The 144,179-nt window shown below is 38.5% G+C and overlaps 3 protein-coding genes and 1 long non-coding RNA gene across 5 annotated transcripts; 2 read left to right on the top strand and 2 right to left on the bottom strand.

Annotated features, from left to right (window-relative positions):
* Positions 1 to 12,908: 12,908 nt before the first annotated feature.
* On the top strand, positions 12,909 to 34,521 carry Plek (pleckstrin). The gene is made up of 9 exons (XM_090336771.1): positions 12,909 to 13,003; positions 22,651 to 22,806; positions 22,991 to 23,172; positions 24,286 to 24,377; positions 26,185 to 26,369; positions 27,788 to 27,892; positions 32,627 to 32,710; positions 33,514 to 33,583; positions 34,069 to 34,521. Exons 1-9 carry the CDS (start codon positions 12,962 to 12,964, stop codon positions 34,203 to 34,205), a joined length of 1,053 nt encoding a protein of 350 aa, XP_090192897.1. The 5' UTR covers positions 12,909 to 12,961; the 3' UTR covers positions 34,206 to 34,521.
* A 36,024-nt stretch (positions 34,522 to 70,545) lies between these two features.
* Fbxo48 (F-box protein 48) lies at positions 70,546 to 74,983 on the bottom strand. The gene is made up of 2 exons (XM_090336770.1): positions 73,535 to 74,983; positions 70,546 to 72,866 (listed from the first exon to the last, which is right to left on the bottom strand). The coding sequence occupies exons 1-2, from the start codon at positions 73,835 to 73,837 to the stop codon at positions 72,705 to 72,707; spliced, it is 465 nt and encodes a 154-aa protein (XP_090192896.1). The 5' UTR covers positions 73,838 to 74,983; the 3' UTR covers positions 70,546 to 72,704.
* A 1,441-nt stretch (positions 74,984 to 76,424) lies between these two features.
* Positions 76,425 to 77,201, bottom strand: LOC150060644 (uncharacterized). The gene is made up of 2 exons (XR_016536136.1): positions 77,032 to 77,201; positions 76,425 to 76,637 (listed from the first exon to the last, which is right to left on the bottom strand). It is a non-coding gene; the product is annotated as an uncharacterized LOC150060644 (long non-coding RNA).
* A 183-nt stretch (positions 77,202 to 77,384) lies between these two features.
* Aplf (aprataxin and PNKP like factor) lies at positions 77,385 to 138,891 on the top strand. 2 transcript variants are annotated; one of them, XM_090336768.1, is made up of 10 exons: positions 77,385 to 77,629; positions 90,722 to 90,793; positions 94,638 to 94,810; positions 97,185 to 97,332; positions 97,990 to 98,104; positions 101,911 to 102,095; positions 107,373 to 107,704; positions 109,687 to 109,812; positions 130,274 to 130,320; positions 138,420 to 138,891. In XM_090336768.1, exons 1-10 carry the CDS (start codon positions 77,534 to 77,536, stop codon positions 138,617 to 138,619), a joined length of 1,494 nt encoding a protein of 497 aa, XP_090192894.1. In that variant the 5' UTR covers positions 77,385 to 77,533; the 3' UTR covers positions 138,620 to 138,891. The 2 variants fall into 2 exon arrangements, with proteins under 2 accessions (XP_090192894.1, XP_090192895.1); XM_090336769.1 differs by lacking the exon at positions 77,385 to 77,629 and having other exon boundaries at positions 94,678 to 94,810.
* Positions 138,892 to 144,179: the final 5,288 nt, after the last annotated feature.

Here is a 144,179-nt window from a genome sequence, read left to right as displayed (position 1 = left end):
CAAGGCCAAGATGCTTCCTGTCTAAGTAGCTTCAAACACCTGCTTTTATTAGCCTCCTTTTTATGATAAGGGAAATACTTCTTGCTCATTTGCACTGACCATTGAGCCAGTGCAGGGCATTGCAGAACAAAGCTCCAGGCTAGCTGCCACTCTGGATAAAAGTACTTGGGAGATGAAGCACTCAGTGCAGGCTCCGAAAAGGCCATCCATGATTTTCATTGCTGCGAGCTAGGGTCTGGGTGCCATCAAGCTTCCTGTGCCTTCTGAGGCCTGGGTTCTACATCAATGATGCCACCTCTCAGGTATCTTTATAATAAATAATACTTTGTAATAAAGGCAGAGACAATTTTCCTTTCTAGCAATTAAGTTGTAATAGCGTTGAAGTTTCAGTGAAGTGAAATTAAAGACATTCACAAGACTTTACAAAGAAAGTCTTGCTTTCAGTTGTGCTCTTTTTTATTTGTCATATTTTTATATTCAACAGTGAATTATGAATATGTAGTGTGTGTGTGTGTGTGTGTGTGTGTGTGTGTGTGTGTGTGTGTGTGTGTACATGTGTGTTGGTCCTGAGGCTGGAACTCAGGGCTTGAGAGCTGTCCCTGAGATTTTATGCTTGAATCACACCATGTCTTTTTGCTTTTCATAATTAATTGGGAATAAAGAGTCTTAAACTTTCTTGTGAGACTGGTTTTGAACCTGGATTCACAAAGCTCACCCTCCTGAATAGTTCTGATTATAGGTTTGAGCCACCCACCTCTAGATCTGTACTACTTTTATAAAAGAAAATGAAATGGTAATAAAACTACTTTTATTAAAGGATAAAAAACAGATATGAAATCATGCATCTGGGATTTGCTGGTTGCAACTGAGCATTAAGTTCTACTCTGACTTTTTTGGGGGAATTGCGGAAAAAACAGAGATGAGAAACATATGGGTTATTTAGACTGATTAAAAGAAGCAAACATATTTTTCTAAAGAGACCAGGTTTTTCCTGGCACTAAATTTATGGAGAAATATTGTGTGTGTGGGTTCTTTGAAAAGGTACACAGAGTAACTTAATGGATATTATCCTAAAATGTGGTTTTGCGAAAGACAGAATGTTCTTCAAGGGATTTTTAATATTAGTTTGCTGTAAAACTAAGAGACTAACATTTAAATCATAACATTCCTGCAAGAGGCAAAAATAGTATGGTCAAGATAAAATTTCATTCTTCAGATATCAAAGCAATGTAGGTCTAGCCCAGCTCCTACTTATACTTAGGTTGAACTGTTGCTGCTTCTTTTGAAGTAGCCCCAACTTTACCAGTCATTCCTCTTTTTTTTTTTTTTTTTTGGTCAGTCATGGGCCTTTGAACTCAGAGACTCAGGGTCTGGGTGCTGTCCCTGAGCTCATTCCCTCAAGGCTAGAGCTCTATCACTTTGAGCCACAGTGCCATTTTCAGATTTTCTGGTGGTTAATTGGAGATGAGAGTCTCGTGGACTTTCCTGTCCAGGCAGGCTTTGAACCACGATCCTCAGATCTTAGCCTCCAGAGTAGTTAGAATTACAGGCTTGAACCACTGGCACCTGGTTTACATTATTTTTTTTTAAATGAATGCTTTTGTGGTAAGTTTGTGACTCATATTCTTCACTAAGCTGTAGAAACTTGATCACACTTCTTCCAGTTGGCTGTGTTCTTTTTCACACTCACCTCTTTTTTTTCTTAAATTTCTAAAAATGCACTCTTGTCCTCAGCGGTGAATTTGCCTATTTTACTCAACAGGGCAAAAATCTGGTTCTCAAGCAAGGCCCTTTAGTGCCCTCCCAGCCTAACAAAATATTCTCTAATGAGCTTTTGCTCATGTAAGCTTTTTGCTCATATAGAACCTCTACACCCCTCCCCTTCCCTTCTCTTCCTTTCCCTTGGATTTAAACTCAGGCCCTCCTGTTTACAAGTCTAGCACTCTACCACTTAAATCACTCCTCCACTTTCTGCATTTTGCTGGTTACTTTGGAGATAGAGTCTAATGAATTTTTCTGCTTGGGGTTCACCTGAACTGGGACCCCCCCCCAATCTCAGCCTGACAAGTAGCTGACCCAGACTTTACCCAGAGCCTAGTTTGGTGATGATTCATTTTAAAAATGAATGAGGGATAATCCAAAACAATATGACCGTTCTCTACAGTTTTAGGGCAGCATTTTAAAACAGTGTTTCTTAATATTTTTATATCCATAAATAGTCTCTTCAGACTATGTGTAGCTTTTATATTAAAATATAACTGGCATTAGAAAGTACAAATATGAGAAATCTATAGACCAGTGAAAGATCGCCATGTAACTAACATCAAGAAATGAGTCAGTGCTCCACTTGCTCTTCCTGCTAATTCATTAGCTGCTTTGTCCTCCAAGATACACAGCTGCCTGATATCTAGCACCATCTCTTAGGTTTCCCATTATGTGAAAATGCAATCGTAGGATAAGAATTCCATTGTCTGATTTCTTTTGATTCATTTGTGCTGCTGTGTTTAGGAACTGTCTATGGTTAAGATTAGTCTTCTCACTGAATAAATCTATCAACAATTATTTGTTCAATTTACTGTTGATGGAAATGAAATGGCTACTATTTTGGAGTAAAACCGAGTGTGGTCATGAAGTCCTATTTTTCTTTTGTGAACATATTTGAAAACGCTGGTCTTCATGGTTCTACATTTCCTTCACCAGCTGACCAGAGTCTCTGTTCTTCTACAGTCCTGCATTGTTTTAACATTTAATGTTTGCTTTGTTTCTTTTTGTTGGTCATGGGGCTTGAACTGGGGGGATTGAGCATTGTCCCTGAGCTCTTTTGCTTAAGGCTAAACACTCTACCACTTTGAGCCACTGTGCCACTTCCAGTATTCTAGTGATTAATTGGAAATAAGAGTCTTGTGGACTTTCTTGCCTGGGTTGGCTTTGAACCACAACTTTCAGATCTCAGCCTCCTGAGTAGCTGGGATTATAGGCAAGGCCACTGACTCCTGGCTAATATTTAATGTTTTAATGCTAGATATTGATGAGTTAGTTATGATGTGTGGTTTTAAGTTTGTTTAAAAAATTACATTTCTATGTGACTAATGAGACTATCTTCTAATCGTTTTCATGATCCTCTCAGATATGTTTACAACCTTTGCCCACATTGGATCCTGTGCTGTGACTAGGGAGCAGATGATGGCATGAGAGCATCCATGGTGAGAGCTGAACTAGCCTTGGAATGTTTCAGCATCAGAGAGGAGACATCATGGATCTTGGCATCAGGTAGTCCAAACTACAATTCCAGCTTTGACATTTACTAGACATTAGATCAAAAGAGTTCTTGGCCTCTCCTTGCCTTTTACCCATCTGCGAAGTGAAGATGATGGTAGCTTTCTTGGATGCACAAACACTAAGTGCTTTATAAGCTGGATTCTCTAGAAGAAACCATGGGGGCCAGTAGAAAATAGGATTTATATCCTCGTATACATCTCTTGAAAAGGACCTGACTGGGATCTGAAGGATGGAGAGGAGGTTTTCTCCTGACTTTTGCTTTGCATTTGTTTTGTTGTAGATGTGATGAAGTGGGGGTCACATCCTCCCTGCCTGCCTTTGCTGTTACCATGGTGATCCAGGTTCATTTCAGAAGTTTGTGACAGAACAGATTGTTTTGTTGATTTGTGAAATCTCACTCTAAAAATAAGGACCAGGCAGTCACAGTGAAGTTGGGTAGAGTTCTTCCACTGCTCAGGCACCATTCCGCAAATTCTCTTTTCCACTTACATATTCATTCATTTAAACATGATCATGTTGGATGCTAGGGATATAAGCTGCCTTAACAAGTATGGTTGAAGGTTCCAGACTGGCTCTCCAATTAGTAAGACATTATGGAATGGGCCTAGCACTGGTCTAGATTATTCTCACCAGTGGTCTAGAAACTGCTCCATATTAATAGAGATATAGTTTGCACAAATCAAGTCAAGATGTATCAAAACAGAAAATACACATTTCGAAATAGAAAAAAAAAGAAAACAGAAACAACTAAGCATGAAACCGAAAATGCATTGCTCTTAACTTCCCACCTGCATTTTTACAGGATTCTAATAATGTAGGTTCAGTAATTCAGTGCCAATTCATGGTTCTTCCAGTAACAACCAGCTCATGTCATATATTTCACATTAATGCAAGACAAAGTTTAATAGTTACCCATTCAAGCACCATGGCTTCCTGAATAATAACTTGACCATATTTCAGAATTTGTCATGTATGTGTTCCTAATAAATAACCTATTGTACACACACTAGGCCTTGGTCAAAGGCTACACCTCTCTCTCTCTCTCTCTCTCTCTCTCTCTCTCTCTCTCTCTCTCTCTCTCTCTCTCTCTCTCTCTCTCTCTCTCTCTCTCGTGATTGGAGTTTTTGCTGTGTAGCTTAAGCTCTCTTTCACTTTGAGATCCTCCTGTTTAAGTCTTCTGGGTATTAGAGGCACGAATCATCATGCTAACCTCCAAGTTTTGTTCTAATTTTTCTCTTCAACACTGTAAAGAAGTATGGGATAAGTTCAAGGATCCTTTCTTGAGATGGTATACCTATTTTATTTCTATTTTGCAATTATTGTTCGTAGAAGACTGATGCTTTCAGAGTCTTATACACAAGATCTCCTGGATCTTGACAGCCATCAAAAAAAAAAAAAAGCTCTTTTGCAAGTTGAGATCAAGTCTTCCTTTCTCTCCAGAAGAAGAAGTTTCGATATAAAAATCTAAGCCTGCACTTATTATAGGGATATTTGATTCAGTGTCTTCCATGTAAAGCTATATAGCATTTCTCTTAACAATCAAGTCTAAAGAAAGCTTTATGACCCTGTAGAAAAGTGGCTCTTTTGAGGTGGAAGAGAGTAATGTAAGTAATGTAAAGAACAAAATGAATGGTTCATTTCTCTTAGCTACTACCCATCAGGACAGCCTGGAGGTGGCCTTGTCTTTTCCTTTGTGGCTGTTCTGCATGACCTGGAAACCAGGGGCTGAGCAAACCAAATGACTCAAAGGATACACACACAATGTGAGGTGTTTCATTGGAATTCTGGAATCTAGGTATGGGATAAAAATTTAGAAGTTCTATTCCAATGTTATATGATGAGCTACACAAATCAAAATGTCACCTTTCCCCCTATATATGGAAGTTTGATACTGAAGTGTGAACTCAGGACCTTGGGTGTGCTGTGCTGGCAAATGCTCTACTACTTGAGCCACACTCTCAGTCTTTGGCTTTTTTTTTTTTTTGAGTCAGATTGTTGTTCTGTAATCCATGCTGGCTTCAGACTTGCGATCCACCTGTCTGGGTCTCTGGAGTGTGAAAGTGTCTTTGAATCAGGATGAAACATATCTGTGTCATTTCTAAATCTCAGCATGCCAATTATTTTCTGAACCAAACGGTGAGCTGGTGTTTCACTGGGTTTGAATTCTGTTGGGACGCAACACCCTCCACTTTCCTCAGAAGGCAGATGGCATGAGGGGGATGAGATCTGAAGCTGGAATGCCACACCAAGTTCTGTGTCTTTAGCAGTCAGGTAGCCATGAGCAAATTGTGAACATGGCTGCTGCAGGGAGGAGGAGAAGAAGGAGGAGATGCTGACCCAGGAATACCAGCTCTGAGTTGATGATGTCAGTCACTTTTAAAATAGCTTATTTAGAAATCTTTTCAGTGACCTCAGCTACACTTAATACCACTTAGCTCATCTGGAGGTGAATAGGAAATGTAAGAAGGATGGTGACAACTGGAACTCCAAGCAGCTGTATTTTAAGAATCCCATTTTAGGAAAGAACTTGTCCAAACAAGTTGATGGTTGAACGTACCCTTGGTATTGAGTGACCAGGATGCAGCTATAGAACCAGTGTGACCCCAGCCCTGCAGATCTCAGGGAAAATCTCTGAGGCATTTTTCCAGCTCTGATCCCCTTCAATGTTCCCTGTGAACTCTGGAGATTTTGGAGATGACTTGTGTGGACTCAGACACAGCCTTATTGGTCACCATAGGTTTTCTTTGCTTAAAATTCTCTGAGGTGGCCCTGGTAGAGACTTGAGATGGGTGAAACCCACTGGGGTGTGCCGCACCCAGCTTCACATGCCTGATGCCTGGGTGTTGAGGTTGAGGTTGGTACTGAGAGCCTAAGTCCCTCTTGGAGAACTCAGGTGATGGCCCTGACATTTGGGCCAAGCTCCATAAGCAGTGTTCGGAGCCAATCTTCAGGGTGTTATTGCTCCATCAAAGGAGGGGGCATTGTGGCATTTGTACAAGTCTGTTAAAACTTTTACCAGCAATATGTACGTGTCACCTGGGAAGTGTTGATGGACTACTGCTAAACATACTCTTGCTGAAACACTAGATTGTTTATGCCACAGCATCCAGATTATTAGAAGGCTAGAGACACCTTTTTTTTTTTTAATCAGAGAAGTAAAACGTTATCCATAAATTAGCACAGGGAATCTCTGACTGATTCATGCTCTACTCCTCACTCCCCAAATCTATTGTATGATTTATTTTATTCTATATGTATTTTATAATTCATTTTAATAGCTTTTCATTCGTGCACATCTTTAACTGGAAACTATGCTGCAGTGGATGTTTCATGCCTTTTTATGCTGTAATATTTTTCCTTAGGAAACAATAATGACTCATAAGTGATAGAGCTTGTGTTTGCTGGTAGTGTGGCTTGAACTCAGTGATATTATGCTCTCCCTTTGTGTTCTTTTGCTCACTGCTGGTGATGTAGCACCTGAGGCACAAATCTATCATGGCCTTTTGCTAGCTAACTGGAGATAAGAGTCTCTTAGATTGTTTGCCTGAGTTGGCTCTGAATGGAAACCCTCAGATCTCAGTCTCCTGGGTAACTAGGATTAAAGGTATCAACTACTGGTGCCTGGCTGGACTTGTGTTTTTAGGGCATTCAGTTTATATTATCTAGTTGCTCTCTGAAATAGTGGGATAAACTTACATTTCTACCATGTTCAAGTCTGGGTTAATTACTAACAAAAATGTTTACGAAATAAAAATATATTGCTGCGTGGATATATAGAATGAAGAGTTCAACCACATAAAAGTGATCAACATGAATAGTGAAGGACCTGCTGCCTCTCTCCCTGCCCTCCCCACATCTGGAAACCTTTAGTGTTGTGCTACCAGTTTGTGGGCATCTTGCAAGATATTCTTCTAGAATCCGTCCAGGAATGGAGGTGATTCTGACTCTTCACATCTTTCTCTGATGTGATGAGACAACCTTGTTGATAAAGTTTCCAGTTTTAGTAGAGGGTATTATTTCCTTATTTTGATTATTTATTTCCTTGTTTATGCTCTTTATTTCTGGACTGCTTGAAAAGTTACAAAATCATTGGATTTTGATAATCTGAAAAATTTGCTGATAAAAGTATAAGTATGATTAGAATTATTTCAGTCTCTAAGGGATCAAAGAGCTTTCCTGAAGTGATAAGAAGGGAATCTGGCCGGGCACAGTGGCTCACGCCTGTAATCCTAGCTACTCAGGAGACTGAGACCTGACAATCGAGGTTCAAAGCCAGCCAGGCACTAAGGTCCTTGAGACTGTTATCTCCTATTAACCACCAGAAAACCAGAAATGTTCCTGTGGCTCAAGGGATACGGAGGTAGCCTTGAGTTGAAGAGCTCAGGGACAGCACTCAGGCCCAGAGTTTAATTCCCATGACTGACAAAAAAATAAATAAATAAAAAGAAGGGAATCTATTGTGTTTGTCACATAATAATGCAAACCCTAGAAGATAGAGCAAATAATTCTGTTGAGGATTTTTCTGTTGCCATCTGCTGTTGTGAGTAAAGAGTTTTTTTCTACACCTTTTTTTGAAAGATTTTATTAATATTGATTTTTACATCATATTTCAATGTCATATTTAACAAACAAGTATTCAAGAAAGGAATCTCTATATGTGATCACTGGCACATAGATTTTCTACACCCTTTTGTTGAATCTGGAGTAAGGGCCAGTATGCTATAGCCCATGGGCTAAATCCAGCTGGACACCTGCTTTTATATGTCTTGCAAACTAAGAATATCACTCATACTTTTAATAGTTAAAAGAGAATACTTCATTCCTCACGAAAATGATATGAAATTCACTTTCAGTGCCCAGAAATAATGTTCTTCTGGAATCCAGATACACTCATCCATCATCTGTTATTTCAGAGGCTGATATAGTTTGAACTTTTAAAGTCCCCCTTTTCCCCCCATCGAGTTCCATGTGTTAAAACCTTGCTCCTCAGGCTGCATAATTGGGAAGTGATGGGACCTTTAGGATGTGATTGGGGCTTAGTGGACCTATGGCCACTGAAGCATGGATCTAAAGGGCAAGGAGGTAAGTGTTTCCTCGCTATATGCTCTGCCTAGGATCCCAAAGAAATACAGCCAACCATAGACTGGAACTTCCTTCCTAAAGTGGGAGCCAAAATGAACCTTTCCAGTCTATCACCATCTTACACTGTACACTGTCTAACGCATTGACTTTTGGGCTACAGTGATAGAGTTGAGAGGACCTTAAGGCTAGGAGGATCTTTATTGCCACTGAAAAAGTACTAAATTTGACTGTTAAGCAGATAAGTGTGCTTATTTATTGAAGAATATGAGTGATTCATGGCATGATATATTTTGAAAAGGAATATTACATTTAAACAGAGACCCCAGTGCAATGGTGGAAAATGACAGGACATCTTTTAGAAGGATGAAGGCATCCCAGCTGAGATGAGCTGTGTGACAGGGAGAGGACCCCTGGGGCATAGCTGGAAAGGCTTAGCATACATTTCAAATTTTGGATGTTACTAGCACATTGTTCTGTAAAGATATTTTTACTCTCTAACAGTATATGGAAATGCCTTTGAGTTTTTCTACTATGAAAAAAATTCCAAGTCTAATGGACAGTAAATATTTTATCTTTTTTTTACCCCCAGTACTTGGGTTTGAAATCAAGGTTTTGTTTGTGTAGGTACATGCCCTACCCTTGAACCACACTTTGGTCCCTTTTCGCTCTGGTTATTTTTGGGGCAGTTTCTCACTTTTTGTTCAGGCTGTCTGAGCTAAAACCATGATCCTATTTACACTTCCAGTGTAGTTGGAATAATAGTCATGTGTCATCATGCCCAGACTCTGATGCTGCTGAGATAAGGTTTTGAGAACATTTTTAGCTCGAGCTGGTTTCAAATGACCGTTCTCCCGATGGTACTCAGGAGGTGGAGACTTCCTGAGTAGCTGTGGTCATAAACACAAAGCCACCATACTCAGCCTCAAGCTGAGCAAAAGCATGAGACTCTATCTGAAAAATAACTAAAACATGATCTAGGGGAATAGGTCAAGTGGTAGAACACCTGCCTAGCAAGCACAAGATCCTGAGTTAACCCTTTTACCCTCAGAATAAATGAAAGTTTATTTAACTCATGAAGAGAGAGAGCCAGACAAATGCCATGATGTGTTCAAAGGAGACGCTGAAGACAAATTTACACAAAGTAAAGGAATATTGAGATCCACTTATTAAGTGACACAAAGCTGGCTTTTTCCATGGGATGTGGAGATCCAAGAGGAGAGTAAGGTTGAGTCTATTGAACCAAGTTTCGATTCTTGTAATAATTATTCGCATTGTTCCTAGTGATGTACAAATGAGAGTTGTAGAGTAACTCCTAGAGTCTACTACCATGCCTGTAATCTTAGCTGCCCAGAAGGCTGAGATCTGAGGATCATGGTTCAAAGCCAGTTCAGGCAGGAAAGTCCAAGAGACTCTTATCTCCATTTAATCACCAAGAAGCCTGAAGTGGAGCTGTGGTACATTTCTATGAACACAAATGCCCAGGCCCTGTATTCAAATCCCAGGACCAGAATACACACACACACACACACACACACACACACACACACACACACACACACACACACACACAGACACACACCCAGATACAAATCCAAGAAGCAAACCTCATAAAAGCTAATAAACCTAGAACGGTTTTCTGTAATACTACATAGTTTTACATTAGACACAGTTATCTTTTGCTGCTTATTCCTAAGTCTTAAGCTGACCTACAAGAATGGTTCTAGGATTATCACTCTGGGAGAATCTAAAAAAAGGATATCTAGACTAAGAAGCCTGGATGTACACATGCAAGAAAGATACTGAAAGAAGTTCTAATGATCTATTCTGGGAATGAGATCTGATATTTGGCTCTGATGTCAGGAAGAACATTGATTTATGCAGTTCCCCTACAGACCACTAGGTGATGCTAAGCAGGTATGATGACCTGTGGCAAAAGCGGTAGGAGTGGCAACATGGAATCCAACAGCTGTTCAACCGAGTCATATGGTCCTTTCTTTACTTGTGCATTGATTGCAGGTCCTGCACAGTGAAGCACTCACTACTGTGTTTCTCAACATGAAAATTTCTTAACAGAGGCAGAGACTTCACACCTTGGGCATCAAAAACCACCATCTAGTCAACATTCTGTGCAAAGGTTCTTTCAAGCCTTCCGACCATGCTAAGACAAAGGGAGAGAACATTGCAAGTCAGAGGTCAGCTGGTTAGTTAAATAAAAGGAGGTAACTTTAACCATGAAATGAGACGTGAAACTTATGAGCACAGTTTCCCACAGCCTGTACAAACCCCATACAATTGTTCAAATGTATCATTCCTGTCATTGTTTTTGCTGTGTTCCAGAGCCCTCAAAGACAGATTCTTGCACTTTGACCTTTCTCACAATTTCTTTTTTGATGCAATGGGGAAATAGATGACAAACCATCTATAATTTTATGTAATCTAAATTAAGAATAAATGATATAAAAATAGAAATATGGCTGGAAGAACAAGGGCCACAGAGGCCTGAGATCTGTGACCGAAAACCTCTGAGTTTCATCTTGGTGTCTCAGGAGTCAATTAGATCTTGCTTCCTGAAATACCAAAGCTGCTTGTTCTTTCCATCTACAAACCCAAGTCTCCTTTTCCTCCAAGTTTGTAAGCCATTCTATTCTTTTCCAGTGAAATCCTATTTGCCTTTCTTACCACAAGTTGGTTTTCTCTTCCTTGCAACTAAAAGGCAGTGTATGGTCTCAGTAATGTAGTCTTCTGATTACTTCTGTAGACTAGATCCTATAATATCTGTGGAAGTTGTCATTGAGAAGGATCAGCCCTAGGACACCTGCTTTGAAGATGAGAAATAACCCTTAGCAGGAGTCATTCCAGACCATGGTGTAAGCACTAACACGCTCCGTTCCCACAGTGATCCTATTGGATAATTGTTATCATCTAGAAATCTTAGCCACACAAAGATGAAGTAAAGTTCCCATTTGCACATGGTCAGAGTAATAGTTCTTCAAGTTTATGCTATAGAATACTAGCTTTACAAAATAAAATTTGTTTCGAAGGGCCGCTAAAACTAAGTACCACCAAGTAAGTGGCTTAAAACAAAGGAAAATTATTGTCTTAGAGCTCTAAAGAGCACAAGTGAATAGAACTCCACTCTCTACAAGACTCTAAAGGGAATCTTGCTGGCCTTTTCCAGCCTCAGGGTTAAGCTGGTATCCTTGACTTGTAACCTCATAACCACAAGGTTGCCTCTGTTATCACACAACTGTTTTCTCTTGTCGTGTCTCTCCTTTTCTTCTAAGAATAGTCGGATTGGATGTAGTATTCATCTGCTCCTGGAGGGCCTCATTTCACTGTACTGCTGATATCTAACGGGGTCCTATTTTCAATCTGTCTTATTCAGAGGCACTCGGGAGTTAGAACTTCATTTTTGAAAGATGTAAGTCAATCTAGAACAATCTCTAACAAATAGAAATTATTTAATATTATCTGGCAAATACCATGTAACCTTTCTATTAATTACAATAAAAATATATGAAAAAAAGAAATTGTTTAATATAATTCTGTGGTCAAATAAATTTGGGAACTATTGTGTGTCTCTCTGTCTTTCTGTAGTTCTAGTTGGTGTGGTGTGGTGTGGTGTGGTGTGTGTGTATTTCAGAGAGAGAGCAAGCAAGACAGAGAGAGAGAGACAGAGAGAAAGAGAGAGAAAGAGAGTGAGAGAGAGAGAAAGAAAGAGAGAGAGAGAGAGAGAGAGAGAGAAAGAGAGAGAGAGAGAGAGAACTCAAGGCTGGAGTTCTACAAGTAGAGTCACATCTTTGGTTTTGTTTTTTGGTTTTTCTTTTTTGCTGGTTAATTGGAGGTAAGAGTCTCCAGGGTTGGTTTGCCTTGACTGGCTTCAAAATTTGATCCTCACCTCTCAGCTTTCTCAGTAGCTACGATTACAGGTACGAGCCACCAGTGCCTGAATCTTGGCTTTTTTTTCATATTGTTACAGTATCTCACTTTGTTATCTGATATATTGAATTTATTTGTATTTGGTTATCTGAAACTTGATAGGGAAGGGGGAAAACCAATACGGGGAGTGGGTGGTGGGTGGGGGGAGGGTAATGGGTACCAAGACATGTGAAAGGGTATCAATGTATGTGAATTAATGCACCTTCTATCTGGCAAATATCATGTAACCCTTTTATTAATTACAATAAAAAATATATATATAAAAAGAATTTTTGGGATATCAAGGGTAATTCCTAAACAGGACAGTTTCCTCCAATAAAGGCTTGTTCAACTTCTCTTTCTTTTCATCATTTTTTTTCTCTCTAGAAGGGTTTTATTCACAGTAATAAAAATTTACCTTAGGCAAATGTTCAACCACTGTACTTTTAATGTCTCCAGCATTGGTAAAGAGTGGATTGTTTGTTTCTATAGTTCCTCATTCTGATCCTCCGCCTCAGTGAGGGGAAGAGGATGTGATCATGCCATCACCAGCAGAAGGGAAATTGTGAAAGGGATCTCACTGTGAAAAGGGCAGCCCACACTCGCTTAGCTCTCAGACAAGGCTGAGCTTCTGAGAGGACCTGTCTGAGTGTGGATTTGTCTCTTCATCCATCCAGCCAGCATGGAACCAAAGCGGATCAGAGAAGGCTACCTTGTCAAGAAGGTCAGTTTGGACAAGAGGTATTAGGTTGAAATAGTAGAGTGTTGCAGCATGTGGAACGCTGCAGTTGGGCAAATTAATGTAATGTGGCGTGGGTTTCGGCAACAGCTTGATCTATGGGTCTGAAAATTCCAGACTCTAGGGTCTAGAGGATGGGAACTCAGAATTCACAATTTAGAACATTGGTTACAAGAGCCACACATTGCTCAAACTTTCTGTGACAGAGATCATTTAGAGACACTCATTTGTTTATTTAAATTGTACTCGCCTGTGGAATTTTTTAATTTGGGGGAGCAAAGAATGTGGTTAATGAGATGATAATACAATAATTGTGGCTTATTTTGGGGCTATCTTCTTTTTCCTTCTTTCTTTGATATAACTGAAATGTCTTACTTTTTCATGTTCAGTAAAGATTTGATTTTTTGTAATGCTGGTGATTGAATCAAGGGCTTTGTACATGTTAGGCAAACATGTTACCACTGAGCCATATCGTCAATACTTTAACTATTTTAGACTTGTCATTGTGTGAATTCATGGATATGGAACACACAGATATAGAAAGCCACCTGTATATTGCTGATGGATATAGACACATGGATTAACATGAATAAATGTATAGATAAGATAATATCTCCACATGGAGAGTGTTAATTACTTCTGGAGAAGCCAAGAAAAAGGAGCACAGCAGGAGTACAGCAATATCTACAACTATATCTGTAATGTTTTATTTCGTAAGCTGGGTGGAAGACATACAGCTTATAAAACAAATAGGATCATTATTCTTTCCTTTAAAATTTTTACTGTCATTATAAAAGTGATGTACAAAAGGGCTGCAGTTACATAAGTTAGGTAATAAGTACATTTCTTTTTGGATGTCACTCCTTCCCTTACTCTCAATCAGTTTTTCCCTCCCACTCCCACTCGCAAGTCCTAAAGTTCATTTTCAACAATGTCTAGTAAGTACCACTGCTGCATTTGTTTACCCTCTGTCCCTCCATTTCTAAGACAGATAAACCAACAAGACAAAAGGAAAAAAATACCAAAACAGCAACAAAGAAACAAACTTTTTATTTCCATTTTCTGGGGTTCACATCCATAAATATTATTTTGTATGATGAGATGAACATAGGTATTTTGCCTTTGTGTTCCTCTCCTAAGAATATCCTCTTTGTTGGTAGCCTTGAGCTGAAGAGCTCAGGGATGGCACCCAGGCCAAGTTCAAGCCCCACGACCGACAAAAAAAAAAAAAAAAAAAAAAAAAAGAATATCCTCCATTGGTCTCACTGTATGTGAATGCTTAACATTGAAATCTCTTTACTCACTACTGTTAGTGAACTTATATAAAAGACTACTTGGGCTGGGCACTGGTGGCTCACAGCTGTAATCCTAGCTACTCAGGAGGCTGAGATCTGAGGATCAAGGTTCAAAGTCATTCCAAGCACTAAAGTCCTTGAGACTCTTATCTCCAATTAACCACCAGAAAATCGGAAGGGGTAGGGCGGCAGCCTTGAGCTGAAGAGCTCAGGGACAGTGCCTAGACCCAGAGTTCAAGTTTTATGACTGATCCTTCCCCCCAAAAAAGGTTACTTTGTGGTACTATTTAAAGAGAGGGAAATTGGGACCCATGTATTTTCAGAAAATTTTAGTCTCATAGATGCGGCATTAAAAAATTGAATTGTGTAAATGCTGATCTCTGCTTAAGCTGGGTGTGTTGAATGGTGTGAAACAACCTAGTACACTGCATTCACACCTAGGGTGTGTTGGCTTCCTGTGGCCAAAACACATTCACAAGTGTACTCGCACCAAGCCAAGGGATACAGCCTTTAGAAATTGGAGATAAGTCTCAAGTTCTAGCCTGCTGGTGGCTCACGTCTGTAATCCTAGCTACTTAGGAGGCTGAGATCTTAGGATCAAGGTTCAAAGCCAGCCTGGGCACAAAAGGACCTCAGATTCTTATCTCCAATTAACCTCTAGAAAATGGGAAGTGGGGTATGGCTCAAGAGTAGGGCAGGGCCTGGAGTTTAGCCTAGTGGTAGAGTGCTTGCCTACCATGCACGAAGACCCGGGTTTGATTCCTCAGTACCACATAACATAGAAAAAAGCCAGAAATGGTGCTGTGACTCAAGTGGTAGAGCCTTAAGAAAGTCCAAGGACAGTGGTTAGGCCCTGAGTCTAAGGCCTAGGACTGGTGAAAAAAAGAAGTGTAGGATGGTAGCCTTGAGCTGAAGAGCTCAAGGCCCAGGCCCAGGCCCAGGCCCAGGCCCAGGCCCAGGGATAGGGCGGTAGCCTTGAGTTGAAGAGCTCAGGGAGCATCCAGGCTGAGTTCAAGCTCCATGACACACCAACAAAACAAAAGAAGCATTGGGAAAAACCAGGTATGCACTTGAAGGTCAATGGTTTCTTCCCTTGACATGGAGGCTAGGAGCCTGAGAAAATAAGTGAAACTAGACATTGTTTACACAGTTTTAAATGTAATATAAAATATTGCAATGAAAATTGCTTTTATGAAGTTAGCGTGCTCAAACTTAAAATTTTCAAAATTACAACGTTTCAATTTTCAGTAAGTGAGTCTGTTTCACTATATATCTGAATTTTGAAATGTGTGGGTTTAAATGAACAGTTTTTGATTTGTAGAAGTCGTAATTCAGATTATATCCTGCAATACCAGTCTAGAAAAGGGGCCTATAAGAAAGCAAAAATTTTTTGTTATTTTCAAATTTTCTATCTTCCAGAATTCTTATGTTTACAATTCTATCTTCTATATTTTTGCTTTGCTTTTCCCCCCTCTGTAGTCACTTGGCTACTCTCTGTTGTGCTCTAGTGGACATTTGATTGTGTTAACTTTTTGTTTTTAGAATTAAACCCGGGGATATGTATATGGTAGGCAAGTACTCTACCTCTGAGCTCTACCCCTCGGCCCTCTAATTTGACACCTTAAAGAAATGTCTCACTCCACTCAAAACTATGCCCTATGTCAGTTGTGGAACTAAATCTGACTCTGGAATTTCTGGTGTAAAATTCTTAACTCTAGATGTTAGTTTTCTTTCAGGCTGCCTATGTCAAGCCCAGCATTCAGTAGGTGTTACATAAGTGACAATGGCTATTGGCAAGAATAAACACTTCCATAAATAATGAATTATGTTCTAGGTGCTAATAGGGGTAGAAACTGCTTCTTAGGTTTGTTGCTAAGTTAGGAACTAAAACCTGTGGGTTTTGTGGATATTGGATTGAAGCATGGCAAGGAGTAACACTGAGTCTCCCTCCAACTTTTATGTATTTTAAGAGCGGGATCAAAGGACAACTCTCTTTTGTGCCATTTATTTATTTATTTATTTATTTATTTATTTATTTATTTATTTATTTATTTATTAATTTGCCCGTCTTGATGCTTCAACCTGGGGCACTGTCCCTGAGTTGCTTCTGCTCAAGGATAGTACTCTACCACTTGAACCACAGCCTCACTTCTGGCCTTTACTGAGCAGTTCACTGGAGATGAGAGTTTCATGGACTTTCCTGACCAGCTTGGCTTTAAACTGCAATCCTCAGATCTTAGCCTCCTGGGTAGCTAGGATTACAGGCATGAGCCACTGGCACCTGGCTCTATGGCATTTTAAAAATGGAAGCCTTTGGGGCCGGGAGTTTGGCCTAGTGGTAGAGTGCTTACCCAGCACGCACAAAGACCTGGATTCGATTCCTTGATACCACATAGAAAAAAGCCGGAAGTGGTGCTGAGGCTCAAGTGGTAGACCTCTAGCCTGTCCAAGGACAGTGCTCAGGTCCTGAGCTCAAGCCAGGATTGGCAAAAAAAAAAAAAATGGAAGACTTAATTAATTAATTAATTAATTTTTAGATATGATGGTTGTGTGGAAAAAAAATTATCATTGAAAATGGCTGATGCAGGTATTTGGTTAAGTCAGAAGTCTTGGAGCTGATAGTTAACTATACAAATCTTTAGCTTTGTTTCTGGGAGAGAGGAGTTAATTGTTCACATTAAATACTTCATGTTTCCACTTTTGCCTCCTGACTAAGATCTTTAAATAAAGATCGTGGCTAAAATGGGGAGGGAAAATGTGATTCTACCATTTTTCCAATGCTATCATTCTAAAATATACTCATATCTGCTTGAGTCAGAACCTTGTCCTCTTTAGTTAAAGTGCATTTAGAGCCACTGTGACCCCAGTTGATCATACTGTGTGAGTCCCATAACACTGATGAGAACATTGAGGCCCTGAGAGAATGAGTGACTAACTCACTATCAAACAGCTGGTGAGATGGCAACCTGGGGCTTAAACTCTCACCAAAAGACAAATTTACCCAAGCTTGCAAAGGTCTGTGTGTGGGAGGGACCTCTTGTGGTTGAAGCAGGTCCAGGGCAAAACTTCTCTGTAATTAGGGATTCCTTTTCTGGACAATAAACATTGTGGATGTTCTCAAATACATGCTATGGGTCGAATGTGTTCATAATCAATTCTTTAAAAAAAAGAGAGAGAAAAGAGAATGATTGAAGTGGCATACTTGCAGAAGCAAACTAATTTTTTTTTAAACTTTTCACCCAGTAATCTAGGTATGGCAGGCCTGATCACAAGTGTGGCTAACGGGTTTGTATGTCCTATGAGACTGGAAAAAAAACACAGAAATGAGGGTAATGGGAAGAGAAGAGTAAAGGGTTAGAGTAGGAAGGAAAACAGAAAACAAAAAGCTGTAGTAGAGGGAAGTCTAGTACAAAAGAGAGCTGGAAAATGGCAAAGAATCTCTCTCTCTCTCTCTGTCTCTCTGGACTTATTGTCTTTAACTTTCATTTGAACATGCCTTTGATTGAAAAACAGAACAGCATGCACACTGATGGCATTGTTAGAAAGAAAAACAATAATGAAGCTGTAAGCCAGCAACAAAAATACAGTAACTCCAATGATATTATGTAAAAGAGTTTATAGGTGAGTCATAGGGTTTTTAATTTTAGAGAATAGACAATTCAACTCCAAATGAACACATATTAAGGAGACAGGAATTCTTTTGTACAGCCACGGCATCTTTTGAGTAGGATAAACCAATCCCTAGCAGCTTCTGTCCATTGATTTCACAGCCAACACCTGCAGAAGTGTGCTAAACATTCCACACATTTATGCATTTATGTAACATCCTGAGAAGGATCTTATGAAATGGACACAGTAATTATTCTTACCCTACAAAATAAAGAAATGGAGGTACAGAGAAGTGAGGGATGGATTGATTGATTGATTGATTGATTTATGTTTGCCAGTCCTGGAGCTAGAACTCAGGGCCTGGGCTTTTTCAAGGTTAGAGCTCTACCAGTTGAGCCATAGGACCACTTCTAGCTTTTTCTGAGTATGTGGTACCAAGGAATGAAACCCAGGGCTTCATGCATTCTAGGCAAGCACTCTAACACTTGTCTACACTCCAGGCCTGAGGTGAGGTGTTGTTCAGCTCACCTAGAGCAAAGCGGGCACAGTGGATTCAGAACCAGGAAGTATAGCACCAGTATCATAGGATGGGCTTAATCACCTTCCATTTGGTTCTCCTAGGCTCCGATTGCAGGTTTTTTGTTTTTGTTTTTTTTTTCCCTCTCAAAGCACTCTTTTGTTTTTAATAGGTGGGGCCTAGGAGATAGGAGACTGTTAAAACTGGAATCTTATCTGTGTATATGTTGTGTGTGTGTGTGTGTGTTTGAGATCCTACTACAATTTAACTACTGTGTTAAGCCCTTTAACAGTATCATCGCCTAATCTTTCCAATGGAAATAGATGCTTTAGTATCTTCACTGTGTGGTTACTAAGACTAAAGTCTGGGAAATGGAGCAACTTGCTTAAGTCACAGGGCCCAAACAAGGCAAAATTGAAATGTGTGCCTGAATAAAAACAACTTCAGAAATCATGCAATTAATCACTCCATGCTGTTTCTCTGTTGCTTGTTATCATTGCTATTATTATTACTAACCATTTGTTGAACAGTATTATAGTTTGAACTCAGAGCTTTATGCTTTATACATATGGCCTCTATTGCTGAGCTACACTGTCAGGCCTGCTTCTTTGCTTGTTATTTTTGAGATAGGGCCTTGCATGCTGCCTGAGTACATACCTGGACCATGATCTGTCCATTTTCGGCTCGCTGTCATAGCTGGGATGTCAGGCATGTACTCCTCTCCCAGCTTCTCCAATCAACATGGAGTATTCCAGACATTTTTGCCGGGGTGGAACTGGCACTATGATCTTCCTAATCTCAACTGTTCATTTAGGTAGGATTTCAGGTGTGAGCACTGGTACCCAGCTCTGTATTGCTTATTTAATAAGCTTTTCTTGAGATATTGTCCAGTCTGGAAGAATTTATTTATGTAAAACACATTCTAGCTACTGACTAGACCAGTTTCTGTGCCTTCAAAGAGTTTATATAACACAAAACGATCACGTGATTGTGATATCACATATGTAGAAAACCAAATAATATAATTTATGATGCAGTAGAAGGGCTAATTCAAGGCAGCATCAACTTAGAACGTCATGTCTACTGGGCGTGGGAAGGTGAGTAGTAGAAACTCACAGTTCTCCTTTAGTTTTATTCACCACGTAATTTTCCTTTGAATTTCAGTATACATCAGCATTTGAAAAGAGAAGTTTCAGGGAAAGGGGAAGTTGAAAGTGGTATCTTAATCTGTTGGAAATGTCTGGGAGGGGTTCCAACTACAAAAATGCAGTTGTACCAGCCCCAGCCATTGGCTGTGACCTTCTTCAGCAAAGCTGACAAATAGAGGAAGAAGGTATGGACCAATTGTGTTTTGTCACAATGAACGTAAGCTTACTCTCTAATATATATATATATATTAGAAATCTTGCTGGGAGTTTGGCCTAGTGGTAGAGTGCTTGCCTAACATGCACGAAGACCCGGGTTCAATTCCTCCGTACCACATACATGGAAAAAGCTGGAAATGGTGCTGTGGCTCAAGTGGCAGAGTTCTAACCACGAGAAAGCCCAAAGACAGTGCTCAGGGCCTGAGCTCAAGCCTGGGACTGGCAAAAAAAAAAAAAAAGGAAAAAAAAGAAATCTTGCTAGGAAAAGGCTATCTTATTTAATTTCAACTTGTGGTTCTTTGGTTGCTGTTTAAGTAGTACATAATTTTGTTTATTAGTTCCACGTTAACTCTTCTGAGAATTGTCTACTTATGTTATTTGTCCTTTCAAAAGACTAGTTTTTGTATATTATTGATTCTAATGAGTTTAAAGTATATCATTAAAATGAATCATAGGGTGATGGATCATAAATATTCCTGCACTTTGGATTGCTTTTCCATTAAAAAAAAGCATAGAATTTTTTCTCTTTTTTCTTTCCGTTAAATCTTCCAAGATTTCTTCCTTTGGTGTCAGGTAGGCTGGGTAGCTCTGGTGTGTTCAGTTACAGTACTTGTGGCACAGTAGACAGTTACCCACTGGAAAACTCTAAACTGACTCAGCATCTGCAGCCCACCCATGTGGACAAGAAGGTTTGGAGCTCTGGGTGGACTTGGAGAAAACAGACATGTGCTACATAATGCATACACACACACACATACATACCCATAGGCATACACGCCCATGCCTACACTCATGCACATGTGAAATACTCACACCAAGCTGGGTGTCTCTAACCCCAAAACCCGAAATCTGAACTGCTTCAAATCCTAAAACTTTTTTGGTCTTGCCATGGTATTGCAAGTGGAAAATTTCCTACTTCAAAACTTTTTCCTGCCGGGCACTGTGACTCACATTTGCAAGTCCAGCTACTCGAGGAGCTGAGATCTGAGGATTATGGTTGATAACCAGCCTGGGTAGGAAAGTCCATGAGACTCATTTCCAATTAACTACCAGGAAACTGCTGGCTAAAGTGGTAGAGCACTAACCTTGAGCAAAAGAGCCTAGGCCCTGAGTTCAAGCCCCACAGTTGACAAATAACCATAACAACAACAAATCCTTTTTCCTATGCACAACCTTATTTAAAATATGGCATGAATTTACTTTATATGAACATAAGGGATATATAGCACATGAAAGAGTTTCTTATTTGAATTCCATCCATCATTTTGGATAATGAATACTTGACCCACATCCACCTGTGGATCCATCTATGAGTGTGTAATCTCCAATAAAGTGAAGCTGCTCTTCTTGCTTAATTGCCAAGTCTTGTTCTTCTCAGTCTTTCTAAATATTTGACACTCTGGGGGTATACTATAGCTAGATTTAACTTTGTGTCCCTGATAAATAATGATGTTGAACACTTTTTTATGGGATTTTTGAAGACATTCTTTAAAGACATGCCTTGTCAAACTCTTTTTACGTGGTTTAAATTTGACCTGTTTGTACTTGCTATTGATTTGCAGGAGCTCTTTATATTCTGGATGCAAATCTCTCTCAGATGTAAAATAGAAAAGAATGTGCTTAAAATTATTTCATATGTGGTTGCAGTGTCTGAATTTGCCCATATTTTTAAATGGAAAGATAATTCATTGTTAGTTTGGATTAGGTAGTCTGCCTGGACAGAAAAGTTAGTGTGTTTTAGAAAAATGATTATTTTGGGACCTAGAACAAAGGAAATGGTTAAAAAAGAAAAGTGATTGACCACAATTATTTATCTTCTTTACATAGTTTTCCTTTTCGGAAGCTGAACCTTATACAGAGGCGTTTTGAGAGAAGCAGCAGGATCTGCTGGGGACTGGGTGATAATTCAATTTTGTGGTAGTCATGACAAGATAGTAACATAGGTCAAAAAATAGAAGCAAAGAACCTTATGCTTTTCCTTTTCCAAAGCTTTTTCAGTCTAGTCAGAATTGTTACTTTATTGAAAAGGCACAGTTAACACTAACCCAAATGGAAAGCTTTTTAATGACTTCTCCACGGGTGGATGATGGTGGTTATAGAGGGGGTTGCAAGCGATTTTACTAGAACTTAGTGGCACCTGCACACAAGGCTGTTGCTGAGTTTCTACTTGACATCCACATTCAGCTGAAATCTGACTGGACCAAGGAATGGAAGCCACACAACATGCACCCCAATTACCATCTAAGCTCTGCAGGCCTGTGATTGAGATGACTGTTGTATGGGTTGGTATAATTTGGGAAGTCTTCACCCATGAGGGGGTTAAGCTGAATGAGCCTTGGAGGATGAAGATTGGTCAAGAGAGTAGACACCTGGGAATTTAGAGACTCGGAGCAGATTGAACAAAGGCCTTGAAGTAGAAAGTAGAATTGGTTTGAGAGATATTATGCCACATCGATGGAGAAGATGTTGCAAAACATCAAAATTGATATCTCTAAAATATATGAAGGGCTGGGAGTCTGACCTAGTGGTAGAGTGCATATATGAAGCCCTAGGTTTAAGTCCTTGGTACTACATACACATAAAAAGCCAGAAGTGATGCTATGGCTCAAGTGGTAGAATGCTAGTCATGGGAAAGCTCAAGGGCAGTGCCCAGGCCCTGAGTTCAGGACTGGCAAAAAAGAAAGAGAGAAAGGAAGAAAGAGGGAAAGAAAAGAAAGAAAGAAAGGAAGGGAAGGAAGGAAGAAAGAAAGAAAGAAGGAAAAAGAAACTATATAATCTGTTCTGTTAGGGGAATAGCCATACTATATATATGACCACATTATGAGCACTGTCCTTTTGTCATTGCAGGGGAGCATGTTTAACACCTGGAAACCCATGTGGGTTGTACTACTAGAAGATGGAATTGAATTTTATAAAAAGAAAAATGACAATAGCCCCAAAGGAATGATCCCCCTGAAAGGAAGTGCTCTGACGAGTCCTTGTCTTGACTTTGGCAAAAGGATGGTGAGTTGACATGTAGGCTTCAGTGAACCAACCTTGTGTCATTTGCTATCTCACAACTGAGCCACGCTCCCATTTCTTGCATTTGGTCGCTTTTTGTAGGAATAAGTTGGGACTAACTACTCTACTTCATGAAATCCTCAGCCTCTGAAAGTTCATGTCTAATAGGATATGTTCCCATTTTCAGTTTGTGTTTAAGATCACTACAACCAAGCAGCAGGACCACTTCTTCCAGGCAGCCTTCCTGGAGGAGAGAGATGCTTGGGTGCGGGACATCAAGAAGGCCATTAAATGCATTGAAGGGGGCCAGAAGTTTGCAAGGAAATCCACAAGGAGGTCTATTCGTCTGCCAGAAACCATTGACTTGGGGTAACTTATCTGTGTTCGTTTCTGTCTCCCCCCCCTTCCCTCTTCAAGGTTTACCTTGGCCACCTCTGAAGTCTGTACTCAGTCAAGAGAACACTGGCACTTGGGTTTGAACTCTAGGCCTAAGGCACTGGCCCTGGTTCTTTTAGCTCAAGGCTAGCTCTCTTAACACTTGAGCCACAGCACCATTTCTGGCTTTTTCTGTAATTAATTGGAGAAAAGAGTCTCATGGACTTTCCTGCCCAGGCTGGCTTTAAACTCAGATCTCAGCCTCCTAAATAGGATTACAAACATGAGCTACCAGTGCCCATCTCGGAAGCTGGTTTTGAAAGAAAAATTTTAAGATCTCTAGGTGGCACTGAAAATGTAGGGGCTATTTGTTCACCCAAAGTTTTAAATTCACTCATAAGTTAAGGAATGACCAGCCAGGATGGACACCCATTCTAGATGGAAGCCATTTGTTCCCTGACCTGACTGTATTAGCTTTCCATTACTGCAGTAAGTACCTAGGATGTGTCTGGGATAATCAATGGATAATTTTGGCTTGCAGTTTTGGAAGCTTCAGTCTGTGGTCTGTTGGATCCATTGTTTTTAGGTCTTTGGTGGTTATGCTGGGGTAGCATATCCCGGTAGGAGTGTATAATGGTGTGAAACTGTGTACCCTATTGTTGGGACACAATAGAGGGGGGGAAAGGACACACCCCCAATGACCAAAATAACTCCTACTAGGCTCCACCTTTCAGTTTCCAACATCTTTCAATAAGTCTTAACTCTTAGCTTGACCCTAAGGCTATAGGAAATACCTTTAACATTTTGGTTGTCCCTGGAAAACTGGCCTTGGCTAAGGATTACTCTATCCCGGGCACTAGAAATTAAATCAACCAAGAGCTCAATCAATTTAAGACATAACAAGTGCCTTTCCTAGTCCATTTTACTGAATGTACAGAATTGTGTACAGAAGAGTACCATCTCCAGCAGAGATTGAGTTCAGAGGCCAGCAAGAAGTGAAGAAGCAAAGTTTGTTCTCAGGGCAGCTCTCCAAGATGGCAGCTGTCAGGGAGCTCTCACCATTCTGAAATGCTTTCCACTTCCCCATGTGTTTTTATCTCTGTGCAGCGCCTTGTATTTGTCCATGAAAGACACTGAAAAGGGAGTAAAAGAACTGAATCTGGAGAAGGACAAGAAGATTTTTAATCACTGCTTCACAGGTAGGATGATTTGCTTTCTTGGAAGAGACAACTGTAGAGGGATTGAGGGGTTCTCCCTATCCCATATGTGAGGTGTGGGCATGGGGCAGGGTGGATGGGCTTGGAGGGCATTGAACACAGGCTAGTGGACGTGAGAATTGAGCTTCATTAATGTGAAACAGAAAGAAGGGTAGAAAAGACCTTTTTGTTCAAGATAACATTTCAGGAGTTCTAGTCACCTCAATCATCTTGGAACATTGTTAGACATGGACATAGTGTTAGATAAGATGGTCAAAAATACTATAATGTAAGATTTAAATGAAAGGATTAGTATATTGAAATTGGATAGGGCAAGGCATTAAGTGGAGTAGTGATAAAAATCTGTTCATTGAAACTAGATTGCCTTGACTTGAATTCTTCTGCACTACAACCTGAGTCATAGCCTCAATCCCTTTATTTTGCTTTTACCATATTCCAGGTAGAATCTCCCTTTCTAAGAGGCCTCTTATCTCTGTCTTCTGCCTGCTCTGCTGTCCTTTTTGTCTTTTTTAAAATTCTAGTCATGGAGCTTGAACTCAGGGCTTGGGCCCAGTCCCTGAGCTTTATTGATCAAAGCTAGATCTCTACCACTTTGAGCCACAGCTCTACTTCTGGTTAGTTGGAGATGAGTCTCATGAACTTTCCTTCCTGGACTGGCTTTGAACCATGATCCTCAACTCTCAGCCTCCAGAATAGCTAGGATTACAGGCGTGAGCCACCAGCACCAGGATCTGCTTGTTTTGAATATCATACTCTTTGTCCAAGCTGGCCTCAAACCCAGTCCCGTTATCTCTGCCTTCCAAGTAGCTGGGAACAGAGGTATGAGCCAGTGTGCTCTGCTCCTTAGCTACACTAGTAGAGAAATCACTGTAATAAATAGAGTTTTACTTTGGCTCGCTACTGACCAAAGTGCTAGACTTATTTCCTTTTATTCTCTTTGCTAGTCTCTTCCAAGACAAAATGTTGAGTAAAGGATCCTGAAAAGATGTGATGACAAATACAAGCACTGCCATTAAACTTAAATTTAGGACACATAGCCCATCGTGTTACTTGCTACTTAAAAGCTGGCAGTGAGTCCTGATTGCCAGATTTCTTAATGTGCCACCAGAACTCAGCCCAAGGACTTGACTCTCCCTCCCCTCTCTCTCCCCCTCTCTCCCCCCCTCCCGTCCCCTTGGGGCTGCTGAATGCCTGCAGGCATCTGCTTCCTTGGCTACCATCATGTTTATGTCCAACCCTCTCATCTCATCTCATCCATGGGTTTGTAAATATCCATTCAGGTTTTTAGGCCCCAGTCCTATCCCTTCCCTTATGAATCTCTTCCTGACAGAGGGCAGAAGCCGGGCAGAGTTCTTCTCTACCGGCTCTCCCTTTTTGACCTTCAGATTTGACCCAGTGCTTTCTCCCAGCATGGATTTGTAGCAGAATGCCTGTTATGGTGCAAATTCACCACCATCTGCCGCTTTTAGATTTCCTGAGTGAATGCCCATGTGGTACCCATCAAAGCACTGTGCCTCCTAAATGTCCAATATCTATTCCATAAGCAACTAAATATGTGGGCTGATGAAAAGGATTTCTTTCATGTACAAAGGGCCTCTTAAGCAGCATATAGATTTTCTTCTTAGCCCTTTACCTTTTGTTTCCAAGCTGTTCACCTATTCCCGCCGGCCGGCCCCCCATTCTGGGATTGACTGGGAATAAATTGGCGCTCGGCAGCCAGTGCAGGGTGATGTCCAGGGCTTATTCCTTGGGAAAGAGAGTGAACTGTCCTACTTCTGGGCCCATCCAGGTAGCTGTGTCATCGACTGGCTGGTTTCCAACAAGTCCGTTCGGAATCGCCAGGAAGGCCTGATGATTGCCTCGTCGCTGCTCAGTGAAGGGTACTTGCAGCCTGCTGGGGATCTGTCCAAGGACGCAGCTGATGGAATCGCTGAAAACCCTTTCCTGGACAACCCTGTTGCCTTCTATTACTTTGTACGGGGGAAAAAACCACTCAACCCTTCTTCCTGTGGCGAGGGCTGACCAGGACAGATACTTCATTATTCTCAGAGTACAACCACACACACAGCAGAGCTTGCACACCCCGAAGAGACCAGTTGGGTGGTAGAGGAGGAGGACAAGTGGAGGCCAGGCAGGGAGAAAGAGGCAAAAGTTCTGCCCATGGTGTCACAAGTGTGACGAGCTGGTTGAATTTGTCAAATGCACATTAGACTATGTGATTGTGGTTATGCTCACACTTCCAGGATATGATTACCATAGCTTGGGAAATACCATATTACACAATTTGAGTCAAAACTTGGGCCATGTGATGATTCTAGCAATAGTGGGTTTCTAGGGGGGTTTAGGGGGACAGTTTTGTTTCTATTTTGGGTTAGAATATGGAAGTGAGGAAGCTTTTCAAGAGAAACATCTTTCTAACAAAAACTGAGTGAATGTCTCAGGCTTTCATTTCACTTTGAGGGAAGTTCCACTGTTGGGACTCCTTTTATTTTTTTCTTTTCAGACCTCTGATCTGGCTATTTACAGCTATTTAAATGCAGGGTTCTGTTTTTAAAAATAGCCATCATAGTGATGGCTATTTGTATGATTCACCACTTGATTATAGCTTCGTACATCCCAATTCCCTCCTGACTTGAGGGGTTGAAGTGGATATGCAAGCCTGGTCTTTGAGGAGAAAGGGTTGAGCTGCAAAGGCTGCGATGCAAAGAGTGTTGCGTGGAGTTGATGCATCAGTCATCCTGATTTTCAAGGAGGTGGCCATGAGGTCTTGAGGAGAGAAAGACTTTTTTTTTTGCCAGGCCTGGGCTTAGACTCAGGGCCTGAGCACTTGGGTTTTTTTCTTAAGGTTAGTGCTCTACCACTTGAGACACAGCACCACTTCTGGCTTTTTTCTATGTATGTGGTACTGAGGAATCAAACCTGGGTCTTCGTGCATGCTAGGCAAGCACTCTTACCATTAGGCCAAACTCCCGGCCCCCGAGAAAGACTCTTAAGGCAGACATGTGCATGCTGAAGACAATTGAGGCACACTTAGATTATAGCCTGGTGTATCTTGTAAAAAAGACAAGATGTTGGTAGGATCACACAAGGCAGACAAAAAAGAAACAGAATCTAGGAGCAAGAAAATGGAGGAGAGAAAACTAACTTGCCAACAACAACTTTTTAAAATTTTTTATTTATTTTTTATTGTAATGAATAGAAGGGTTACACTTTATTTGCCAGATAGAAGGTGCATTTCTTAACAATCATTGCTACCCCTTCAGATCGGGTTATGTGCAGTAGCCCAGAAGGAAAGGAGGAGCCTGCGTTAAAGGCTAGAGGGAAGAAGGATGCTTCACATAGCGACATGGCTGCCACTGTTAACAGCAGCTTGTTCTGTGCTTTTCCCACAGCCAGACAGCGGGTTCTTCTGTGAGGGGAATTCCAGCGATGATGATGTGATTCTGAAAGAAGAATTCAGAGGGGTCATCATCAAGCAAGGGTGTTTACTGAAGCAGGCGAGTGCGAATCACCATTTCCTCCTACCTCCTTTCTCTTTTACCACGTCCCTTTGTTTCTCTCTTAAGTAACCAAATGGCAGTTCCTGTCTAACTGGCCAATAACCAACCCGAAGTGAAACTCACAGAATGAAAGAGAGACAGCAGAGCTAAGTCATGAAAGTAGCATTGGGTTAGGGGGACCAAAGCAGCCAGGGCACAAGATATCCCCAGAAGCAGAAGTAGGGGAAGTGTCTCTTTTCATCAGTATCATAGGAGAAAGTGATGTTATAGGAAAGTATTGCCCTATTCACTGGCAGGACAAAATAAGTTACTTACGAGGGGGCCATCCAAAAGACAAGGAAATTTCATGGTAAAGCACTGCCCTTTTGCTTGTCTTTAACATCACCAGGAGGCAGGAATTGGACACAGACACGGGAGATCCTCTTATACCTTTGATATCAAAGAGGTGCCATTCCAGACTCTAGGGTAAGGAGGCCTGATGACACCGCAAACCAGAGCATGCCTCCATAGGAATCAAAAGCAATGGTCAAACCCAAGCCACAGTCTTGGGGGAAGTGATGTGTGATTTCCCGGTGTTCACAGATATGACCTGTCAGTCTGGGTGGCAAGGCATTGGGGGAAAGGAAGAACTCTAGTTGGTTCCCTATTGCCAGGGCATATGAGTGAGAGGTGAGAAATTACAAAGGCTGATGACAAGTGGGAAAGCCAGAGCAGGAAGACAAGAGAATAGTCCAAGTGAGATAAGGTACAGAGTGTCATGGGAGCTGAGGTTGCTTCAGATGGCCAAGTTCTTGCTTTCCTAGCTGTAAGGGAACTGCCTTCAAAGTTCTGCTCAATCTGTAATCGAGAGAAGCTGGTTCTTAGAGGGAGGTGGCTGTGTACGTATTATAGGCTCCACAGACAGGGATTTAATTTGTTTCTTCTCTCAGTGGCCTGTGGAAATATGATCCTCCCAATCTCTGTCTGTCAAGTAGCTAGGATTATAGATGTCAGCTCCTGTACCCAGTTTAATACGTTTAAGAGAAGGGAGTTCTAAAGAAAGACAGAAAAGGCTTTGGAAAGAACCCTAGTGTTTGTGACTGGGTAACCAGCTGACTAGGTTAAAGGAAAGGAACAGAGGTCAGAGCTATTGAAAAAGGAAGGCTCTTTCTTCTTTCTCTTGACTTCTGCAAAACATAATTAGGCCAGGTATCATCGATCCCTTCTATATATTGCCACCAGTTCTTAAATTAGACAACTTCTAACTATTTATTTATTATTTTTTTTGTGGTGGTGGTGGGGCTTGAATCTAGGGCCTCCTCCATGCTATGCAAGTGCTTTCCACTGGGCTAAACTTTTCAGTTTCGGACTCTAATCCTGAGAAGGGCTGTGAAAAGCTGAGCTAGACTGGACTGTAGCTATGTCTGGGGGAAGTACACACAGTAGGAAGCCTGGGATGGTGAAACCTGAAGGAAAGAAACCTGCATGTGTGTTGAAGACGAGGGCACCAGAAGTAAACTGCACTCAATGTTTTGCCTTGCTTTCCTTCACCAGCCCTGAGACAGATACCAGTTACCTTAGCTATCCCGGAAGTGCACATTTGAATTCCCCGGAGAACTGTAGACAATTAGAGTTTTTGGATTTTTTTTTAAGCTCCCAAATCATATGTATGCGGCCTAAACTAAGAACTACGGAACTAGCTGGATTTTGTTTGTGTTTGTTTTACTTAAAAGCTAATATATTCTGCTCTCAAAACACAACTATTTAAATAGCTTCTTTATAAGCTTTCTTTTCCATAAAGAAAACAAATCTGTGTATATTCAGGGATTTGGTCCTCCTCTTACATTTTTGTTTTCTATTGTAATTATTATGATTATCATTTGGTGGACATGGCATGAATTCAAGTTACTTGAATTTATATTTAATCCTTCTAATCTCTTAGTTAATCCTGGAATCACTTGAGGGGATTCAAAAATTGTCTTTAAGTGTGACCAAGAGTGAACCACACTTGTAGATTGTGCTGGAAGCAAGCTGGGGCTTTCCTGGGTAGAAGAATCATGACAAAGGGCATCTGTGTTCATTCCACACTTCACAAATGTTAAGTGGCTGTGTCCAGCTAAAGAACTATTTCCAGCTAGGCCCCAATGGCTCATACCTAGAATCCTAGGGACTCAGGAGGCTGAGATCTGAAGCCAGCCCAGGCAGGAAATTCAGTGAGACTCTTATCTCCAGTTAACCCCCAGAAAAAGCAGAACAATGGCTCAATGTGGTAGAGGGCTAGGCTGGAGTGAAAAGGCTCAGGCACTGTGCTTAGGCCCTGAGTTCAAGCCTCAACCATTACCAACAATAAAAAGAACAAAGAAGAACTATCTTGCCTTATATTATTCCCAGCTCTGGTGTTTGATATCTAACCAAATAACTCTTGGGTGGTTGGGTAGGAGGAAGGGAAATGTGTTACATAAGCTTTTCTTGAGCCTGTTGTAGAGTTGGTGGATGACAGGCAATAAACACTTGTGAAAGGCATGAAATTGAATCTAAGTAGATGACTTGGACAACACAGCAACAGTTCTTAGAAATCCTAGGCATGCCTAATTTTCCAAAATCCTTCAGGGAATAGTCATTGACTGAAAGATGTCCAGACACCCACTAGCGTCAAACTCTTCAGTGCACCACACTGCAATGTCTGTCAGTGCTTCTAGGGCACCCAGTGGCTGCCAGAATTGGCTGATTCTTGTTACCTTCCTCTTCCTGCCACTCATGATCACTGTTTCCCCCCCTCCCCAGCAATTGCTCAAGAGAGCGTGACAGCTGTGTCTGCAAAGAGGAAAGGGTGTGGGGTGGCTACTTCAGTGCTGGTAATCTTTTGGGCAAGATTAAAATGAAAAATAGAAAAATCCCTACATTGAGAAGCTGCTGCATAGAAAAAGGCATTTGGAGATGATATAGCAAAGAGAAATATGTTCTGACCTTCCATGTAACTTTATAGGGTTCTTGATTACATCCATCAGGTAAGTAAAAACACTGTAATTTATGTATTTATTGAATTGTATTGTTGGACCATATGCTTGGTTAAAAAACTTAAGCTCATTGTTGAAAGCACTCTTGAAATTTCTTTTTTTTTCTCTTGAAATTTCTTTGCCCTGGATTTATGACCTTGTTTTCTAGAACCAGAAGGGATTCTCTTTTTCACCCCCACATATAAGAAAATAAAAAAAAATCCCCAGAAGTCAACTGTTAACTTGTCCAGTACATGGCGCTCTGGAAATTACACATTCTATTCTTTATATTGGCAAGGTAAAAATTATTTGTCTCCTAATCTAGTACTTTTTTGTCTTCTGAAGTTAGTTAAATGAGTTGAATTACTTGTGGGAAGTCATAGATGCAAGGCTGACCAGGGCACTTTAAGCACTGCTGCAAACTGAGAGTGGTGGCACACAATTATAATCGCAGCTGTCAGGAGGCAGAGGCAGATAAATTCAAGATCTGCACTGGATTTTATATAGTACATTTCAGGTCTACCTAAACTTTATAGATAGACTCTGTTTGAAAACAAAACCAAACCAAGAAAGAAACAAAACCTCTCTGTGAGACAGCTGAAACAAGTACATAATTAGTGGCAAAGACAAATTTGAAGCAGCTTCCTTCTGTGTGTCAGACACTATTCTGGGCTCTGGGAACAAAGATAAGCAAGAGACAAACCCTGTCTTTAAACTCACAGACTAGTTGATGCTAATTCTACCAAGAAACTCCAAGCCCTATTCTATTTTCATTGTGTCTGTTACAGCCAGATTCATTTCCATTTCTACTGCTGGTACCTCAAGTTATTAGTTCCTAATAATATTATGCTTAGATTGCTGCAATCATTCCACAATGACCTATACATTTTTTTCTGTAGTATCTTGCAGTTTTTCTAGCCAGCTATAACCTTCTCCATCTTGTTACCAAATTAATTTTCCTAAAATGCCTTTGTGGTTTTACTTCTTACTCAAAAGCCATCATGCACAACTCCCAGCTTGTATTTTTACCCAGTCCTGTTTGCTCCTTGTTCACACTAGATTCCAGCCAGACTGATCTTATTCCTAACTGTCTGCTGGGCCTGTGCATTTCTACCTTGGCATTGCCATTGGTCTTTCCATAGAGACAAATCTAGGTCCTCAGGAGGCTTTGACAACCAAAGACCACTTTACATACCATTCTACTTCCTTTGAAAACTGTTATCTATACCAACTGTTTGATTTGGACTTTGATGCTTTATGTTTTCCACATAGTCCATTTGCCACAACTTATAGCAATACAAGTTGCCTAACCTAAAACATAGTATATAGGTCTTTGGTTTGTTTGTTTCCCAGAGCTGAGGACCAAATTCAGGACCTTGCACTTGCCAGGCAAAAAAATCCCCAACCCTCATACCCGTTATTGGCTAATACTAACACTGAAAGACAAGCTTGAAAATAATTTGAATTCATCCATATAAATCAACAACCTCCATTTTAGCACTGGTTGGCCACACTGCTAGCCCTTTGAAAAAGATCTGGGTTAGAGCCTGGTTTTCCTGGACTCAGTTGTTTTTTTTTTTACTAGTTCACCTCCTCCTCCCCTCTCCTGATCCTCTTCCCCCCCCCTCCTCCTCCTCCTGTTTCTTCTTTCTTTTCTTATAGGGAAGACCTTCTGGGAGCACTTCACCTGAGCACCATGCGGACAGAATGAGGTGGGGAACTTACCATTTCTTTTGTGTATTGCTCTTGGATACAGGGGCACAGGAGGAAAAACTGGAAGGTGAGGAAGTTCATTCTGAGAGAAGACCCTGCCTACCTGCATTACTATGACCCAGCAGGGGTAAGATTCTGTGGTCCAGAAATCCATTCAAACATAAGCTTCCACTGGGTATGAGCTGGGCTTCCCAGGTCCCCTGTAGCTCACTGAGATTTCCATCTCTTCACCTTCCTTCCTCTTTTCTCCTCATCCTACTTTACTTTTCCTACCACCTCTCAATGCACAGATTGAAATTCTTGGGGCCTTGAGACTATAGAAGCTCAGAGATGGAAGAAAAAATTACCATATTATAGAACGTATCCCATGACCACAAGATAATTTTTGGGTCTGCCCCAATCTAACACTTTCGAACTATTCAATCAGTCCAATTTATGGTTTAACATGAAAAGTGATGAATTTCTCTACCAGATCAACTTGGATGGCTAAATGATATCTAGCAATTTTGGCTGTTGATTGCTGGAGGTTTATTCTGAGTGAAAGAAATCATCTCTGAGTCAGGAAGACAGCTCTGTCATGGCTGAGTCCTCCCCTCTGCTTGTAGTGCAGGACTTTTCATATTGCTCCTGAGAGGCTATAATGGTTTGCTCTTAATACTTAAGTAGCTCTTCCTCAGAAGGACATGGCATCCTCAGTCTGCCTGTATCCTCCTCCACTTTACTCCAGACTCAAAGCCCAGATTACTTGTTTCATTTATGGAGCCTCCTGGGCCCAGGAGATGGAGAAGTTGGGAAGATTTCCTTTATGTTTGTGCTCTTGTTTTGGGAACCTGGCATGTACAGGGGAGGGGAGAGAGGAGTTTGTGTAGCAGTGGCACCAACAGGGTAAGGTGCTTTAATAAAATAATGGGCAACTTCTCTTTCTTGTAGGGGGAAGACCCGCTGGGAGCAGTTCACCTGAGAGGCTGTGTAGTGACATCTGTGGAAAGCAGCTCGGATGGTAAGAATAAACTTCTGTGGTAAAAGTGTAGTGATTCCCTTCCCATACCTGGGCACCCGGGGTACCATCAATGGAACCAAACCAACCAGCCAACCAACAACCAGACACCCAATCAGTCAGGCATAGCATCTATGACTTCTTGAGGGACTCCACTGTTCTTCCCAAATGGCTGCCTCTTCCCTTCAGGCCTTGGAGAAGCTGAGTAGCTTTGCAGATGCCTTGAGGAATGGCCTAACCTAAGCTGGGAGAATCCGTCATTTCAGAAATTTTTTTGCCAGTCCTGGGCTTGAGCTCAGGGCCTGAGCACGGTCCTTGGACTTTCTCAAGGCCAGAGCTCTACCACTTGAGCCTCAGTACCACTTCCAGCTTTTATTTTTTTCTCTGTATGTGGTACCGAGGAATTGAACCTGGGTTTTCATGTATGCTAGGCAAGCACTCTACCACCAGGTGCGCCTGGCACTGCTATTTGCTTTCTTTTTCCCCAGGCAAGAAAAGTGAAGAGGAGAACCTTTTTGAGATCATCACAGCAGATGAAGTCCATTACTTCTTGCAAGCTGCCTCCCCCAAAGAGCGCACTGAGTGGATCAAAGCCATCCAGGTGGCCTCAAGGACTGGGAAATGAGGACTTGCTTACAGTTCCCAGCCCCCTCCTGAGCAAAGGCCACAAATTCACTTCACCCAGGACCTGCCCCTTTTGGACACAATTCAACTGGAAGGCTCCTAAGGGAGGAATGATTTCGCCTGAATTTAACTGTGTGCCACATAATATTTACTTGCATTTCCTTGCTCACAGCAGCCTCTCTGCCCCGTTCCATGCCCCCACGCTTTATTAATGAGCTATGTGAGTAGCAGACTACGTAGCCAGACTTCTGGGAAATGAAGGAGGTGAACTCAGAGATCTCTGAGGTCCTCCATAGCTTAAAAACTAAAAATCCTACAGACAAGCAAGCAAAATAATTCTCTATGATTCTAAAACCAGTGGGAGTGACAGTGTCTCTTGTTGTCCTGCTGTGTTCTTCCGCAGTAAAGCCTTGGCCTTCAGCAGGCTCAGAACCAGAGACAGCCCCTTCCATTGGAGCTGCTGTCAGTTGTCTCCAGAACACTCAGACAAAACCTTTTTAAGCTGTCTCAAACTTGCTCTTGGCCAGCAGACGATGGGATGAAGATGCACTCTTTCTTCCCCTGCCTAACAGACACTTCTGAGAGCAGAGAGGACTTGTGACTTTTAGTGTTAAGCCTCCTATGACTTTTGTTTTTACAGCCTTGCAATTTAAGATCTTCTGAGAAAGCCCTGACAAAGATAGGAGTCACAGAAAGTCTTTTTCAGGCTCAGAAGCTACCCAGACCTTTTCACTCCCACTAGACTCCAGTCTGTTAGGGGCCTCTGTTGTTCCTTTCTGGAATATTTCTCCATCACTTATTATACTTAGGATGGGGGACTTCAAATCTGCAAGTTTCTCCTGAGCTTTGCAGGGAGGAAGAATGGTCACATGGGTTTCTGCATGCATGAGGGGCCTGGGCAGCTGCTTAGCTAGTGTGTCCCCAGCTGCCTTGTGTAGGATTAGAATACACGTACAGGCCTGCTGGGTGGATGGCTGCTTTATACCATGTCAGTACTAATGGTCTCAGATCCACACAGAGCTTGCAGTGGTGGCACCAATGTGGTATAGCGACTTCAGTGCTCTGGTTCACAATTCTGTGCTATGTGATCTTGGCTTTGAAGGTTTCCTGGCCTGGTTATTAGCTAGAGTGATCTGACCTAGATTGAAAATGACAACATGTGTATGATTTTTTTTTTACCATGACAACTAGTGATTGCTAATCAAAACTGAGAATGTAGTCACAGATCCAGGTATGCATTCAAAAAGGCCCAGTTTTCGAACTCTAATTTTATGACCACAGCAAGGAAAAAAAATGGAGGAAAAAAAATCTGTGATTTTATTAGCTTTTGTCTTGATCTCCCTCAGTTCCCCTGTACTATTAATGAGCCTGTTGCTACTCTCAGATTTTTTATTTTTTAATCAATGGCCAGAAGCAAAGGACTAAATTTTCCTCTGGTTCTTTAGTTCACTGTCTTTGTGAAATATGCACATTAGTTTTCTACATTCAGTGTTAAAGTATTTATTAATATAGAGTCAATCTGTGTTTTAAAATGAATGACTTTGTTTTTAGTGTCTTTTTTGGTGTAATGACTATTTTGCCTCTTACTAGTGACTGCTTTTCTATGGTCCTCTTTGATCTACTGAGTTTAATAATGGTATCTTTCATCTCTCAGATCATTTCAATGACTGTAATTTTCCTAAACAGTCAAGGTGTTATTGTAAGGAGTAATAAAAATATACTGAAAGTAAAAACAAGGGTTAGGAAATAGGAAAATATAAGGATACCTTGTAATTTTCTGTTTTTCTTTTGTGATTGTTTTTAAAAAACATACACCACCTTGATTACCATGTCCAGACAAGGCTGTTAAGGATACAATAGACTATTTACACTGAGGGAAACATAGATTCCTACTGAGGAGCTCTAATGTATGATTGTGTACTGGTATACACTGTATGGTGTATACTGGTTGTGTACTGGTCAACTCCATTGCAGTCGAGATGATGTAGAGTAGGAGAAAGACAGATTGTTAGATGATTGGAGAGCCATCAGGGGGATAAATGTCCCACTGAGCCATGCGGCTCAGAAAAATATTCAATCTGAAAAAAAATCTATCATGTTTTGGGGGCTAAAACAGAAGGAGACATATTAGTTGAGAATCTTATACACCATTATTGAATGTGGTACTGATTTGAAGAAGGTACAGTATCTTATAAAAATCTGGAGACATATACACAAGAGTGGTTAAATTTCTACCACAGGAATGGCTTTCAAAGGCCAAATGAGGAACTTGTGTAGATAGGGGTAACAATCTCCTCTCAGTGCTGGTTGGTCAACATTACGGAGTTAAACAGGGCTCCAATTTCATCATTTCCTTTAGATTTTGTGTGAAGCCTGTGTGAATCCTCCTCATTCTTGGGATAAAAAAATCAGGAAAGTTCAATATTTCCAATTTATTTTTGTCTCCTGCTTTAAATAAAATGCTTTAAAACTGTTTGTGGGGGTGGAAGTGTTATAAGAAGTTGTAGAGAAAAGGGCAGGGGAAAGAAGAAATGAGGAAGTTTTAAAAAAGTCAAAAGTTGTTTAAGAAAATAAACAGTGTGAAAATGTCATCCTCATGGTTTTTGGCCCAGTTTCAGAACAAAGGGAAGAGAAACTATGGAGAGAAAGAAGAATTGAGTTCAGACAAATACCCATGATTAATAATTTTTTCAGTCCTTCCTAACAGCTTAATGCTTGTGAATAGCCAAAGCTCTATAAATAGCTGCTGAAACGAGGTCATTACTAGGCATAGTAAGGAGATTTTTTTAATTATTTTAAGCAGTTGTACAAAAACCAATCTGTCAATTTACAAGTATAATGTCACCTCTTCCATCCTTCTCCCCATCTCTTCCATTCACCTCTATCTTCTCAAGTTACTCAGTTCCATTTTCACATATGTATGTTGGATAGAATGACTGTGTTCATCTACTCTTTCTTTCTTTGTTCGTCTGCCTTTGCCTCCCCTTGACCTGGCTCCCCACTCTACAACCCGATATGTTCTAGGTTCCTAGTATTCATTTTGTTAAACTGTGAGTTAGTCAGCCAAAGGAGTTACGCTATTATAAGCTTCCCCTGTAATCTAGTCCACAATCGTACTACCTGCTCTGGGAAGGGCAGAGGTCCCTCGTTCCTGCCACTGCCATCCTCTGGACTTCACAACTGGGCTCTAAAGGACAGAGATGGGGACTACATGGTTTCCATGGTGATCTCAGAGGTGTCAGGCAGGCTGACAGGCCAAGCTAGGGACTTGGGTGCATATGGAAGACTTCTGCCAGGACCGTTAGCCTGGGGTTGCATGCATCCATTTGTTCAGAGCAGCCTACAGCCTGGCCTGGGCAGAGGATTTCGATTAAGGGTAGGGGTAGGGTGGGAGTGGAATGTTTCCTTTTTTGTCCTTTATGGAAGCCACTTTTCCTCAATGTTATCCATTTTCCTTATATGAGTGCATGCCTTTGGTAGGATTCTGCCCCCTGTGGGGCAAAGGAACAGTCCAGCTGGTTCAAGAGCTCTCCCCCTCCCTCCAGGCTCATCACTCAAACAACACTGTAAGACCTTAGAAATAAGTTTGTAAGTCACAATAAGTATACAATACTTCTCCATATTTATGTATGTATGCATGGATATGTTTTCATATATGTTTATAATTTATAGTTAACTTTACATAGGAGAAAAAAACATGGGCCCTTGGTCTAAGTCTGACTTACTTCACTTATTTTTTTTTCTAGGTCTATTTCCATACAAATGACATAGTATTATTCTTCCTGATGAATGGGTAAAATTCCGCTATATATGTGTATATATTTAAATTGTGTAAATATATAATTATAAATGATTTATAGATATACAATATAGTTAATATATTTAAACACATGTTTTTATGTGATATATATCACATCTCTTGATCCACTCATTCCCTGTAGGGCATCTGGGCTGTTTGGGAGATCACTGAAGTTGTAGAGTCAAACCCTCTCTATCTGCTACTATTTATCTAATTTCTTTGTAGACAAGAATGTTCGTAACAACCCTAGGGGATTTTGTATCATAATATTCCCATCTTTCAGATGAGGAAATTGACATCAAGAGGTGAAATGACCTGAAGCTCAGGGCTCACTGCTAAGATTTTTCACAATTGTGGTCTTGTCATGTCTGTCTGGTCTCAGGCTCATACTCTTAACCCTCTTGCCAAACTTCCCCTTTATAATAATAGATAGAGCTTATTGAAGCCAGCCTATGAAGTCAGCTAGAGCTATGGATGTCAAGAACTTTACTACAGAGCATACAATTTTCTTGTGTTGAATCCATACAACATTCCCATTTTATAAACAAAGAAAAAGTAAGTCAAAGTAACAAAGATCCCTGGGCATTAGCGCATTACTTGAGGGAGATTCAAAGCTTTGTATGCCTGGTACCTGAATCCATCTACTTCAGTACTGAGCTCTGACACAAGTGTACATGGTTCTTACCACTTTTTGATCACTGTCAAGATGCCATTGTAACTGCCTTCTTCCTGTGTCCACTATTGTGATATATCACTTGAAGCAACATTTCCTGATAGGTCAGAGCTAGCCTCAATACTGAGTACAAGGCTTCATATATATTTTTTTTCTTAGAAACTTCTGTGGTCAGATATAGCTAGGCAAGTAGCAGCTGTGTCCTACTGATATTGGTTTTGAGGTTTCTGGGCAAAATGCCTAAGCATGATGTTGAAAAACATTTTCCTGAACTGATATATATATATCTATCTATATATATATCTGTACACACACATACACACTCATATTCAGATATGCACATACATTTGCACACACACATTCAGACACACACATGCATGTCACATACAAATGCCCAGGCACGTACACACACATACTTGTGGACTTGTGTATCTATTTAACACTTTTTGTGTGTGCTGGTACGAGGTTGGAACTCAGGGCTTTGCTCGCTCACTTGATGTTTTTCCCAACCCCTGCACTCTAACACTTGGGTCACATCTCCATTTCTATCTTTTTGCTGGTTAATTGGAACTAAGAGTCTTACAGACTTCCCTTCATGGGCTGGCTTCAACAGTGATTCTCAGATCTCAGCTTTTGAGTGGCTAAAATTACAGGTATGACTCACCAGTACCCAGCAATTTACTTAAACATTTTTAAGTCTAATTGTACTGATGAGAGAATGTATACCAGAAAAAGCTTCTGCATAATCAAAAGCCAATGTGTTGTCAACAATAAACAAAACATAACCAAAAAACCAGCACTTTCCCAAAGAGAAATGAGTGACTAATAAATGCATAAAAATAATTATACCATGTGTCATTAGGAAAATGCAAACAAAGTTTATAATGAGATACTAGTGTATACTTATATCAAAACCTATGTGATTAGAATTCTAAAACAACAGGAATTTTTCTATATTTTAAGATGAAGAGATAAGTCTTAACAAAGCAAGCTGATGTGAGAGACAAAGTAGTGGGAACACTTTAAGAAAACAACTTTTCCCAAGCATGGTGGCTCACCCCTATAATCCTAACTACTCAGGAGGCTGAGATCTGAAGATCAAGATTCAAAACCAGACCGGGCACAAAGGACCTGAGACTCATCTCCAATTAACCTCTAGAAAATGGGAAATGGAGCGTGGCTCAAGGGTAGGGCGATAGCCTTGGGCAGAAGAGCTCAGGAACAACTCCCAGGCCAAGGGGTAGGACAGTACCCTTGAGCTGAAGAGCTCAGGGACAGTGCCCAGTTCGAGTTCAAGCCCCAACACACACACAAAAAAAAAGAAAAGAAAAGAAAAGAAAACTTTTAGCTGGTGGTTCACACCAATAATCCTAGCAACTCAGGAGGCTGAGATCTGAGGATCAAGGTTCAAAGCCAGCCTGGGCATGAAGTCCAATTAGCTACCAGAAAACCGGAAGTAGTATATGGCAGGAGCATTCTCGGTCAGCAAGGAAGATCTCAGGGCAACTGCACACAGTTCTCTGCAGGCAGGACCCTGACCTTCCAGTAAGAGAGGCTGTCAGGGGTATTTGATTCATACTCAAAATCTGAGATCCCTCACTGAGTCTGAAAGTTCAATTGCCAGAACATCCCAGAATAGATAGATCTCTTACTCTAAAATGCTGTTCACCCACCAGAGATGAGAGATGGCACTTTCAACCCTGCTGACTTCCCCTGACTAAGCCTGTCTCAGAAAGGAAAGTCACTGGAAGCTCCTCATATTGAAATGTACTTGCATATACCAACTCCACCAAACAAATCCTCCTTTGCACAAAACATACTGTGATGCAATAAGCTATATATTTTTCAAGAGTACATACTCAAGTTCCCTCATCAACTTCCAAATAAATGAAATAATGTTACCCTCTTAACAGTTTTCTTGATGATTTGTGCCAACACAGGAGGCTGACAAAGCCTCCCAAGAAAATGATGTAAGCATGATGAACTAGCTGCAGGGCTCATTCATGACCAGGAAAACAAGCTTTGCTTCACCATCAGACAAGGTACCCATAGTTCCTCCTCCCAAGATACTTCCTGGAGTTGAATAATTCTGAGTGACCCTGGATTTCCCTGCCCTTCCTACAGAAGAAAGTTCATAACTCACAGATTATATTATATAGGACAAACCTCTTTCAGCCACCCATACGAACCTGCAATATAATGACACAAACACCTACTGTGCACTGGTGATGGTGAGGGTTAAACAAGATAATGCAAGTAAAATGGCCTGCACTAATTTGGAAACTCAACATATAGTACTTTAAACCGGAAAGTAAAATTAAAGCCAGGTGCTGCTAGTTCATGTCTATAATCCTAGCTACTCAGGATCCCCAGATCTGAGGATTGCAGTTTGAAGCCAGCCTGGACAGGAAAGCCCATGAGACACTTAGCGTCAACTAATCAGCAAAAAGCTGGAACTGAAGGTGTGGCTCAAGTGGTAGAGTGTTAGCCTTGAGCAACAAAAGCTAAGGGACACTTCTCAGGTGCTGAGTTCAGGCTCCAGTATAGGCACTTACCCTCCCCCCAAAAAGACAGTAAAATGTGATGCTCTCACAAGCTAGAGCCTTAAAAAAGATCAGAGTCTAGCAGAGGTGATCAATTCCCCCACATGAAAGTAACGTGATTTTTTGCAAAAGGAGTGGTCAGAAGCCAGGTCTACAACCACCAGCAGTTCTTTAATCTGAAAGATCTACAAGGTTGAAGAACTTATACAGAGCAGTGGTAAGTGAGAAGCCCAGGCTTTCTCTCCATTCAGATGATATCGTTGCAGACCACAAGAGGTGTCAGGAAGACTCTGCCCTTCACTATGTCTTCTGGGCTCTCTGTGGCCTCAGGCAGGTCAGCAGAATCAGGATGGAAACCATCTACAGGCCAGAGGCTGTGGCTGGCAGGTGTTCTGGAAGCAAAGACAAGAGAGTTGGCTGTATTCCTGAGTCATCCTTGGGACAAGGGTGCCTGCATGGGTAGTGGCAGCAGTGTAGGTGCTAGTTGAGAGAGAGCCACGAGAAGCTTTAAAAATCCTTCACGAGGCTTTCCTGGAGAGCAAGGGTTGTGAGCCTAACAAAGGGATAACATAGGTCCTCTGGGGACAGAGGAGAACAGGAAGTCACAAGGCTTCTTCCTGGGAAATGCATCCTAAGGTGGTATGGGGAGAATAGAGTGGGTTAATACTTCTAAAACCCCACAAAACCTACTGAAGAGAGGGTTTTGAATATCTGACATGTACAGGAAGCCAACACCAGGTTAGGTGCCAAGAAAGTGGAACCATTCCTATCCCTTTGCCTGTCACTGGCTTCCATCCTACCAGTGTTCTGGCAGCACTGGAGGCAGAAGCAACAGAGGCACAGGGCAAGCAAGAAAGAGGTCTTTGCCACATCCATTGCTCTGTTACTGTAGGCTTCTGAAGCCTCTCAGGCCAGACTCACTGAAGCCAGACTCATTAATTCTACATGAGTCATAGGGAATATTGTCAAGTGGAGATGGTTTTGTGATTTGAAGTGACTGGACTTTTGTTATCGAAGAGAGTGAACAGTATGATGGAATCCTGAAAGCCCATGCTGGGATGGGGAAAGGTTTCGTTCCAGAGAACTAATTTGAATGTGATATAGGAGGGGAAAAAATTGAAGGTTCATTTTTGTTTGCCTCCTAGTAGTTTGGCTTGGTCAACATCATGGTTTCAGTGACTATTGTTAGTACAGGAAGATATTACTCATGAAGGCAAATGTGGCAGCCCTGAGAGGGGGAACTTACCATGTATTTCCAGCTGTATGTCTGCTGGATATATTCTAGAATTATATCTCATAGCCCTTCAGGGTGGGGAATTGTCCTATACTCAATTTTGGATTGGGCATTTCATGGCTGGTGTAAGATACTCTAAAACTCTTTTTTCCTTACTACTGACTAGATTATTGCCCAAGAAACACCTCATCAATCATTTTACATATGTATATATGAATGGCCAATAGACACATGTAGAAATGATCAACATCTCTGGCCATAAAATAAATGCAAGTCACTCATCAAAAAATTATACACTATGATCAAACAGGATTCATCACAGGGAGGCAAAGCTGGTTCAATATACTCAAGTCAATTAATATAATTCATCACATCAACAGGAGCAAGGACAAAAATCACATGATTGTCTCAATAGATGCAGAAAAGGCATTTAACAAGATCCAATACTCCTTTATGCTAAAAGCTCTGGAGAAACTAGGAATCCATGGAACATTTCTCAGTATAATAAAGGCTGTGTATGACAAACCCACAGCTAGCATTATACTTAATGGTGAAAAGCTAAATCCATTTTCTCTAAAATCAGGAATGAGACAAGGATGTCCACTCTCTCCACTCCTCTTTAACATAGCATTGGAATTCCTAGCCAGTGCAATAAGGCAAGAAGCAAGCATAAAGGGGATCCAAATAGGGAAAGAGGAAGTGAAACTTTCCCTCTTTGCAGATGATATGATTCTGTATTTAAAGAACCCTATAGACTCCACTCCCAAGTTGCTTGAGCTGATCTGAAACTTTGGCAAGGTAGCAGGGTATAAAATTAACCCTCAAAAATCAACCACCTTCCTATATGCCAACAACGAGAGTAGAGAAGAAGCAATCAAGGAAGCAACTCCTTTTGCAATAGCTTCAAAGAAAATAAAGTACCTAGGAATTAGTTAAGCATGTAAAGGACCTTTATGATGAAATCTTTAAAATTCTGAAAAGGAAATTAAAGCAAAACTGAGGAAATGGAAAAACCTCCCATGCTCCTGGATTGGAAGAATCAACATCGTGAAAATGGCAGTCTTGCCAAGGGCTATCTATAAATTCAGTGCAATACCCATCAATGTCCCAATGTCATTCTTTAAGGAAATAGAAGCAATCCAGAATTTCATATGGAATAATAAAAGACCCTGTCTAGCAAAAACAATTCTTAGCCAAAAAAACAGTTCAGGAGGAATTTCCAAACTTTAGACTCTATTACAGAGCTATAATTATCAAAACAGCCTGGTACTGGCACAAGAAGACCAATGGAATAGAACTGAAGACCCAGATATTAAACCACAGACCTATGGCCACCTAATCTTTGTTAAGGGAGCAAAAAAATTAAATAGAAGATAGACAAGTAGTGCTGGCATAAGTGGTTAAGTACCTGCAGAAAACTAAAGTTGGATCCTTCTATGTCACCCTGCACCAGGATTAACTCCAATTGATAAAAGGCCTCGAGGTAAAAGCAGATACACTGAAAACTTTACAAGAAGGAATAGGAGATACACTAGGTCTCCTTGGCACAGGCCAAAAATTTCTTAATAAAGATCCAGAAATGCAACAAATTAAAGAAGTTTGGACAAATGGGACTGCATTAAACTGCAGAGCTTCTGTATGGCAAAGAATTCAGTTAGCAAGCTAAATAGAAAGCCCACAGAGTGGGAGATCTTCACTAACCATACAACAGACAAAGGCCTCATATCTAAAATATACCAACAGCTATACAAATTGAATCACTTCAAAACTAATCTTCAAAGAAACAACCACCTCATTAAAAGGTGGGCCAAAGACTCAAAGAGAGACTTTTCTGAAGAAGAAATAAGAATGGCCTATAGATACATGAAGAAATGTTCGACATCTCTGGCCATAAAAGAAATACAAATCAAAACAACTCTGAAATTCCACCTCCACTCCAGTCAGAATGGCCATTATCAAGAAATCTAATGACAGATATTGGCAGGAATGTGGCTAGAAGGGAACTCTACTACACTGTTGGTGAGAGTGTAAACTTGTTCAACCACTCTGGAAAACAATATGGCCATTCGAGCTTCCCTATGATCCAGCAATCCCATGCCTGGGAACTTAACCAAATGTCCATAAACAATGCCAGACTAAAGCTACTAGCAAAAGCATGCTCATTTCAGTATTAGTTACCAACCCAGATGTCCCTTAGTAGATGATTGGATCAAGATGTGGTATTTATACACAATGGAATTCTATGCTGCCATCAGAAAGAATGACATCAGTCCATTTGTAAGGTAATGGAAAGACTTGAGAAAAATCATATTAAGCAAAGTAATCCAGACCCAAAGAAACATAGGCTCCATGGTTTCCCTCATTTGTAATAATTAGTACACATCTAAGGTTCTCCTAGCAGAGGATCACAATAGCTCAAAAGCTATGTATATATGGCCATATAGGATGAGGCTAAGTAAAATGAACTTCAGTGTATGGAAACAAGAGGTTTATCTTTGTGATTGTTGTTCTTATGTGAAGTTATTTTTTTTCTCCTTTTTCCCCTTATGGCTTATCTCATGTTGTTATTGTATCTGATTTTGGTACCTGGTATATTGTATATACAGTTATTTGTTTATTTGAAATAGGGAAAGGAAGGGAAAAACCAGATAACTGGGAGGTGGTGGAGGGAAGGAAAGTGGGAAAAAAACATGGGAAAGAATATCAATGTTCAAGAAATAATGTATCTACAACCTTATGAATGTAACTCTAATCTTCTATACATCCTCCCAACAATAAAAACAATTTTACGTATGTATATATTTATATATACACAAATTTACATATGTACACATTTATGCACATGTTGTATATTTTCAACAAATATAGTAAAACATTATTTTGATTATAGTCCATCACATAAAAATTATTAAAATTTTCATCACCTGCATCTTTTGACTGTGTAAAATGTAGAATTTTCTACATTTAGGAAATGTAGAATTACACATTGTAGCTGTCAAACTTGTGGTTTATGTTTTTATTCTGGCTTTTTCTGCTTATGTTGCAGTGAGGAATCCAAACCAGGGCTCATGTATGCTAGGCAATCACTCTACCACTGGGCCATGTTCTCAGCTCACATTTTTATCCAATTATGTGGTTCATGACAGTCATTTTACCTTCAGAGTGGCTGGTTCACAAAATGCAGATGTCAAAGAAATGAACCAGATCCATAGCTAACCACAAGATACACAAAAGGGAGCAAGAAACTCAATGCTTCTGTTTTTTTGCTTTCTGTTACTGTATTTTAGGTTGTTACTATATTATGAATACCCTAGCCCTTTTGTTTCATTTAGTTTGGAGTAAGAAAAATAGCAGAAGTGAACATAATGTGTCTGAAATCTCCATGAATATTCATTCTTCTTCTTTAGATTCCTCTTTTCCATGCCTACAACCAGAAATCTAGCATATTCATTGTCCTCCTTCCTGGACCTACTTTAGTAGTAATTCAAAAGAAAAAGAGCCCATCCAATATTATTATGTAGATTTTCCCTTTATTGGCAATGTCTTAAAGTGTAAGAAAGGTCATTTTCTGGTTGTTCTGAGTTACAAATGAGGTAACCTGACATCAGAAGAATATTTTAGTTCTAAGAATATTTGTTAGCTCTAAATATACATCTAGAAACTATCCTGAGGCTCTATTTATGCTGAATGAATAAATATTTTTTTAGCTTTATGTGTTTCTCTTGTAGATGATGGAGAACCATTTTTAAAAGGTTTGGGGATAGCTAGCTTGAGGAACGTGATTCATGAGATGAAAAAATCACTTCATGGGGTATTGCACTTTGTATGAGAGGTAATAATTGTGTCTATAGTAGGAACAAAGATGACTAAACCAATGCAAAGAAGGAAGTTATAGATCAGATCTGATGCTGACTGAATAAGATAATAATAATTAAGGAATATCCTTGAAATTTTGAGAAGAGCAGTTACTTCATAGAATGAAGAAAAGTTAGAGAGTGAGGGTGGGCTTGGGACATGAGTTTGAAAGTCAGGAGGTTAGGGAGGAGGCTGAAAGGCTCATGAACACCAACAGTAAGAACTCAAGTCCTGAAGAAAGATGTGTAGAATTAAGAAACTGATCGAAGTGCATGTTGGGACAATTATGAGGATTTTTAGGTAAAGATCAGTAGTAGGAGAAAGAATAAGTTAAAAAATGGGGGGAAAGTGTCACTGTGGCTCAAGTGGTTGAGCAATAGCCTTGAGCTGAAAAGCTCAAGGACAGCCCCAAGGCCCAGAGTTCAAGCCACACAACTGACCAAAAAAAGGAAAGAAAAGTTTGGCATAACTATAGATCAAAGAAGGGTCTCAGAAGCCCAGAGAGAAGAAAGATTTTGCAAGAAAAGGGAAGTGGTCGGCAGTATCAGCTATATGGAGTTTAGGGAGAATGACATTTGAATAGAGGTGGCCAGGTTTATTTGTAGCAGCATCATGGTGAACTTCAAGATGGCAGTTTCAGAAGAATGGTGAGAGAAGCCATACATAAAAGGGGATGGTGGTGACAAGGGGAAGTGGTTGTAGGCTATTTATGCCTTAAGTCTGTGTAATGAGTTATAGAGTAGAAAATCGCTTTCTTGCTCTTAAGAGTTGTAAGATCACTTTCATTTATTTGTGCAATCGAGCCCTATTTATTAGAGCCACTAGTTGCTTGTTCATTGCTTGGTAAGTAAGGCAGATAAATCCATTCACAATAAGCTTACAATCTCATGTGAGAGAGATAATTTTTGCAAATGCCATGCTAGTAATGGAGTGAGGCACGGCATAAACATTTTCTAGTCGCTACAAAAAATATAATCTTGAGGCAAGATTGAGCACTTATATTCCAGGAGCAGAAGAAGGATAGCATGTTTTTGCTTGAGAAACTAGGGAAAACATGAGAGGAGAGATCAGAGAGGCACCGGAGAAGGGGCAGGATTTTATTCAGAGAATGTCACTGGTGAATTTAAGCACAAAAATGTCATGATCATATTAATGACTTTCAAATTCTCTTTGATTGCTTTGCAGAGAATGGGCTGCAGAGAGAAAGAGTTGAAGCTGGAAGTATGATGGGAAGCTGATCATTCATGGATGGATATGCTGCAGCCTATCCTAGGTTTTGGCCATACTTATTGGGCAAATTGCAGAACGTTTTTGCTGATGTAGGAAGACTGGATGAGGTACAGATGTGGAGGATGATAGATTGTAGGAATCATGAGTTTTGTTTTGCTTACAGATGATATGCTTTGGGTAGCTTAAGTAGAGATGGCATAAGAACCAATGGTGAAAGATGCCTCTCTTCTGGGATAACTGAATATACGATGATGGTACTTAGATGATAGGAATATGCTGAAGAAGAGAAGAGACATGAGGAAGAAGAGCTTGAGAGAGGATGCAGAAGGACTGGATCGATTTCACAAAGCATTGACTATAGAAGGCAGTAAGATTACATTGGAGGAAAACACAAATAGATATAAAGTAAATACACGTAAATATAACAATGACGTTTTTTAGAGATTAAGAGGAAGAAAGAGGATTGAAATTGGGCAGAATGCCTTCTGACATCTTTCTACATTAAGTTAGGCCTGCTGAGGGTGATTTGGGTGAGAAAAATTGCCTGGAACTTGGAGAAGAAAGTAAGTTTGGAGCAGACATTGTGAAAACTCAGTGGAGAGCAAAGAGCATCTTTATGTAGCACAAAGAGTCAAAAAATCTTGTGGCCTCTGTGTTAGTTTGTTTAATATGAATGCAATGAAACATTCGAGGCAGCTTTATTTAGTGCTCAGTTCTGGATATTCAAGGGACTAGTATGAGCATTAAGTTGGCACTGGTGAGGCCCTCTCGGTGGATAACCATGGTGGGAGTTCCATTGAGAGGGACTTATCATAGAGCCAGGCAGAAATCAGGAGAAATCCATTTAGACTCAGATATTTAGAATCATTGACTCAAGAGTTCAGAGGATTCACAAGAGCACCATTAGTCACTTCTGAGAAAGTACAGCAATGCCTAAGGACTTCTCATTAGGCTCTACCCCTTAAGGTTCCACACTGTTTCCTACCGCCATATCAGGGGTAATCTTGCTGGTCAACAGATCCAGCCCACAGCAACCTCCTTCATGAGTCCTTCATAAACCAAGAGGAAGAATGAAGGAATTAGTTAGAAAGACTTGAGTACCCAAGTTTCTGTGGAGACACTAACAGTAGGTCTGGAAGGGTTGGTATAGTGAGGATATATGTATGCTATCCAGGCAGGGAATCTGGAGAAGGCAGATAGACCAACATGAATGGAACAAGACTGATGAATAAATTCCTGGTGTAGAAAGAATGTTGATGTGTTTGCCAAAGCGTAAAGATGTGGCAGTGAAGTTAAAAACAGCATCCCTATACCAGCAACAGCATCCATGAGAGTCAATTAGAAATGAGGAAGCTGGGTTCCTGATGGGAGTCTCAGTTCAAATGTACACTTGAACCCAATCAATGCCCAGGTGATGCATGCCATCTGAAGTGTATGAGAAATGAAGCTGTCAGCAAACGAGCTATATGCTCCCGCGAACCCTGTATTGTGTTTGTGTATTTCATTTGCTTTACTTTTCAAACTATTTTCATGCTTTTAGAATAATTATATTTTTTGTGGTATTAGGGCCAAAAATATTACTCAAAGCCTCATACTTGCTCAGCTTGCTAATTCAGCTGATGCTCTACCACTTGAGCTATGCCTCCAGTATAGCATCTTGCTAGTTAATGGGAGATAGATTTTTATGGTCTTTCCCTGGAGGGCTGTACTCAGTCTTGATTCTTGGATCTCAGTTTCTTGAGGAGCTAGCACCACAGGCATGGGGCTTTCAAACATTTTTTTAAAAAAGAATGTATATTTGCTTTAGAAGTAGAAAAGGGACCTGTATGAAGAAGATAGTATTTTCAGCCACAATATTAAGAGTCTGTTACTAGGCTTGAAGAAAGAGAATAATGGCACTGAGTCTCCCAGAAGTCAATTTCAAGAAGTTTTCATTGAGACGCAGGTTACTGCAACCCAGTTACTTTACCTAGCCTATGATGTAAATCAACAAAATGGGTATTTACTACACAGGGCTAATGTTAGGATGGTGTTAAAATTTCTGTAAGTAATTTAGGACAATTCCTGGCATACTATTACATAGAATGACTTCATGGAGGTGGGAATTTATGCACTTTCACACACACAGCCCCTGCTTGCAGGTCTTTGGGCCACTTGGGTCCTGGATTACTGTCTTGAAGATGCTCATCAATCCCACTAGTTCAGGGAAGAATTACTGAAAATAGGGAGACATGCCACACCTCTTCAGAGAATGAGAAGCTTTCAGCAAAGAAGAGTAGGTAATTAGAAACAAGGCCAATGCCTATCCTGAGATGGGACATGGGCTTTTCTAGGGTCTCATGCTTTTTACTTGGTGTTACACATTTCCTCTTTTATCACCTACTTTCCACAGTGCCAACAGGGTTGCCTTTGTGGTAGCAGAGCTGCAAATGGAAAATATTAAAAGCAGCAAGTAAACGTGTGAATTTCCTCTCACGGCCTTTGGATAGGCTATAAGTGATTTAGAAGTCTTCTTTCTGATTTTGGCATGACTACACATGTGAACGAGTACTGATGAAACACTATCCTATGAGTTCAGCATAACAGTTTACAAGATTGAGTTATTTAACAGGCCAGGTGGCACATATAGGGTAGAAACCCTATCTACTTTCTAATGCATTTTTAAAATCAATCCTTTGTGAAAGTTTCTCTAACATGGGTTCTGCCCCAATTATGACAGTACTATATCTATGGACAAAGAAGAATTAGGGGGGCAAGAGCATGGCCTAGTGGTAGAGTGCTTGCCTAGCATGCACGAAGCCCTGGGTTTGATTCCTTGGTTCCACATACACAGGAAAAACAAAAGCTAGAAGTGGTGCTGTGGCTCAAGTGGTACAGTGATAGCCTTGAGAAAGCCCAAGAATGTTCAAGCCCCTGGACTCACAAAAAGAAAGAAAAAGAAAAATTAGGAAACCTAGTCTTGCTTCTTAATACCATTTGTCTTCCCTATGGGAAGACATTCATTATATTGAGAGTAATAAATTTGTTTGCAGGGGAGAAGGGGGTCCAATTTGTATTGACACAGTTTGAATCACATGCTTGCAATTCTTTTTTTTTCTTTTTTCTTTTTTTTGCCAGTCCTGGGCTTGAGCTCAGGGCCTGAACACTGTCCTTGGACTTTCTCAAGGCTAGAGCTCTACCACTTGAGCCTCAGCACCACTTCTAGCTTTTTTCTACGTATGTGGTACCGAGGAATCAAACCCAGGTCTTCATGCATGCTAGGCAAGCACTTTAACCACTAGGCCAAACTCCCGGCCCTCGCAATTCTTTTGAGGCTAAATACTCACTTTGTCACTTCAAGGAGTAACACAAGTGAGGTCCTTAAGATTTAGGAAAATAACAATATTCAGCCTGAGCCAGAAATGATTACATACTTTGTAAAGATTATTTTATTTTAAACTCACCTTACTCAACTGAGATAGTCTCTTTTATTATTAATGAGTCTCAAATGGGTAAAGCAAAAATTAGCTAAGTGTAGCTGACTTGGAATTCAGGATAGCAGAGTTGAAATTTAAACCTAGATTTTAAATTTTTGGTTAATATTCTGCTTTGTCTCCTTATTTCTCATATACTCCTTGGGCATATCATTTAATATCTGATGTACTATGAATTCTCCACCCTCCAGGGCTAACTTTCTTTATTATTTAAACACAGAGCATTTAGTCTCCTGAAAATCTTCCCGTGGGACCTCTGGAGCTCTCATCAAATTTTTTCCAAAGCCTCCAGGGTAGAGGAGCAGGCACAATGCTTTCATCTGTCTTTATTGTGAGTTCTCCCTCCTCTTGTAGTTCTCATCACCTGTCATGACATAAAGGGGTCAGCATACATCTCTCCACATAGCCTCCACCTCCACCTATACCTAGATTCTTCTCCATTCCCCTCCATATCACTCCTCCCTATGTATAGAGATGCCAGCTGAGGTCTGTGTGATCAGATGCTGAGATGAAGGAGGAGTGGAAGCAGTAATCCCACGAGAGACAAGAGAGAAAGGAAGCAGAAGTTTTGGGGAAAGAAGCCTTCAGACTGCAGTGCAAATCTTGCAGCATGACTAGCCTTCAGACAGTAGCAAAGGACAATCTTCCTCATGGCAGAGTTTTGGGCAGTATGCCTGGCCATCTGCTTTTGGTGGAAGAAGTCGCCCAAGGTGTGTGTGTGTGTGCGTGTGTGTGTGTGTGTGTGTGTGCGCGCGCTTGTAAACAGTGGTTAAAAAATCTCTCCAGTTGTTCAGGGGCTTGTAAATAAAAGGGCTAGATTATCTGAAATGAGGATCTCTGAGGAAGCTGTATAAAGATGGATGATGGAAGTGGCTATGGCGTGTGGAGATGTATGCCTTCCACCTCAGAATCGTGTAGTTGATGTTAGTCCACAGTCACCACAGGACTGGCTCAATGGTCACATGAATGAAGCGATCACAGTGGCAGAGATGAAGGCCCTGCATTGTGCCAAGAGCCTTGACTCCAACATTCCAAGGCTGATCTGGCTACTGCCACCTCTGAATTCTAACCTGTCATCAGTGAAGACCAGTGCTGAGTCCTCAGTGGGGCACTGCTCTTCAGATCAACATGCCACCTGGCAGATTAGCAACGGATTCTTTTCATAGGTGCTGATTATGGGTATGGAGTTTCCATTCCCATCCATAAGCCAATCAGATTAATTCCAAGGAGGAACAAAAATGAAATAGATCCATTGATTGCATGGCTGGCACATTCTTCAATTTCTGTATCTCCCTTTTGGGTCTCTCCCTACTCCATTAGTGACTAATTTCTTAAGATATATTAAAATCATCCCTTTTTCCCCCTCCATCATTGTACATCTGTGTTTATGTCTGAACTCCATCATTTCCTGCCTAAATTATTTCAAGAGTCTCCTAATTGATTTTCCTGTCCAATGTTTTACATATTTACTTTTACTCTAAACTCTATGTGGGAAGAGCCCTTGCTAGCATTCCTTTCTTCCAGATTTTAGCTCATCGCTAAATAGTTTCCTATTACCTAATATTGGAGTCCCTTTTTAGCAAAACACAAGTTATCTGACCCAAAATTTAGAAGGCTGTATAGGGAACAAAAGTCATATAGCACTCAAATTTTTACTAAAATCCGACTTAAAAATTAAAATTATATCTTTGGTCTTCATCCCTGATTTCTGTTATAGGGTTCCTAAAGCCCTTGGACTTTTTGAAGGATGGGTTAAGAGAAATGTCTGGTTTGTATATGAACTGTCACACAGGTTCAGGCTTGGTTGCATGATGGTAGGCTTTTAGGAAGCGATTGAATCCTAAGGGCTCAGTCCTACTCAATAACTTAATCCCTTGATGGATTTCTAATCTGATGGCATGATGACGATGACCTCCCAATAGTGGTGACATCACTGGGAGATGGGAAAAAGTGGAGCCGAATGGAAGCGAGCCGATCACTGTGGGTATGTCCCTGGGGGCCGGATCTTTCCCCAGCCTTTCTCTATTTTTTCCTCTGCTTCCAGGCTGCCATGAGAAGTTCTGCCACACTCTCCTTCTGCCATGTTTTTCTACCCAACTGTATGGTGCTAACTGAAACCTTTGACCCAATGAGTTTAAAGTAAGCTCTTTCTCCCAGAAGTTAATGGTGTCATGTATCATAGCATTGAGAAAAACGGGCTGGCACAGTTCTACTTAAAAAACCACTTTCTCCTGCCATGTCACATGTTTGGGTAACACATTATATTGGATATTATAACTAGTGTCTAAAAAGGAACGCTTAACCTATGAAGTATGTGTACTAACTCCAGGTAGGTGGTACCATACTGAGATATAGGAAAAGAAGCTGGTGTCTGGTCAATTGCTTAAGGTGAGGGATATATCCATAATTGGTTCCCTGAGAGATTGTGAGTGAGTGCAAACTTTTTTTCCCTATCAGGGGTGGTAGTGCATGAATTGGGAAGTTTCAGAATCGAATTTTATCAGATGCTAGAATATTGTACAGCTTGATTTGGAAGGTAGATGCAATTATGTATTAACATTTTAACATAAATATTGAACTGTACACTTATAAATTCATATACTTTACACATTTAATTCTATATCTGTCTACAAAAATTATTTTTCTTGTTGCAGTTATAACAGATTGCCACAAATTTAGTGGCTTGAAACAGCACAACTTTATTCCTTCATAGCTTTGGAGATTATAAATCTCAAAATGGTCTCAAGATGTGGGCAAGTGTATTTGCTTTTTGTTTTGGACGTATGTATGGTGCAGAGTGACACCATGGCGAGAAGCTTTTTGTAAGGCAAAGCTCATTTCATGGTGGCCAGGAGGGGGAGGGAAGAACGGAGAGGCGGGGGGGGGGAGAGAGAGAGAGAGAGAGAGAGAGAGAGAGAGAGAGAGAGAGAGAGAGAGAGAGAGAGAGAGAGAGAGAGAGAGGGATCAGAATACCAGAATAGACTTTTCAAGGGCATACTCCAATGGCCTTCTTCCTCCAATTCGATCCTACCCCCTAAAATTTTTACCTCATCCCCAAAGTCTAGAAAACCATGATTTTTATCAATAAACAAATTCCATCGTGAGGCTAGAACTTTCATACTGTAATCACTTCCCAAAGGTCACTCTTCTGAGAACTTTTGTGGTTCTAGGGGACCCAGTTGATTATGTATAGTAATCTCCCTACTGAAATCTGCAAGTGGATATGCAAAAGGTCTCTCTTAAAATAGAAAGTCTTTCCCCCAAATTTTATGCATTCATATGGTCTTGAAAAATATTTATTGCCTCTTCTCCACAAGCCTGTTGGGGGAAAATGATAGTCACCTGCTACAAAACAGGGGTACATTTTGAGAAATGCATCCCTGAATGCTTTTGTCATTGTTTGATCATCAGTGTGCACATGTACAGACCAAGATGTTCATAGACTATATACAACCCATCTTTGACCAAAATATCATATTTGCTCAATGACTGTATAACTTATTCCCAATTCTATGTCCTCCCCAATATAGATTAGGTTTTCTTATTTTTCAGGAAGGCAAAATAATATATTTACATTTCACATATATGTATATATAAAATATATACTATATATCTCCTTGTCTTTCTTTTTTTTCCAGTTGTGGGGCTTGAACTCAGGACCTGGTTACTTTCCCTGAGATTTTGTTTGTTTGTTTTTTTTTTTTTTGCTTTGAACCACAACTCTATTTTATCTAATTCATTTAAGGTGAAACCAGAAACTTCAGAAAGGGGTTACTACCAGACATTTGGAGAATAGGAAAAATTAGGAAAGCATACTAGAGCTTTGAAGAGAATGTTCTTAGGTAGCCATTTGCATTTGGTTAGATAAAAACGGAGGATGTTTGCTAGACATTTGCCTTGCCGATTCTAAAAATAGATCCTTTAAGCAAAGTTGGGGTTTTTACCTTTGCTGGTAGATTAATAATCCTGCTGTATCAGGTTACCATAAAATAGTTTGGCTAAATGTTTTTCATTCATCTAATGAATATACATTTGAACTACACGCTGACAAACTGCTTCAGTTGTTGATGTTGCTGAGTTTATAGTCTTGCTTAGTAGGTAAATTATAATGTGATGGCAGTTATTACATTAAAAAGTAAGATAATATAAAGAGCTGAGCGTCAGTGTCAGTGGAACTCTTTGATGAGGCTGATTAGGGGAAAAGATAAGATAAAATAAGATGAAATTAGAGCAGAGACCTAAAAGAAGAGAGTAAGCCATGCTGACATCTGGGAGCAAAGTCTCCCTGATAAGGATTTTAAAAAATGCAAAGGTCTATCCTTGAGGAACATTCAGATAATAAGGACAACAAAAGCAAAGTGTCAGTGGGAGAGCGGTGAAAAAATGGCCTGAGGAAAGAGAGCAGAACTGAGAGCTAGTACAAGAAAGGACCATGGGAGCCAATAGTATTAATCATGCTATTACTTGATGTATCACTGGGGTTTGGTATCATTAAACATTAGGAAATGAGTGACTAGTGCACTATAACCTAATGCTAGTGCATTGCAATTCCCAATTTCCCCTTGACTTCCCTTAGTCTCCTTTTGGGCTTCATCTCTGTGATTAGGGGTCCTGTCTTTGGCTATCTCCTTTCTCTACTTTATTCTGAATCGTAAAAGCAAAAATCTCTTTATTATAAACCCCTCCAAATGATGATGTTCCGGTAATAAATAGGTGCTAATTCTGGGGTGTTATGAAACTTAAATTTGAAGACAGAATGTTTTGCATAAACAAGTTATTACAAGTTTACCAGGAATACTCAGTCCCCAATTATAAAGTAGAAAGCATTATTCATGTGTCACTGTAAACCATGTTAGATGCTATTGTCTGGTTCCTGAGCCACTCTCTGATCTACCCCATAAACTGGCTGAGTGATGTAGTAGCAACAATTAAATTAATATTACAGAAGTTTTGGAAATGTTAATTTTTTAAAAAGGATTATTCTCATGAATTTTTCTTATGGTGCTAAAAAGTCTCTGCAGTAGATAACTCACAAGATTGAATCAAAAGCCTTTTTTTCAGATTGGTATTTTAATTTACCACAGTTTAAATCTATCTTCTTGCCTGAGAAGACATAGGCTGCTACATAAATATCTTAGAGAATATATCATTGCAAGGGAAATTGTGTCTTGGGGAAACTTAAGCTGGCAAACAACAATCTGACCCACTTAGCTACATTGAAGTCAGATTCCAAAAATAGAAATCATTGCATGAAGTGTGATCATAAAGGGCTAAATATCCAGAACACCTCTTAACTTTTACTTTATGAAAATGAGCTTAGACTACTCATTTTTACCATCTAGCTTGACATTGACAGTTAGGGGAAAACTGCTATAACTGTAAGTTACTAAGCTGAACTTCAACAAAATCATCAAAAAGAAATAGATTATTATGGAAGAATAGAATTTTATAAATATTTTAGCAGTTGGTTAGGCCCAATATACAATCTATTGTGCAAGAGTTATATCCATATTTGGGAATATCTATATTGGTGATCAGCTGTTTCCATTATGAATAAAAATAAATCTCTAATGGATTTGAGGGGTGTTTCAAACTGTAAGAAGAAATTCAACACCCAGCATTTGCATCTTAGTGAGGGGAAAACAGTGTGAGATTTCAGTTCCAAATTAAAGAAATAACAAAAAAAAGAAAAATGTAATTTAATGCAGAGTGTTATTGTACTTTTCCAAGTATATGTCCATCGTCCTCCCTGTAGGAGAGATTTGGATCTGCTACAGAAGCAATTTCAGAGTGAGGATATGGTAATTTTCCAGCACTGACATTTCTTGACATTGATAGCAAGATCATAGAAAAGGCTTACTGTCTTCTTTGGCCTGAAAACTAAGATGAAGCTAGGAGACAACATGTAGTCTCCATGCCAATGTGGGATGGACCAGCCCAGGAAGAATTGGGTACAAGAAAAAGAGAGTAGCTTTAATCTAGACTTGTAAAGCCAGGGGCTTGCCACCATTCTGCCATTGATAAAAAGAGATTGCCCCACATCAGATACTGGAGGGAAACCAGTTGGCTGTGGAATTATACAGACTTAGAAGAGATTTGGATATCAGCAGGCAATCATTAAGGTTGGTCATGACTCCTCCCCAGCTCCACTGCTCTATCATAGAAGAGAGGACACATTCCATGTAAGCCAGCAGGAGATGCCAGCAACAAGCCCCAGAAGAGGTCAGAGAGCTGTGCTTTATCTAACATAGGATCAGACTTTGCTGTCTAGGTTAATACTGATTGGAGAGGGGATGTCCAGAACTTCCTTTAATTTAATGTCTTCTTAGTATCTTATTTTGAAAAATAAAAAAGTTAAATTTTTTCTTGCTATTTTTATTTTAAAAAAATCTCATCCTCTCTAACCTTCCTTCCTTCCTTCCTTCCTTCCTTCATTCCTTCCTTTCCTCTCTCTCTTCTTTCTCTCTATCCTTTCTTTCTCTCTATCCTTTCTTTCTTTCTTTCTTTCTTTCTTTCTTTCTTTCTTTCTTTCTTTCTTTCTCTTTCTTTCTTTCTTTCTTTCTTTCTTTCTTTCTCTCTTTCTTGATTTCAACTTTTTTTTACAAGACCAGTGCAAAAAAATGATCTGGAAGTCTGTGGTTGAATGGAAAGGGTGGGAAGAAGTGAGGCCCTGGCCAAGTGAGGTGGGGGGGCTGGGGGCAGGGAGAATGGGGTCTGGGAGTTCTTCAGCTCTGCAGAAGGCAGATGACTCTGCCTTCCACAGCCAGGGTCATCCACTCTAATTTTCTTATGGTGCTAAAAAATTCTCCTGAATTAGATAACTCACAGGTTTGAATCAAAGGCCTCTTTGTTTTTTTTTTTTTTTTAAGGATTGGGTACATTTTATTTCTCTTGCTATGCTCTGTCCTTGACACCACAGAAAATCAGCAGGGAAGTGGTAGAACCACAGGCAGGTGGATGGAAAAATACAAGGCACACATAACATACAGGGAGAATAATCATGCCTTCCACACTCACTAATAGTATTTCTTTCAAAATATTTTTTTCTTTTAATTTTTTTATTATGATTAATAGAAGGGTTACAATTATTCACCAGATAGAAGGTGCATAACTTCACAAACATTGATACCCTTTCTCATGACATGGTCTACATTTCCCTCCCACCCTCCCCCTGCTCATCTTGATTTCCTCCCTTCCCTATCCAATTTCAAATAACCAATTAAACACATATAAAATATATCAGATAACAAGGTGAAATATTGTCACAATATGAGATAACCAAGGGACAGCAAAAGAGATGAGAGATAACATAGTACATTAAGGACCACAGTCACTCATTATATGGCTTTTATTTCCTTATCCTGGAGGTCCTTTCATTTAGTGTCATACTATTTGGCCTTATGTATCTAGGTTTTGTTCTGTTGTAAATCTGTGCTAGGAGACTCCAAGGTTTCTACTGATTATGACAAATGAGGGAGACTATTGGGCCTATATTCCTTTGAGTCTGGCTTACTTCACTTAATATGATTTTTTCTAAGTCTTTCCATTTCCTAACAAATGGGGCAATGTCATTCTTTCTGACAGCAGCATAAAATTCCATTGTGTATAAATACCACAACTTGTTGATCCACTCATCAACTGAGGGACATCTGGGTTGGTTCCATATTTTTGCTATGGTAAATAGTGCTGCAATGAACATCATTGTGCTAGTGGATTTAGTCTGTCCTTGTTTCTGGACAATTGGGTAAATGCCAAGTAGTGGAACTGCTGGGTCATAGAGGAGTTCTATGTTTAGCCTTTTGAGGCACTGCCACACTGCTTTCCATAGTGGTTGAACGAGTTTGCACTCCCACCAACAGTGTAGTAGTGATCCTTCCTGGCCACATCCCCTCCAGCATCTGTTGTTATTCGTTTTCCTGATCCTAGCCATTCTAACTGGAGTGAGGTGGAATCTTAGAGTTGTTTTGATTTGCATTTCTTTTATGACCAGAGATGTGGAGCATTTCTTCATGTGTCTATAGGCCATTTTTATTTTTTTTTCAGAGAAGACTCTCTTTAAGTCTTTGGACCATCTTTTAATGGGATGGTTGTTTCTTTGGAGATTAGTTTTGAAGTGATTCAATTTTTTGAGCTGTTGATATATTTTAGATATGGGCCTCTTTGTTTTTTGATTGACATTTTATTATAGATTAAATAGTAATGATACTTAGTAAACCTTTGTTGATACATTTGTATAAGGTTTGATATGGCTTGACTATTCAAATTTTTCCTCCTTTTTTGAACTTTAGAGTTAGGTCTTAGAAGGAATGCCTGTATATATATAGAAGGAATGTATATATATATATATAATCCAACAATAATTTCCTATGCATATTTAAGTTGTATGAGAAAATCCATCACATTAGCTGGATATGTGGCTCATGCTTTTAATTCCAGCTGCTTGGATGACTATAGTTTAAAGTCATTCCAGGTAAAATTTTAATAAGGCAAGCAGAGCATGATGGTTCAGATATGTAATCAAAGTTAGTTGGGAGGCACAAATGAGATTGTAGCATCAGGCTCACTGGAGTAAAAAGTAAAACCTTATTTGAAAAATAATCTAAAAGCAAAAGATCTGGTAGTGTGATGGGAGTGGTAACGTAGCTGCGTAGCAAGCATAAGACCCTGGGTTTAAACCCTATCACACTATTCAGCATAACTAAATATGTCTTTAATTTTGTGTTCATTTCCTTTCCAAAATTCAATTTTCATTAAATACAGTGTGTATGAGATTATGTGTTCATATCATAGTTGAGCAAAAGGAAGGCAAGCTTAATTTTTTTGTTTTCCTCCCACTCAGGATGGTTTATTTTTGTTTTTCTACTGTCTTGGCTCCGGGATGCTTTTGGAACTTGTGTACTCCTGTGTTCAAGAAATTGAATGGCTTTCCAGGGACTCCTTGGCACTGTGATGAGAATATAAAGAGAGAACAAAGAAAAACTGCACACTAAACTCACATGCTAAAAGGACTCTGTGTGTGTGTGTGTGTGTGTGTGTGTGTGTGTGTGTGTGTGTGTGTGTGCTGTTCCTGGGATTTGAACTCTGGGCCTAGACACTGTCTCTGAGCTTCTTGTACTTAAGGCTAGTGCTCTACCACTTGAGCCAGAGCTCCTCTTCTTGCTTTTTTCATTTGTGGGTTAATGGAGATAATAGTCTCATGGACTTCTGTGTCTAGGTTGGCTTTGAACTGTGATCCGGAGATCTCTCAGCCTCCTGAGTAACTAGGATTACAAGTGTGAGCTACCCACATCCAGTTTTAAAAGGACTTTCTTTTTTTTTTTAGTAACTCCATGAAAAATGACTGTGGGTCCAATCAAAAGCACGTAGAAGTCAGCCTGAGATGAATGGGATTGCCTCCTTCAAGCCTGGGTGTGTAAGAGCATGCTTGTCCTGTCCAGCTCAGTGCTAGCCACTGGGGTTATGATGGAGTATACTCAAAACACTCAGCACAGTGGGGTACAGAGAAAACAAGACCTGCATAGAGTGACACAATTGGTAGCACAGTTAAGTCCTTCCTAGGAAGGAAAGAGGATGCTAAAATGAGGAACAGTGAAGGCTTTGGTTGGAAATTTGGTTTGGACATAGCAAGCAAGGGAAGTTCTGCTTAGGAAATTCTGTTTAAGCTACAGATTGAAAGTAGTTGCTCATCTCCATCCAATGGGCAGGACGTTTTTGGTTTTAAATCTAAATGTTCTGGTTCCCTGGAATCCTGTTAGTCACTGGCAAACACAGAGTGGCTGAACACCCTATTCTTTACATTTATTGTAGAGAATAGAGGAATGACATTTGCTAAGGCTCTGAGGAAAAAGACCTTGACCTGTTACAAAGGATCCTTGTGAGGAAGCAGGAGAGGAAGAGTAGACAAGACAGATGGGACACACAACTGAGGCTCTGATTTGTCTGAGGCACAATGAAAACTTGTTGATGGGGTTTATAATGTAATATTTTAAAAGATCCTGGTAGCATGCAAAGGTGATTGGGATGGCCTGGTGGCAGTCCAAATAAGCAATGAGATTGATAAGAAGGAGAAAAGGCAGAAAAAAAAGAAGGGGAAGAGGCAGGGTATATTCTGAATGTCTAATGGACAGAACTTACTTGAATATTTTGTGGACTTCTGGTGTGAGCAACAGGCTATATGGTTTACTGCAGTGAGGAAAACAGAACAAAGAAGCATTTTCTGCCTAAGTCTCTGCCCTGCGTGTAGACTACTTAAATATGTCTGAAGCTTCTGGGTTTAGAAAAGGTAACAAATAGAAATTTCAATACCATTTCAAATACATTGCCCAGGGAAGCTTAGAGCTAAGAGAAGGGGCTGTCACTCCTGAGTACTGGGCATGAGCAGTTAATGTACTTTTTGGAAATAAACACTGAATTCGGCAGATCAGAAAGCTAAGTGCAGAGATGACAGAAGGAAGCAAGTATCTAAGATTCCCATGCATAGTGTGGACAGCACCACAGCCATGTTCCTTCTCAATCTATAACCCATCATTACTGCTTGGGAAGAAGGAAGGGGAGGGAGTAGAGGGAAGGAAGGAGGAGGAGGAAAAGGGGGTGCATGGGGGAGGCATTTAAAAAGAAATCATGGACAGCAGTTGGGAGTTTGGCCTAGTGGTAGAATACTTGCCTAGCATGCAAGAAGACCTGGGTTTGATTCCTAGGTACCACATACATAATAAAAAGCTGGAAGTGGTGCTATGACTCAAGTGGTAGAGTTCTAGCCTTGAGAAAACCCAAGGACAGTGCTCAGGCCATGAGTTCAAGCCCCAGTTCTGGCAAAAAAAAAAAGAAATTGTAGACAAAAGAAAGCACATTTCAAAAGGAAAACATATGAACCTCAATGCTGGCACACACACACACACACACACACACACACACACGCACACACACACACACACTCCTCTCTCTTTCTCTCTCTCTCTCTGAATAAGAATTTAAGTGAAAAGAATAAAAAAATGAACTTCAAGAGGAACTGGGTAAAAAATGATTTAGAAAATAAAAAGATTTGATCAAATACAGAAATATCAGAAAAAATATTAAAAGGACAACAACAAAAAGTTCAGAAAATGCAGGTTATAACTAAAATTTAATGAATTAAAATTAAAAAAAGTTTAGGCTAAATAAAAAGAAAGAAAAGGGATAAAAAGTATACCTCAGAAACTCTAGTATTGACAAGATAAAAAGTAAAAATTCCAGACCCATAAATTTAGATTGGGAAAATCATGACAAAGCTAAAATAAGTTATATCAAATATAGAAAATAAAAATAGAGGTGACAAAAGGCTAAGAGCTACATAAAATCCAAATGCTAAAACTTGTTAAAATCAAAGTAAAATCACCCAAATCCCCCCAAAATTCCTTTATTTCAGAAATCATACAAAAGTTAATTCAAAATGAGGCCTAGGATGATCCGAGATAACAAAAGTGTATGTTTCAAAAGGCTGAGAGAAAGTGTTTTGAAAGTTTTACCACAAGAAAATGGTAAATGCTGGGGAGGTAAATTTAGCCTGGTTAAAACATTTCACAGTATATTAAAACACGTTAAACATTTATTCAAAACACATGCTAAAATGTGTTTTTCACGATTTAAACACGTTTTAAGCATGTATTAAGACAGTATGTTAATTTTTATGTTTTCATGGACTGAAATAATTAGTAGAGGCAAAGGCATGCTAAGATGTGTCACACAGGTATGGGGTATGACGGCTAATCTTCATTATCTATATCTGGATAGATATGTAAATAGATATGAGATAGATATTTTGTCATCTTTATTTTACAGTTGAAACCCCAAGACAGAGATAATTTACTCACATGGCTAATTAAGGGCAGTTACAGGACTGGAATTCCTCTTGAGTTATTGGAGGGTGCTTTGTATACAGTAAGTGTTCAAGTAAGAGTTGCTATTGTTATTTTTTTGTGGATACTAATCTTAGTCGATGCCTTGATTCATAAATACAATATATACTGTAGTTAGGCACAGTTTTCTATACATTTTGATATATGGATATTGGATGTGTGTGTGTGAGAGAGAGTTTAAGGCATGAAATCCAGGAGATAAAATTCAAATTTTGCACATAGCAGGCTTTTTAAATGAAATGGAATCATGTATATTAATTTTGATTACCTTGCTTATTTCTCTAAAGCCCCTCCAGGCTTATTCTTTCTGTAAATTTGAGAGAAAAGAAGAAAAACATAATTTTCAAAGTGTTTTTATCCTTTAACTGTCTTTTCATGTAAAAGACCAGAATTTATACACAATGTTGGTAAAAGGAGAGAAACTTCTTTATATTTAAATATTGTCAAAGCACGTTGCATGGTTTCCCTTATATGTGGAAGCTATACTTAGCTTATAAACATATAAATGTATATATTGAGTGGTATGAAAATGCATAATGCATTACCTGAAAAAATGGTAGTTTCAAGGGAATCTCAAATAGGGTAATTCCTTAGAAAGGCAAGGTCAGTTCAAGAAAATAAACACAGGGATTTGGTGTGAGGTCAGTGGAAAAGGAGTAGTTAAATAAAAAAGCAGTCCAGAATTCAGTGTATATCCTAAAAACAAAACAAAACAAGAGGATTGGGAGGGAATAGAGGGGGGAAATAGGGACCAAAACATGAGGGGTATCAATGTGTGAGAAGTAATGCACCTACTACCTGACCAATGTAATTGTAACCCCTCTATATATTACCACAGGGGGAAAAAAAGATTTAGGGAAGGGTGGGAGGGGAAGGGTGGGAGAGAGTGTTCAAAGAAGTGATATAGATTGAGATGCATTGTACTCAAACTGTGTTGCTAAATAGCAACTCCATTATACAAGTACTTAAAAATATTTTTTTTAAAAAATTAAGAAATTCCATCAGAAAAAGTTTAATTCTAAGCCTCTGGAGCCAATATCCTTAGAGCTCACACACATTAATGTGAAAATACATTCACAGGACTCAGTTTTACAGAGCTGAACAACAATGGAAACATCAGGTTGAAAACACCTGCACAGAATAAAGACTCATGCCATTTTTTGGACAAAAAGTACAAAAGCTGAGTTTGAATGCCCTTAATTGTGCTTTTGGAAACAAAGTAGGTGCCTTTGCAGTGAGCAGGTAAGGATTAAAGGGTGGATGGGACAAGAATTCTCTATTAGAATCCTGAGCTCTTACATTCCTAGCAATAAAGGATATTAGTTTTGGGGGGCTTATATCCTAGATCCATTCATCTAACCATCCCATCTGTGATAAGCAAAACTGATTTTAGTCCTGTTATTCAGATGAATTCTAACATCTGAGATTTTCTTTCAGCAAACATGGCTGCACAGAGGAAATCCCAGTGTCAACCAAGCACTTGCTGGGTTTTAATAGAAATATTGCACCCTCTGCTGGCAGCAGATTGGCATTTACCAGATCTTAACGGTGATGTGGATGGAGTCCTAAGCAAAATCATAAAACAAGTGACAAGGTAAGAGAAATGACTGTGAGATATGTCATAAGTAGAGGTCTATCCTCCTTAATCTAAAATCACTCAAAAATCTGATCTTTACTTATAGCAGGATAAATACAAATTAAACATCCAGTGGAATAGTACTTTTGACTTTACTGAATGTTTGAAAAAGGTCATAACAATCATTGGGAAAAATAAGATTGCCATTTCTTTCAAAAATTGTCATTATATATTGTTGGTATACAAAAATCACTAGAGTTACAGAAGTAATTCTATGATTGATTTTCATAAGTAGATTGGAATATACTCAGAAGCTTGAAAATACACTTTTCTGTGTCCAGTTGAGGAAAATTTGATTTTGGCTAGTTATTAAATGATGAAGTATGATTGCTATGTGAAAGCTAGACTTTTTACTAGTATATATGCATTGTAGAAAAAGATTTCATTATTGTATTTCCATACATTCATATAATGTCCTGGGACTTGAATTCTAGACCTGGGCATTGTCTCAAGGCTAGTGCTCTACCACAGTTCAACTTCTGTGTTTTTTTTTATAGTTTATTGGAGGCAAGAATCTCATAGATTTTTCTGCCAGGACTGGCTTTGAATTGCAATCTTTAGAGCTCACCCTCCTGAGAGGCTAGGATTACGGGCATAAGCCACCAGTGCCCAGCAATCCCTCCTTTTTTTGGTATTTGTTCACACAAACATTTTTATTTTTTTAAGATGTTAAATGTTCCCTTGTCATACTACACGGGGGGATAGCTTCCATTTCAGAACTGAAAAGGAGCATCTTTTATTCTTACCTCAGGGGAAGCATTCAGTCTTTCACTTTCATGAGGTGAGCTGTAGGTCTTCTCACAAATGTCCTTCTTCAGGTAAGAATGTCCCCATTTTCCTCTGCCCCCACCCCATCCCATGTTGCCTTTTGCTTAGTTTATTTTTGGTGTCGGTCCTGGGGCTTGAACCCAAGGCATGGATGCTTTGACTGAGGTTTCTTGTTTTCTGGGTTTTTTTTTGCTCAAGGCTAGTACTCTTCCAGTTAAGCCATACCTCCACATCTGTATTCTTTGGTAATTGGAGATAAGAGTCTCATGAACTTTCCTGCCCAGATTGGCTTCAAACAGGATCTTCAAATTTCAGTCTCCTGAGTACCCGGGATTACAAGTATAAGCCACCAGTACCTAACTTGATTGTAGTTTTGTTTTTTAAACTACAATTGAATGTTGACTATTGTCCAGTGCATTCTTCTATCAATAGGTAAGACATCATGGAGACCTCATCAGTTAATTTTTTAAAAATACTGAACCAGGGGCCAGGAGTTTGGCCTAGTGGTTAAAGTGCTTGCCTAGCATGCATGAAGACCCGGGTTCGATTCCTTGGTACCACATATATAGAAAAAAAAAGCCGGAAGTGGTGCTGAGGCTCAAGTGGTAGAGCTCTAGCCTTGAGAAAGTATAAGGACAGTGCTCAGGCCCTGAGCTCAAGCCCAGGACTGGCAAAAAAAAAAATACTGAACCAGTCCTTTCCCCCTCCCACCCCTGGGGCTTGAACTCAGGACCTGAGCACTGTCTTGGGTTTTCTTGAGGCCACAGCTCTACCACTTGAGCCATAGTAGCACTTCCAGCTTTTCTATGTATGTGGTACCAAGGAATCAAACCCAGGTCTTCATGCATGCTAGGCAAGCACTCGACCACTAGGCTAAACTCCCAGCCTCATCTGTGGGTTATTCTTTTTACAGGATGATGGATTTGATTTCTTTGTATGTTACTGATGATTACTGATGTAAGTTCATGAGGGATACCATTTTTCTTGTTTTGTACTGTCTTTGGTTGAGCATCAGAGTGAGGCTTAGTTCATAGTGAGCTGAAAAGTCTTCTCCCCTCTTCTATTTTCTGAGAGACATGGAATAGCAGTGCTGTTCTTTTTTCTTCATATATTGGTAGAATCCTCCCATGAAATCAGCTAGGCCTGTGCTAGAAGGAAGCTCATGAAAGAGAATTTGCCCAAATACACAGAGCCCAAGTTCTACTATCAGCACCACAAAATGAAAATATGTGGGTCTCAATATATTTTTCTTTTCTTTTTTTCTTTATTCTTGAAATATTATTCTTTAGCCTAGGTCAATCCAGAAACTGCTTCAATTTAGGATTTTCTTTCTGCCTCTGCCTCCTGAGTGTGGGGACCATAGATGTGTGCCATCATGTCTGTCTATAAATGACCTGCTTGTCAGCATCCATTGGGGTTTGAGACTCCACAGGAGGAGGGCTCATGCCTTCCGCATCCAGTTCAGAGCAAATGGGGTCTTGCTCTGTTTTTAACTCTGTTACACCTTGCATTTGCTGCCTATCTTGATAGCTGTCTATACTCAATGTCTGTGTAGCCATCATGGCTGATGGAGTGCTATTTAACACATCAAATCATCTTGAGTCCAGAGTAAGCAGTGTCTGGGTGCCAATCTTCATCACACTCCTTTTTTTAAAAAAAAATAAACAGGTTTCACTACTCTATTTCATAAATGTATATAAAGTACTTAGCTCATATTCACCTTTTCTTCACATTCTCTTTTCTGTTCATGATGTGATTATATAGGTGTGTGTGTGTGGAATATATGTTAACATTATTTAGGGGACAAATATTTCGTAAATCTTCTTTGAAATGCTTCAGTTCAATGAAATGTGTAGATGGTGGTGTGATTTTGTTCTAATGTAGTTTAGACCACAGTTTCTTTTTTTTTTTTTTAGATTTTTTTTATTGTAATTAGTAAAAGGGTTACATGATATTTGCCAGATAGAAGGTGCATTAATTCACATACATTGATACCCTTTCACATGTCTTGGTACCTGTTTGCCTCCCCCCTAGACCACAGTTTCTTAAGGAGAGCATTGTCCTCGTTCAAAGGAATTTGGAAATGTTTGCAGACACTTCTGGTTGTCTTGGGAGGAGGTACCACCAGCACCCAATATGTAGAAGTCAGGATGTCAGAGTGTACAGAACACCCTATTCCCCAACCTTTGACTAACCAAAAATTCTCTAGCAACCAAATGAAGGTTTCAAGGCTTTAGCCAAGACAGGGATCAAGAAAACATGGCTGTCAGTGATCACCAGGGGATTATATCATAGCTTCTGTGTGTGTCTAACATTTTTCAAAATCAAAAATTTAGAGAAAAAATTAAAATACACATATATTTAGAGGTGTCAGAGAGAAGAAAGATGAGTGAAAATACCAACAGTGATGAAAAGTCTTTGTTTTAAATTAGCTACTGAGAATAAGGAAGCTGTCCAGTTGACTCAAAAGCCCACCAAAAAGCTGAAGGGTTTTCCAAGTGTTTTCAGAAAGCTTAAAAAAAAACTATGTATTTTCTATCAGTCTTTCATTGAGTTAGATTGTAAAATTTTATCCCATTAACACTTTGAAATGAACAACAGGCAGCTCATTGCTTCCCTACAGGGCTCAAAAAACTCATTGCTTCAGAAGAAAATGATTATTAAAAAAACTGTCCTCGGGCCTGGAGTTTGACCTAGTGGTAAGAGTGCTTGCCTAGCGTGCACGAAGACCTGGGTTCAATTCCTCAGTACCACATATATAGAGAAAAGGCTGGAAATGGTGCTGTGGCTCCAGTGGTATGAGTGCTAGCCTTGAGAAAGCCCAAGGACAGTGCTCAGGCCCTGAGTTCAAGGCCCAGGACTGTCAAAAACCAAACCAAACCAAACCAAAACAAACTTTCCTTGAGGGCCGGGAGTTTAGCCTAGTGGTAGCGTGCTTGCCTAGCATGCACGAAAACCTGGGTTCAATTCCTTGGTACCACATACATAGAAAAAAAGCCCTAAGTAGTGTGAGAGGCTCAAGTGGTAGAGCTTTAGCCTTGAGAAAGCCCAAGGACAGTGCCCAGGTCATGAGTTCAAGACCCAGGACTAGCAAAAAAACAAAAACAAAAACGAACTTTCCTTGATAGATGCCTACGAGTGGTATGGCGGGATTGTTGGGAAGGTCTATCCTGAGCATCATAACCTAGGATATGATGACACCTGCTCAGCCATGTTCATCTCTGTACTATTCACAATAGCCAAGCGATGGAAACAACCCAGATGCAGATGAATGGATATAAAAAAATGTGATATATATATATATACACACACAATGCAATTCTACATAGCCAACAGACAAGATGAAAAAATGACATTCGCTGGGAAGTGGGATGAAACTAGAGCAAATCATGTTGAGTGAGATAAGCCAAGATGAAAGGAACAAAAGGCATATGGTCTCCTTGATATGTGGATATTATATCCAAACAGTCCAAAAGTGATGACTCAATATTTGGGTACCCAAGGTTATGGACATGGTCTTGGAGATATAAACATAATTACATAAACATAAAAAATATGATGGGATATATACTCTATAGACATAATGTTACATTATCATTTGATATGTATGTATGACATATAAACCCTCAGCTTAATTTTAGTTATGTTCTAAAATCTATGTGCCAGTGATTATATATAGAGAATCCCTTCTTGAATACTTGTTTGTTAAACATGACATTTGAAATATGATGTAAAAAATCTGTTAATAAAATCTTTTTAAAAATTGTCCTTGACAAGTTAGTGTTGGTGATTGCACAGTATGGTTTTATTGTAAGTTATTATTCATCCTGACCCAACTAGGCAAGAACTAGAAAGTTCAGGAAAGTTCAGAATGGGTGTGCTAAAAGTAAAAGTAGCTTTTATTTATAGTTCTATTGAGTATGAATACAAAACTTTTTATCATAACTAGGCTTGCATTCCTTGCTTTATTTTGTTACTTTTAGTCTCAGTCTCTGTTCTTCTTTCTACTTCTATTGTCTTTCTTTCATAGTGTTATTTTATTGTGCAGAGTAAAACTGTTTTGCTATAATTATCTCCACTGGTTGTTATTCCTCTCTAGTTCTCTATTTGTGAGAGAGCTTCATAGGGAAAGTGTATTGTAGCCAAACATGAAGAACTCAGGTTGGGGAAAAACAAAAGCAACAGAAGTTTTCCTAGTTAGGCCTTAGAAAGATTTCAAACCCGGGTCTTCGTGCATGCTAGGCAAGCACTCTACCACTAGGCCAAACTCTCAGCCCCCTAAACTTGTTTTTTAAGCACTAAATCTTAAACTGATTACAAATTTAAAACATTTGGCAATTGCTTATTACTCTATCCCAGTAATCCCACTTCTTTTATGTATCATTTATGCTTTTATCTGAGTAAGAATAGGCCTTCCAAGCCAGAAGCCAGTGGCTCATGCTTGAAATCTTACTCAGGAGGCTGAGATCTGAAGATTGTGGTTCAAAGCCAGCCCGGGCACTAAAGTCTGTGTGACTCTTAACTCCAATTAACCACCAAAAAACCAGAAGTGGTACTGTGGCTCAAGTGGTAGAGTGGTAGGCTTGAATTGAAGAGCTCAGGGACAGTGCCTAGGCCCAGAGTTCAAGCCCCAACAAAAAAAACTAAAAACAAAAAGCAGCAACAAAAAACCTCAGGCCTTCCTCCATTCAGCTCCACATTCTCAGACACTAGTGGTTTGATCTGATAAATATAGGGTCCATTTTAAGCCTGTACCTTACAAATGATCATTAAGCTGCAAATCTTTCTCAGACTGTGGTCAGAGCTTATAACTTATTATAGAAAGAATCACTTCAACATAATAGTACTAAAAAAAAAAACCAAACTAATGTCTATACCACTAACTTGTAAACATAATACTTAATTTTGACTGGGGGTGAATCAATCATGTAAAATAATGTTAATTTTGAGGCTGAGTTGATTTTCAAACATTTATTTGAATATATAACCAAAAACGTCTACTTTCCTATTTTATCCTTATATCATTAAAAAAAATCTATGACAATTGCCCATATATTAACATTAAAATTAAACATTTCACATATCTCAATAAATATACTACATTTCAATACAGTCTTATCAACATACAATAATACTATACTATACTACATTTTATTTATAATTATGTAAATTTTAGTATACATTCTATCATTAAAATATAAATAATAAAAATAAGTTAATGAATCATTATGGAACATATACTAAGTGCCAGGTTTTATGAACACAAAAATAAATTAAAAATGGCGATTGCCACTAAGAATTTCACAGTTTAAAAGGACAGCAAATACTAGAGACAATTCATCGCAGTATATTAGCCTTGAGAGTTCCATAAACAAAGCAGTTAGGGAATCTTAAAAGGGCTATTTAATCCAGAATGGTCATGCTTGGAATGGTTTATTTCAAGTATGTCAAACAACTTGTTTCAAGGCAAAAATGGAGAGAATGTGCATGGAACTAGAAGTTACAGGATGGGACAAGTGTAAGAGAAGAAGCATAGATGTAGGCCAGACATTATTAAAAACCTTACTGGCAGGGCCAGGAATTTGGCCTAGTGGTAGAGTGCTTGCCTAGCATGCACGAAGACTCAGGTTCAATTCCTCGGTACCACATACATAGAAAAAAGCCAGAAATGGTGCTGAGGCTCAAATGGTAGAGTTCTAGCCATGAGAAAGTCCAAGGATAGTGCTCAGGCCCTGAGCTCAAGCCCAGGACTGGCAAAAAAAAAAAAATTAAAAATTAAAAAAAAACCTTACTGGCAAAGACAGTTGTTATATTCAATGTACATTATATAAAAAATGAACTATGCAACTTGAGGGTAAAGGTGAGAAGCGGACGATGGGGAAGAATGAAGGAATTGATGAGATAGACCAAGAAACATTGCACTCACAACAACCTGACTTACGGAATTGTAATCTTTGAACAACTACATAAAAACAACAATGATAATAATTGAAAGAAAAGCAAACTTAAGGGTTTGATCTCTACTTGAATTAAATTTGGAGTTTACCAGTTTGGGGGTTTTAGAAAGATATACTGTTGATAGTAAAAGGAAGGAATTAGAGGCAGGAATAACAAGTTATTGTGGCAACCATAACCTCATAATACTGGTCAGAATTCAGTAATGTAGCAGAGAGAAAGACAGAGGACTGGATTACATATGAATATTTGGGTAATAAAATCTGTAAGAATTGTTTCTTGATTGGGCATGGAAGAAGATGGAGAAAAGTACAAAATGCTGTCTAGTGGAAACTGTGACTCAGTGAGGTAGGGAAAAAGAACTGCTGGATTTTCCAAATTCCAATTCTAAGAAGTAGGTAAGAATCTTCATTTGTTTGCTCCAACAAAGAGAATTTGTAGGCAGTGGGCATCTTTCTGACCATTGCTTGTTAAATATGTCTTGCCCAGACTCATGTGTTTTGTGCTATAAGGCACAAAGAAGAAAATCCTATCCTAATTAAAATATTTCATAATGACTTTTTTTTATTATGGTATTGACCAGATTTAGAATGAACAGTCTGGTAAAGGATGGATTTATCTATTTTTATGAAATAAAAGCTTTCAGTTTCCTGGAAAAACTCTTCAGATTCCTGGGGAGTCATAACTTTAACAAAGTCAAGTTTTAAAGGTTCTCTAGAATATTTTTTTTTGTAAAGGTGGAGAAATAAACCAAGAAAAGCCCTTTGTTTTGATGTCTATGAAGAGTTCACTAAATGGTGCTCTAACGATGTCAGAAAGATCCCCTGAGAAAACATATTGTATAGCATTTCCCATAGTATAGCGTCAGGTTTGTAGGGAAGAAATGGAAATTTTAATCTGATGACCTTTGCTCTAAAATCAGATTAATTTCTAAAAGTCCCAGTTATAGAACACAATAGTTTTACTATGTGATAATCCAGTTTGATTCCACTAAAATGGAAAATATTGAAGCTATAGAAATGGAAATGTACTATTTGTTTAAACAAATACATGATTATTATTTTCACTTAATTCTCTCACAAATCTAATTATCATTTCTTATTTAAGTCAATTTCAAGTGTTTGAATGTTCATTAACCAGAAACGGTTTCATTTAAAGTAATATCATATACTAACGCAAATATATAAAGTAATACATTTTGAAATATTTTCTACTAGTATTTTCTTAGAAAAACATCTCATAATTTTTCATCACAGTAAAAGAATTTTTTTACTAAAGTACAAAATAAAAATGAAACTTTCCTTTTACAATGTTCTTTTCTTTTCTTTCTTTTAAATGTTCATAAAAATTTTAAAGTTGGAGAAAAATATGAACAAATAAAAATCATCTTTTGCAGCTTATGAGTCATTTTAGTTTTAGAATATGTGTGATTTTTTTCACTTATCTTTCCAGCTCTGCTTCTAGAATTTCCCCCCATGTGTCTGCATCCATTGGATACATGATTGTCTCTGGTAGGCTAAAGGAAGAGGATATGTTGCTGTATCTGCCACTTAGCCATTCGTGTTTCACTTTACTCTTCTGGTAATTTCTCAGTAGTGTTACCTAAAAGGGGAAAATCATGATCAAGGTAGTGGTTGGTAAGTTTGTTCAAAAGCAGAGCAGCTGACTCACAGGGCTGAGAAATTAAGTTCTTACATTGCTATACATATGCATTAGTAAATTGTAAACCTGTGTGTTGTGTGTGTGTGTGTGTGTGCACAGACTGAAGGCTTTGGATGAGGATGGTTATGAGGAACATTCCTCATGTTGGGCTTTAAAAAATGTCAAATGGTTGGGGCTGGGAGTTTGGCCTAGCGGTAGAGTGCTTGCCTAGCATGCACGAAGACCTGGGTTCGATTCCTCAGTACTACATACATAGAAAAAAGCTGGAAATGGTGCTGAGGCTCAAGTGGTAAAGCTCCTGCCTTGAGAAAGTCCAAGGACAGTGCTCAGACCTGAGAGCTCAAGCACAGGACTGGCAAAAAAACAAAACAAAACAAAACAAAACAAAAAACCAAATGTCAAATGGTTCATGGGAAATAGCATGGAGACTGTGTTTAGCAGGATAAAAACACAGTAACTCCATTTAAAGTCATTCCCTAAAGTGGTCAATACATTCTGTGGTGTTCTCTATATGAAATTCTAACTTCTCCAAGCAGAAGTTGGAGTTGTCTCAAACCCAGTATTGCAACACTATCAGAAACATGGTAGACAGCTAAAGTGAAACTTACCCTCCAGGAGTAACCACTTTGTAGATCATCATCTATTTCTCGCTGACACACAGTTCTTAAAGATAAGCAGTGAGGCTTCCATATGGAGTCACTGTTTTGTATTGTGTGATTCCAGTTCCTGCAAGTCATAGATGCTCTACACAAACTTTGAATGTCCAGTTGGCTGAAAATTTTTAAAGTGACTTCTGGAGGTAGCAGTTCAAAGTGTCTTTGACTATCATTTTTATCCTTTTCAGCATCCACAGAGTTCAATTGGGTTCCAGAAACTCTCACCTCATTACTCCTCTTGGAAGTTTTCTTCATGACTTGGTATTTTAATAAATTGTCTTCATATGTAATCTAAAGGCAAAGTTGAAACATACAAACTCCTTCAGTCCAATTCAGCCTCTAACTGTACTCTGAGTCAGATACTTTTGGGGTATTACTTAAAAAACTGCAACTTTCTTAACTTCAATCTCTCAATCTGTGAAACAGGATCAAAGTTGCCCGTCTCTTGTGTAGTCTTGTGAAGAATGACAAACAAATGTGAAGCCTCATACCTGAATTGTCCATGGGAGTCTCTCAACCTGTTATCATCTTTCTGAATGTCTTTAGCAATTTTTTTTGTTACCAGAGAACACTCTATACAAAGGGAAATGATTCTTTATACATTGGACCATACTTACTTTTATTCACAACAAATGCTTAATAACCACCTTATATTATCCCTCACATTACCCTTCTCCGGTCCTGTGTGTTTTACACTTAGAGCACATCTTATTTTAGATTAGTCCCATTTTAAGCATGCATTAGGCACATAGTTTCAAGGGTCATAGATTAGATGGTGCAGCTCCAGATTGAGAGCACTTTGTGTTCAGCTCAAATGGAGATGTTTTCTCAAATATTTCTGGAAAAAGGTGATTTTTATCATTAATACTTTGTGCAATGCCATGCAAATTTTTTCCTTGTAATACAGTAAAATTAAATGCTATCATGTAAAGGAGAAGGTTGGTAAAGTCTTTTTTTTTCTTTTTGGTACTGGAGTTTTAAACTCAGAGCCTCACAATGATTGATGTTCTTTTCTTGGACCATATTTATTGATCTTAGAAACATTCACTACCGTAAAAACTCACTGAAGCATTTAAGTTCTATTAAACTCCTAAATATTTGTTTGAGGGAAATGATGCCTTGCCACAAAGTTCTTCAGCCCCAACTTATGAGGTAGACATTATCAGCTAGACTTTTAAAAGTTGTTCTTTTTTTTATTGTCGGGATAATTTGTAGAGGGGTTAGTTACATTCATCAGGTAGTAGGTGCATTATTTCTCACACATTGATACCCCTTCTCGCGTTTTTGTTCCCCAAACATCTTGTTTTCCCCACTTCCCTTTTCTATTTCAAATAAACAAATAAGTGTATATACAATATACCAGGTAACAAAGTCATATACAATAACAATATGAGATTAACCATAAGGGCAAAAAAGAGAAGAGACATAGTACATTAGGAACAACAATCACACAAGATAAACCTCTTGTTTCCATATCCTAAAGCCCCTTTCATTTAGTCTTATCCTGTATGACTTTATGTACATGGGTTTAGACTTTTAATAGTTTTGATAAATATTGTTTACCTCCGTCCACCTGATTTGTAGGTGCTCAATCTTGGTACAAATCTATCTGAAGTAAACAAGAGCAAGAGAAAAGATGAGGATCTTCCATATCGTCTCAAATACTCAACTAAGTTTTAAGATTAGTGAAGTTATCTTACATATATAGTTAATGCTAACCTATTGATAAGAGATCTGCAAGGAGTAATAACTATAAACAGTGTTTAATATTCACCTCCAGCAGGGCGTTGGTGGCTCACGCCTGTAATCCTAGCTACTCAGGATCATGGGTCAAAGCACGAGTGGGCGAAAGTCCATTAAACTCATCTCCAATTAACTACAAGAAAACTGAAAGTGGCCTGTGGCTCAAAGTGGTAGAGCACTAGCCTTGAGCTGAAGAGCTCAGGGACAGTGCCCAAACCCAGAGTTCAAGCCCCACGACAAAAATAAAATAAAATAAAATAAAAAGGCTGAGAGTTTGGCCTAGTGGTAGAGTACTTGCCTAGCATGCACGAAGACCCGGTTCGATTCCTCAGTACCACATACATAGAAAAAAGCCGGAAATGGTGCTGAGGCTCAAGAGGTAGAGCTCTAGCCTTGAGAAAGTCCAAGGACAGGGCTCAGGCCCTGAGCTCAAGCCCAGGACTGGCAAAAAAAAAATAAATAAATAAAATTAAATAATAAATAAATAAATCAGCTCCAAAGGAAACTAAAGATTTAAAGTCCAGATTCAACTAAATTCCTTGCTTAGCATGTTGCAGGCTTCTGAAACCAAGGTTGGGTACATAGCCACCATTGAACTACCTTTGCATATAAAGATAACTTTAAATTTACTTTAAATCAGTTTGTTACACTTTATTTCATAATGGGGGTGTTGAGGTCTAATAGGATATATATATATATATATATATATGTACACACACACATTTCTCTGTCTACAATGTGCCCAGATACATGTGTTTGCACTTGCCAGGACTGTGGTGACTCCCATTCGTTAGGTTATGATTCAAATTAGTTGCCGTGAGAACTGTAATGTTTGTGTCCAACAGAGGACTTCCGGTAGAGGGTTTGGGGAAGTAAGAAAGCAAAGAGGTAAAAACAAGAGCAAGAGTCAAAAGCAAGTTTCTGCCATACAGCTTTTCTCCTTCGGTGAATCAAAGCCAAGTTCGTCATTTTTTTTTTTTTTTTTAAAGAATCTCTTACTGGGAGAATGTTACTGCTTTGCTATTTCTCCTAGGATCTACCCTAGGAAGTAAAAGTCTTTCCCCTGTCAGGCCATTCCACAGGAGGCAGGGGATGGTGATTCTTTTTTTTTTTTGCACATCTTAATAGTCGTGATGACATTTTCAGACGCGTAGATGATGTACTTTGATCCTATCCACCTCCCTTCTTAACCTTGGTGCTGGCCTTTGTTCCTTCTCCCTCCTCCCCCACCACATTAGTCCCCTTTACATCCCAAGCGGTCTCCAGATGAAGGTCTTTTAATTTAGCATTCGAGAGATTCTTGGCCAGGTCTCTAAAAAACAAACAAACAAACAAACAAACAAACAACAACAAACCAGTCTCAGTAGACATTCTGAAGCTGCCCCGACAGGATGGGTGGACAGGACCCCGTCCCCAGCCGGGCTCCGCGGCGGCGTCACCGGACGGCAGGGGTCGGCCGAGCGGGCACAGCGCCCCCCACGTCCCATCCACGTCCCACCCTGGGAGGCGTGTGTCAGGGTGGGCTCCGCGGCCCGGGTCCCCACAACGCCTGGCGCTGACAGAAAAACCACCATCACCGTCTGTCCGCAGTAACTGTCAGGGCGGCTCCAGACAGCAGGAGGAGGCTGCGCCGGGGCCGGGGGCTGCAACTTCTCCTCCCTCCCCAAATGCAGGCCTAGGAAGATGAAAAGGGAAGGCCGTCCTACCTATTTCGCCGGGGCGGCTTCTTCTCCCGCGACTGAACTTCTCCGGGATTCGAATTGCTCTCCATGGTCTCCCTCAGCCCGCCTACTCTGTTGACTAGACTTCATACTGGCGCCCAGAGGTGCGCGCAGTGCCTTCTGGGATTAGTAGTTTTATCAAGGCTTGTTTTATTTTAAACCTGGGAAACAAAGGCGTCAGGAGGACTACAAAGCCCGGCATCCTCCAGACCCGGGTGGGAGGGGAGGGAGGAACGTTGGGGGCGGGACGCAGTGGGGAGGAATCCCGGACTACCGTGGCTGACAGACAGGGGAATCCCCGAGGAGGGGGAATCCGGAAGCAGCCCGAAGCCCTTGACGTGCCAGGTCCACGGCGCAATCTTTGCTCTCCCGGCAGTGCTAACTTTCTGGTTTTCCCGCGGCTGGAGCTGGCCCGGCGTGGGCGTGTGGAAGGCGGAAGCAGTTGCAGGCGGTGTCATCTCACCTGGGTGCTTAATCCTCGCCCACCATGTCCGGGGGCTTCGAGCTGCAACCGCTGGACGGCGGCCCCCGGGTGGTCCTGGCGCCCGGGGAGACGGTGATAGGCCGCGGGCCGCTGCTGGGAGTAAGTGCGGGGGGGGGGGGGGGCGGCTCGGCGGAGCCGGGCTGCGGGGCGCGGGCCTCTCCGGGCCGGCCTCGCCGGTCTGCAGTGCGGAAGGTCCGCACAGCGCCCCCCGCAGTCGCCGGTGCTCACCTCGCGGTGACGACTGTGTGGTCGCCCTTCCTGGCAGGGGCTGCTGGACGAGGGCAGCGGGACCATCCACGCCCTTGGTTTTAATCTCCTCTAGGCCGGTTTCTCCTAAATTCTAGCCCACTCTGCAGATCTGGGTGGACTTTCAGTGTAGCTCCCCCTCCCCCTTGTAAGTTGTCCTGTTAGTACCAACCTCTTGGTAGTCGTCGTATTCCAGGCAATATTACTATATATATGTATATATATATAATTACACATATGCACACAGATATGTGTTTACATGTAATATTACAGTACATATGAAGTACATATACATTACATAACATAGCCTCTCAAAACCCTTTTACTTTATTGTTCAGATGAGAATTGGACTGTAAATCATTTATTTAAAGATGATACCTAACCTCTTGAATGTATATTGCCACTGAGCTATTTTCTACCCTCTTTAGGAGGAGTCAGAGTTACTTTGTGACTTGCAAACTAAACACATCCTCTTCCCCTGAATTCCCAATTAAACTTTTCTTGTATGATATCTAGTGTTTTGCCAATTTTAGCACGGTGGTGCATACCCAGATGAGAGGATCATCCATAGAGCAAGGCATGGATCCTAAACTGTAGAAGTTTCTCTAGGAAGAGAAAAACATGAGTGTTAGTTAATACCAGGTAGTAAGAAGTATAGATTATTATCCTGTCTAAGTAGAATCATTGATATTAGCCTTAGTACTCTTTGTAATGGAAAGGAGTGAGGGCTTAGAGTTGTTTTAGGACTGTGTGTGTGTGTGTGTGTGTGTGTGTTTAGTAAGGTTATGGAAAAAGAGGTTTACATGTTGTTTATCTCCCCTCATGCCATCCAGCAAGTATAGTTAAATATTTACATAACATATTGTTACTTTATGCCTTGAGACATAGCTCAAGTGGTAGAGCACCTGTGTAAGTGCCTCTGAGGTCCTGAGTTAAAGGTGTGGGAGGGAGCACTACAGGAAAATCGTACTCCACTCAATATTGCTATCAGCCTAAAACTACTCAGTTTATTTTTTAAATGAGTATATGAAAGAAGAAATGCTTACAAAGGTAGGAGAAGAAAACCATCTGAAGGATGCTAAGATTAAAACATCAATCACTGTGTGCTTCATCTAGCGATATTGAGTGGAAAGTACAGTTTTCCTGTAGTGCCCCCTCCCACACCTTTAAACTCAGGATCTCAGAGGCACTAACACAGGTGCTCTACCACTTGCGCTATGTCTCTAGCTCTTTTTGCTTTGATTATTTTCAGTCTTGCCTTTCATTCTTGAGTCTGGGCTCTCCTGGGCTGTGAACCTCCTACATGTACTTCCCTGGGTCACTGGAGATAAGTGCCATGTGCCTCTGTAGCTGGAAGCACAGGCACTTGCACACATCCAGCCATTGGTTGAGATGGAATCTTAAACTATCTTCCTTTCTCATTCTCTCTTGCAGTGCGTTTCTCTCTCTCTCTCTAGTTCATTTTCTCCCCTTCTCTCTCCCCTCTCCTCAATACCTCCAGATCTTTCCCCATCTGTTTACTGTTCAACCTGAATATGGTACTTCCTCAAATACTTTCCTACTCTGGAGATAAGGCTTCTTTGTTTTGGTAATTTTATTTTTTTGGTAGGTTTTGTCTGAGTTTGTTTTTTCTGGAATTAGGGCTTGAATTTAGGGTTTTCTGTTTTTTTTTTAAAGAATTTATTAACGTTGATTTTTACATCATATTTTAAATGACAAGTTTAACATACAAGTGTTCAAGGAGAGAATCTCTATTTACAATCACTGGGACTTAGTATTTAGAACTTAATCACAATTAGGCTAAGGGTTTGTATGTCATAGAAACATATTAATTTATGAAATAAAACATTATGTCTATAGAGTCATAGGTTTTTATGTCTGTATAGTTATGTTTTTTTTCCATTACCATGTCCATAGCTTTGGGTATGCAGTTATTGAGTCCTCGCTCTTGTACTCTTTGGATTTAATAGTCCCATATTAAGGATACCATGTGCCTTTGGTTTTCTGTTTTTGTTCAGTTTTTTTTTTCTTTTTCACACACAGCTGTCATTGGACCTCTTGAGGCTTGTTTCTACTGCCATTTTTAAGCTGGTTAATTGGAGATAAGATTTTCTCTGATTTGTCTGCATGGGGAAGGATCTGAACAGGGATTTTCAGATCTCAGCTTCCTGCATGAAAGTTAGATTTATAGGCATGAGTCCCTGGTGCCAGACTTAAATTTCTGTATCTTTTTCTAAAGCTCTATAGATGATTTTGTTGCAAAGCTAGATTTGAAAGCAACTTCTAGACACACACTAGGTAGAGAACTTGATACACTGTAAGTCTTTTAAAGACCTCTCTGAGCATTTTCTTGTCCACATTCTAGTGTTTTCTTTCTTGGACCTAAATGCAATCATTTCTCAAAGTCCTTTGGCTTCTCTGAGTAGAAGATGTTTTATCCAGTCAAGATCTGTGCCATTAGATCTCTGCATATACCTTTTTCTCATGTGGTACCTCTTCTGAATGTGTTATGCGTAGTGCCACATACTTTCTTTTTTTTCATATATTTTTTATTGTAATTAATAGAGGGGTTACATGATATTTGCCAGATAGATGGTGCATTAATTCCCATACATTGATACCCTTTCACATGTCTTGGTACCCATTTCCCTCCCCCCACCCCCACCCCTCATCTTGTTTCCCCCCCTTCCCTATCCAATTTCAAATAACCAAATACAAATATATCTAATATATCAGGTAACAAAGTGAGATACTGTAACAATATGAGATAACCAAGGGACAGCAAAAGAGATGAGAGATAACATAGTACCTTAAGAACAACAATCATTCATTATATGGCTTATGTTTCTATATCCTAGAGATCCTTTCATTTAGCGTCCTACTATATGGCCTTTTGTATCAAGGTTTTTCTGTATTGCAAATCTCTGCTAGGAGAGCCCAAGGTTTCTACTGATTATGACAAATGAGGGAAACCATTGAGCCTAAGTTCCTTACTTCACTTAATATGATCTTTTCTAAGTCTTTCCATTTCCTAACAAATGGGGCGATGTCATTCTTTCTGACAGCAGCATAGAATTCCATTGTGTACAAATACCACAACTTGTTGATCCACTCATCAACTGAGGGACATCTAGGTTGGTTCCTTATCTTTGCTATGGTAAATAGTGCTGCAATGAACATTGTGCTGGTGGATTTAGTATGTCTTTGTTTCTGGATGATTGGGTAAATGCCAAGTAGTGGAATTGCTGGGTCATAGGGGAGGTCTATGTTTAGTCTTTTGAGGAACTGCCATACTGCTTTCCATAGTGGTTGAATGAGTTTGCACTGCCACCAACAGTGTTAGTAGTGATCCCTCCTGGCCACATCCCCTCCAGCATCTGTTGTTATTAGTTTTCTTGATCCTGGCCATTCTAACTGGAGTGAGGTGAAATCTTAGCGTTGTTTTGATTTGCATTTCTTTTATGACCAGAGATGTTGAGCATTTCTTCATGTGTCTATAGGCCATTTTTGTTTCTTCTTCAGAGAAGACTCTCTTTAAGTCTTTGGCCCATCCTTTTAATGGGATGGTTGTTACTTTGGAGATTAGTTTTGGAGTGATTTAAATTTTTGAGTTGTTGATATATTTTAGATAAGAGGCCTTTGTCCGTTGTGTGGTTGGTGAAGATCTTCTCCCACTCTGTAGGCTTCCTAATTAGTTTACTAGCTGTGACCTTTGCCATACAAAAGCTCTGCAGTTTAATGCAGTCCCACTTATCCAGCCTTTCTCTGATTTGTTGTGATTCTTGGTACTTATTAAGAAAGTTTTGACCTGTGCCAAGGAGGCCTAGTGTATCTCCTATTCCTTCTTGTAAAGTTTTCAGAGTGTCGGCTTTTACCTCCAGGTCTTTGATCCATTTGGAGTTAATTCTAGTACAGGGTGACAAAGAAGGATCCAACTTTAGTTTTCGCATGTGCTTAACCAGTTCTACTAGCACCACTTGTTGAAGAGGCTATCTTTCTTCCATTCTATTTTTTTGGCTCCCTTGTCAAAGATTAGGTGGCCATAGGTCTGTGGTTTAATATCTGGGTCTTCAGTTCTATTCCATTGGTCTTCAGGCCTGTTCTTGTGCCAGTACCAGGCTGTTTTGATAATTATAGCTCTGTAATAGAGTCTGAAGTTTGGTATTGAAATTCTTCCTGCGCTGTTCTTTCTGCTAAGAAGTGTTTTTGCTATACGAGGTCTTTTATTATTCCATATGAAATTTTGGATTGCTTCTTCTATTTCTTTAAAGAGTGACATTGGGATATTGATGGGTATTGCGTTGAATTTGTAGATAGCCCATGGCAAGATTGTCATTTTCACGATATTGATTCTTCCAATCCAGGAGCATGGGAGGTTTTTCCATTTCCTCAGTTCTGCTTTAATTTCCTTTTTCAAGGTTTTGAAGTTTTCATCAAAAAGGTCCTTTACATTCTTAGTTAAGGTAATTCCTAGGTACTTTATTTTCTTTGAGGCTGTCGCAAAAGGAGTTCCTTTCCTGATTGTTGCCTCATTCTTCCCACTGTTGGCGTAGAGGAAGGCAGTTGATTTTTGAGGGTTAATTTTATACCCTGCTACCCTTCCAAAGTTTTGAATCAGCTCAAGGAGCTTGGGAGTAAAGTCTATAGGATTCTTTAAATACAGGATCATGTCATATGCAAAGAGGGAAAGTTTTACTTCCTCTTTCCCTATTTGGATCCCCTTTATGCTTGCTTCTTGCCTTATTGCACTGGCTAGGAATTCTAATACTATGTTAAAGAGGAGTGGAGAGAGTGGGCATCCTTGTCTCGTTCCTGATTTTAGAAGGAATGGCTTTAGCTTTTCGCTGTTAAGTATAATACTAGCTGTGGGTTTGTCATACACAGCCTTTATTATATTGAGGAATGTTCCATGGATTCCTAGTTTCTCCAGAGCTTTTAACATAAAGGGGTGTTGGATCTTGTCAAATGCCTTTTCTGCATCTATTGAGACAATCATGTGATTTTTTGTCCCTGCTCCTGTTGATGTGTTGAATTATATTAATTTATTTGTGTATGTTGATGAGTTGTTGTAGACGGTTGGCCAGTATTTTGTTGAGAAGTTTTGCATCTATGTTCGTCAAAGAAATAGGTCTATAGTTCTCTTTCTTTGATGAATCTCTGTCTGGTTTGGGGATGAGGGTTATACTGGCTTCATAGAATGAGTTTGGTAAAGAACCTTCATTTTCAATTTTGTTGAAGAGCTTGAGGAGTATTGGTGTGAGCTCTGCTTTGCAGACCTTATAGAATTCAGCTGTGAATCCATCTGGCCCTGGGCTTTTCTTAGGTGGAAGTTCTCTAATTGCCATTTCTATTTCAGTGCTTGAAATAGGCCTGTTTAGTTGGGTTAGTTCTTCTTGGTTCAGTGTGGGTATGTTAATATTGGCTAGGAATTCGTCCATTTCTTCTAGATTCTCAAATTTGTTGGCGTAAAGGTTTGAGAAGTATTCCCTCATGATACTCTGGATCTTGGTAATTTCTGTCGTGATATTACCAGTTTTGTCTGTGATTTTGTTTATTTCGGTATGCTTTCTTCTTTTTTTGGTAAGATTTGCTAAGGGTTTGTCAATTTTGTTAATTCTTTCAAAGAACCAACTCCTTGTTTTGTTGATTCTTTCTATATTTTTTTTGGATTCCAATTCATTTAATTCTGCTTTGATTTTAATAATTTGCTTTCTTCTACTGGGATTAGGGTTGGTTTTTTGCTCTTTTTCCAGGAGCTTAAGGTAACATATTAAATTGTTGGTTTGCGATTTTTCCAATTTGTTATTGTAGGCACTCAGAGCTATAAATTTTCCTCTGAGTACTGCCTTTGCCTTGTCCCAAAGGAGCTGGTATTTTGTGTTCTCCTTTTTGTTAAATTTCATAAACTGTTGGATTTCTGTTCTGATCTCTTCGATGACTCATTGGTGATTCAACAATGTGTTGTTCAGTCTCCATGAGTTACAGGGTTTTCGTTGGTGGAGTTGTGTGTTCAGTTCCAATTTGATGCCCTTGTGGTCTGAGAGAGCGCAGGGAATAATTTCAGTGTTTCTTAATCTGTCCGGGTTTGTTTTATGGCCTAAAATGTGGTCTGTTTTGGAAAATGTTCCATGTGCTGCTGAGAAAAACATATATTGTGTTGTTGCTGGGTGGAATAATCTGCAGATGTCTGTTAGATCTAGTTGGTCTATATAGTTGTTCAATTCTAAGGTTTCTCTGTTGAGTTTTTGCCTTGTTGATCTGTCCAAAGGTGAGAATGGCGTGTTAAAGTCACCAACAATCACTGTGTTTCCATCTATGTATGGTTTCAGTGAAAGTAAAGTTTGCTTGATGAAGTTCGGAGCTCCGGGATTCAGTGTGTAGATATTTAGGATGGTTATGTCCTCCTGGAGGAAAGATCCCTTTAGTAGTATGTAGTATCCTTCTTTGTCTTTTCTCACTAATTTTAGTTTGAAGTCTATTTTATGTGATATGGGGATGGCAACTCCAGCCTGTTTATGGGGGCCGTTAGCTTGATAGAGTTTATTCCAACCTCTCATTTTCAAAAGGTGTTTGTTTTTCTTGGGTAAGATGTGTCTCTTTAAGGCAGCAGAACAATGGATCCTGTTTTTTGATCCAACTAGATAATCTATGTCGTTTAATTGGAGATTTAAGTCCATTGATATTGAGAGTCAGGATTGAGAAATATTTATTAGTTCCTGCCATTTTTACAAGCTTTCATTAGGGCCTGTGTCTTGATAGTTTTTGTGGTACTTAGATGTTATGAGTTTTAAGTGCCTGTCTTTCTCTGTATTACATTTGTGTTGGTTTTCCATGTGTAGAACATCTTTGAGAATTTTCTGTAGTGTTGGTTTTGTTGCTAAATAATGTTGAAGCTTTTCCTTGGAATGGAATGTTTTTATTGTTCCCTCAGTTATGAATGAGAGCTTAGCTGGGTACAGTATTCTTGGCTGGTAGTTATTTGACTTCAGGGCATGGTATATATCATTCCAATCTCTTCTTGCTTGCAGGGTCTCTGCTGAGAAATCTGGGGTTATTTTTATTGGTTTGCCTTTATAGGTGATTGTTCTCTTCTCCCTGACTACTTTTAGGATCCTATCTTTGGCCTCTGTTGATCTAGTTCGGATTATAATGTGGCAGTGGGATGTCCTTTTCTTTTCAGGTCTGTTTGGGGTTCTAAAAGCTTCTTGTATCTGGATGGGCCTGCCCTTCTGGATATTTGGGAAGTTCTCTGAGATGATTCCCTGAAGTATATTTCCAATACCATTGGCCTCTTTCTCTAGACCTTCCTCAATACCAATTAGCCTTAAATTAGGCTTCCTAATTGTATCTTGGACCTCCTGTAGCGTTTTCTCATATTTCCTAGATTTGAATTAACTAATTTTCTGTTCTTTTTCTATAACAACTAAATTATCTTCAACCCCGGACATTCTCTCTTCTGCATTGTCTAACCTGCTATCAAAGCTATCTACTTTATTCTTCATCTCCCTTGCTTCTAATTGCTCATTTTTGATGCCTTGCATCTCTTGTTTTAGATTATGTATGGATTTCTTTAGCTCCTTGATTTCCATTTGAGTGGTTAGCTCAGCAGCTTTATTCTCATTGGACATTTGTTGGAGTTCAATCACCTTTTTGTTTGTGGATTCTATGAATTCGTCATTTTTCTTTGAAAAACCTTTATGATGGCCTCCTTTATGGCTTCCCCTTTTTCACATATCATCTTGTTTATGGTTTCCTCTTGTTTAGCTGTGGCTTCCTCCCTATCTCTTTCTTTATGTTTTCACATTTTTCATTAATGATGTTTATCAATTGCATTTGTATAGCACTTGGAAGGCTCTCCTCTAGATTTGCCACTGACTGCTCCATTGCCTCTTTTTGTTGGGTGGGAGATACTATTCCTTGATTTGACATTTTTCTTGAGTTTCTTGTTCTGCCCATTTGAGGATGGGAGCAAGATTAATACTAAACAAGATTATAATTTTTCAGAAATAACCAACCTAGACCTTTTTAGTTGGCTGACAATAGATATTAGCTCTTTTAGATTGGTAATAACACTCTCTTTCTTTTGGTGCACTTACATACAAATATAATACAATCACAGATGACCAATTTATGACCAAAACAATAAGCCCCTCAATCCAATCGCTATTGTATTTAAGTCTAGAGTATAATGGCACACCTAGATACACAGCATTGCTCAACAACTATTAAATGTAGATCCATACATTATAAGAGTTGAAGGATGAACAGAGGACCAGAAATAGAAAAATAATATGAAAGACAACAAGGGAGGTAGGAAAAGAATAATACAGGAGTGTAAGAATATTATAGTAATGAAGAAAGGGTATCGTGTAAGGATAACTGACCTAAGGTGATAGACAGGTAGAGTATTTGTGTAGAAAGTTTAGATAAACTTAGATAAAACTTATCAAAATAAGAAGAATATATAGAGAAAAGAGAGAGGTTGATATAGGTGATTTCAATGATGCCAATTTAAGAAAGACAAGAAAAAGAAAAAAAGAAACAAAACAACAACAAAATAAGACAGAACACACACACACACACACACACACACACACACACACACAAAATGAAAACAAAAACAAAAACAAACAAAAAAAAAGAAAAAAGGTGGGGGGAGGTTCCTCACTGTTCTGAGTTCTTACCCAAGAGATACTAGGGTTGAGAACCCGGAGTTTAAAAAACAGGTGACTGTATCAATATGGATATCGTTTTTGTTCAAATTGTACCCAGAGCTGTCACTGTGTTTCTAGGAACGACCACAGTGACAGCAGGATTGTGGGAAAAGAGAGGAGAAAAAAAGAAAAAGAAAAAAGGAATGAATCATAACATTAGAAAAAAAGGTGTAGGTTAAATGGCAAAGAGAAAAATAAAAACATTTAAAAATGCAAATGAAATGGGGTTTAAAAAAAGATAAAAATAGGGTATTCTTCAGTTTTTTTTTTTTTTGGTGGAGGGAGAGGTTAGGAAACTTGTGTCTCCACTAAATTCGGGATCTAAACACTTCACAAAGTCTTTTTCTCTTGTGATTTGGCTTTGCGGTTTTTCGGATCAGATTGCTTGTTTGGTAAAGAAAGCTGAAAGATCCGCCGGCGGTGCAGGGGGATGGACTTCAGCAGCGCTGGGACCGGATTTCTGGCTAAGGGATCTCTGGGAAATCCTTTACCAATTAGGTGGCGCTGTCAGCAACACCTCTCAGGCTCCAATTGCTTTGGCCTGGGTCATTGCCAGCAGTCAAGATGGCGCTGCTCTCAGCTGGTGGGGGAGGGAAGTGGAAACTTCTAGGAGCTAGTCACAAATTGCTGGATTCTCAGGTTCCATGAAGCTGGCAGGTCCATGCCCCGCCGGGTGTCGGCTCTGGGCTCACGCAGGCTCTGTGTGGCTCTGTCTGCAGCCGGCGGGTCTGCGCTGCTGTGGAGCACTTTCTCTGCTCTGATGCAGAAGAGCCTTTGTCTCCCGGCTGCTCCGCGGCAGAGCTCCATGCTCTCTTTTTGCGCTGGTATTCTTCCGTTTTTTCCTCTCTGCCTGAGTTCTCTGTGGTCCTAAAGCTTACTTAGGATCAATTTCTGTTAGAGGACTGTCTCCTGCACTGCCAGTACATGAATCTTGGCAGGAGCTCAATAGGTCTCACCCTGAACCGCCGCCATCTTCCGCCGAATCCCGTGCCACATACTTTCAAGCCGTTCCTTTTGGAGTTTGGAAACTGTATCTGCAATATGATTTTGGTATTTTCCACGTGAGGTGTGCAGAACTCCCAGTTTTCTCACTTTTCCCTCTGACTTTTGCTGGAGCACAAGATTAGGAGCTGGATCTGCTGAATTTGATGTTTCTCTTTCCTTCTTACATGTAAATTAAGATATTCATCAGTCTTTTAGTTGTAATTTAGGTGTGGGATATGGGCATTTTTTTTTGCCCTGTTGATTAATTTGACATTTTTGGAGGATATGTGTGATATGATCAGAATTTAAGCTATTTTTATTTGTTTATTTTTCAGACAAGGTTTCACTGTGTCCTCAAATTAGCCTTTTCCTTTCAAGTGCTGGGGTTATAGTTGTGTACTACAATGTGCCAAAAATGTTAGTCTATAGCAGAGCCTGGTTTGTCATGAAGTGATACTGTAATGGAATGATGTATCCACTAGAGGTCACCTTATGTTTGGGAATTATTTTAAAATACTTTTTCCTTCCTAGTTCTACTGAAGCCTAATTCAGAGTAAGATTGATGGGAAAAGGCCACGATTGTTTTCTGCAACAGTGTAGCTTTATTGTTGTAAAGGAAAGAAATCTATAGTTAGTATAGGAATCATACATTGTGATATTTTTATTTGGCAATGCATTACTCTATTGGTTAGGAAATTCATTTGCTACTGAAGTAATAATGATATCTTGAGACCCTTAATTAAAATAGAAACTTCTTACCATGAGACACAGAATAATATACATTTCTTACAATTGCTTGGAAGTGATTTTATGTAGACATAGTGCATTTTTCATGCATATATTATTGTTTTCATTTGTTTATTACTCATGTGGAATTGGAGGTTTGTCTACCTGGAGTAGGACAAACCCAAGTTAAAATTATCTGGGCTTCCAATATCTAAATATGAATAATAGCTATCACTTCATTATGCTAAACCTCAATGTGTTTTTGAATTTATTAAATAGAATTTATTATTATTATTATTTATTGTAAAGTATAGAGGGGTTACAGTTACATTCACCAGATGTAGGTGTATTACTTCTCACACATTCATACCCCTTCTCATGTTTTTGTTCCCATTCTCCTCCCTCCACCCCCTTCCAATCATCTTATTCCCCCCTTCCCTTTCCTATTTCAAATAATGAAATATATGTATATATAATATAATATACCAGGTAACAAAGTCAGATACAGTAACAATATGAGATTAACCAAAGGGTAACAAAAAAGAAGAGAAGTAACATAGTACTTTAAGAACAGCAATCACTCAAGATAAAGCTCTTAGTCTCATCCTATATGGCCTTATGTATCTAGGTTTTGCGCTATTATAATCCTCTGCTATGAGAGTCCTGGATGTGTACTAATGAGAGAAACCATTGAGCCTATGTTCCTTTAGGTCTGGCTTACTTCACTTAATATGATTTTTTCCAAGTCTTTCTATTCTATACAAATGGGGTAATGTCATTCTTTCTGATGGCAACATATAATTCCATTATGTATAAGTACCACATCTTGTTGAACCAATCATCTACTGAGGGCCATCTGGGTTAAACTTTGCTATGGAAAATAATGCTGCAGTGAGCATCGTTGTGCTAGTGGCTTTAGTATGTCCTTGTTTCTGGAAGTTTGGGTAAATACCAAGGAGTGGGATTCTGGGTCATAGGGTAGCTCTATGTTTAGTCTTTTGAGAAATCGCCATACTGCTTTCCATAGTTAAACCTCAATGTTAAAGTGAAAGTTCTATGCAAGTGAAGAAATGAGTTATTTGTCCTACTCATGTATACTCTGGGAAAAATAAAGGAATCTCTACCATTTGATCTTCATTTTGAAAGTTAGATTATTAGTTTACATTTATTTCTTTAAAGGAGCCATCAAAGCTAACAATACTCATGAAATGAACTATCTTGAACATACTTTCATAGTAAATATTTATAAAAATGAGCCTTGATTTGGGGCAACCACTCTTCTGGGATGCTTAGTATTTTTATACTTTATATGTGGGATAGCTCCCTGATACAAAAAAAGAAAACAATGCTGGATTCTGGCACTTTCTATTTTTGTAGGTTTTGGAGAATTAATGGGTTTAGTTGTATAGATGCATCACTGTTGTGTGTTTTTAATACACATTTAGTCCTTCTGTGTAGAATGACAGAGTTTAAGTGCTAGGTAGTAAGGTAACTAGGAAATGAGTCAGATAATTATGGGGTTAATTGAATTAGTACTTAAAATCAGCAACATATAAAAGAGAGAATAATTTGTTGTGTTTACAGTGAAATGGAAAGATGAACATTTCCACCATCTAAAATGAACATAAACTTTGAACTTCAGTATACAGGAATCATTGTGAGCCTAAGTTGACCATTGTTGGCTCAAAACAGGAAACAAATACAAATTTTAAAGTAGATCCTAATCTCTTTTTCATTGTAATTATTTGGTTTTTTTTACTCTTATTCCTTTTGTTTTCTTGTTTTTATAACTACCAAAATGGTCTCAGAGATTAAATGCAAAGTTGCCTGGCCTCAAACTTATCATCATAACCCTTACATTTCTCAAACTGCATCTTTAAAAGCCTTTGTTATTATAACACTGTATTATATAGATCTGTTTTCATATGGTTTATTGCTAAGAATCCCATGAGATGTCCCTCATGAATAGACGGATCATGTAAGATTTGGAGATGTTAGGTCCCAAGCTTGTCTTGCCTCTGCCATTTATTCATCCATGACTTTGGAATGAGTTGTTTTATCTGTTAAGTGAGGACTATCGTTTATACATTTTTTTAATTACTTAAAAAATTTAAATAGTTGTACAAAGTTTCAGTACAAGTCAGATTATGAGTACAATGTATAATTCTCCCTCATCTTTCCCAGCTTCATCCATGCCGTCAACTTACAGAGTTCCATTTGTACATATATACACACACGCATATATATATATATATATATACATACATATACAGGATATACATATATATGATAAAGTGACTGTGTTTACCCATCCTTTCTCTCCCTATTCATCTTCCCCCTTTCCTTTGCTATCCCTCCTTTCCTTTGCCACCCCCCAACAAAACTTACCTAGTTGTTGAATTGAGTGGTACACTTCATATCTAGTCTATTGACTTCAGAAATGTGCCAATTGTTTGCCTACTGTTTGCATGTTTTTTTTTAGGAGGTGGCTGTATTTGATGGTTTTATTTTCCCATTGTAGATAACAGATAAGAAGATATCTAGAAGGCATGCCATTCTTGAGGTAGTGGGTGGTCAGCTGCGAATCAAACCGGTAAGCATGCTAGTTATGATAGATTTTAACTGTTTCATATTTTCCAGTCCTGGGGCTTGAACTCAGAGCCGGGTAATGTTGGACACTTTTTGCTCAAGGCTAGTGCTCTGTCACTTGAGCCACAGCACCACTTCTGGCTTTTTGTGTGTATGAGGTACCAAGGAATTGAACCCAGGGCTTTGTGCATGCTAGGTGAGCACTCTATCACTAGGGTACACTCCTGGCCTTTAAAAAAATTTTATCTCTCATCCTTTCAGTGTCAGACTAAAGGTCTCTGTCTTCTAAAATTATAGAATCAGTGAATTTATATCAGAATATATATATATATATATATATATATATATATCCATCCTTCCCTTGGCTAGAAGATTCCGTGGAAGTAGACCTAAATTATTAAATTATATATTTTTTCTCATTGGATAAAGCTACATTTACATAGTTGGAATTTTAATAAAACATGACTGCCAGTTTATGTATACATTATGATTTCACTCAGAACCAGGTATTCCAAATAAGATTCTGAAAGAAATCATGGTTGGTTTTGGGTCATAAAGGAGTAGTGACTGAAGTCTCTTTTGTTACAGGGGTGATATTTTAACAAAATCTTGTAACGGTGTAGAGTGGAATATTTCTGAAATTTAGAACTTGTTCAACTTCAAGATTAAAAAATTATAATTTGGAAGTTTCTGTTTAGGCTAGAATTTTAATTCCTTGAATAACATAATTTTCAAGGACAACCACCTTCTAGGAAACCCCCGTATGGTTTATTTCTTGCCATCTACAGAATCTACTGTGTAAGAGATTGAAGTATGTGCACGAGGGTTCACTGATTTTGGAATAGATGGTGTGGTAGCAAAATTGTTATGAAACCAAATTCATTAATTTATACTATTCCTAAAATAATTTTTATTTTCATCTTTCTGAACAATTTCATCTTTGAATCATTAGTGCTTTCATTTTACAGATTATTATTTTTAACTTATTGATTAAATAGTTCACAAACTTGAAAAGAATCTTAAATTCTAGTATTGGGAGACATTTTAACTAGAGATGAATTGACTTCATCTCAATCCTGAATGAATTATTTTTAAGAAACATTTGTATCTTAGCTATAGTGGCACATACCTAAAATCGAGCCATTTGAGACATAATGGGAAAATTGCAGTCTGAGGCTGACCCTGGATGTGGGCAAAATGAGAAACTTTAATCATAAAAACTTTGTCTTGTTTGGGGGCATAGATAAAGTGGTACAGTGGAGCTGAGTTCAAAACCTCAGTACTGCCAAACAAGCAGTTTTAATAATGATAGTTGAATATGATTAAGCCAGTTTTGTTTTTTGGGGGGATACTGGGGTTTGAATGCAAGCCCTGATACCTCAAGCTTGTTTTAGAGATAGGGTCTACCATCAGCCTATGTTAAGGGTTCTTTTGTAATTGGGAAGACAGGTGTGGTGCTATGATGCCCAGTTCCTTCCTTTGACATAGTCTCATGGTGTTTCTGTGCTCTGACCTACAACCTTGATCCTGCCAATCTCAGTACAAGTTTGTGCAACCAGCTGTTTCTTGATAGTTTTGACAATTGTTTCTGCCTAGCTGGCTGTGAACTGCCATCCTCAAGATCTCAGCTTTCAAAGTAGCTGGGATTACAGACATGAGCCACTGGTGCCACAATCATCTGAACAAGTTTCTTTCCTTGTGTTCTCACATTCTCCTTTAAAAATGCTGTAGTTTTTAGCAGGATGCTGGTGGCTCACACTGCCTAGAAGGCTGAGACCTGAAGATTGTAGTTTGAAGCCAGCCTAGACAGGAAAGTCTGTGAGACTCTTGTTTCCATCTAACCACCAAAAATATCTTGGAAGTAGAGCTGTGGCTCAAGTGGGCTAGGCTTGAGCAAAAAGAAAAAATGGGGAAAAAAGGAAGGAAGAAGGAAAGTAGGAAAGAAAGAAGGAAGGAACGAGCGAGCTTAGGGACAGCTCCCAAGCCCTGAGGTCAGTGTTAAGATGCTTTAACTTTTGTGGAACTAGTACATGAAGATATGATACTGGCTCATAAAGAGATGATATTAGCTTTTTATGCATCATTTAAATTCAATCTTCAATCTAATATCAGCAAGAAGGAAGTACATCACGAAGATAAACTGATGTTCTTTGTAGAAGACCATATTACCAGTGTTAGTTAGGTCCTCAGGGTATCCATAGCTGTTAGAGCTTTTATCACATGTTGTAAAATCTTACTCATTTTTGTGTTTGGAAAATTCAGGCAGTATTTCTATATCTAAACTGCAGTTTTTTCCCTATTGGCATTGACTCAAAATATACACCTTTGGACACTTACGTTTTTCTCAATTTCACAAAGTTCTTATGTTTGTTTCTCTTCCAGTGAAGAGAAAACTTTCTGAATACCTGTGAACACTTCTAATGGCCTTTTCTGGCCCTAAAAGCTAGAATCTTTTTAATAGTACTCATGAAATTGTCTGAAGTAGATAGAGTATATTCATTCTAGCTTCAATTACAGGTCCCTCACCACCCCCCAAGCAGGTGTCCAATCTAAATGTGGTTATTTACTTGGTATATTGAGAGATAGTTATGTTCAGAAAAAGTCTTAATTTATATTGGCAAAATAGTGTGGGAGTAGGCAGAGTTGCTGTACATAGGATTCTATTGAAAAACCAATACCAAATATCTATATTGCTGTAGATTGCTTATTTTAAAAACCCAATTATAGGGCCAGGAGGGCATGGCCTAGTGGTAGAGTGCTCACCTAGCATGCATGAAGTCCTGGGTTTGATTCCTCCATACCACATAAACAGCAAAAGTTGGAAGTGGTGCTGTGGCTGAAGTGGTAGAGAACTTGCCTTGAAAAAGTCCAAGGACAGTGCCCAGGCTCTGAATTCAACCCAGAACTGGCAAAACAACAACGACAACAAAAAGCAAAAAAAAAAATCACCCAAAAAATCGCCAACCAACCAATGATGTTGATGACAATAAAGTATTTGAATTATGGAAGTGATTTATTTTGCCTTGATTCTATTTGAGATTTTTAAAGTGCTCAATATGTCTTTAATTTTTTTTGAAGGAAACAGGTAACTCTGATTGTCTTTGTTAACAGGGAGATCCTAACAAAAATAATCCAAAATAGTGGACAGTCTTAATTGTTTTGACTTAGATATTTTGCTGCTTTTGATTGAATATGAATGATGATCTTTATACTGGGAGTATCATTGGAGAAAATAAGATTTCTCTTTCAGGGAACTAGAAAGCTGTGTTGTTGGAGATATTTGGTTAGAATCTCCTCTTATACTTTCTCATTTTTAAATTGCATTAAGGAATTATTAGAAGAGAATAAGTGGAAAAGGAACTGGCCATTCTCAGGGAATCAGTGCATTTTAGAAAGAAGAATTAGGGAACTTATTTATTTACACTGAGAATTACTGATTTTTCATGTTCTTATCTCAGTGTGTCCAGTAGTCCCAATTAAGAAAAAAGGAAAAAAAATCTTTTAAACAGTTAATTGATTATAACATTTTTCTTGGATTCCTGGAAAAAGTGGGAGACACTTTTTCATATATTTTTTATTGTAAATAATAGAAGGGTTACGTTATATTCACCAGATAGAAGGTGCATTATTTCACATACATTGATACCTTTTCTCATGGGAGATATTTTTTCTCATGTGAAAATAAATAGTAATTTTGCTACTTGTAAATTCCAAGCATATTGAACTTTTCGATGCATATCGTACTTAAATTATTGTGATACCAAAATTCCATATCAGCTCATGTTTAGTTGTATTTTTAATTATACTTTTGAGTTACTTCATCACTATCTTTTCTTTCTATCGGCTAGATACATACAAATCCATGTTTTTATCAATCTTCTGAGACAGGCCAGCTCTTACCAATGAAAAGAAACCTATGGAGCTGGTTATATCCTGGAGATAGATTATCTTTATTAGTCGACAAGTACATTTTCCGTGTTTTGTCTACACACTCTGAAACAGACCTGGAATGTACCTTAATGTAAGTTTTCCTGGTGACAGTAAGTAATGTGTTTGTAATCTAATTCCTTAACCGGCGCAAATTTGTCTGTAGAGATGATTTTAATATTAAACCATTTTGGAAATGTGGTAGCTTGTATATGTGTGTGCATGCTGTGAATACATGTGCGTGTACATGCATTTTCTAAAACATTTTACCTTGGAAACTTATGCCTTAGTAATGATTTTTCCAAATATATATTGTTTTGTACCTTTGTATTCTGAATTTCCATCCAACAATTATTAGGATAGTTAATTTGAAATTGATCACTTTTTTCTCACGTTTGAAAGCTTGTTTGTGTTAAGGTATCAACTTGTGACTTAGCCCACATTCTTGTTATAAAAATATAAAATCTATAGGATAGGGAAATAGAGGAAATATGAAAATGAGGAAAATAGGGCAATGAGCAAATATATCTGATATGAAGTTAAAATCCTCCCATTAGATTATTGAACCAGTTGCTAGATTATAAACTAGACCTATAGAACTGATGGGAAAAATTGGACAGAGTATGATTTCTAATTGCACATAGTTTAAAATCAGAAATTGGTAAGAGTAAAATATAGACTGGTAACAGCGTTCAAGCCTATAATTCTAGTTACTTTCAAGGCAGCACTTGGGAGATTGTTCTTTAAGGTCACCTGGACAAAAGAACTTTGTGAGACTCCATTTCAGCCAATGGCCAGGCATGGTGGCACACCTGCTGTCCCAACTACCCAACGAAGCACAATAACCAGATGCAATGGAGTATATCTGTCATCCTAAGTGACGTGAGGAAACAAGCAGGAGAACTGTAACCCACGCCAGCCTGGATGTTAAGTGAGACCCTTCCACAAAAATAGCCACATAAAAAAGGGCTGGGGCATGGCTCAAATGGTGGAGCATTGAACAGCAAGTACAGTAACTTAGAAGTGAAATGAAAGGACTTAAAAGTGAAATAAAAGACTAGAAACAGAATAGACTAAAATCTTCATACATTTTGAAATTAACATATTTAAATAGCTACAAAGTCAAAGAAAACTCATTAGAATAATATTTTTAACAGAGGGGTAAAGAAAACAACTTAAAAACTTGTAATATACTGGTCAGATAGTTTTAGTTGACCAACAGAGCAAATAAAGTCCATATTAAATACACTAGATGTCAATAAAATAAAAAATAGACAAAAAGAGAATCAGTAAAACTATACTTTGGAGGTTTGAAATGATTAATGAAATCATTAAGATCTTCTGTCAGGCTTACTGAGAAAAATTAAAATGTAACAAAACATAAATTCTATCAAGAATGATAGGACACAATAATAGATACCACAGGTCTTCAAAAACAAATAAGGTTAAAGCAGGATTGTGGGAAAAATATACAATATTTTTATTAAACTTATTTCCCACTGAACTAAACTTTGAGTGTTTAATAAAAAAAACAAATAAATGTTCTATACCAAGGGAAAATGAGGAAATCATTTAGAACTATGCCCATAGATTTGACAGTTTAAATGCATACTTACATTTCTCAAAAATCACCGTTTTCCAGTACTAATATAGGAAGTTTGATGATTTCACAAATGGCTGATTGGTCAGAAATCTGGTAGCTCTATATGTAAATCTCAACTCAAAATTTTATCAATTTCTTTCCTAATAGTTTAACTAAATTAGCTGATATCTCTTAAATACAGGGAAGTGGTCCTGAGTTTTCTAAGTTGTTGTGGTTTTGAGGCCCATCATGGAAAGACTAGTAATGTATTTTATGGCAACATGTGTGACAATACATGAAGAACACATTCAGTTGCATACATTTTATTTTATAACCTATTTTTCAAAAATTTCTTTGAAAATCACAATTCTGCAGTCAGTTGTACTAAAAAAAAATAATGTTTCCTTAGCCAGGAGTTTGGCCTTGTGGTAGAGTGCTTACCTAGCATGCACAAAGACCCAAGTTCGAATCCTCAGTACCACATACATAAAAGAAGCTGGAAGTGGTGCTGTGGCTCAAGTGGTAGAGCTCTAGCCTTGAGAAAGCCCACAGACAGTGCTCAGGCCCTGATTTCAGGCCCAGGACTAGCAAAAAAGATAAAAATAAAAATAGGGGCCGGGTGTTTGGCCTAGTGGTAGAGTGCTTGCCTAGCATGCATGAAGACCTGGGTTTGATTCCTTGGTACCACATACATAGAAAAAAGCCAGAAGTGGTGCTGAGGCTCAAGTGGTAGAGCTCTTACCTTGAGGAAAGTCCAAGGACAGTGCTCAGGCTCTGAGTTCAAGCCCAAAATTAAATAAATAAAAATAATAATGTTTCCACTGCCCTGATTGCTACCAGAAGTGTTTCAAATGATTATAAAGCACATTTCTAATTTATGTTTTAGAAACAGTCAAACATTTGATGAAGATGATATATTGAATGAAATACCAAAGTCACCTGTGATTAATTTACCTGATAAGACAACTGGTACTTCCCAGCTGGAAAGAAGCCCAGAAATAACCAAGAGCCAAATGTCTGCAATGGATATCCTGGTGAGAAACTTTAAGATCTCATCCATTTCCAATGTATTCTTCATGTTATTATTTTTATATTGTATTTTATTGTTGGGGTGATATATAGAGGGGTTACAGTTTCATTTATCAGGTAGTGGGTACATTACTTCTTGAAGGTATCCCTTCCCATGTTTCTTCATGTTATTTTTTATTTTTTTATTTTTGCCAGTCCTGGGCTTGAGCTCAGGGCCTGAGCACTGTCCTTGGACTTTCTCAAGCTTAGAACTCTACCACTTGAGCCTCAGCACCACTTCCGGCTTTTTTTTCTATATATGTGGTACCAAGGAATCGAACCCGGGTCTTCATGCATGCTAGGCAAGCACTTTAACCACTAGGCAAAACTCCTGGCCCCTCTTCATGTTATTTTTAAGGAGAGAAAGAGTGCTAAAGTCAGGCATACCATAACAATCTTGTTTTTTCTCTGATTTTGGTTTTAAACTAATCACTAGAGAATACCACACTGGGCCAACACTTCAACTAATAAAGATTTCAACTAATAATTCTTTAATAAACTTAACCAACTGAATGTACAGCTGGAGATGGCTATTTCAAGTTTCTATATAGTATAAATAATTTTATAGATTCATTAAGGCGTACAGTTATCTTTATGAATTAATTTGTAGATATCCCTTTTAGTCTTTCCCAGGTGAATGTAGGACAAACCCTGCCCAGAGGAAAAGAATCCTTCCAGCTTGGATGTTAGCAGAAAATTTAAGTGATCAAGACCTTTTAGCACCTGTTGTCCATGGAGGTAGGTTTTTGTTTGTTGACTTCTAAGAAGACATTAAGCAAACCTCACAGGTTTTTCTCAGCCAACACAGAGAAGTTGTTGAATACAGTGTAGCTTAGCCTAAGACTTTGGTCATATTTATGTTTTTGAGATAAGGTCTTTGCATATAGCCAGGCTGGCCTTAGCCACCTCAGTGCTATGTTGCAGGCCTATACCATTATGTCCTTACTGAGGCTAAGAATTCCCTAGATCTGTACCTGAATCTTAGCTTAAAGCATAAGCTATTATTTTATGCCATTTATCAAGTACCATTCTGCTGATTGTTTTCATTTAAAAGTACTATTATATTCCAGACTTAAGATATTAATATTGATTTTCAAAGAACCTGTTGGCGTCATGTCTAAGATAAAAGGGAAGCTCAAGAGAAGCACTTAAAGTTAATTTAATTAAATAAAAAATGCCAGATGTATGATGTTTGAACTGGGAGTTCAGAGAGGCTCTGACTTCTGTCCTGGTACAGCTTATGGTACAGATGGCAGATATGGTGATTTTTGTCTTCTACTAGATATTCCAGTTGTTGCAGGGTTCTTAGAGTCTTTACTAATTGCCATTCTCAGGCATGGTTTTATTAATTTGGAAGTACCAGAGCTTCCATAAGCTGGTTTAATCAGAGGAGAATGTGTAAGATTAGAATAGCTCTCCACATCTAGAGATACTGGAGCATAGTGAAGGCTTATGGGAGATGGGAGGTCAGGCGGTCCCTCCCTCTTCCCTTCTGTATACAAGAGCTGTATTCTCACTTTTCTCTTTCCACAGCAGAGGGCTTTGCCTATGATGTTGAACATTCTTTGGCTTTCCTATCTTCTGGTGTTGGCCTAAGTCTTCTTTCCTTAAGCCTTCATTACTAACTAGTTATTAGGTAGCGGTGTCTTCTCAAATCAACATTTCAGTAAGAAAATCATTTTGGCCCCTGGTAAACCAGCCTCTAGGTCTAACATCTCTGAAAAGGCATGGTCAGAAAGAAAATGCTTGGAATCAGTAACATACAGACATACATATATGCAAATGTTAGTTAAAAACATATTTAGGTAGTTTCAAAGTCTTTCTAGCTCTTCTGATGTTATGTCATTATGTATTGTTTACATTTATTTTTAATCAACACCATAAATAATTGTGGGGTTCAAGTGGTGTTTATCACTGCTCTGTTTCTTTTTATTGCTGAAGAGTGTTCAGTTGTTGACCATGTCAGGTTGTTTACTCATTGTCCTGTTAATGGACATTTGGGGTTTTTGTAATCCAAGTACATTCGTGCTTTAATTTCTCTGGAGAGAATATTGAACAGGGGAGCTGCTGGGTCAATGAGTTGATAAATGTTAACTTTCTAAAATGCTGCAACCACTTTTCGTCCAGAGTGGTTGTACCACCAGGCCTTGAAAATACATGAAAGGCTTCTAGTTACTCTATGTATTCACCAATCTTGTAATGCTTTACTCTTAAGTTTTAGCTATTTCTATGTAATATAATGGCATGTAATGGTGGTTTATGATTTTTTTAATATTTGAATTATTTTTATATATCTTTCTTTTTTGCCAGTCCTGGGCTTGAGCTCAGGGCCTGAGCACACTGTCCTTGGACTTTCTCAAGATTAGAGCTCTACCACTTGAGCCTCAGCACCACTTCCAGCTTTTTTCTATGTATGTGGTACCAAGGAATCAAACCTGAGTCTTCATGCATGCTAGACAAGCACTCTAACACTAGGCCAAACTCCTGGCCCCTACATACCTTTTAAAAATGTGTAACTTGTTATTCCTTTAGGTTTTCCTTACATTTATAGGCTGCACTCATCTTTATTCCTGAGTATTTTATAATTTGTCAGTTTTAAAGTGGCATTACTTTTTGATATTCAATTTATGATTCACTATTGATATATATATTTCATATATTAAATACTTTTATATGTGAATGCATATTCCATATATATGATATATAAGTACATATGATGGTGATATATGGAATAATAACTATATTAAACTAAATGTCTGTATAGATATATTGATAAGTAGAAGAATTGATTTTTTTCTCATGAACTTTATCTTGGGCATACTCAGCTTGATTGCTCTTATCTGGTACTCTATCATTTGAGCCATATTTTGTACCTTGGGCTATTGTTAAGTGAAATATGGTTACTTGAATACAAGCACAGTGATACCACAATAGTTGGTTTGCTAACCAAGGCAGTTACTAAATGGATACCAGAATATAGCATGGATACACTGGACAAAAGGATAATGAATGGGAAGGAACAAGATATTGTAAGATTTCAGCATGTTACACAAAACAGCATGTGATTTAAAATGTATGAATTGTTTCTGTAATTCCCATGGTTGACTATAAGTGAAATTGTGAAAAATGCAATTTTGTAACTAAAGGTAGATAACTAAATAATATTTTCATATTGGTTCAGTTGACATTTCTCTTTGAAAAACTGGATATTATTCCACTGATATTTCCTGAACTTAAAGAGGAGGTTAATATTTTAGTCCATGTGAGTATCCTTTGGAACAGTGTAAACTGACTACAGCCAGTGGGTCAAATTTGGCCCATTGCATATTTTAAAATAAAGTTTTATTGGAATGTAGCCACAATACATGATGACTCTACAAAGTAGAGTTGGGTAAATGTGACACACAGAACTTGAACTGTGTACTCTCTGAGTTATTGTTTCCTCCAGAAAAAAAAATTTACTGACCCCTGCTTTAGTACATTAAAATAGTAACTAAAATTGTCCATATACCTATATCCTGGCCCTAGGGAAGTCTTGAGATATTCTGTTCATAGTTAAAATTCACTTAGAAATATTTGTTGAGCACCAGTCTTGTACTAAGCACATTTGTAGGAACCACAAATACAAAATAAAGGCTTTGCCTTCATCAAACGAGCATTTCTGGTGTAGAAGAGAAAGTTCTACATATTTTCCTCTTAAAACAAATAGATGAATCTTTTCCTTTTTCTTTTAAAATCTTTATTCTTATCCTTTCCCTTATCTTTACCATATCTTCCTTTTTTTCTTCAGTGCTACATAGGGAACCTAAGATGTTATAAATGCTAGGCAAGTACTTTCTGCTTCTGAGCTACATTCCTAGCCCTTATTTTTTTTCTTGTTAGATGATTTATGAATTGTTAACAAAATATGGTTAGGTTTATCCGCTCATGGACTTTGGGTGAGGGTTATGTGGGAAACAGGGTTCATGCCATCTACAGCAAAGTCTGTAGATGTCATTCTCCTTTTGACTTACCTTGAGTTCTTATCTCTATTTAAGATAACTGTAGGTGTTAGGGACTCTATAAATATATGCAAGGTTCATTGTGTTGCTCTGGGTCAGATATTCCCTTAGAGAAGTTTAATTCTATTCTATTCTAATTTCAAAATGATGGTAACAAGATTTTATCAGTGAAAGTTAGTTAGCTATTTAATTCATATTATTCAAACAAAAGATTAAGTAGCAAGTTGTAAACTTAGTTGACATGTCTTACCTCATTTACTTCTAATAATTCTGTGAATTATTATTATGATTCCCACTTTGTGGATGAAGATGAAGCTCCGAGAAGTGAGGTGAAACACTTAAGGTGGGAGCTTGTGTTGCATCTTGGCTGCTTGCTGCTTTGTACTTTGTGGAATTTGCAAATAAATGTTTCGAAGTTGGCATTGCTCTGAGTGGAACTTAATTCCATGTGCCCTTCTATTCATGTTCTATTTCTTTTTTTTGCATGGAATATTGACACTTGAAAATATAGAAATACTGTTTTTATGTGTGTATGCATTTCAGGTAATGATGTCATTCAGGGAAATGGAAAAGAAAGGATGTGCAAAGAAAACACTCTATTAGATATGACACAGCAAGGCAGAAAACGATTGATTTCCTCAAGAAATTCAGAAAGTAGATCCGCAGAACAAGACTCAAGGAAAAAATATAAAAGTATTGATCAAGAAGAGCCTGTCATTTCATCCAAGGTGATTTTAGAAAAAAATCATTATTTCATTATTTATTTTCTGTGTTACATGTCTTGTGTAGTAAGTACCACTTCTCAGCCTTTTGCCTAGATAAAGTTATAGGAATTAATTATACTGTATATATCAAGAAGACTTGCTTTTTATTATTGAGTTTATGATGGTAAAACTAGGTTAATTTTTAATGTATTGGTTAATGTACAGTGAAGAAAATAAAAACATTGATTTTAGAAATTTTCAGACTGGGAAAAAGGGAGACTACTTAACTCTGGTTTCTGTCTCATGAGTGGGAGGCAGGAGTGAAGGTAGTATGTGACAGGATTGACCCCTATGATAGCTGCTAACGTATCAGTTGTTCCTGAGCACACTTTTCCAAAGCTAACCCTGTTCTTTTTACTCTGAGACTAGAAAACAAAGATCCACAAAGCTCTGCCATTGGTTTACAAGCATTAGGAAAATTATTACTGTAAGCCACTTCTCTCTAAGAGTTAGAAGAACAAAGGAGATCCAAATACAGAAGAGCCAAATACAGATTAAGAATCTCTAATCCCCCAATCAAAAATTTGCAGTATTCTGAAATCTGAAACTCTGTAACTGATAAGATCATCAAAATGATTTGGATTTGGTCTCTGAAATTTCAGATTTTATATTTGCAGATTAGGGATGCTCAACTGTATGTGCATATTCTGAAATAAAAAAACTCTAGAATATTTCTAGTTATAGTTAGCTATAGTAGACTGGGAATTACTGTTCTTAGAAGTCTGGTGCAAGTTTGAGTAGCATGTGAGATAGAGGTAAAGCCATCAGGAAAAGAGGAAGGGGTATTTTGCAGAAAGATTACCTTAATGTTTTCAGCTATAAAATAATTCCTGTAACTCTCTTGAACAGAGATTAGAAGAGAGTGAGATAAAGACTAGGAATGAAGGAAGAGACTTATTAACATAATCAATAACTAGACTTTCTAGGCACTAGTAGTACAAGCCTCGAATCCTCGCTACTCAGGAGGCTGAGATCTATAGGGCTATAGTTTGAAGCCAGTCCAAACTCTAAACTCTGCAAGACTCTGTCTCCAGTTAACTGGCAGAAAGCCACACTAGAAACATGGCTCAACTGGTAGAGTGCCATCTGAGCAAGCCACCTGAGAAAGTACAGAGTTTAAACTCTGGAACTCACAGAAAGAAAATAAAAAAGAAAAAGAAATGGAATCCTTAAAGTTATTCCTGTAACTTGGGAGGTAGCATTGAATTAGGAAAATATCTAGTAAGCAAAACTGTAGCACTAATTGTTCAAATCTGGGAAAAGCCAGGGAAAGAAGGAGTGAAAGGAAAAGTTACAAATTTCTAGATAAAAGGAATGGCTATATTGTATTGTCAGAAACTGATAAGAGAATACAGAGGCATTTTGAGTTTGAGGAGCACACAGTATTGAGGAAGAAATGCTGAGCTAGTGGTTGAATATATGAATTTAAAGCTCAGGAATGAAATGGGGAGGTTGGGATTCTTTAGTCATTAATGTATGGATGCTAATGGAATTGATGCAGGACTTTTAAGACAACTTAGCCACACAGACATTCTTGCCAAGGAAAGCTTGGAAATGATAACAAATTACCTCACTGAATTTGTGTTAGAGGAAAGTTCTTTATCCTGTCCCTGGCAATACATTAAGAGTGCAGATGATTGAAGGGAAGGGGAGAGGCTTTGGGCCTGTTATCAGACTATTTTACTATCTTAGTGCATTCTAGCCACCACCAACCACCAAGTACCTTCCAGCAGTTTCCTTTGCAGGAGATCTGGTCATTCTTAGGGATTTCTAGCATTCTATACATTTCCATACATCTTTTTTTTACATTTTCCATCTAATCTTAAGAAATAAGCAATGTGGGAATGCTTAGAAAAAAATGAACCTTCTACCTTCTATAGAGAGAGCATCTTCCATTCTTTCCTGTTACTTGGCTTGTCAGTTCAATGACTGGTTCAAGCTCATAAGCTTTATAGTTGGCACAGTCCTTTTAAGTCTGAGCAAACTTATAAATTACTGCATGTAATGGATTTGGGGATCATTTTTAAATAATTGAAACCATGAATGTTAAATTTTTGAATGCAAAGGGTCTACTATAGATCAATATTTCATGGTATTCATAAAGAGGATTAAGAATTACAGTTTTGGAGCTTCTGAAAATATATTTGAAAATCCCTCATCCATAGTATTGTTATTGCTGCCTTTAATATTCCTTTTTCAGAATAAGCTTACATGTTAAACATATTCCTTGGAATGATTTAAAGTGATTTTTTATTAAAGAATTTATTAACATTGATTTTTACATCGTATTTCAAATGACAAGTTTAACAAACAAGTGTTCAAGAAGGGAATCTAATCTCTCTATATAATCACTGGCACTTAGTTTTTAGAACATAATCAAAATTAGGCTAAGGGTTTGTATGTCATAGATACATATTAGTTTATGAAATAAAACATTATGTCTATAGAGTCATAGGTTTTTATATCTATATAGTTATGTTTATATTTCCATTACCATGTCCATAGCATTGGGTCTGCAAATATTGAGTCCTCTCTCTTGTACTCTTTGGATCTAATAGCCACATATTAAGGATACCATGCGCCTTTTGTTCCTTAGGTCTTGACTTGTCTCACTCAACATGATTTGCTCTAGATTCATCCACTTCCCTGCGAATACCATTATTTTATCTTGTCTGTTGGCTATGTAGAATTCCATTGTATATATATACACCACATTTTCTGTATCCATTCATCTGCAGTAGGGCATCTGAATTGTTTCCATCGCCTGACTATCGTGAATAGTGCAGAGATGAACATAGCTGAGCAGGTGTCCTTATCATATCTTGGGTTATAATGTTCAGGGTAGATGCCCCGAAGTGGTATGGCAGGATCGTAGGGAAGGTCAATTTTCAGTTCTTTAAGAAACTGCTTTCCAGAGTGGCTGAACTAGTTTACAGTCCCACCAGCGGTGTAATATGGTTCCCTTTTCTCCATAACTCCGCCAGCAACTGTCATTGTCTGAGTTCAAAATCTTGGCCATTCTTGTTGGGGTAAGGTGGTATCTTAGGGTTGTTTTTATTTGTATTTCCTTTATGACCATTGATGATGAACATTTTCTCATATGCTTTTCTGCCATTTCAATCTTTTCTTCTGGTAAGTCTCTCTTTAGTTCCCTTGCTCATTTAGTGAATGGTTTGTTGGGTTTGGGGGGGATTAGTTTCTTGAGTTCCCTGTAGATACTGGATATTAAGCATTTGTCAGATATATTATTGGTGAATGTCTTTTCCCAGTTGGTTGGCTTTCTCTCTACTTTTGCGACTATGCTTTTATTTGTACAGAAACTTTTTATTTTTAGGTAGTCCATTTATCGAGTCTCTCTCCAATCTGTTGTGATCCTGGGATTCTGTTCAGGAATCTTTTGCCTGTGCCTATGAGTTCCAGTGTCTCTCCTACTTTATCATGTAGCAGTTTCATGGTTTCCGGTCTGACATTGAGGTCTTTGATCCACCTTGAGTTAATGCCTGTGCATGGCAAAAGGCTAGGGTCAATTTTTAGTTTTCTGCATGTGGCTGCCCAGTTTTGCCATCTTAAAGTGATTTTTTAAATAAAAGAATTTTTCTGTGTATTTTGTCGAACTAAAATAGAAGATTAAATTATGATACTACACATTTTCTTATTTCCTTTTGGTTTTTCACTTAATAATACATACTTCTTAAAAATATACTATAGAAACTTGTAGAATAAAGAGGGAAGACTTGGCTTTGTCTCATTCTTCCATCCCATTGTCTTACTAATATTTCGCATGTTTCTAAATGTTCTAATTGGATTTATACAAATAGATATATGTAAATATATAAGATACTAAGTGGCACAATAGTATATATACTGCTCTTGTTTAGTTAAAAGCATCTTTAGAGAGGTTACTGTTATTTCAATTTTTACACAATGTTTCATAGTAGAAATGTATTCTAATTTGTTTTATCATTTCCCTAATTTTGTCCTTTTCTTCCCGTAATAAGTGGAATAGGTTGCTTAATGTGATCTTTTTCCCACATCTCCCTCAAACTACTGCTGTGGCCAGAAGTAGGGGTCAGAGGTACTAAGGATGAGTAGCTCACTTTTGAAAGGAGTCCCTAGCAATGAGGATCAGTTCTTCCTCACTGAGCCTTTTGAAAGGTACCTGAAGACTTCACCCTCATACTCCCAGGTTTTTTATAAAGAGAATTGAGAGGCCGAAAGTTTTAAGGTATCCGGAGTTTGCAGTTTGTTGGGAGAAGTTACTTCCTCCCTTTCTGAAATCAAAGAGAATGACACTCTAAGAAGAATTGCCTATGGCATTTTGAAATGCCAACATGAACCAGAGACTGACATTTTACTGGGTATCTAATGGATTTGCTGATTGCTGCTAAGCCGGAAAAAGGAAAACTGGACTGTCAAGTTCATGGGCAGGTTAGGATTACTCAATTCCTAGTTCAAACTTCTTGCTGTTGGAATGTGCCAGTTCTGCAGTAGAGCAGAATGAGATTGGAGATTAGTTGTGCAGTTTGGAAGAAGAATGTATGGTTTAGAGTAGTGGGGCATGAATGCCACTAGCCAGGAAATAATCAAATAATTGCCGTCCTCATACTTCATCTGTTAGCATACAGAACTACTATAAGACCAAGGTCCATTAGCGAAATGATTAGCTATTTAAGTAGTATTTTGAAGTTCAACACTGTGTTTCTTTAAAAAAGAAAAGTATTAAAAACACTTAACATTAGTCTAATAATATGTTAATAAATTTGAACTATTGGAATTAAGCAGTGAAATCAGATGTTTCCATATGGCAGCCATCATGCATGAATCTGTATTTGTCAACAAGGTGAACATATATGTAGCTAATGCCTTGTCGTCAGCCAGTTATCAGCAGTCGTCAGCAGTTATCAGGATGACTTATTTATCTGAGCAATGTTTGTTTCTTCACAGGGATTGTTAATTCGTTAGAGGTCTTTTAAACAGACTAGATTTACTCCTTGTGCTGGTGTAAATTGAAAAGGTTCTACAATTCTAATGAGAGTATTTACTTGGTACAAAGCACCTTTAAGTTGGTAAAATGGAAACTTTTATTTAAACCCTGTCAAAGGAAACATACTTCTTGTCTTAATGGGTCTTAACATATCTTTATCCATTTTATTTATCTATTTATTTTGAGCATGGAACAGTTTTCCCTGACTTTTGTATATTAAACAGTTTTCCCTGACTTTTTGCCCTTATCATTTATAGGAAATTCCAGACTCAGTTTCTCCAATTACACTAAATAATGCAAATGTGAATAATATGAAGACTAATGCACAGGAAAACAAAATGGTGGTTGAAGAACAGCAAGTTATGACCGAGGAAACAGTGAATGTAGAGGACAAGGCAGCAAGTGGTTCTGAGGGTTGTTTGAGTGTCCATAGCAGGTCATTTCCTGCCGAGTCTAACAGGTGCCATTCTGGCTCTGATCCCTCCAGTTCTGAAACTCTGCATATGAAGGCAGCTGATTCAGTTCCACGGGGTTCAGAAGGAAACGAGGTCAAGAGGACATCGTGCATGTATGGGGCAAAATGCTACAGGTAAACTGAAATTATGTATAGAATATAATGCCACTATTCAGTAACATAGAGCCATGGAGATTTATGCTATAGTGTATTAAATACCCGGTAAAAATCCCATTGGCTTAAAGGTTGGGAGCTTTACCATGTTTCTATCATTATCAATGGGTTGCACTTTCTGTATGTGTTCTAGCAAATCCTGCCAGAGGCTTTTAAGATACAATGGGGAATTAAATGTTTTATAGGTAGACATGCTGACTAATGCAAAGGTCTAAATACTGGGAAATTCAGACTTGAAAGTGGAATCATTCAGACTTAAATACCTGCTTATTTAATGGCTTAGTACGGGAGATGGTTTCATAAATAGTTGTATGTAGTCTAACTATTATGCTATACATTGCTTTGGCATCTGACCACATTGGTGTACTTTCCTTTCTATTTTTCTAATGAAGATAGATTTTTTTCTAATTTCATATTTTGAAATTAAAAATGAATTTTAGTGAGGTCAAATCACAATCTCTTAGTTTTATGCTCTGGTATCATAATGTTTATAATTATGTGGTTATAATTACACAGTCCCACTTCAAAAATATTTGTTTTCCATCGCATTTTGTCTAAGTAAATAGCATGACAGTGCATGCTAGTCATACACTGTTGTCTTCCATGCAAAGAGTGTAATTGTGTCACATATTCTGCTTAGTTTATTGTCATTATTTCTCTTAAAAGTACATTGTGATTTTAGAAGTCAGACAGGCACCAGTGGCTCATGCTTGTAATCCTAGCTACTTGGTCATATTCAAGTCTATTCAACACTTTTTTTTACCTCTACTATTTCTAGCACATGATATTAGATTGAATATTTGCAATTTCTTGGAAAAATTCATATTACATTTGATTTCTAATTAGTTATTTATATTTTCTGTCTCAGTACTTTAAGGTTAGTCTTAGCCAAACCCATGATATTATACTTCTGACTCCCATCTCCGTATTTCCAAAGTGTATTTCTATATTTAATTTTGCATCTAGGTTTGTAGCAGCTAAATCTATAGGAACTTCAAATTTGATATTTCTAATGCAATTTCATGTTGTCTTTATCAAACAAAGTAACAACACAATAATAACTAGGTTTGTTTGTAAACACCGTTGCTTCTAAAAATGTTTGGAACTATCCAGACTACACAAAGAGCTCATGTTCACCCTGGAAAACATAGGCATTGTATATATATATTTTTTTTTAATAAAGGAAAATAATAGACTAAACCAAACAAAAATCTTTTAGAAAAGTTTATTCTTTGGGGTTATACACTTTTTCTATTAATGGTATATGTTCCCTTAATCAACTTTAAAAATCAGATATAAATTGAAATTGTACCTTTTTGGTGAATACCACATTTATTCCTTAATTTGACCGGTAACTTTCTTTTTCTTTTTTGCCAGTCCTGGGCTTGAGCTCAGGGCCTGAGCGCTGTCCTTGGACTTTCTCAAGTCTAGAGCTCTACCACTTGAGCCTCAGCACCACTTCCAGCTTTTTTCTATGTATGTGGTACCGAGGAATTGAACCTGGGTCTTCGTGCATGCTAGGCAAGCACTCTACCACTAGGCCAAACTCCCAGCCCCATGACCGGTAACTTTTATCTACAAAAGGTCACCCAAATTATCTGAGAGTTAATATGATATGACAATGTTTTCACCTCTGATAATTGTGAGGTATCTTGTTGAAGACAATGATACCGTGGTGCAGAGTGATAGAGTACTAGCCTTGAGAACAAAGAAGCTCAGGGACAGCACCCAGGCCCTGAGTTCAAGCCCTACAACGGACAAAAGAAAAGCATACTGATATTTATGCTATATATTTATTATGGACATATGTGTGCTTATTAACCATTTAACACTAGAAATTCATCATTTCTGTTAGAGTCCTATACTGCCTAGATGTACTGACTAGGATATCTACAAAAGCCTTTTAAAGCTTTCACCCTGATAGTCCTTCGTCACCTTCATAGGAAAAATCCTGTCCATTTCCAACACTTCAGCCACCCTGGTGACAGTGACTATGGAGAGGTACAAGTCATGGGTGGAGAAGAGGCAGATTGCCAGCCTGAATGCCCCTATGGAACATCTTGCTACAGGTAAGGAAACTGAGTATTGGCTGACCCCAACTTCTCTTCTTTTTCTAAAATTTATTTTTTCTTATCTTTAAATAGTTGTACAAAGGAGTCAGTTCACGATGACCAATTTATGTATATAGTGCCTCTTGATTAGTGTCACCCTTTTATTACTCTCTCCCCCATCTTTCCCAACCCTATTCATCCTCGCTAATTTCTTCGTTTTATTTTCATGTCTATACATTACCTTAAACTCATTTTGAGCAGATTTTCATCTCAAGCCAATAGCTTTTAAACATCCATAGATAAAAGATTTTCATTTTTTAAAAATTTATTTTCTATTTTATTGTAATTAGTAAAAGGGTTACATGATATTTGCCAGATAGAAGGTGCATTAATTCACATACATTGATACCCTTTCACATGTCTTGGTACCCATTTCCCTCCCCCCCAACCCCCCACCCGTCTTGGTTTTCCCCCCTTCCCTATCAAATTTCAAATATCTAAATACAAATAAATTCAATATATCAGATAACAAAGTGAGATACTATAACAATATGAGATAACCAAGGGACAGCAAAGGAGATGAGAGACAACATAGTACATTAAGGACAACAATCATTCATTATATGGCTTTTGTTTCAATATCCTGGAGGTCCTTTCAATTAGCTTCACATTATATGGCCTTATGTATCAAGATTTTGCTCTATTGCAGATCTCTGCTAGTAGAGCCCAAGGTTTCTACTGATTATGACGAATGAGGGAAACCATTGAGCCTAAGTTCCCTTGAGTCTGGCTTACTTCACTTAATATGATTTTTTCTAAGTCTTTCCATTTCCTAACAAATGGGGTGATGTCATTCTTTCTGACAGCAGCATAGAATTCCATTGTGTACAAATACCACAACTTGTTGATCCACTCATCAACTGAGGGACATCTAGGTTGGTTCCATATCTTTGCTATGGTGAATAGTGCTGCAATGAACATTGTTGTGCTAGTGGATTTAGTATGTCCTTGTTTCTGGATGGTTGGGTAAATGCCAAGTAGTGGAATTGCTGGGTCATAGGGGAGTTCTATGTTTAGCCTTTTGAGGCACTGCCACACTGCTTTCCATAGTGGTTGAATGAGTTTGCACTCCCACCAACAGTGTAGTAGTGATCCCTCCTAGCCGCATCCCCTCCAGCATCTGTTATTATTCGTTTTCCTGATCCTGGCCATTCTAACTGGAGTGAGGTGAAATCTTAGCGTTGTTTTGATTTGCATTTCTTTCATGACCAGAGATGTTGAGCATTTCTTCATGTGTCTATAGGCCATTTTTGTTTCTTCTTCAGAGAAGACTCTCTTTAAGTCTTTGGCCCATTTTTTAATGGGATGGTTGTTACTTTGGAGGTTAGTTTTGGAGTGATTCAATTTTTTGAGTTGTTGATATATTTTAGATATGAGGCCTTTGTCCATTGTTTGTTTGGTGAAGATTTTCTCCCACTCTGTAGGCTTCCTAATTAGTTTACTAGCTATGTCCTTTGCCATACAAAAGCTCTGCAGTTTAATGCAGTCCCACTTATCCAGCCTTTCTCTGATTTGTTGTGATTCTTGGTCCTTATTAAGAAAGTTTCGACCTGTGCCAAGGAGGCCTAGTGTATCTCCTATTCCTTCCTGTAGAGGTTTCAGTGTGTCAGCTTTTACCTCCAGGTCTTTGATCCATTTGGAGTTAATTCTAGTGCAAGGTGACAAAGAAGGATCCAGCTTTAGTTTTCTGCAGGTGCTTAACCAGTTCTGCCAGCACAACTTGTTGAAGAGGCTGTCTTTCTTCCATTCTATTTTTTTGGCTCCCTTGTCAAAGATTAGGTGGCCATAGGTCTGTGGTTTAATATCTGGGTCCTCAGTTCTATTCCATTGGTCTTCAGGCCTGTTCTTGTGCCAGTACCAGGCTGTTTTGATAATTATAGCTCTGTAATAGAGTCTGAAGTTTGGAATTGAAATTCCTCTGGCGCCGTTCTTTCTGCTAAGAAGTGTTTTTGCTATACGGGGTCTTTTATTATTCCATATGAAATTTGGGATATTGATGGGTATTATGTTGAATTTATAGATAGCTCTTGGCAAGATTGTCATTTTCACAATGTTGATTCTTCCAATCCAGGAGCATGGGAGGTTTTTCCATTTCCTTCGTTCTGCTTTAATTTCCTTTTTTAGGGTTTTCAAGTTTTCGTCAAAAAGGTCCTTTACATTCTTAGTTAAGCTAATTCCTAGGTACTTTATTTTCTTTGAGGCTATTGCAAAAGGAGTTTCTTTCCTGATTATTGCCTCGTTCCTCTCACTGTTGGCGTAAAGGAAGGCAGTTGATTTTTGAGGGTTGATTTTATAGCCTGCTACTCTTCCAAAGTTTTGAATCAGCTCAAGGAGCTTGGGAGTAGAGTCTATAGGATTCTTTCAATACAGAATCATGTCATCTGCAAAGAGGGATAGTTTTATTTCCTTTTTCCCTACTTGGATCCCCTTTATGCTTGCTTCTTGCCTTATTGCACTGGCTAGGAATTCTAGTACTATGTTAAAGAGTAGTGGAGAGAGTGGGCATCCTTGTCTCGTTCCTGATTTTAGAGGGAATGGCTTTAGATTTTCACCATTAAGTGTAATGCTAGCAGTGGGTTTCTCATACGCAGCCTTTATTACATTGAGGAATGTTCCATGGATTCCTAGTTTCTCCAGAGCTTTTAACATAAAGGGGTGTTGGATCTTGTCAAATGCCTTTTCCGCGTCTATTGAGACAATCATGTGATTTTTGTCCTTGCTCCTGTTGATGTGTTGAATTATATTAATTGATTTGCGTATGTTGAACCAGCTTTGCCTCCCCGTGATGAATCCAGTTTGATCATTGTGTATAATTTTTTTGATGAGTTGTTGTAGACGGTTGGCCAGTATTTTGTTGAGAAGTTTTGCATCGATGTTCATCAAAGAGATAGGTCTATAGTTCTCTTTCTTTGATGAATCTCTGTTTGGTTTGGGGCTGAGGGTTATACTGGCTTCATAGAATGAGTTTGGTAAGGAACCTTCATTTTCAATTTCGTTGAAGAGCTTGAGGAGTATTGGTGTGAGCTCTGCTTTGAAGACCTTATAGAATTCAGCAGTGAATCCATCTGGCCCTGGGCTTTTCTTAGGTGGAAGTTCTCTAATTGCCATTTCTGTTTCAGAGCTTGAAATAGGCCTGTTGAGTTGGGTTAGTTCTTCTTGGTTCAGTGTGGGTATGTTAACATTGGCTAGGAATTCATCCATTTCTTCTAGAGTCTCAAATTTGTTGGCGTAAAGGTTTGAGAAGTATTCCCTCATGATATTCTGGATCTTGGTAATTTCTGTCATGATATTACCATTTTCATCTGCGATTTTGTTTATTTCGATATGCTCTCTTCTTTTTTTGGTAAGATTTGATAAGGGCTTGTCAATTTTAATTCTTTCAAAGAACCAACTCCTTGTTTTGTTGATTCTTTCTATAGTTTTTTTGGATTCCAAATCATTTAATTCTGCTTTGATTTTAATTATTTGCTTTCTTCTACTGGGATGAGGGTTGGTTTGTTGCTCTTTTTCCAGGAGCTTAAGGTGAGACATTAACTTGTTGGTTTGCAATTTTTCCAACTTGTTGTTGTAGGCACTCAGCGCTATAAATTTTCCTCTGAGTACTGCCTTTGCTGTGTCCCAAAGGAGTTGGTATTTTGTGTGCTCCTTACTGTTAAATTTCATAAACTGTTGGATTTCTGTTCTGATCTCTTCGATGACCCATTGGTGATTCAACAATGTGTTGTTCAGTCTCCATGAGTTACCGGGTTTTCATTGGTGGAGATGTGTGTTCAGTTCCAATTTGATGCCTTTGTGGTCTGAGTGTGTACATGAAATAATTTCAGTGTTTCTTAATCTGTCCAGGTTTGTTTTATGGCCTAAGATGTGATCTATTTTGGAAAATGTTCCATATGCTGCTGAGAAAAACGTATATTGTGTTGTTGCTGGGTGGAATATTCTGGAGATGTCTGTTAGATCTAGTTGGTCTATATAGTTGTTCAGTTCTAAGGTTTCTCTGTTGAGTTTTTGCCTTGTTGATCTGTCCATAGGTGAGAGTGGTGTGTTAAAGTCACCGACAGTCACTGTATTTCGATCTATGTATGGTTTCAGTGTAAGTAAAGTTTGCTTGATGAAGTTCGGACCTCCGGGATTGGGTGTGTAAATATTTAGGATCGTTATGTCTTCCTGGAGGAAAGATCCCTTTAGTAGTATGTAGTAACTTTCTTTGTCTTTTCTTACTAATTTCAGTTTGAAGTCTATTTTATCTGATATGAGGATGGCAACTCCAGCCTGTTTATGGGGGCCGTTAGCTTGATAGAGTTTATTCCAACCTCTCATTTTCAAAAGATGATTGTTTTTTGGGGTAAGATGTGTCTCTTGAAGACAGCAGAACAATGGCTCTTGCTTTTTGATCCAACTAGACAGCCTATGCCATTTAATTGGAGAGTTAAGTCCATTGATATTGAGAGTTAGGATTGAGAGATATTTATTAGTTCCTACCATTTTTAAAAGTTTTTATTAGGGCCTGTGTCTTGACAGTTCTTGTGGTCCTTAGATGGTATGCTGTTTAGGTGCCATTTCTTTCCCTATATTGCATTTATTTTGGTTTTCTATGTATGGAACATCTTTGAGAATTCTCTGTAGTGTTGGTTTTGTTGCGACATATTGTTGCAGCTTTTCCCTGGAATGGAATGTTTTTATTGTTTCCTCAGTTATGAATGAGAGCTTAGCTGGGTACAGTATTCTTGGTTGGTAGTTATTTGACTTAAGGGCATGACATATATGCTTCCAGTCACTTCTTGCTTGCATGGTCTCTGCTGAGAAATCTGGGGTTATTGTGATTGGTTTTCCTTTATAGGTTACTGAACCCTTTTCCCTGGCTGCCTTTAGGATCCTTTTTTTGGTTTCTATTGATCCAGTTCGGATTACGATGTGGCGGTGGGATGTTCTTTTCTGGTCAGGTCTGTTTGGGGTTCTAAAAGCTTCTTGTATCTGGATGGGCCTGCCCTTGTGGATATTTGGGAAATTCTCTGAGATGATTCCCTGAAGTATATTTCCAATACCATTGACCTCTTTCTCCACGCCCTCCTGAATACCAATTAGGCTTCCTAATTGTATCTTGGACCTCCTGAAGCGCTCTCTCATTTTTCCTAGATGTGGATTGACTCATTTTCTGTTCTTTCTCTATAATAACTAAATTATCTTCAGCCCCAGAAATTCTCTCCTCTGCATTGTCTAACCTGCTATCAAAGGTATCTAATTTATTTTTCATCTCCCTTGCTTCTAATTGCTCATTTTTGATGCCTTGCATCTCTTCTTTTAGATCATGTATGGATTTCTTTAGCTCCTTGATTTCCATTTGAGTGGTTAGCTCAGTAGCTTTATTTTCTTTTTTTTTTTTTTTTTTGTTTTTTGGCCCCCTTCTCTTTCTGCCCCGCTCGATCCGGCCCCGCTCGCTCCGGCCCCGCTCGCTCCACCCCGCTCGCTCCGGCCCTGCTTGCTCCGGTCAGGCTCGCTCTCGCATGCTCCTGGCCCCGCTCGCTCTGGCCCTGCTCGCTTCCGCCTGGCTCGCTCCAGCTTGCTCCTGGCCCCGCTCGCTCCGGCCCGGCCCTGCTCCTGGCTTGCTCTGGCCCCGCTCGCTCCGGCCCGGCCAGCTCTCGCTTGCTCCTGGCTCTGCTCGCTCCGGCCCCTTCTCGCTCTGGCCCCGCTCGCTCCGGCCTCGCTGGCTCTGGCTCGGCTCGCTCCCGCACACTCCGGCCCTGCTCGCTCCGCCCCGCTTGCTCTGGCCACCACTCGGTTGGGCTCCGCTTGCTTGCTTTCGCTCTCTGTCGCTTGTTGCAGTCTCGTCTCTGCCACTTCCGGCTTGGTTGTGTCTCGTCTCTGCCACTTCCGGCTTGGTTGTGTATGTGGGATACCGAGGAATCAAACCCGGGTCTTTGTGCATTCTAGGCAAGCACTTTAACCACTAGGACAAACTCCCGGGCCCCAGTAGCTTTATTTTCTTTGAACATTTGCTGGAGTTTGGTCACCTTTTTATTTGTGGATTCTATGAATTCATCCATCTTTCTTTGAAAAACCTTTATTGTGGCCTCCTTTATGGCTTCTTTTTCACTTATCACCTTGTTTATGGTTTCCTCTTATTCAGCTATGGCTTCCTCCCTTATCTCTTTCTTTATATTTTTACATTTTTCATTAATGATGTTTATCATTTGCATTTGTACAGCACTTGGAAGACTCTCCTCTAGGATTGCCAGTGACTGTTCCATTGGCTGTTTACATTGGGTGGGGGAGGTGGGAGGTGTTGTTTCCTGATTTGACATTTTTCTTGAGTTTCTTGTTCTGCCCATTTGAAAATGGGAGCAAGATTAATACTAAACACGATCTAGAGTCTGTAGCTGGCAGACTCTAGATGTTCACAAGTTTTGATTGGTGTTAACACTCTTTCTTTTTGTGCACTTACAGACCAGTCTAATACATCCACTGATAAGCGATTTATACCCAAAAAAATAAGCCTCTCAATCCAATCTCTATTGTCTTTAGGTCCCTCTGAGCCTAGAGAATAATTAAACACCTAGATATACAGTGTTGCTCAACAGCCATCAAGTGTAGTATAAGGGTTGAAAGACGAACAGAGGTCCAGAGATAGAAAAATAGAATGAGAGAGGTCAGGGGGTAAGTAAGTATCGTATTTGAGTACAAAGTTTGGAAAGTATTAGAATAAAACTTATGTGTTGCTGCACGACTAGCTCTTAGCCCAACCAGTGGCCTCACAGTGGACCATGGGATGGATCTGAGAGCTTCCGTCTGAGCCTGGTTGGCAGACATTTTCCTGTGCTGCTTCCAGGGGCGGCCCCAAGCCAAGGGTCTGGGGATTGAGAGTTTCAGGACCTCTCAGCAGGACCAGCAGGAGACCCCTCTGTTCCCAGGGACGGAGCCCAGCTGGGGACATGGGCTCCAAGGGCGGAGCCACGCCTTTTTGGTTCTCAGAAGGGGAGCTTGGCTGCTGGTCGGCCCTTCAGATCCCTGCTGTGTTTTCACTGCTTTGTCAGAGTCTGTGACTGTGGGGGGCCCCTCGGTGCTGTCTTGCTCAGGATTCCCAGCTGGAGGATGCCCTGCTCAAGAATTGAGGGGGGGCAGATGCTGGCTCCTATTTTCCTGCACCCCCTACCCACTGTTGTAAAGCAGGGTCCCAACGCCCTCCACTCTCCAGATCCAGTGGCCTGGGAGAGGAGCCTGGTGGGCGGGTGGGAGCTGGGACAGCTCCGCCTCCCCTGGTGGGGTGCTGAGTCTTAGGGTCCGCCCACTTGTCAGTCTCCAGTCAGAGGGCTGGGGGTTGAGCCCGTTGTGCAGGTGGGAGTTGGGACAGCCCCGCCTCCCTTGGTGGATGCTGGGTCTTAGGTAGCCTGCCTGTCAATCTCCAGTCAATGGCCTGAGGGAGGGGGCTGTTGAGGGGAGGGACAGGATTCTAAATTCCTTGCCCCCCTGCTCCCGCCAGTCTTTCTCGGGCGGGGTGTTGGGGTCTGAGTTAAGTTCTATTGCTTGGCACCCGCTCCGCTTTCCCGATGTGTTTGGGGACGCGCTGTATTGCTGTATTACTCATGCCTCTGCGTCCGTCTGCGGGTGCTCCATGGTGGTGGGGAGTCTTTCACTCCCCTCGGGTCTCTGCTGCCGCCTGTGTTCTGCGTCTGGGTTCCACTGCTTGCTGTTCTGGTTCCGCATCTGGGTTCTGCTGCTTCCGCTGTTCTTGGCCCAGTTCTGTGCTGGTTTCTGTAGCAGTTGGGCTCCCAGCCTGGTGCCCTCCACTGCCGCCGCTTTTCATGGCTGGAGCCAGCGCCAGCCGCCGCTTTCCTGGCATGGAGCTGGCACCCGCTCAAGCCGCTTTTCGCGGCTTTCCGCGGCTTTGGGCGAGAGGTGGGGGAGGGGTCCTCTTGTTCCGAATTCTTTGAGAAAGTTGGATGTGAGCTTTATCTGGATTTCTTTTCCGGTTTGAGTCCTTCTCCATTGCTTTTTGAGTTTGTTGTTGTGGATTTCTTAAGGTAGTTGGCTCGTGGGACTCCCTGGTTCTCTCTTCTTGTCAGAGAGAGCTAGGCAGCGTCCCTATTGTCTCGGCGCCATCTTCCTTCTTTCAAAATTTTCATTTTGTTAATAGGTAGAATGATGTTTCTTTTAGATGATCATAAACTGTAGAGGTTTCAAATATTATAAGTTGCTGAAATTATCTTTATTTCTGACTTTAGAATGCAGGTCAGGTAATATAAGACCTTGGGGATGTTATCTCTGACTTTCTGCCTTCTTAACTTCTCCTACTTTATTATTCTTGCTAACACCTAAAACTCAATCATAACAGAAGAGTGAGAAAGCCTCTCTATGTTTCTCTGTACCATACATAGAGTAGGGCTTGAATTTTGAGAATGTTTTCTTATCAGCATGTCTTACTCTAGGCAGTAAGGATCTAGACAGCAAAGGATCTTGTCCTTGTCAAAAATTTTATTAACAAATTGAATTTGAATTGAACTGAACTACCAATGTCAACATGGAGAGTATCATACTAGAACAACATCTTTGTGGTGTGACTTCAGGAGCTTGAGTTTGCCAGGCAGACCCTCTGTCACTTGAGCCTTTCTCATAGCTCTTTTTGGTATTCAGTTTTTCTTTGGATAGGTTCTTATACCTTTATAAGCCTCAGACTTTGATTATACTCTTACTTTCCTTGTAGTTGAGATTATAAACGTGCATCACCACAGCTGGTTTATTGTGGTAGCTCACTAACTTTTTACCTAGGCTGGCCTTGAACTTTGATCCTTTTTTTCTTTTTTCTTTTTTTTTTTTTGCCTGTCCTGGGCTTGAGCTCAGGGACTGAGCACTGTCCTTGGATTTTCTCAAGGCTAGAGCTCTACCACTTGAGCCTCAGCACCATTTCTGGCTTTTTCCTCTGTATGTGGTACTGAGGAATCAAACCCCTGTCTTCGTGCATGCTAGGCAAGCAAGCACTCTACCACTAGGCCAAACTCCTGGCCCAACTTTGATCCTTTCAGTCTCTATTATCCTGCTGAAATTACAGGAGTTGTATGCTATGCCTAGCCCAATATAGCCATTTGTTCTAGATAATTTCAAATATGGCCACCTAAAGTTGTCACTGCGTTAATGATTGTGGTTTTCAATCAGAGGACAAAATTAGTTTCTGAAACTGGAAAGGAAAAGAAAACGTGATGTTTTACCACCTGAAAAGTAAATGCTCTACTGAACAAGCAGAAAGAGAATCCTATAGATAATAAGAGGATATTATGATTGACTTTGCCAATAAAATGGAAAATTTAAGAGAAATGGGACAGCCTTCTAGAAAAATACAACCTTAAAAAGCAGATGTAAGAAAAAAGAAAGTGAAACAGTTCTATAACCTTAGAGATACTAAGTGCATAACTAAATGCATTCAGAGGAATTACAGGTCATATTTGCTTTTATGGCAAGTTGTATTACTTATTTTAAGAAAAAATTATTGCATACAGATAAAAATAACTCATAATAAGTTGTGACAAAACCCAACAAGAATGATACAAGAAAGGAAAGATTACAAGATAAGCTTACTTTTCAGAGTAGTTGTAAGTACCAGGAAAGAACTAAAAACTGATTCAGCCTATAAATAAGAAGGAAAATTCAATGTGACCAGATGGGATTATTTAGGAAGGAATTTTTAAAGGAATACATGTTTTAATACTAAAAATACCATATGATCAGGATAAGTAGAAATTAATGGACATCTCTCCAGTGACAAAAATCAGCATTTATTCATGATAAAAATGAATTACAAGCTGGGTGTGGAGACTCATGCCTGTAATCCTCAGGAGGCTGAGATCTGAGGATCAAGGTTCAAAGCCAGCCCGGGCACAAAAGAACCTGGGACTCTTATTTCCAATTAACCTCTAGAAAATGGGAAATGGGGCTTGGCTCAAGGGTAGGGTGGTAGCCTTGTGCTAAAGAGGTCAGGGACAGGGGCCAGGCCAAGTTCAAGCCACATGACCCACAAAAAAAAAACAAAACAAAACAAAACAAAAAAACCCTACAAAACAGAGATGGAAAGGAGCTTCTGTATTATAAGGGATATTTACATAAACTGCAGCAATGTTCTTGGAAGTAACATACTAAGATGTTCTTTTGACATCAGAAATTAGACAAGGTATTTCCATTTCCATCTTTGCAGTGGAAATTCAAAGCAAGTATTGCTGGGGCCAGCCGGCAGCAAACCAGGGTTCGCAGATTGGGGTTCCTGAAATAGGGGGCAAGGACCAGGAAGAAAAAGAAGAGAGACAGACACACCGGGTCCGGGATGTCTGCAGTCCAGGAAAAGACTGCCGAGACTGCCTTGTGTTTATTTTCCACTCCAGCCTCTTCCCTCCTTGAGACCCCGGGAACTTCCAGGTGTTACATTCATATGGTAAATCTCAGGTCATTTAAACAGAATAAGGCCAGAAAACAATAAGACAATAAAGCCATTGTCTGATGCAAATCAAGGTACAGTTTGATTCCACTCTGGCTCCCAACAAAGTATGACAGGACAAGACAAAAAACTGGATAAGTCTTGAAAGGAAACTTACAAAATTTACAGATTATTACTGTATCATAGGAAATACAAAGTAGCCTTCTGGGGCCTGGAGTTTGGCCTAGTGGTAGAGTGCTTGCCTAGCATGCACGAAGACCCGGGTTTGATTCCTCGGTACCACGTACATAGAAAAAAGCTGTAAGTGGTGCTGAGGCTCAAGTGGTAAAGCTCTAGTCCAAGGACAGGGCTCATGCCCTGAGCTCAAGCCCAGGACTGGCAAAAAAAAAAAAACCAAAGTAGCCTTCCAATGAATTATAAATATTAATAAGTGCTTTGCAAGGTTTTTGGATATAAAGATCAATGTATGAAATCAATTGAATTTCTATATTCCAATGCCAACCAGTTAGGAAATAAAAGTTAAAGATATTTATAACATCAAAAAGTATCAGATTCTTAGGAATAAGTATAAGCATAAAGCATTTCTTGAGAAACTATAAAATTTCAATGAGAGAAAAAGTTTTCAGAAAGACAAACCTCCTATTTATTTGTTTTACTATAATGGATGACAGGCATGCATTACCATGTCCAGATTGCTCTACTTAAATCAAGTGTTGCAATTTTTGTTCCTCGGCTGGCCTGTACCCATAGTCTTTCTGATCTCATTTGACAAGCTGTGTGCCACTATGCCCAGGGATTGATTGGCATGAAGTCTCATGAGATTTTTTTTGCCTGAATTTATCTCAAATCATAAGCCTTCTGATTTCTATCTCCTGAGTCACTATAATTACAGCTAAGAGCCACTAGTATTCAGCTTAAATGAATCCTTAATACTATTTAAAGTCCTATCAAATATGTCACTTTATAGTATTATAATTCTGTCATATATGTAAGAATCTGTAGGGTTTTTTTTCTTAGTTATAAGAGCATTGGTTCACCATGGTGCCTTATGTTTTTTCTAGAAGCAAAATCCGAATGTGTCTATTCTGGAGAAAAGCACAAAGACTTGATAAAACAAATGGTGTAAAACATTGCTGTATCTATGAATCTCTAAAAAAAAAGGTCAGAGCAGAAAATAGTCAACAGAAATGATTGTAAGGCCACTAGCCTACTAATGCTAACAAATGTGTTCACATTTGTGTCTGATCATATCTATATAACTAGGGACTGTTTTTTTCCTACTGAATTGTTTTATATCCTGATTCTAGTTGCAAATAAAAACTGAAGTTTTTTCTCTTGTCAGTTTTATTTATTGAGAGACTTTTGCAGAATGTGAGATATTGTTGCTTACTTTACCTACTGTTTCAAAAATAAGGAAATAGGATGATTGAATTTGTATGACAAAGCTGTTAAGGTCAAAATCAAATCTTCCTTCTCCTCCAGAACAGAATTGATCTTGCCAATACTTCAGTCATGGCTTTCTAAAATAGTCGTGGTAATCATTATTTTAATATAATGACAAAGTATAGTTAAAAAACAAGAAACCTACATAGTAACAGAACAACAAAAAAGTATTATTATACTTTAGTAGAAAGAATAAGAAACCTTCAGATAAATTAATTTGAAGAAATCATTAATTTTTTAGTTAAATAAGATAATAGAAATTTGAATTGCAGAACAATAATATGTATTTGTATATCGTCTTCTCACAATTATCATTATTATACAAAATAATATTAGGTTTATTATTATCATAAGTAAAGTTATATTATCAGTTTCCTCTTTAACATTCTATTTTTGTTTTTTCTTTGTGCTGGTACTGGGGCTTGAACTTAGGGCTTTGAGCTCTTGCTTTACTTTTTCCACTTAAGGCTGGCCTTCCATCATGTCAGCTATACCTCTACTCCCAAGTTTGTGCTGGATAATTAGAGATAAGAGTCTTTTTTGCCGAGGCTTGTTTCAAACTGTGATCCTTAGATTTCAGCCTCTAGTAACTAGATTACAGTTATGTGCCACAGGCCCGACTGCTTTAACATTTTTGAGAATCATTTACTATCTATGTATTGTTCAGTACTAGAAGTTGTTTTTACTATATCAGAGTGATAGAATGTTTCAATTTAGTTTGGTCAAAGCCGGTCATAGGCCTGCCAGTTTTTACTATAGCCACATATGAAAAATACTAAATTTTCACAAATCATAAAATAAGCCACTGAAATGATCAATAAACTGGCAAAAACTAGAAACAATGTTCACATTATTCTCTAATAGAAACAATATCTTAATTGAACACTAGGTTTATATTTATTATTATTATTTTGCTTCTCAGTCTTAATTTCTTGAATCTGTGAAACTTTGGTTTTTCTTTTTGATATATCTAGGTATACTCAGGGTTGTATATACTATGGTAAGTGGTCTTATACTGCATGCCAACTACTTACTTTTTCATGTTTTAAAAATTGTATTATCAAGTATTATCATGTAGGATCACAGTTTTGTCATTACAGAGCAAGCATGGAAGCAGGAAGCTGTGCATATGGGAATAGATCTCATTTTTTGCTATTTCATCCAAGGATGAAACAGGGAAAATAAATTTTGATAGCGTAATTAGATGAATATTGTAGTAAAAATAAAGATTTTTGTATCCTCTAATATAGAAGATTAGTGTTTAGAATAGGATATGTAGTTACAAAATTTTTTTTTCTGGACTATAAGCATTGTTAACATTTTCTGACAAAATTAAATTCTATTTGAAAATGATTATTTGAAAAAACTAGATGTTTTTCTTACTCATTTAACTGATTTCTTTTGTGCTATACACTGATTTTTGTTGAAAGACTCTCACTATTTAATGGATTTGATTAGTTTAAGGCACTTGTCTGAACTAGAACATTAGATACATAATGTCCAGCATAATCTAGTGATTGCTCTTCTTGTCTCTGACTCATTCCTTTCCTGTGGTGAGTAATAGGATTTTATGCATCACTCCTAGTCTTGGTAAATTAAGCACTAAATTCAATATATATGCATGAAAATGAATGAATCCATGTTAACCAACTTTTAAATTTTTTAATGTAAGGATAATGTGTAGAGGGGTTACAGTTATATTCATCAGATAGCAGGTGCATTACTTCTCGTACATTGATACCACTTCTCATGTTTGTGTCCCCGGTTCCCTCCCCTCCTAATCATCTTGTTTTCCCACATCACTTCAGATTTTAAAAATCATATGGACTTGTATATTATTCTAGGGAAAATTTGTCACCTTGATTTTTTAAAATTTAATTTTATTGTCCAAGTGATGAAAAGAGGGGCTACATGGGTTATACATAAAGTAATGGGTACATTTCCCATCAAACATTGGTATCCTCTGTCTCATTTTTCTCCCACTTTCCCTCCCCCTACCTTGATTTTTTTCATAGTTGCCACCTAGCTACAATGTAAGCTTATTTGGAAAAGATAGTATGTCTTTATGTCTATAAAATTACTAATATCTATGAAATGCTTAATAGCCCACAGCTATTCATTTATATTATTTCATCTAAACCTCAGAACAAAGAAATTAGTTATACCTTTGCCTTTCAGATAAAGAAAGAGGCTTAGTTCACAGATTTGCTATAAGTCAGTGGTTTAGTTTACATTCTGGCTAAGCTCTTCTGATTCTACAAGCTCTAAAGTTTAAAAAATAAGATAAAAATGGATATGAACAGGTCCACAATGGAGTGGTAGCTCTCTATTAAGCATTCGTGAACAACTCAGTGCTGCCAGATGACCTGAGTAACTGAGTTAAGTGTCTTATAGTGCTGAGCAAGTTGTACTTCAGCAACCTGTTACAACTGACGCCGCTTAATATGATTGTCAGATTTTCATCGTTTCATGGAGAAGCAATACCAATTGTTAATGGCAGGAAATTCTAAAATATTTTAGTTTTAGGTTTATGTAAAAAGACTCAGTGAGTACTTTGACTGTTTATAAGTGTGAGTGCCAAGCAATTTCAGCATATTGACAGTCATGTCAACGTAATAAGACAAGGAGTAGTCTGATATATATCCAATAGAAAAACTGCCTCTCAGAGGTATTTCCTTCTGATAAGCATCAGGATTCATATGCTGATGTTTACTAAATATAATAATTGTAAATTATCATTAACTATAAGAAGGTCGTTTTCAGTCCAGAAACTGCTTTTATTCCAATCAATGAGAATTAAAAACTTGCTTGTATTGCAAACGACTTTCACTTAAAAAAATGATTATTTTACCAAAAATTCATATGGAACAATAAAAGACCCCAAATAGCAAAAACAATTCTTAGCAGGAAGAACAGCACTGGAAGAATATCAATACCAAACTTCAAATGCTATTACCAAGCTGTACTAAAACAAACAGCTTGGTGCTGGCACAAGAACAGACCTGAGGACCAATGGAATAGAACAAAAGACCCAGAAATGAACCCACAGACCTATGGTCACTTAATCTTTGATAAGGGAGCCCAAAAAAGAACAGGGTGGAAGAAAGACAGCCTCTTCAACAAATGGTGCCCACAGAATTGGCTACACACATACAGAAAACTGAAGTTATATCCTTACATATCACCCTTCACCAGAATCAATTCCAAATGGATCAAAGACCTCCAAGTAAAAGCAGATCCCCTGAAAATGTTACAGGAAGGAATAGGAGAAATACTAGGGCACATTGCATAGCTCAAAACTTTCTTAATAAAGACCCAGAAGCACAATACATTAAAGAAAGGTTTGATAAATGGGATAGCATTAAACTACAGGGCTTCTGCATGGCAAAGGACATAGCAAGAAAAATAGCCCACAGATCAGGAAAAGAGCTTCCCTATCCATACAACAGTCAAGAGCCTCAAAAAATTGAATCTCCCTCAGAACGACCCTCTAAGAAACAACCACCCTATTAACAAGTGTGCTAAAAACAAAGAGAGACTTCTCTGAGAGGAAATAAGAATGGCCAATAGACTCATGAAGAAATGCTCAACATCTCTGGTCATAGAAGAAATGCAAATTAAAACTTGCAGATTCTATCTTACACCAATTAGAATGGCTGTTATTAAGAAATCTAATAACAACAGATGCTGGTGGGGATGTGGACATAAGGGAAAGCTATTACACTTGTTGGTGGGTGTGTAAACTTGTTTAACCACTCTGGGAGGCACTGTGACCCAGCAATCCCATTCCTGGGCATTTACACAAATGACCACAAACAAAACCACAGTAAAGCTACAAGCACAACTATATTCATTGCAGCATTATTACAATATTATTACAGTAGCTAAGATATGGAATCAGTACAGATGCCTCTTGGTAGATGAATGGATCAAGATACATACACAATGGAGTTGTATGTCTTCTTCGGAAAGAATGGATTGCCCCATTAGTAAGGAAATGGAAAGACATGGGAAAAATTATATTAAGGGAAGCCAGGCCCAAAGAAATGTAGGTTTCATGGTTTCTCTCATTTGTAAATACTACAATATGCCTATGGTATTTTTAACAGAGGATCTCAATAGCCTAGTCGCTAAGTGCACAGGGCCATATATGAAGTGTATCAAAATGATCTCCAAGAATTGGAAACAAGAGATGCTTTCTATGTCCTATATGCAGTTATTTTTTATTTTTCTCCTTTTGTTGTAGTTTTCTGTATGCTTTGTCTTGTATATAAATGTATCTGATCCATGGAAGGGAAAGGGAATCACAGAAGCAGCAGGACAAAGGATGATGTATTGATACTCAATAGACATTGTTTTGGAAATGCACTTTACCACTGGGCATGGGGGAAGAAGGGGAGTAGGTAAGAGTAAGCAGGAGAAAACAAGCAAGGGTATAACAGTGTTTAAAAAGAATGTACTCCTTACCTTACTTTTTTTTTTTTGCCAGACTTGGGGCTTGAACTCAGAGCCTGGGTACTATCCTTGGGCTTTCTCAAGGCTAGCACTCTACTCCTTGAGCCACAGCACCATTTCTGGCTTTTTCTGTGTATATGGTAATGAGGAATCAAACCATGGCCTCATGCATGCTAGGCAAGAAGCACTAGGCCATGCTCCCGACCCCCTTACCTTACTTTGTAACTTGTAAACCCCCCGTTCATCACCTTTACAATAAATTAAATTTAAAAAGAAGTTGTAAAGGTGATGAAACAAATGTCCATGTTTCCTATTTAATAGAAAAATACAGTTTATGACATGCTCTTATATAGAGAGAAATCCCTAAATACTCTACAAAAGTTTTGTTAGAACTAATAAATGAATTCAGTAAAGTTATAGGATATAAAATCATCATAAAAGTCATTAGAATATATAAACATTAATAGTGAACTATTGGAAAGCAAGATTAAGGAAACATATTTAATACCTACAAAAAATGCATAGGCTTAGTTTACCAATAAGGTGAAAATTTTTATAATTATGAATTTAAAGATTTAATATTGCTAATATATATTACCTAGAGTGGTTTGCTAATACATATTACTATAAAAATTCTCATGCTGCTGGGCAGTAGTGGCTCACATGTATAATTGCAGCTACTGATGTCACTGAGATCTGAGGATTGTGGTTCAAAGCCTTTAAATCTCAAATAACTATAGCTAGTAATCCTAAGACATCCGTATAGGTAGAATGTTAATAATTGAAGGATCTTATGAAAGTAATGGGACTTCACCATTGTATCCTTGTCCACAATTTTTAGTAGGTTTGGTTTTTTTTCAAACTGAAAAGTTACCAGATGTATAGGTTACTTCTCTTATTGTTGTGACCAACTTAAGGAAAGCAGGATACATTTTGGCATATGGTTTCAGTGGGTGCTGAGCATGGCTTCTTGACCCCATGCCATTGACCCAAATTTCCATGATTATGGGAGCATCTGATAGAAGAAGGCTGCTCACTTCCTCATGGATGTGAGGCAGAGAGAAGTGGAGGGGAAGGGGCTTTGGAGTATATATCCCAAGGACATGCTCTCAATAGCCTACTTTCTCCAGCTGGACCCCATCCTCAAAGTTTCCACAAACTCTGAACTAGGGACCAGGACCTCAACAAATGAGCCTTTGAAGGGATATTTCAGAGTTCATCTGTGGTGTCTAAAATAACCAGTCTCAAATGACCAGTAATATTTTTGCTAGATTCAGGATAAAGAAAACCCTTCATTTTTTGGTTCCTCTTCTACTAGTGCCCCAGCATTAATTATGCTTCATTAATATATGCAGCCTTAATATACTTACAGTGATGGAACTTAATGTTTAGTACGTTGCATGAGCATGTTCAGCAAGGAAAGATATTCCCACAAATCATCACTGCAGCTGTCCATCTTTATGGTTGTCCCTCACTTCTAAGTTATCCAGTTTATTTTTCTCAAGTCTGAAATTTCCTTTCTTTCAAAAGGTCAGATTTAGGTTAATTACCCCAACCATACAATCTTGAATAGAATCTTTTTTCCAGTGCTCAAAACTGTTGAGTTATGATCCTAATTAACTGAGCATTGCATTCCTGTAATGCTCAGTGTTCACATTATAGGAAAAGCTATAAGAAAGAGAAGACACTAATAATAACATCCAAGTGTCATTGACATCTGACTCAGGCTAGACATGAAATAAGTCCACTGTGACAATTTCTTGAATTGCTCAGTGAGTCAGTGATTAACATTAACACTTAGCAAGTACTCAAACTAAGGACTTATTATGTGTTATCTCATGGGGTCTCATAACAGCTTCATTTCTGTATAGGTTTGTTGATATCTTTTACAAACAAGGCAACTGAAACTTGAAGCTTAGTCAGCCTACAGGGAGGTGGATAAACCAGGATTAACAATAAGCCTTCCTAATATTAGTCACTACTCTGATTTTATTTTAGTCATTATCTTCCTAGTTTTGATAACACTTCTAACTTACACAATTTTTACTTTTTTTGTTTTTTAGGATTTTTACTTCTATTGAGAGGTATAAGGAAGAAAATGTTTTATTTATTTGTTTCTGAGCAAGGAAGATCTTCCTTTTCTTGATTTGTGAATTAAACCTGTGTTGTTCAATATGTGGCATACTAGCCACATGTAACTGTAAATAAATAAATAAATTGTAAATAAAATTTAAATCCAGTTCCTCAGCTCTCCTAGCCATATTTCAAGTGCTTAGTAGCCATATAGTCCCTTTCTCCTGAGCAGAGAAACTTATTGTCATTAGAGAAAGTTTCCTTGGCAAGTGTTCAAATGCTTCTGGGGGCTTCAGATGAAAGTCTTAAAAGTGGCAGTAAGTAAAGTCTGCCATGAAAAGCATTTTCCATGGTTACAACAGATTTCAAACTGTAATATTCCTTCCTATTGTCCAACAAATTAAGAGAAAAGATAAAGAGAATATTCAGAGCAAATATGGTCACTGCTGAAAACAAGAAAGCACAAGTAATTATGAAGTAGATGGTTCTATATGGTTAGAAATTATATTAGTTACTTTGTTCATCAGTATCTCACTGAATGCCAAATGTACAAAGGAGAAAATATAGTACTTAGAAAGTATAATTTTATTATAAAATATTTTACAAAGTGTGCACGTTTTCAAATGATAGAAAGGAACCTTCAGAGACATTTTTACATTAATACTACAAAGGGATTTATAAATGGAAGATTTGTTCATCTAATTATTATAGCCTTTAAAAATACAGTTCATTAATTTGCCTGGATCTGTGTCATATGTGGTCACTGCCTAAGTTGGAAAGCATAGATGGTAGTCTCATATTGCTTATCTGTGCCTGAGTAGGTAGATGGGCCACTCAGACCATAGCTGCTCTTTATTCTTGTACCTCACAGACTAGGTTTGAGGTTAGGGAATCTGCTTCCTGAGATTGACCATTTTAGTCCATTTGATGCATCTAGAAATACAAAATTGGAAGGGAAGACTTAATCGGAAAAATTTATATCCATATATAACATAAATTATTTAATTTTTCAAAAGTTGTTTTAGAGTTGGGTATTGGTTACTCATGCTTATGATCCTTACCAACTTGGGAGGCTGAGATCTCAGGACACAGGTTTGAAGCCAATTAACCAACAAAAAGCCAGAACTAAAATTGTGGCTCAAGCAGTACAGTACCAGTTGTCAGCAAAAATGCCAAGTAAAAATGAAAGGTCTGAATTTCAAGCTCCAGTTCTGGTGTGCACGGTACACACACACACACACACACACACACACACACACACACACACACACACACACATACACACACACACACACACAGTATCTTGGTTGTTCAGAAAGACAACTTATTTAGTCTAAGAAATAGAATGAGGTTTTATGTAGTCCTTGTGTCCTGAAAGATGTCATGAGAAGTTACTTCCCATCTTCACAGAAGTTGTTTTTCAATTAAGAAAATGCTTATCTAATGTCTGTCTTGCCTCTGCCCCCAGACTGTCTCCTTAGGGGCAAGAATGTGTATCTTGTCAAATATTTTGGCCTCTTTGCCTGCTTAGAGTCAGAATATAGTGAGACATTCAAGCAGTACTTGCTGAATAAATGAATGAAACATGGTCCAGTAAAAGTATTTATGATGCAGACATAATAGACAATTATGCACCTCAGCACATACCTATTGCTAATGTACCCCAGTTCAGTTTTGTTGGTCCCCTAAGAAAGAGGTGCCAGTCAACATACTAATCATGTATAACAGTTGTTTTGTTGCTGCTAGCACAGTTTTGCATTATCTGGATAATGTAATATCCGTATTGTTTTAAAATTCTTTAAAAGTACTTTCTCTGACAAACTTTATCTAATTCTCTTTTTCTTTGCACCTAGAAATGTACCTGGCATGGAATAAGCCTTCAGTAAATACTATAATTAAAAGGCAAATATTTTTCAACACAAGTCCTATTATGGTTACTTTTATTTGTAGATTATTCACTTTCTAGCTTAGTTTTCAAAGTCTTAATGATTTTTTTAAAACTAGGCCTCATTTTTGCTTCTTTCTGTTTTTCAGGAAGAATCCCCAGCATAAGATGGAGTATAGACATAGTACTGTTCCAGGTGAGTAAGTGTGCCTCTGGATTTTCATGATTTTAGGAGCAGCAATTTAACTGACTTAGTTCAAATTTTTAACCTTGATTAATTTGAACTAGTGTTCAAGTTGAATCACCTTCTTCAGAACCAGAGCACCCTTAGTAGGTACTAACGCTTTTGGGACAGATATGTATTCTATTCACACCAGTTCATCTTACTTTCTGCTTCTGCTCTTTCTAAACTTAAATATTTTTCCTTTTAACAAATTCTGGCTTCTGTGCATCATTTTTATAATGTAGAGACAAATGCAACAAACAATTATATTTGCCCTCAAGGGAGAGGATAAGACACATACTACCCAGATTGTGCTGGCTTGTATATTCATGCATAAAACCAACTAGTGATGAGAATTATCTCCCACTAAAAGAGTTTCATTTGCATTTCTTATTGGAACGCACTTTAGTAAGTTAGTACTCTCGACATAAATCTACTGTCTTCAATTGAATCTAAAGATATTGTTATATGCTAGACTTCTTTTACTGGGTTCCATCTCATGATATATTTATGGTAGTTAAAGGAGCTTCTTTTTCAGCAATAAGATAATGCTCTACTGACAAATTATGGCATTGTCCAATTAGAAGACTTTTGTGTACCTTTATGGGAATAGAAACTATTTACTGAAATCTGTCACTGTGCATCATGTAGCATAGTTCAAAACATCTGAATTTTCTTTGAAAAGGTTCTTGGAATTATCACTGATTCTTGGGAATATCATTGAATATTCTTTCTATGAAGAATATTATCTAGAATATTTTCTTTTACTGCAAAACATTTTTTCTTAACAAAAAATGTATACATATTTTTTGGCAACAGTTTAATCTCACAGTCTTTTTTGTTACCAGTGCCCCCTCCCACAGTTTTGCTTCCCATTGTTGTAGTTATTCACTGCCATCTGCCTGGATCTGAAAATAACAACTATAAGAGTACAGAAATAACTGATGCCTATGTTTTTGTTTTGTTTTGTGTAGGTCCTGGGGCTTAAACTCAGGGCCTGGGTGCTGCCCCTGAGTTTTGTTGTTTAGGGCTAGCATTCTAGTACTTGAACAACACCTCCACTCTGCCTCTTCGTTGGTTAATTGGAGATTAGAGTCTCTTGGACTATTCTGCCTGGAGTGGCTTCAAACCACAGTCCTCATATCTCAACTTCCTGAGTAATTAAGATTACAGCTGTGAGCTACCAGTAACTAGCCCAATTCCTAAGTTTAAAATAATTTCTATTATAACATATTTACTATTTTATTATTATTGTTCTAATATTTTATTGTGTCTAATCACACATTACAGTTTATCATAGATGTGACTATACAGGAGAAAACAGTATATCTAGAGGCCAGTGGTACCTATGATTTAAGTATCAACTAGGGACTTAGAATATATTTCCCATAGATAATGGGAGACTCTGTATTTACAGAGATTGTTATGTTCCAATGTAGTCAAAACATTTCTTTCCCTTTAAAACTTATAACTAGAGAATGTGGAGTTATTTCAAATATTAAATACTATGTTTTTATATTTTGTAACTCAGATATTTAACATAGAATTCTTACACACTTGTTTTTTTTCATTTCTTATATCATTACTTAATCCTAATACCATGTGTATGTATCACCCAAAAGGTGAAATTGGATACCAAAAAGGTTTTGCAAGAAGAATCAATACAACTTGCCAACTGGTGGGCCATGGTATAGAGATTTAGATGAGGAAAAGGAAATAACAATGACTCTGAACAGCATAAATAATAAGGCTGGAGATGACATTTATACACAATAGAGATTAGACAAAGAACCAGGTAGGTTCTTGCCTTTTTAAAATTAAATATAGTGAATTTGAAGCAAGATATCATAAATACAAAAATACAATAAGATTTAATGCAGTACTGACATTTAAACAGCTACATTAAACTCTTAGTACTTCATTTCTGATTTGTAATATTCCTTAAATCCTTCATGTCCCTCTGACAGTTTATATATAGTTCATTGTTTTTGTAGATTTGGTTGCTGTCAACTTAATTTTCTCATTCATCTAGTTGGTATAAGATTTCACTAACATTCCGAATATTTCTAGAGCACTAGAGTTTTGGCACAAAATATCAGAGCATGAACAATCAGAGCCAGGAACCGTTGTGTCTTATACTTCCTTAGCTAAATAACCTGTTGACAGCATTTAAAGGGAATTTTCGTCAACATCTTATCATCTGGTTATTGGAGCAGTTCTTTCACAGTTTTGTTATTATGTTACATATTATTGTACTCATGGGTGAAATTTTAAAATGATTTACTGATGAGTTCTGTTAAAGTTCGGTGGTGATATGCACACCTATGTTTATTGTCCCTTTTCCCCTATAGATTAAAGATGCAGATCTAGAAAGAAAGCCATTAAGGAACATTAGTGTGGCTAACTTGAAATTCTATGACTCACTAACTTAGTTTGGGAAGATTTGAAAGAATATGAGATAACAGAAAGCCTGGTGCAGTGGTCGTTAAAGAAGAAACAAATGATGTGTAATAAAATAGATCTGAAGTATAGAATTGCTTTTCCAACATATAAGTATTTAATAATTAATAACTTAGTGTACTTAGTAACAGTGCATTTCAAAAATGTCAGTGCTTGGTAGCAATGTGTAAAACATAAAGATATATAGCTATTTTTTTTTCCTTTAGGGATGTATATCTTAAATGGACAGTCTTTCTACAGTTTATGAGAAAGGGAAAGAAAAACCCTGAAAATCAACCTGTTACTCTGATGTGATGTACTGTCACCCTAGATTCATTTTTAATTATATTTTTATTATCTTTTGTTGGGCAAAAGGGTTACCATTCAACCAATAAGTTTATATATATAATACATCTTGATTGATTTCACTCCTTTCATTATTATCCCCCTTCCCTCCCAATCTAACCTCTCCCTTATACCAGCATAACAGACTTAGTTCTTGGGATAAGAATTTTAAACTGTGAAAGAAATGTTGGTTACAAAATTAAGAATTTTCCTTTTCTTTTTTTCTGTTTTCTTCAGAAACAGAAACATCACCCATTGCCATAGCCTAACACCATATGATTAGTAGCATGTTTTTGTTTTTGTTTTTGTTTTGCCAGACCTGGGCTTGGGCTCAGGGCCTGAGCACTGTCCTTGGGTTTTCTCAAGGCTAGAGCTCTACCACTTGAGCCACAGCACCATTTCTGGTTTTTCTCTATGTACGTGGTACTGAGGAATCGAACCTGAGTCTTGGTGCATGCTAGGCAAGCACTTTTCCACTAGGCCAGAATCCCAGCCGCATGTTTTTTTGTATTTTTTTTAAATTTATTTTATTGTCGGGTGACGTACAGAGGGGTTGCAATTCTATTTATCAGGTAGTGAGTACATTACTTCTGTTTTTTGTGAATACGTTACTTCTTGAACATTATTACCTCTCCCCATGTTTTTTACCTACTTTCCCTCCTCCCAACCCCTCCCACTCACCTTGTTTTTCCCTTGCCTTCCCATTTTCAAATAAACAAATAAATGTATATACAGTATACCAGACACCAAAGTCAGGTACAGTAACAACATGAGATAAACCTTAAGAGGAAAAGAGGAAAAAAAGAAATGGCCTCACATAGTACATTAAGAACATCAATCATAAAGATAAACCTCTTGTTTCCATATCCTGAAGTGCATTTTGCTTAGTTTCATCCTATATGGACATATGTACATAGTTTTTGAGCTGTTAAGATCCTCTATTAAGAGAATCCTAAATGTGTACTAATTGTTACAAATGAGTGAAACCACGGGGCCTATGTTTCTTTGGGTCTGACTTCACTTAATATGATTTTTTTCCAAGTCTTTCCATAATAGCATGTTTTAAACATGATAACAGAAGTTATTATTACTTTTCCACCCAAAAGCTAGCTTTCATCATCATGGTAATTAAGTTGACATCCTTCAGTATTTAAAAGTAAATGACAGCTTATTTCTCTAGTCTGCCCTCAAACAGTAAAACTCCTCATCCATTTTTGCATCTCATACACCTTTACTCATTTCTACTATGGTCTTAAAATGACCATTTATGGAGTTAGATGATGATTTGAAAACTTTATTCTAGATCTAAAAATGAATTATATTAGGCAAAATGATATCATTGTCATGAGTTTAATTTGCTCTAGATATTTGGGATTCCAGTCCTCTTTCTCTCAACCCTGCTGTTTATAAGAGAGAATGCTCCATTGGCTAAAGGACTGGATAACTAAGTAAGAATAGCAATGATTAATTGTTTCATATGTAAAAGTAAAGTAAAAATTTTGTTGACTTTTCAGACTGACTTTTTCTTGGAAAAAGCAAGTTCACTCCTGATTTTCAAATATGCTCACTGGTTATATTTCAGCAAAACTACATATAATACAAGAAAATGCTATAGGCTCTTAAACTTTACAAAAAGTTGATTTTTGGGGCCAGGAGTTTGGCCTAGTGGTAACGTGCTTGCCTAGCATGCACGAAGACCCGGGTTCGATTCCTCGGTACCACATACATAGAAAAAAGCCGGAAATGGTGCTGAGGCTCAAGTGGTAGAGCTCTAGCCTCGAGAAAGTCCAAGGACAGTGCTCAGGCCCTGAGCTCAAGCCCAAGACTGGCAAAAAAAAAGTTGATTTTTGCTGTGTAATTCCTAGACATCTACTGGAAATCACAATTGAAAAAAATTAGAAAAAGATACATTTTGTTATTAGTCGAAAAAAATGAGCAGCTACCACTAGTATTACTGTTATCTTTGTGTGTCCATAGTTTTTCACAGAACAGTAACATTCTCTGCACAATACTGAGGCCACGGTTTGAGGTTCTTCTAGAATGTCTTAGGATTGAGTTGCTTGGATTTCAAACTGAAAAGCTTCTTCATATGGGAAGTTTGCTGTGAAATTTTTATACAGCAAACATTGCTATAGCCAATTTTGTGGAAACTTTGCCTAGATATCATGATATAATGTCAGCTTGCCATGTTGGAGATTACCTGTAAAAGGGGCTTTTCTTTAATGCTTTCATTGTACAACAAAGTCTTTTTGCATAAGAAAATTTCATGATGAAGACTGATACTCCTAGGTGCTAGTTATATTTATTTCAAAGCCCTGCTTCCTGAAATTGTTCCCATGATTCATGTAATAATTTAGATCAACAAGTTCATTGAATCAGTATATTTTTCTAAGTAAGTAATTTTTTAATTTTTTAAGGCAGAAACAGGCGTTTCTCTGAAAAACACCTTCATATACTTTTTTTTTTTGTTAAGGAAATTTCCTCTAGGTGCTGGTGGCTCCCTCTTGTAATCTTAGCTAGTCCGCAATCTCAGTTCACAGTTAGCTGCGTAAGAGAAGTTCAAGACATTCCATCTCCAAAAATAACTAGCAAGAAGATGGGCTGATGTGGCTTAAATGGTAGCGCTCAAGCTAAGCAAGCAAGCCAATTGAGCACTAGGGTCTAATTTCAAGCTTTAGTACTAGCAAAACAGCATGTGAAGTATTTAGCTGAGTTTGGCAGTGCACAGCTGTAATCCTATCGTTCAGGAGTCTGTGGCTGTATGATGGAGAGTTTCAGAGCTACCTACGCTGCATTACAAACCCTGTTTCAAAAAAAGTCTGCTTTATTTCTTGTGAAATAAAGAATATGACTACCAGCTACATTTGGGTTGCCACAGACAATTTATTAGATTCTAGACTTCCTCTAAAAGTAAATGAATAACAAAAAGTAGACACAAACATTCAAATTAAATGCTGGTAGATATAAACAAATTAGATACTTCTGATTACTAGGCATTACTAATAAACAAGCAAGATTTAAGTAAAAGTTTCTTATATGCAACTCATTTTATTGTCAGGTTAGCTGATTAAAGGTAGGATAGAAGGAAGATTAAGGATTTCTGTAGAATTAAAGATGCTAAATTAATGTTTTCCATATATTTGTTGAATATATGAGTTTATTTACTAATAAATTCAATGATTACATATATGCATTGACTTCTTCATGTAGGAGAGGATGGAATAATAGAAACAAAGTCCTACCTTTATAGAATTTTACAAAGGTAGGTATTGTATGTATACATAGTACATGATTTCATGAGGTGGTGGCAACTAAGAAAAACAATCTATGTTAAGAGAACAGTGTAGCTGCCTCATATGTAAAGGGTGTGGTGAAGAGAGGCACCCATTCTAACAGGATGCTGAAAAGGGCACTCTCTGAGATCTTGAGAGAGAGCAAGCCAGGCAATCATTTGAAGAGTAAGGAAGGTAATAAGAACAGCATGTTCCAAAGCCTGGTAATGATCATGCTTGAACTATTGTAGGAAGAGCAGAGTGATGAAGAGGGGAGTCTAACAAAGGTCTATTTTTAGCATAATGGACATGTGAAAAAACTCATTGAACTTAATAAAAATGTAGGAAGAAAAAAATATAGGAGTTGAAAAAGTCAGTATAGTCAGGAGTTATGGCTCATGCCCCTAATCCTAGCTACTCAGGAGGCTGAGATCAGAGGATCATGGTTCAAAGCCAGCCGGGGCACTAAAGTCCTTGAGACGCTTATCTCCAATTTATCATCAGAAAACCGGAAGTGGTGATGTGGCTTTTCCAGGGCTAGGGTGGTAGCCTTGAGCTGAAGAGTTCAGGGACAGCACCCAGACCTGGAGTTTAAGCCCCATAACTAACAACAACAACAAAAAAAGACAAAGAAAGAAAGAAAAGAAAAAAGAGAAGTCAATATAGCAATTCCCTTTGTCATTCTCATTTTTTTCCTATCAGACGCTTTGATTTTTAAGTTAAATCTTCCTGTCATCTGTGAATATTTTAGGAAGCCATTAATCAAAACACATTCAGAGCTACCAACATACTTTCTAAGAACTGGCTAAAACATAATTAGAGTAATTTTTAAAGCATCAAAGAAATTATAAAATAGTAAGAAGAAAAAAGTTAAGAATGTAGACAAATATGGGCCAGGAGTTTGGCCTAGTGGTAGAGTGCTTGCCTAGCATGCACGAAGACCCTGGTTCAATTCCTTGGTACCACATACACAGAAAAAGCCAGAAGTGGTGCTGTGGCTCAAGTGGTAGAGCTCTAGCCCTGAGAAAGCCCAAGGACAATGCTCAGTCCCTGAGTTCAAGCCACAGGACTGGCAAAAAAAAAAAGGAAAAGCAAAAAAGCCCAGAAAACACTAAATCCTAGAAAATTAGAATATCTATTTTGGTAGTAGTATAGAATATTGTACAGAATCTTTATAGGGTACAGAATAAAATAGAAAACAAAATACTAGGTACGCATACTTTGGAAATCTAACATTAGACCTTCCTCTACAACAATATAGTATCCAAGATCTCAGAGTAAAAATTAGAACAAGCTGAAGAGAGTTAAGCGTGATGACTTTCCCGAGTTTCCCAGCAGGCTATAATGTTTTTACCATATGTATCCACGGCTCATCAGGGATTGTCTTTTAGATTTCCAGATAAATGTTTCTGTTCCTTAAATATTTTTGTTTCCAGCAGACCTTGTGGCATATTTCTGTAATTTCAGCAGCACAGAAAGCAGTTAGATGATTTCAATTTCATGTCAACCCTAGGCAAAATTAGCAGAAAATCCTATCTGAGAAAACAAATTAGAATTGAAAGGGATGGGAGCCTGGCTCAAGTAGTAGACTATCTGCTTAGCAGGACTAAGACCCTGGATTTAATATCCAGTACTGTCAAAACGTAAGGTTTTTTTCCCCAGAGGAAATGGCAAACACTCCTTCTCATTTCTTCCGCCAAGTTAGTGGAGAATGGGAAATAAAAGTCTTATCAGGGAGGGGCAGAGAATGAGTGAGACAAATTGAACTGCACTACCTTGGAAGGTAGAATGTAGTTATGATATTGCCAGGAACAATTATTTTGACTGTCATGGACCATTTTAATCTCAACTCTATCAAGGTAGGCAAAGTTATGATAATAGTGGTCATGTTATTGAAATGACAGTTGTGGAAAGTTGTAATAAGCCATGTTGGTTCTTTTCTATGCAGAGCAGTAGTGTACAGTGAGAATATCTAAAGGAAGATTGATGTGTGGGACACCAAATTCTGTTTTTCAGTGAGAAGCATTTTAGATGAAGGTGATGGGGCCCAACCCAATGAGTATGATCTGGATGACAGCTTTCTAGATGATGATGAGGAAGACTATGAACCAGAGGATGAAGACTCTGACTGGGAACCAGGAAAGGAAGACGAAGAGAAGGAAGATACAGAAGAGCTTTTGAAAGAAGCAAAAATGTTTATGAAAAGAAAAAAATAAGTTTTGCTTTTATCTCTATGGGAAAAAGTCAGGACTGAAGAGATGCTTTCCTTCTTTGATAGTTATGATTTTTACTGTTAACTTCTTTGAAAGAAAACACTGAAATGTGAAATGCCTGCCTTCTTTGAAGTGATAGAATGTATTTCGTTGCCTTACACACTCCCCTCTCCCCCCCCCCCCCCAGCCATTTTAGGCATCTGGGAATAGGAAGCAGAGAGGTTAAAGAGTAATAATATTTTTCACAAAATTTATATTGCTAATAAAAAGTTATAGGCTGCATAAAAGTTTGATCTTTTTGTTTTTTCCAAAGATTTTGTCTTTATAGAGTACTATGCAAGTTTAAGAAGGTAAACTATGGGCCTGGGAGTGTGGTCTAATGGTAGAGTGCTCCCCTAGCATGCACAAAAGCCCTGAGTTTGATGCCTTGGTACCACATACATGGAAAAAGCTGGAAGTGATGCTGTGGTTCAAGTTCAGAGCGCTATCCTTGAGCAAAAAGTGCCTGAGGACAATGCTCAGACCCCAGGACTGGCAAAAAAAAAGGTAAATTTCATGACAAGTGGAAGGCATGCCTCTTTTACTTTTGTGGAGAGTACTAGCAAAGCCTGGCTTTTAAAAATGGCATCCATCACATATGGGCTATTTAATACCCTAGATGTAAGCTTTAATCTTTGATTCTTCTGGAAATTGCTACCAAAGAGGTCCAGCTAAGCTATAGAAATGTTTCAAGAAATGTAATTTTGTGTTTCACAACAGTAATTTGTTACATATCTGAGTTTAAAAGTAGGAGAACTCAACAAATTTTAGATGTTTTTCAAACTGAAGCCCTATCTAATGACTTCTCCTCTTACTGGTGCTGTCTTTAAGACTATAGAAATCATTTTAAGTGTAATTTTTTCAAATGACATTATTTTGAGTGTATGTGTTCTGATGAAAGTGCCCAGATTTTATATATTTAACAGTCTGACCTCATACCAAGAAGAAACCCTTATTCTCCAGTTTAATGAAGTAGCTCTCTGCATTTCTCTTCTTAAACCACTTCAGGCTCAGCAGTGCCATTCATTCTGGATGGGTTAGAATTTATAGTATAATTTAGAACTTGTAGTAACAATTGAGTTGTGTATAAAGAGAAGGAGGTATATAGTAGAATCATAAATTACTAAACCAAAAACACCCTTGTTATTTCCCACATTGTGGGAACCAAAAAATTTATCTTAAAAAAACCAGATTTATTATATTGCTTTCCTGGTATTTCTCCAAAGTAATTGCATAATATTAAAATTCACTTAAGTTTAAGCAGGGAAAGTTGAACATTTTTTGACTATTGCCTACTACTTTGTTACTTGAGAACTATTTTCCCTTCTGATGTCCCTTCTAAGTATATACCCAAAGAAGTGAAAACAGTCACAGACTGTACACATATCCATGGAAGCTTTATTCTTCTGGGGGTTGGGGGGATGGGCAGTGGTAATGGGGCTTGAACTCAGGGACTGTCATTCTCACTTGCCTTTTTTACTCAAGGCTGGTTCTGCAAGTTGAACCACACATTCACTTCTGGCTTTTGGTTGGTTAATTTTAGGTAAAAGTCTCATGGAGTTTTCTGCCATGTCTAACTGAATTGTGATTCTCAGATCTCAGCTTTCTGAGTGGCTAAGATTACAAGTATGAACCACCAGCACCTGACTAAACTCTCTCCCTGCATCCCTCCCTCCCTCTCTTCTTTTCTTTTGTTTCTTTTGTTTCATTTTTGGCCAATCCTTGGCCTTGAACCCTGAGCCTGAGTGTTGTCTATAAGCTCCTTTTGCACAAGACTAGCACTCTACCATTTGAGCTACAGGATCACTTCTGTTTTTTTTTTTTCTTCTGTGATTAATTGGAAAAATCTCCTGGACATTCCTGCTTTAAACCATGATTTTTAGAGTTCAGCCTCTTAAGAAGCTTGGATTACTAGTATGAACCACCAATGTTTGGCTAAGCATTGTTTTTAATAGCCGAAAGTGAGAGGCACCATAGTGCCAATCAGCTGATGGGTAGATAAACAATATATGGTCTATGTATGCAATAGAGTATTATCTGGTTATACAATGTGTGAAATATATTGATACATGCCACAGTGCCACAGTGTGAACGAACCTTGAAAGTGTGCTATGAGAAGCTACACACAAAAAACTGCATCCTGTATGATTCATTTAGGTGAGATTTCTAAAATTGGTAACATTGATAGAGAAAGTAGAAGAGTTGTTACTAGAGGCATGGGCAGAGTAAATGGGGAAAACAGTATAAGGTTTCTTTCAAGTATTCAAAATTTCTAAAATTAGATTCAGTAGTTGCATAACTACATAAACACTAGAAAAAAACATTGAATTATACACTTTCAAAGGATGAATTTATGGCTTATGACATATCTTTCCCTCCCTCCTTCCCTTCCTCCCTCCCTCCCTCCCTCTCTCTCTCTCTCTTTCTTTTTTGGTCGGTTGTAGGACTTGAACTCTGGGCCTGGGCCTTGTCCCTGAGCTCTTTAGCTTAAGGCTACCACTCTACCCCTTGAGACACAGAACCACTTTTAGTTTTCTGGTGGTTAATTGAAAATAAGAGTCTCATGGACTTTTCTAAACTGGCTTCAGATTCCCAGATTCCAGCCTTCTGACTAGCTAGGATTTACAGGTGTGATCCACCAGCACCCACCTAAGCAAATGGTTTTGGTTGATCTTTTGAAAGGAGGACAGTTTTCTAGGACCTTCAGAAGTTAAAGATACAAACATTTAAAAAAATAGTTGGACATTGCTTTAGTTTTCTACAGGTTGGTGAGGATGGTCTAACAAGGCCATGAGTTTGTTTACAAAATTTTAGTGGTTATTAACATTGATAAGGCTGATGGACTAGTTGAGACCATAATTCTTCCTGAATGGTGTCATGAAACTCAGAATAAATAGTTGGTAAATAAGTCTTGCAAGTAATCTGTTCAGAGTTCGTTGTCATAGCACAAGTGGCCTGTTTCAGAGCTTTGTGGCACAGTTTCATTCCCACTTGCTTCTGGTAGTTCAGGAGTCTGTGATGGGATTTGTATTTGGTCTCTTCCTACAAGTTTACAGAACTGACCTGTATAGAGTGTTTAGAAGGAAAGGTGATAAACAATAATTGTTCCTGACAGTATTATCTGCCCTCTTAAAGTGCATAATGAACTTTATTCATAGTCAACAACAGATGTGCTCTGCTGTAGTCTAGACTTTCCTAGGTGTTAACAAAGCAAAGGATAAAGTCTGCTTCTAAGGTGCATACCATGCATGCTGTTGTTATCAGCTATATATTCACCTCCAAGAATTTTTCACCAAGGTCATCCACTCAGCATATCAGCTTCCTCTAGCTCTGGTACTCCTGATCAATCTCTTCTTCCCACTTCTATATTTTTTTGTCTTAACACATGCTTTCTAATGTGTTGTGTAACGTTTCAGCTTATTTTTCCGTGGAAGTTTGTTTTGTTTTGTTGCTATAGTGGAACATGGAAATATTTTACAGTCAGTAAGAAAGAATTTGTGGAGAGGGCAAGTCAGAAAGTTGTGAGTATTAGGGGATGGGTATTTTTACTTTTGTTAAATTTTCAAATTTAAACTTACTAAATAGTGATTCTTGATTTTGCTGTGCATTACAATCTCCTGTAAAATGTCTTTAAAGGACAAATGCCACTCTCTTTTACAGACCCACTGGGTGAGAATCTTTCAGATGGACCTTTAGTATTTGTGTTAAACAGGCCAAACCCTCACCCCACACTGTTTTCTGCCATCAAGGATGAGATGCTTTTGGAAAAAGCTTCTGCCTCACCAAGGACCTATCTTCCCCAATGAGAACCAAGGACATTTACAGGCACCTCACAAAGAAAATTAATCGTTCCAAAGTTTAGGCTCAGTCTGTGTGACTTCCATTTTTTATGATATATAAAAGATGTAAAGCCATAAATAGAAGTAGCTAATACTCTGAAGCCATAAAATTAAAAGTTCAAGACTTCCAGCAGCATCATATATTATTCTTGAGATTTTTAAACTCCATTAGATGTGAGCTTAGCAGCTCAGACGGGAGCCAACTACGATGAGAGAATTTCAGATGATGTGCCAAACAAAGGTGGAATTGTATCTGTGGAACCATGGTGAAGACCTCCTATGGCGTAGTGGAATGAAAGTGAGCCCCCGAAGGATAGGAAAAATAAATCTATCAATGTGAACTTGTAATCTATTCTCCAAACAGATTAAAATCATCCTTTTAAGGGAGGAAAAAAGAAATAAGATGGAAATTAGAAACTACTTAGAAATAAATAATGAGCATACCATGTGTCATATTGCATAAGATGTGCTTGCAGGAGAATAATACTTTATTTTAAATATAAGTATTAGGAAAAAGATTAAAAAATAAATGACCTGGATATTTTACTCAAAAAGCAGTAAGTAGCTAGATCACTAGCTACCCAAGGGAAGTAGATAGGAATTAAAAAAGAAAAATCACAATAAAAGTCTAAAATAAGTAGTAGACTAGGTCAATAAAACAAAAAAATAGAAATGATCAATAAAAGACAACACTTAGGGAAAATTATTAAAAAATAGAGTTAGAACTATAAATGTGTTTTAGAATTTTGTAAGGAGATATTCATAACTTCATGTCAATAAATTTGCAAATCTAGATGAATATATGACTTTCTAGAAAAATGTATAATGTATTGAAGTTTAAGAGATTTAGAAACTTATGTAGATTGATTGCCATGAATAACATAAACATGTCAAAGACACAAGTATAATTCATAGAATATAGTTTGTCAAAACGTGTGAAACATAAAAATTTAAAAAGATGAAATAGTTCTTGGCCATTAAGTTTTGCAACCGAAGGTAATTATTAATTTCAGTGATAATAAGGAAATGTTAACTGATCAGGTCTTTCACAAAATAATCTAATCATAGCTATTATAGTTAAAAGTATTTGATTCAGTGATTCCTATTTTAGGGACCTGTTGTACAAAATTGTTTGGCTCAGACCCAAAGGAACATAGGCTCCTTGATTTCCTTCATTTGTAATAATTAGTACACATCTAGGACTCTCCTAGCAGAGGATTACAATAGTTCAAAACCTAGGTACATAAGGTCATATAGGATGAGACTACTAAATGAAAGGATCTCTAGAATATAGAAACAAGAGCTTTATCTTGAGTGATTATTGTTCTTAATGTACTATGTTATTTCTCTTCTTTTTTGTTGCCCTTTGGTTAATCTCATATTGTTACTGTATCTGACTTTGTTACCTAGTATATTGTATATATGTTTATTTGAAATGGGGAAGGGAAGGGGGAAAACAAGATGATTGGGAGGGGGTGGGGGAAATGGGGACAAAAACAGGAGAAGGGGTATCAATGTGTGAGAAATAATGTACCTACTACCTGACGAATGTAACTATAACTTCTCTATACATTATCCTGACAATATAAAAATAATGTTTGGCTCTCAGTGCAAAGCTGAATTTCCCATTAATGATGATTTTTTTAAAAAAAGAACATCAGTGAAAAATGGTGATTCAGTATGAT

Source organism: Megascapheus bottae, chromosome 7, assembly GCF_031878675.1.
Source record: "Megascapheus bottae isolate mThoBot1 chromosome 7, mThoBot2.hap1, whole genome shotgun sequence".
Lineage (NCBI taxonomy): Eukaryota > Metazoa > Chordata > Mammalia > Rodentia > Geomyidae > Megascapheus > Megascapheus bottae.
This window is presented reverse-complemented; position numbering and strand designations above follow the sequence as displayed.

Coding starts and splice junctions, on each gene's coding strand:
- Plek (XM_090336771.1), top strand. CDS start 12,962: ATGGAACCAAAGCGGATCAGAGAAGGCTACCTTGTCAAGAAG. Junction 13,004..22,650: donor AAGGCTACCTTGTCAAGAAG/GTCAGTTTGGAC, acceptor TTGTCATTGCAG/GGGAGCATGTTTAACACCTG. Junction 32,711..33,513: donor ATTACTATGACCCAGCAGGG/GTAAGATTCTGT, acceptor TCTTTCTTGTAG/GGGGAAGACCCGCTGGGAGC.
- Fbxo48 (XM_090336770.1), bottom strand. CDS start 73,837: ATGAAGAAAACTTCCAAGAGGAGTAATGAGGTGAGAGTTTCTGGAACC. Junction 72,867..73,534: donor AAAGTGGTTACTCCTGGAGG/GTAAGTTTCACT, acceptor TTCCCCTTTTAG/GTAACACTACTGAGAAATTA.
- Aplf (XM_090336768.1), top strand. CDS start 77,534: ATGTCCGGGGGCTTCGAGCTGCAACCGCTGGACGGCGGCCCCCGGGTG. Junction 90,794..94,637: donor GTCAGCTGCGAATCAAACCG/GTAAGCATGCTA, acceptor TCTATCGGCTAG/ATACATACAAATCCATGTTT. Junction 94,811..97,184: donor GACCTGGAATGTACCTTAAT/GTAAGTTTTCCT, acceptor TTTATGTTTTAG/AAACAGTCAAACATTTGATG.